Source organism: Anas acuta, chromosome 17 (genome assembly GCF_963932015.1).
Source record: "Anas acuta chromosome 17, bAnaAcu1.1, whole genome shotgun sequence".
NCBI lineage: Eukaryota > Metazoa > Chordata > Aves > Anseriformes > Anatidae > Anas > Anas acuta.
In genome coordinates, this window is record NC_088995.1 from 12,641,111 (window position 1) to 12,784,358 (window position 143,248).

Sequence of the window (143,248 nt, forward strand, 5' to 3'; positions counted from 1 at the left end):
AGGAAGGCTGCTTGGCACACCCTCCAACACACACCACTTGGTGTGAACGCAGTAAAGCTGAAATGCACTTCTACAGACATGCCCATGCATGTTGTTCACTGCTGTTGAACAAAGCTACTTTGTTCTGTAAGCATGAAAAATTCTTCTGTGTTCAACCATTACCAGTTATCCTGTAGAGCTTTTAAACTACACCTCAGGAATGTGTATAGAGCGTGCAGTATGCTGAGAGGAGCAGCAGATGGAGCAAAACCACGCTGTTGCTGCTAAGGCTGTACCACGAGACCATTCCTGCATGAGCATGTCGGGGGCACTTTGCTGCTGCAACAAAGCAGCATGCCACGTGCAAGTGTAACAATCTCACAGCAGTTTTCCTGCTCCTAAATTGCTACATGTCACCCTATTGAGTGCACCAGAAAAGGGACAATTTACAATGTTTTTGAGTACAAACAACCTTTTCATGAATCCAATAGCTGTCAACACATACGGCAATTTGTTTCATTTAAATACACAGCTCAGTTCTCCAGGACCTACACATTTTGCAGAACACAGCGAGACCACCTGAGGTCTGACCTAAGGAAAACTCTGCCCAACTGCTTTGAAGTGTGAAGCTTCAATCTGAAGCTGGTGCACGGGTCGGGAGGGATCATGAGACAGCACATCAGGCGCTGACAGAACTGCAGTGCCCGTGCTTCAGCCTCCTCAAGAGCCCCCAGGCCCCCCCCCCCGCTCCTGCCAACCCCGCGGCCCCCAGGGGCGGCCGGGCGCGGTGCGGTGCTGCCCCCGCACCTGCATGCCGTGGTAGCCTTTCCCCGAGTACGCCATCAGCAGCACGATCTTCCTCTTGGGCGACTTCTTGCCCTGCTCCTCCTCCTCCTCGCCGCCGCCTCCCTTCAGCCTCTTGCTCTGCCGCCCGTTCTCCTCCGGCCTTCCCGGCCCCTCGCCGCCGCCGCTCAGCCTCTTGGCAGCCGCTGCCCGCAGCCCCTCGGCCATGCTGGGAGCCACCTGCGGGGAGCAGAGCTCAGGGGGGGGCCCGGCCGCCAGCCCCGGCCCGCCCCGGGGAGCCCCCAGGAGCCCCCGCTGAGGCGCGGGGAGCCCGGGCCCTGCCTCCCTCCCCCGCCTCCCTCCCCCCGCGGCCCCCACGCACGTTACGCGGCCGGGCCCCGAGCCCGAGGCCCCAGCCCCAGCCCCAGGCCCGCGCCCCCCAGCGCAGCATCGCGGCCCGGCCCCGCCGCTCACCCGCCCGGCGCGGCCCCAGCGGACCCGGCCGAGCCCTACGGAGGCCGCGCGGGGCCGCACCGAGGCGGCGCCGGGACCGGGGCCGGGGCCGGGGCTGCGCGGGGCGGGGCGGCGCCGAGGGGAGGCCGCGGGGCCGGGGGGGGCCCTCAGCGGGCGCTGGGCCCCGCGGCCGAGCCCCTGTGGCGCCTGGCGCCGTGTGGCCGTGGGGCCGCTCGCACACAGGCTCCGCGCAGCCAGCGCCTGTGGACAGCGTGAGGGGCTGGGAATCCAGGCAGGGGGAAAGGCAGGGGAACGAGCGCGTTCCTGCGATAAGCACTGCCCGTGGGAGCAGAACCCGCTTGGTGCAGCAGCAGCACCCGCAGCAGTTCAGTCACGGTGAAACACAGCAAAACGTGGTGGCATCACCGTCATGGGGGTGCTGAGGAAAGGTCGGACGTGGTGCTCTGGACATGGTTTAGTGGGGGATGGTGGTGGTGGGGACCAGCCGATCCCGAAGGTCTCCCAGCCCTAATGACTCTGTTCTATTCTAAACACCTCACCTGAAGCACGGGTCACTCACTAAAGATCAAGGTCGCCCTCCCAGAGGGGTCCCTGCCGGGCAGTGGTCGCTGTCCCTTCGTGGTGCAGCTGCCACCCGCACCAGCATCGCCCGCTGTTGAGCAGAAGCCCCCACGCTTTCACTTTCCTGTCAGGTTTTCCTCCCTCCGGCTTTCTCAGGCAATCATTGTGCTCATGTCTCCTCCAACAAGTTTTATCTGCGCTGATGTACTTCATGGGAAAGCTTAGTACAATAGGCACCCTTATCAGGCAACAGCATGTACCTCCTAAAAAGCCAAATGCACCTGGAAATTGTTTTGTTATGCTGTGAGCTTCAGTGCTTTATGGGAGGGAGCTACCCAAAGAGGATGCTGCTCCCCTGGCATGGCTGTGAGATTAGCCTAAGAAAGCTCCATTTATTCATTCAGATGGAAAATGGAATGGTTGACAATTCCAAGCAGGCCAGATTATCAAACGCAGGCTTGTTATTTCTGCTAATAAGGGGAAGAAATGCAGCACATCCTTTTTTGAACTGACACATCTGAGTTATTTCAGTAGCGGGACGGGGCAAGGGAAGATTTATCACATGTTCCCAGCTGCACTTTGTTTAGAGAAGTGATAAAAGATAGCCTGTCAAATAGCAGCACTGCTGCCAATGGAAACAGGAATATAAATGTCTGTATTGCTTAGACCGGGGCGTCTGAATTCCTTTTTGCCTTGCTTCCTTAGGAAGTGAAGCATGTGCAGTCACACTGCCTGGCTGTACAACACCGTCTCTTCCTCCTCCCTTCCTGCTGTGATTGCTGAATTTGGCCCATTTCAAGAGAGGGAAGAAGGCCTCAGCAGATAGGATAAAACAATGGTATGACAGGAGAAAAACTTACATGGATGGCCCCATGATGGAAAAAGCTTTGCTATCCCAGCTCCTTATCCATTCTAAGGGCAACAAAGGGGCTTCAAAACAGCACAAACCTTGCTCTGAGCCTGCCAGAGCACACACTGACTCTTTCCCAAGATAAAAATTAGGCAGGTGGAAAGGAGCTGGAGAAAGTTGTTGGTCCCAGTGTGGAGTTGTAGGACACACACGTGCCTCACTGCTTCACTGTTTATAAAATGACTTGGTTCGTAGTGTGAACCCCATTGTCAGAAAATATTATGAGTGGTTAATGTCGTCTTCTTGCGCAGTCCCTTCAGTCAGTCTTGCTCAGTCCCTTTCCCTTCCATTCCCAGACAGATGGGAATCACCTCTGTGATCTGCCTACCCTGCCATAAACCCCTGCCCTATCCCTGAGCATGTCACACCCCTGCAGCTGCAGCTGGCCTTGGGTCATGAGGAGCACTGCCACGAGCGGTAAGCAGCACTGGGGATGTCGTCATTTTACTCAGTTAAACGTAATGACAGGAGTCCAGGTGACAACAGGAATCAAAGAGGAGGAGCTTGCTCTATGCAATTAGCCAGCTTCTTACAGCCCACCAGTAAAGTGCTCCCTATGGCACCACAGAGAATGACTGACTTGGATTTTCTGAATGATTCGTTTAGCCTTCAGGTTTTGTAGCAGAGCAGAACTGATGAGCTGCCAGCAACATCAGAGGTCCCAAATGAGGTTGGGACCATGCTGCAGCACCTATCAAAGGAGCATGCTTCTTGCAAGGAGTTTGCAGTCTAAATCCTCCAAATGAAGGATTATTGTCCTGTTTTCATTGGTATTTTATTACTTTATTTTATTTTATTTTATTTTATTTTATTTTATTTTATTTTATTTTATTTTATTTTATTTTATTTTATTTTATTTTATTTTATTTTATTTTATTTTATTTTATTTTATTTTATTTTATTTTATTTTATTTCCAAACAGTAGATAACAAAGGCAAGGAGAAATTAAGTGACTTGCCAGAGCTGCCACTGTACATCACTTCTGTGGGAATCTGCACTGTGAAGCCAGTACCTCGGGGATGTACATCTTGAGTGAAAAGGCAGCAGAGCCAAGGCTGCAGTTGCTGGTGTAGTGCAGAAGGTCCAATTGCAGATCACTGCGTGAGGTCTGCAAAGCCAGTGCACTTGCTTGGATTTAATTTGCATCACACTTACCCAGCGTCTTCAGGAATTTGCCTAATCTTCAAGAATTAAATTAACAGGGGCTTCCTTCCTCTCGCAGCTGTACCCAGGGTTAAATTGGAATAGGCACAAACAATTCATGAAACTCCCTGCTGTTTGTGTGAGGAGCAGAACATGTCATACATGTTTAATAGGACTGGTGAAATTAAAGTACGCTTGGCCTTAAGTGAGAGTGCTTCCATCAAGTTTACTCAGCAGTGAAATCATCCTCATAAAACGTTTCCAGATATACAAGTGACCCTGGGGACTGCAGCCTGTAGCTCCAGGAATGGGCCATCCTTGAAGTTTCAGGACAAGCACACCTGCTGCTGCAGAACTGGTGGCTGAGCTCTAGCTCTAACAGGTGATTTAATACCTTCGTGCCCTGCTCTGATGAATCACCCCAATATCATCTTTACAAGAAGAGCAACATTAACGCCCCCACAAACTACCACTGCAGCTCCAATACCCAACCCCTGGCCCAGCATAGTCCGTGCAATGCCCGCCCCAACAGAGCGGTCCTGTAGTGCCATCTCTGGCAAAGCCCCCGTGCCTTGCCTGTGGGGTGCCCAAATCCCCCCCTGCCCAGTAACGGTGTGGGCCAGAGCACAAAGGCTGCCCACCGCCGGGAGAGTGAAACCTCTGGGGTGCAACCCCGCATTTGTGCTTCCTCCACCAGACCCCCTCACTCTACCACAGGCCCCTTCTGGCTTGGAAGCGACGTGACTGCCTGAAACGAGCCCTGAACTGAGAGAAGCGTGGCAACAATTCATCCGTGGTGGCGTTGTGACTACCTGCAGCCCGAGTCCCAGCAGGCCTGCAGTTCCCCACCAGAGCGCGTTACTGATCCTGCTGCCAACATTAACAGGCGCACCAGGCGCTGAGAAGCTGAAGGCGGGACCCCCACGTGCTGTAGGCCCGCAGGGTGCTGGGGGTGCAGAACAGGCCCGGCAGCAGCACCCTGACTGCTGGCAGCAGAGCTCCGGGCCCGTGCTGCCCACACAGACATCGGGGTGGAACCGGTGTAAGGCCGTGGGTGCTGGGACCAGCACCGGGGGAGCTCTGACAGCACTTGGCTGCTAGCGGGGGTTCACGTCAGAAAGCCATTTGGCAACTCGGCCACCTCTGTCCACAGTAAGGAAAGAAGCCCACATTTGACTTTATTTTCTTTAGCTTATTCTAAGAACTGTATTATTTAATGCATTTTCCGAGAGCATCCTGCCAGATTTCAGCTCCCGGGAGGAGTGGTTTGACTCCATTGTCCCTAAAAATGCTGTTTTTAGAACAGAAACGTGCCAGGGACATTTGTATCCCTGCCCTACGTGCAGTTGCTCAGCCAGGGAATGGCACCTATCCTCAGCGCTGCATTTATGGGCACAGATTAAGGGTGTCGAGAGGCCTTTAAAATCCTCCTGCGGGGATTTGTCAGCAGGGCATTAACTCCAGCTGAATGAGTTAACTCCTCCCATGGAATAGTTTTTAAAGGACAGGGCTTGGTAACAAAAAGTGGGGTACTTGATCTTTTTATCGCCTCGGTGTGAAGCACACCCACCCGTTTGTACTTCCTTGATGTCACCAGGCTACGTCTGATCTCTGGGAGCTGAATGAGCAGGTTTTTGCTGACGTACTTGCAGCAACTAAATATAAAACATGGGAACAAAGCCAAACACACTGGAAGAATCGCTTGGGTTTGGTTTTCTCCTAGAATCAACAGCAATGCAACGTCACCATAAACATCTTGAAAGTTGTGCAATTTTTACTGGTGATTTTAAGCTGCTCAGGCCTGGTGGTTTGGAGCTTTTAGAAGAGACTTTATTTCTGTTCAGCCTTCCAGCCAGCTCTAGCCTCCTTTGTTGCTGCCCATGAAAGAGCCCTGTGGATCCAGCTGGGTGTTTTCTCTCCACATGTGGCATGTGGCACACACTGCCCGCCTTTCATCTGGCTGTAGGTTTTCCACATGAACCCTTAAACTTCCTCACAGACAGCTCCAAACCCGACCCTTTAGCTCAGCATCTGAAACACATTTATTTATGTGTTCTTTAGCCCAACCCCACGCCACAGGGAACAAACATGATGTACGATGTCCTCCCCCAAAGGGTGCTGTTCACGTTAAAAGCAACACAAAAATCCCAGCGTGCCAAGCTCCAAACGCTACACACCATCAGCAGTTGTGTTTATTCCGCTGTGAGCAGCTTCCCGAGGTCCTGCCCAGGTTGTAGCACGGGGTTGTAGCACGCTGTGCCCCACGACACGCAGCTGTCCCCACGAGCGAGGCAGCGTTAGTGGCAGCGCACCCGGGCACGGCCTCCCCGGCAGGACCGTTCTCACGGAAGGACCGTGTGCTGCCCCGTTCCCTCGGTGGGAAAGGCAGGGACAGGAAACAGAAGATATAAATAGGGCTGAGGAAGAAATAAAAACAGTTCCAGCTCAGGGTAAACTAAGATTTTGAAATAGGAACTTTTCTTACAGAAATACAATACAGCCCAGTGACCGCATGGGGTGATGCCGAGTCAGACAGGCTGGCAGGCACAACTCTCCCCAGGGATGCTCAGGGCCAACAATAACACGCGTGGCACAGCAAGCTGAGTTTTGGGAAATGTTCGATGGCATTGCAGTATGAGGCTCCTGAGAGATCACACCTCTGTTGCTTAGTTTCTGTCAAAGTGGAAGGACTGGAATAATTCACATCCCAGATGCAGAGCTTTGCTTTTCATCCTAAATATTCTGCTTCAGAGAAGACGCTACAACTACCAGCCCTGCACCAAAAGCCAGGATCAAGGTTGACAGCAACCTGACTGTGGTGCTGAAGGGCTGCTCATGTCTACCTGTCAGGGATAAGGATGAATTGAGCACTCAGTGCAGTGCCTTCTACACGCAGGTTTCACATAAGGCTCCATGCTGCTCACAGGGCATCCTTCTCTCAGCCCACAGCTGCACATTCAGAGAAGATGCCTGCACTGCTCTGGCTGCTCCCTACTGCCCAGGGAGCCACACAGTCCAACCCCTGCCTTGAAAGCACATCTGAAGTCTCCTCAAGCTTCTTTATGGTGTTCCTTGCTACCATTACCCAACCACTTCCCATGCCTCAGACAGCCCTTCGGCAGTGCTGGACTGCACAGGGATAAAGAGCTGCAGCGGGTTGATCTTGCAGATCTTGAAACATGGACAAAGCTTCATGCATCAGCCTAATCGGATGGGAAGGGGTCTGCCATCAGCTCCTTATACCTGTAGCTTCTATCAGCAGCAGCATGAGAACACAGCCAGATAAGGACAGATGTAGCAGTGATTACAGCCCCAGACAAGAAATGGGGTTCATTTTTCTTAACTTCAAAGGCTGTCTGTAGCTTTAGGCAACATAGCTTTTTTTGTCCCAAGCTTCACCCTCTTTGAAAAGAAGGTAACAGCACTTCTTCACCTCAAAGTCACGGCTGGTAGAACCAAACACATGAAATACAATCCTCAGATCCTGCGCTAACTGCATTATGTAAGTACTGAAATCAGGCCACTAACAATTTCAAAACATTTTTTATTTCTTAAATTGGTGTTGTACAATTTAAAGCCAAAAAAAAGTCACACAAAACACAAATAAAAAATGTTGACAAAGTATCAAGCATTACCTTATAAAGAACATCATCATACGCTCTCACAAACCTGAAGATACATGTTATTAGACTGAGGTTTCTTGAAATCTATTAAGACGCTACACACAAACGCTGCAACAGTAACAAAGCCATGACAATAGCAAGTGGACTATGCTAGCAACTTCAACAATGGTTGGGGATTTTTTGTGTATTGTTTTCTTTTTTTGTTGCCTTTTTTTTTTTTTTTATTTTGCATTCCTTATTGTCTACAAAGCAATAAATATTTTTCACCAAAAAATTGGTTTCACGCTACATGCAATTAGATAAAAAATAAAGTCACCAAAGTGATGGCAAAATAAATCACCTGATTTTTTTTCTTTCTCCTTTTTCTTTTTTTTTTTTGTTTTCTTTTTATTTTTTTTTTTTTAATTCAAGCACAGTGGCTAAGTTTCAAGTATCGAGAGAAAACATATATACACGTTTGTGTTTGTGTGCATATATATACATACACACACATACACACACATACTTGTATGTATATATACAAACACATACATATATATATTGGTTGTAGGTCTGTAAACCACAATATTTTGGAGCAATATATACTTGTGTACATTGAATGTGGACAATTTTGATACATTCAAGTAATTAAGTACAGCTGGAAGGTTAGTGCTGAGCTTGCCACGTACAAGGATCGTTAAACCTGCGGCACAAACGTGGGTCCTGGGCTGCGCTTCTCCTGGGCAGGAAGCTCTCAGCGTACGCTCGTGGGATTGCCGGGAGGGTTCAGGGCAGTAGCAGGTGTCTGTATTGCAGAGTCAGTCCTGGCTCAGTGCTTTTGTGCTGCATCCCAGTGCACTCACCTGCGGCATACCCTTTGCAGAACTGGTAAAATCCTTTCAGAAGCAGTCTGGGTCTCTTCAGCATTTCTTGCCACAGGCTGGGGGGTTGTTTCTTTGCTGTTATTTTCTTTTTTTTCCTCCAGGCACAAGCATAAACAGCCACAGAAGCAGCAGGCTGTGAATGTACGATGTAACAGAGGCCCAATACTGAAGCATTTGTGTAAGCTACGCTTAAAACTTCCCTAGTAGGGGGAATCAAAAATTTTTTTTAATTTCCTTATTGGCATTTCTGCTCTGCTATCAGAAGTATCCATGTTGCCAAAGACGATGCCAGCTCAAGCCAACTAAGTTGCTCCTGAAACCCTTGTAAAGTATCACACTGAACGTGCCAATATTGAGAGAAAAAGCAGTGAGGATTTAACCACCATGTGCAAATTATTATTAAATCCCCAAAAACAAAGCCTGAGGTTTCAAGTTGCTTTCAAAGATACTTTTCTGCCCAGCACTAACGAAATACTGCCATGACTCTGATAAATTAAGACACACACTTGCGCACGCAGACAGACAGAAAGGCAGCCAGCTATCCTCTCACGCACATGCTCACAGCATCCGAAGCCTCAACCAGAACTCGAGCCACTCGCACCCGCAGTCTCATTTGGCTACAGAGTCTCCTTAAAAGAAATGCTGAACATAAAACCGAACACTACAAGATTTCTTTATAAAAAATGTAAGCAGCAAATAAAACTTTTTTTTAAAAATGCATTTCCAATTGTAAGTGTGTAGGATCTTAACGCCTGTTCTTGAGCTCTTAAAAAGCATGGAGCTGTATATTGACTGTCCTTTAAAGAACATTTAAATAAAAAAAAAGAAGAAAAGAAAACTATCTTGGTACTGCCAGACTGCAAGTCAGCTTTGCCTGGTGTGGAGGAGGAAGAGCACAGACTCCGCAGTGCTTTTTGCCTCACACTCACAAGATACAGTACAGTTAAATACGTACAGTTACACACAAACCAGATATATCAATATATATTCACCCTTAGGAATACATATTAATATATGCACACACGTAGTGCAATAAAACAACCAGGAAACAAGGGAAGGAATAAAAAGAACAGCATTCCTAACAGTCGTGATGTTCCTGGGTTGTTGTGTGATGCAAAGTCAACTTCTCAAAGTTCCCATAGTGTGTAAAGTGCTCCTTTGATTCACAAAGCTAGTGTTTTCAGTTTCAGGGGAAGGTGAGGGATACGGGAAAGGGCTGATCTAGCCAACAGCTGAAAGCAGGACAGCGCTAGTGCTTCCTCGTGGTAGATATGTACTGACAGGCTGAACCGAACAGCCAGGAGTCTTTAATGCTGATCCCAGGGAGCACAGGGACCAAGAGAGGAACGGATTCGTTTTGGCTTAGACATACAGGAACATTGCGTTTTCCATCATCTTCCTGTTCTCCAGGCAGAGGCTCCTTCCCCGTGCCATGTGCCCGTCTGCAAACAGAGGCAGTCCGCGTGACAGCCACGGGAGGTGCAGACTTCCCCAGCAGCAGCACGCTCTCAGCCTTGCTCAGTGAGTCTGTAGAAGGTGGCAGCAACGTCAGCAAGGCTCAGGCAAAGTAGAGCAGATTCCCTCCTCTCGGCCATTCAGCAAGCACTCCAAGGCAGAAATGAGTATGAGAAAGGACAAAGGAGAAAAAGGCAGGGAGCCTCGGGTTGCCAGGAAGCTCGAAGGTGCCTGGCTATCAGCTGGGGTAGGGGAAAGTACACAAACTGGCCTTGATTTCTGAATGACATCCTCCAGCATGAACTGAAGCCAGCAGTTTCAGCACATCCATTGCCTGCAATGGAGACAGCACGGAATACCCTGTTCTGAAGCAAGAGGACAGGCAGCAGTCTTTATCCTTCAAAGTGCTGGGAAGAAGCAGACTTCTATCCTTCATCCCTGCTGCCAAGGAGGGAAACCTTTCCACATCAGCTACGTCTTCGCCCAACCTCTGGGCAGGGAAGTATTTGTGCTTGCTGCAGTCACACCTCCCCACAGAAGAACTTAAGTCTGTGGAACAACTTCCCAAAACAGCAGAATACAGAACATCGAGCAGTTCACCCTCCAGGTATCCTACTGCCAAAATTGATTCCTGCCACAGCAGCAGGCCGTCAGAAACAAAAGTGATCAGCTGGGATGAGGTGTGTGGAGAAGAACACAACTGAAATCAGGCGCAGAACCCCGACAGCAGGGCTGACAGCCTGCGCTCGATGCAGAGTTTACCTGGGAGAGAAAAAAATAACACAACAAATCAGATTCTCAATTTCCTGGCAATATAAGGACCACCAAAACATGCTGGAGATTTGGAAAACAAACAAACAAAAACACAACAAGAGAATTTCAGCACACCTAAGCAACCCTTCTGGAATCACTATCACGTACTGACTTAGACTAGGTGAGGACCCAGCCACAACGATTGTGCTGGGAAGCAACAGACCAAAGAGCTGAATGATCAGAGATCCAGGACTGAAAGCAGTGAAGCAGCAGTTCTAACACAGTTATCACCATGTTCTAAAGGACCACCATCCGCTGGAAACAATTTATTCATTTTTATTTATTGGAGAGGCTTTTGTCAGCAGTGAAGATAACTCACGGTCTCCTAAACCATTTTTCATGGCTTACAACTGAGAGACAGAGCAGGCACAGCCCAGCACAGTCAGGGCCAGATCCTCACTGTCTGAGCCCGAGATCCTCTCAAAAGCTAAACATTTGCTGTATTTCTACATTCATCACTTTACTTTTCTGAAAAAAAAAAAAGTAATCAAGTACCTAAGATCTAAAATGCAATGTGCACATGCTGCAGCCTATCAGAGAACAACTCAATCAGGAAGCTGTAACATTGGGTAAAACAGGGAATACCAGGATATCGGCTGGGAAAAGAAATCCATTAGATGCATTAACTGTACCTCTGGACAAAAGATGTGATTTAGGTTTGTTAAGAAACAGCACAATAGGAACTACTTGGTATTCCCTATTCACTTAGCCCTCCAGTACCACACACCACCTGCCAATCTCCTTTTGCTCTCCTTCAGCGAGCCTCATGTCAGCTGTTAAAGTTAGTGATAATTAACTGACTGATTGCCTGGGAGCCAGAAAGCTCTTCTCTCATTACCTACCCAAGAGCTCTGTCCACATGGACGACTAGAGCAGTCTGGCAGCACTTTGGATGCTGGCCCAAGAAATGCACTCAGTAACCAGCAGAGGGGGAGAGGCACGGTTTGCCAGCTGCATCTGCTCCCCTCATGGCACTGGCACGGATGGGCTGGTTTAGCTGTGATGGAGCAGGGCTGAGGCCAAGTCAAGATGCTGGAACGGACCAAGGCTGTCCCCCATCCCCTCTGCCTCCCTCCCGTAGAGAGGGATAACAAAGGTGATTAAACCCCAGCCAGAAGGGCAGGGAAAGTTCAACTCTGAGCAAGTGAGGTCAGCTGTTTCCAGGCTGCATGCATTAGTTGCGGAGCCTGCAGCAGTGGAGTGCAACCCCCCCCTCAGACACACAGCAAAGGGAGGGTACAAGAGAGGTGACAGCAAAGAGCAGCCAACAGAGGGATCCATCTGTCTCTGGGAAGGGAAGCCAAACGACAGCAAGCAGGTAAAAGCTCAGCTTTCACTGCTACTGCAGTCACTTCCTAATGAGCAAAATACTTGTTTGCTGCCTTCTTGGCCTGTCCTGGGGAACGCAGCCGGGTGAGCAGTCTGCCCCATGTTAGAAGGGCTGGAAGGAGCCCGTGCTGTGCTGATCAGCCACCTCTGCCTGACAGCCGCTGCAGTTTCATGTTCCCAAGTGCTCTGTGCAATCGGATGGTTCCGGCTGGAAACCAAACCCGTGTCTTTGCTACTGCCAAGTCACTTCCTTCAGCAAGTTCTTTCACACATCAAAAACTCCAACAAAGCCCTGGCAATTGCTCTGCATTGCAGCTCTCAAAATACAGCTCAGAACAGGGACCTGCATTTCTAACATTTTCTCCCTGGGAAAATAGGAGGCGGGGCTGCTAGGAGCTGTAACACGTCGAGAGATCTGTGCTATGTCCACCAAGCCAAAGGAAAGGCAGATGATGGATACTGAACATTCTGATCCATGCGGCTATAAAAACACGGCATGACCTAATGAGGGGAAAAAAAGCCACCGAACACTCACATTTATTGATGTTTTCTATGTCCCCCTGTTCAGTGATGATGTTCAGGAGCCCTTCCATCAGCAGCAGAGCCTTGTGGTACCTCTGTGCGCAGTCCTCTCTGTGGTGGAACATCTCATCCAGGGCTGCAGACTGCACCTGCAGGCAACACCCCCATACAGAAGGTTACTCCCAGACCAAACCCAGCTTTCCCAACACGGCCCCTCAGCTGTGCGAACACCTCCATCATCCAACCCCCAAAGACTGCACACAGCTTCATGAATGAAACCACCTGCTAAGGCCACCAGCAGGAACTGCCAGTGCTTAACGCCTGCTCTGTGCCAGCCCTGTTCCCAGGCACTGCATGGTCATTACCATTTGCACGGCGTAGCTGAAGATGAGCTTCTCTGCTGTGATGCTGTTGATCCGATCCATGAGTTTCTGTTTGTCTAAGAAGAATCTCTGCAGTCTCATGTTGAGGCAGTGGCAGGAGGATACACTGGATTTATAAAGTTCATTCAGCTTCTTCACAACTAGAATAAAGGAAAGAAACGCATTGGACATTCTTCTAGCTCTCCCTGTGCCTCCCAATCTCTGTGCACAGGACCCCAAATGAGTAACTTCAAGACAATCAGGTTATATTAAGGCCAAATGTAAGTACTTGCTGCACCGATACAGGGTCTTTTTCCTTTCCTTTGTCAGCTTCACCAGTTACAAGCCTGCATGTTGCAACACCTACATATCTATTTCACCTGAGGCCAGGCCTATTTTTGCTTCCTTCAGTTGCCACAAGCTACAGAGCAGTTTGCGTGGTGCAAGATGTCTCACGCATCACCAGAAGCAGCAGACAGGCCAGATACAAAGCTTCTGTTACTTGACGGGTGATGACGTGCTGTGAAGAAGTACGTGACTTGTATGTGGTAGCTGTTGGAGCTCAGTGTGGCTGAGCAGTCCTGAGCAAAAGAATCTCTCTCCTGGGACAATGCTGTCCCAGAATGAAAGGTCACCTCCTTTCCTGCACTGTGGCAGCTAGGACAGGAAGGTTGTGACAGAGAACCAGGAGTTAAATATGATCTAAGAGATTAAATAACCCAAAACAGCAAGCGAAGCCATGAGCTTGAGTCTCACTAGCTGTCTGGCATGACCTACACAGTGTACCTAGCACAAAGCAGCTGATGAGTATTAACCAGTACGTGCACGTTTGAAATCCCACCCCACTGCACAACTTGCTTCTGGGGGAGGGAAATGAACCCATACCACGAACAAACCTATCTTGGGTACTGTGCAGAGGCAACTTCACTGCCAGCCAGGCCCTGTGACTAAATATAGCCTTCCTATGTAGAGATAAGAGAGCAGAAAGCCAGAAAAGAGACTGGCTCCATGAACAAAGGCAGTTGAAACTCTAAAGGATTAAGGCACAAAACCTTAACCCTGTTGGGGTCAGACTATCACATTACCCTGGTTCAGAAGAAATTTGAAAGCGAGTTGGAACCCCAAAGCTCGTGGGTGACATCAGAAGGGCAAAATGAAAACCTCCACAGGAGAAGAGAGCCAAGACTATTTAAAAACAAACAAACACACCAAACCAACCAACCAAAACCCAACAACAACAAAAAACATATGCAAATAAAGCAATATCCTCCTCCAGGGAATTCAGTCAGAGCTCTGGGCTGGGTCCAAATTACCAGGAAAAAGCTCACGGCTGCAAGGTGAAGACCCTGCTTGACACGCACTGCCCAAGGACACTCCGGGGCAGTGTCTTGTCGCACTTCCACCTTTTTTTCCATACACATGTGAAGAAGTTACACAACTGCCTTGACAACCCTCTTGTCCTAACCGTGCCCTAGAAAATCTCAAGGGAGCAGTACTTTGTGGGGAGGGAAATAAGAAAAGACAGCCTTATCCAATTCCCACACACTGATGGAAGAGTTATGCTATGAATCTACAAGTTGCAATTGGCCTGGAAAAGGAAGAATTTATTTGGGTTATGTTAGCCACAGGGCACATGTGGAAGATGCGTAGCTAAATCCATACATTTTACTCCATATTGCCCCCCAGAACATGTGTGTGCTCACTGTGCCAAGCTCCTGCTTTTTGCAGCCCCACCCCAAGTCAGCACGGGTACTTCCACAGACTAAACCCATGGGGAAGGAGGCTGAGGGGTCAAGTACTTCAAGTGTTTCAAAAAGCTGCCTCAGTAATAATGCCATTGTAGTGTTAAAATTATTTTTTCTGATTACTGAATCACAGCCAGCTCACATCAGAAGCCAGCCAGTCAGATGCAAATGTAAGGCTGTGAGACTAGCAAATCAGTGACTCCTGCATTACCAGGGTTTTACTTCCTGTGTTTTTGTTTCAGTTGAAAACCGTCATTGCCAAGACATGTCTCAATTTGCCAAGTAAGCACTTACTAGGCCAGGCACTGTGTAATTAAGTTAGATTTGCGTTGAGTACAAATAAACACCTGAGATAGAGAGGTACAAGGAATCAGATAAGACGCATTCCCCTCTCACTAATTAGCAACAAAGATTCTCACAGGGGCATGAGCAGGAAGGTGTTTGAACCTGAGGTAAGCACGGAGAGAGGAAGATTCCTCTCAGCAGGAATGAACAAAATCCCAAAAGGAAGGCCTGGCCATGCAAGGGCACAATGAGGACTAAGCCCGTGCACTCACAGCTGGGGGATCACGCTCACTCAACATCCTCCCTGCCTTTGTAACATTTCCCATTCTTCCATCCCAGGCCTTTGTACCGTGTGCCAACGGCCCCTTACCTTGCTTGACAGTGGAGGACAGGCACAGCTTGCCAGCTTTGATCTGCTCTATGGCTGTCTGCAGGCCCGACGACAGCAGCTCTGCGACTTTCAGGTACAGCACCAGCTGCTCTGCATAGCTGCAAAGAAAGCATGTTGTAACACAAACACACCAGTGGAGCAGCACTACGTGTCCCGAGGGCACAGAGCCACACGCTGGGGTGTCAAGGAGTGACCTGGGGGCTCTCTGCCCGGTCCTTACCTCCACTCCCGGCTGAGAAGGCTGATCTGGTCAGCCACCACGCTCTCCTGCAGCTGGTATTCAGACGCCGCCGAAGCGCTCATCTCGCTGGAGTTGCCTTTCAGGGCAGCGATCTCCATCACGTAGTGGACAAAGGCCAGCGTGAAGCGGAGGCTGCGCAGGATGTCGGTGTGCTCTTGCTGTGGAAAGAAACGGCAAGGTGGGGTTACAGAGGGAAAACTGGCATGCAGGGAGGCTGCTTACATGGAGCTGTGCCAGTGGCTCATCCCAGCTTACAGAAATAACACCTGGGCCTGAAATCCCCCCACACCTCTTCTTTGGGCAGGGACAGCCCAACTCAGCGCTGAGCCCACACACCCCACCAGTTCCTCCTCCACATTAAAGGCAGCGACAGCCCCAGGCCAGAAATTCCCAGAGCAGTCCCTGGAAAAGCCGGTGAGACTTGCTCCAAAATGCCACGCTCCCTTGTTAAGGAGCGTTCCCAGCAACGTGGGACTGGTGGGACTGTTTCAAACATCAGCCAGAAAGGGGATGAGATCGTGGGCACAACTGCCCAGTCCTGGTCCACACCACACCCGTGCTGGTACACAGTGAGGAGTGTGGATTTCATGAGACCGACAGCCTCTCGCAACCCCAGCCCTCACGTAGCTGGGTCTCTGCGTGCTCCCAGCCCGGTGCAGGAGCCCTGGGTGAGGTCCTCTTAAGGGACAGCAAGGACAGCCTTTCAGCTGCAGCCCCTGCCCAGTTAGTGAAGGGAGAGACTCGCACTCAGATCACTGTGTTCATTTCAAAGCAGTTTTTCCTCTGCTATTACAGACCAAAGGGTGTTATCCTGTTTCTGGGAATCTCTGTTGCTTAAATCATTGCAAGCATTTTGGGGAAGTTAGTATTTGTGGAAAAACTGCATAGTTGTGGGTCCTACAAAACGAATCGCTGCCTGGATCAGATGCAACTCCATTGTTTGCACCCTCTGCAGAAATGCAGCTAACCTGCTTGACCTTCAAACGCTTAGTGGATCAGTTCTCTTAAAGGGGCTTGGTAAGGATGTTTTCTACATGAATGGGAGGGGAAAACAAATAAAAAAGCACATGCTCAAGTTCTGCATACTTTTGTTTTTCATTCACCAGCTCAGGCACTCAGCTGCTAAGGGAGCTTTGACTATCTGAAATATTAATCTCTCCTCTATCTTGCTACCTGGAGAGTCCAGTAAGGTAAGGCAGTCTCAGACTTCCTCTGTTTTCTTTAAAAGCAAAGGAGGAACTCAGGGATTAAGTAACTGCCAAGTCATACAAGATGTTTGTGGCAAAGCAGGAACCTGCTGAGATCTTGCAAGTCTCAGCCTTGTATCTCTCACCAATGCACAGCCCTTCCTCTCTGCAAATACAGTTGGTCTTATTTATTACACTTGTGTTTCTGGCCTTATTAGGCATCACAAGAGTCTTTCCTTCCATAGCCATCTCTACTGTGTTTCCAAAGCACTGCAAAACAGACTAAAATTTAGCATTCTGTTTGCCTTGTCTGCACCTAAAAAACTTTTCCAAAAGATTGAAGAACGACCACCTATCTGAACACAGCAGCTCTGCTCAGGATAAAAAGGGGTGCTTAAATAGCAAGATTTCAATGCCCTGACAGCATCAGAAATCAGAAGATCTGCCAGGTTTGTATTCTGGCCAACCCCACAGAGCACAAAGGAGTCTCCAAATATGCCAAAAAGGTTTGGTGCCAGAAAGGTTTTGTGATGTGGATCAATTATTGTGCTCAGCAGAAATTATGAGCAAACAGATGACTCCTTACAGACACGAACCCGAACTGAATGGGTTTAATAAGATCAAGCTGATAACTTCTTTAGCGTGCTTCTCTTCAGACCCTGAAAAGCAACAGCAGCTGGCAGGACCCCATACTTCTGGGACGTCAAAGACAGGATGCTCAGTTAAATTCAGTGCTGTTGCGATACATCAATGCATATCAATCAATCCCAGCACTGGGGCTCTGCAGGTAATACAGCAAATTGATGCAATTCAATGCATAATTAACAACAAGAAAAAAAAGCTAAATAAAATCTGAAGCAGAAAAGCAAATCCACATCCTTAAAACGACATATGAAGATCTTTGTAGGTATCTAAGGGGTTTTAGCAACACCAAAAAAATTCAGGTATGAAGAGCCTTTCCCAGTCCTGGGCAGCCCAACGCCGTACCATGAATGGAGCTGAATCCATCGCTGATTCTGTCTCCTACCTCTACCGCAAATGGGCAGCCTGACCTACATTTCAAATATATCTCAGCTACAAAAGCATTTGTGTTGCTTCAGCTGGTCTTCAGCCCGCAGAGGGGCAGCCTGGCAGCCTTACAGCTTGACAATCTGGTTCAGCTGTTCTGGTGCAGAGCATATCATGTCCCCTGCCCTCCATCAATAAACGTGTCAGGTTTACTTTTATTTCAGACTCTTTGGGCAGGGGCTGTATCACTGACTGACTCCCTAAGTGCATGCAGCAGGCAGTCATTTGATACACCAAGCTACTCATTCTCTCAAGTCAGCTCTTCTGATGCTGAGCCTTTTAAAAAGGAGAAGGCCTGAAGTAACCACATTTTATGTAGAAACTGTTCATGCAGGACACACCAGATAACTGATGTTTCCAACGTGCAAATGCAGCTTTTGAAATGGTAAATTTTAATCCTATTCATGGGCAGTCCCAAGGACTACCTGACTTGATAACAGGCTCAAAAACCACTTTCCTCAATACATCCTGGGCTTCCTGAGCACTGTGTTGCCTACCTCTCCTGCAGCCAGCTCACACTGTCTTTGGAAGCGATGGCCTTGACCGCAAACATGAGCCTCTGCATGAACCAAACACTGGCCCTCTGAATTTGCTTTCCCTTTATTCTCCCCTGTCTTTTGCCCCCAGCAAGTCCCTGGGGGGATATACCCACCTCCATGAGGGTCTCTTCAGGCAGCTCCGGAGCCTCGAATGTAACAGCACTTTCCAGGTTAGCAGTGATTGGATCAGCAAAAGCGAAGCGGAGACTCGAAGGGCCTTCCACAGCATCCCCACCAGTTCCCACTGCCAAGTGCCTGCCGGTGAATGAGCCTCCAGAACTGAGAGAGCTGGAAGACCCCACTGGGAAGAAAAACAGGCAATGGAATTACTTGAGATGTTAATATTAGGCCAGGTATTCCTTGACCAGCACAGGGCATAACTGTAACTGTAGGATCCAGGCTCTTATGAGAGCCAGCAACAGGCACTCCAGAAAAGACACAAGGACTCTTGATGCAGAATAACCACTCCGCATGCAAGCTCCTCAGTGACTCAGCTAGACAGCTTACAAACACAAGCAAATTTAATGCACCTTCCAGATTGCCTGTCATTTTTTGGGAACAATTCCTGAAGCACCTCCCCTCCCTGTCCCTAACCCTTCCTGCCACAGTATCTTGGGCTGCATTTTATCATACACCACCATAAGCAACCTCCTTATCATGGATCAGCGTGGCTTGAACCTTGATGCCTTAGTTTTAACACCATCACCGAGTAAGCACTTCTGGTAAGTGAGGTTTTTATCATGGTTTTAAATTGTCAGCCACTCGCATGTAAACCGGGAAAGCTTTCTGTTATATGCCCTGCGCTTCTGCCTTCCTCTCTTTACAGATAGGAGGCTGGACAGAGTGACTGCAGCTAAGTCAAGAACCTAACCTCAGGATTCAGGAGTAAGCACTGTGCCCACCAAACAATTCCCTCATCATCATCTTTTCCCTTTCTTGGCCACTGAATCCACCCTGAGTATATTGCATTTAAAAGATAGACACTTCAGAAGGAGTTTCTGTCTCAGGGTATCAATAAGACATTCCAAGAGTGCCTCGTACCCCCTGACACACTGCTGCAGAGGGGTATATTCTATCTATCAGAGGGATGCTAATATCAGCTGTGATACTCTGCTAATTCTCCACCATCACCGATCCTCTGGAGGCAGATAGTTCTCTTCTACCCGTGAATTTCATCTGCTGCCTACCCTGACTTCAAAAGGTTTAGCAATATAATGCACATTTGAACAACTCATCTACAGAGACGCACAGCCTCCTCTCCTGAAGATCTCTCCCAGTTGGCATGCTTCAAAGCTAAATGGATCATTAAAACTGGTAGAGTATTTCCAGATCTTTCAGACAAAGGACCAACAATACCACATTCTGGATGCCCTGTAATTCTGAGACGCTGCTTGCAGAAATTGTTATGACAACTCCTGACAAGGCTCTGCCTTTGTATCCGTCAAGTGATCTTAGTCACGGATTGTCTAAGCACTTGGGGTGTAGAGTTCCAGCTTGCAAAGCTCCCCTTTTCATCGTTCTGTGCATTAACTCTAACGTAAGGAGTTACTACACAGAATAAAGCTTGTCAAGCAGCATTGCTTTGGCGGCCTTTACCCTATGCTGTGCATGAGTTGTGGGCTCACTATTCAACAGCCTTCTCTACCAGGCACTTCCATCTGAACTCTTTGCTACTCAGCAGACCCTCAAGTATCCAACCATCAACCCAATAAAAAAGTAGCACTTGGATCTGCTTCCCAAATGTTATTATCCCTGCAGAAGCAATACAGGAAGGCTGAATTCTCTATTCACAGCATTTCAGCGGTAGCCAGAGGCTCTAGCCAGGATAGTATCCCCATTGTGCTACAGGGCAGTCAGGCACTTTGTGTGAGTCCCTGCCCTATGAGAGTCGCTGCCTGCTTATGAGACAAAGGAAGGATTATGGTCCCAACCCCAACTTTCCAGACAATCAAGGATCTGAGTGAGTTTAGCTATGATGGAAATCCAAGCCATACCCAGGAACTGAGCCATGTGTTCCCCTAGTCCCAGTCAAGCAGCTTATTCATGGCTACATCCAAACCTTCCCTGCAGTAATTAAGAACAGTTGACTATGTTCAGATGAGGAACAGTCAGGACAAGAACCCAAACAAGCCAAAAAAGCAAACAGAAGCGTCCAAATGTTTTCTTAAACATTTGTTTTCTTAAACATAGGCTCCAGCTCCCAGACACACTGTCCCAATAGGCACAATTACCACAGCCTCGACTGTTGGCTGCTGAGGCCAGAGTGCTGGCATCTTAAAAGCCATATCTGTCCACCAGGAGTGCACTTCCCCATTTCCTACTTAAGCAATTCACAGCGTAAGTAACACCGCTTGTACTTCAGCATATAGAGCCCTTTCGTAACGGTACTCCTGCACTGAAATTGTTGGGCAAGGACGGTCATGCTTGCCTTTTACAGCTTATCTGCAGCCCACGAGGAAAACCATCAGAATAGAGAACATTCTTTATCTTTGTTGACCTATCAGCAACAGTGGATCTATGAACAGCTGCAGTGTTATTCCTGAAGCAGATAGAAACGATGTAAAAGGACGGCTTGCCTCACTCTTCCAGTCCTGGAAACTCCTAGAAGGCACGAGTCCTTGTGCCAGTGTGGAGAGTTACCAGCAATAACTGGGGTTGGCATGAGCCAGCACCTCAAAGGCATTTAGACCAGCTGAGCTCTCTTTGAACAGCCCTCTGCCACCACCGGTACGCAGCAGCAAAGACGACAGCACGTTGCTCTGCCCCCAGACATTCCCACTGGAACAGGCAGGTATCAGCCCTTTACCTGAAAACATCCTGGTCCTCGTGGTCTGTGGGGGGGTTGTTCCACTGGGAGGGGATCCGACAGTAAAAATCACTGGGGATGGGCTGGCAGAGCCCCCAGCCCGGGCACCAGAGTGCAGGGTCCCTCCGTAAGCACCTGAGGGAGCTGGGGAGACAGTTGAAAGGCGCAGACTGGCATTACAGGAAAGTTACTCTGAGCACAGCGTGCCTCACCAGGCGGTTTTACGTTCCTGTAGACTCTCACCGTGGTTACCAGCACAGGGCAGCACTCCCTTTGGAGGCATCCTGTGATGGCACAACCAGGCCAGGCCGGCGCTGACCGCAGGACGTGAGGCTGGCAGCGTTACGCACTGCTGCAGCTCTTCTCCCCGCCTCGCTTCCCAACCTGCACGCGCAGGAAGACCCACCCTGCAGAGCCACTCACATTCAAGCTGACTGGCAGGAAGTCCCCACTTCCACAAATCTCATTCAGAAGGGGCCAAGAGAGGAAGCCTTGCCTGCCTACAAAATCACACCGCTAGCCAGCAATTACACAGCACGTGTAAGCCCACAGACCTTCGAGCGCTCACAGAAGAAAACAAGCAAACGTCATTGCACTCCTCATGCACAGCAGTCAAAAGCCATCAGAAAAGAATCCTCCCTTTCGTGGGAGGCACCCAGCCAAACTCTTCCACCACCCAACGCAGCCCAGGACATCCCCCCAGATCTGCCTGGCCTTTCCACCTACCTGCAATTTCCATTGGCTTCTCGTTGTTCAGGCTGTCATTGCTGCCAGCTTCAGAGATCTGCGCCCCAAAGGCTGCCTTGAGAAGCAGGTCAGTGAGCCTGCCTGTGCTCAGAGACCTAAAAAGAGAACATACAAGATGATGCAGAAAATCACCAAGCAAGTTTGGGGCAGGTGCAAAGTTTCAGCTAAGTTTCACTCCATTTTGTGCCATTGCTGGTCCACAACAACTACAAAGCAAAGAGCCCAAAACTGAAATAACCACTGGCGCTATTCCTCTCTTAGCAGAACATCTGAAGCACCTCCTGCTACTTGCAGAAAGCTTATGACTACTTAGACTAACTGCAGTAACGAAAGAACTGAGTACAGAATTGCTGTAAAACAATTTTTCTTTGATGGAAGATACAGAAATGAATACTACAGAACTCTTCCAGATCACTGGAGGAAGTTGCTATCAGCAGAGAGGCAGATAAGAAAAGTTTAACACTAACACCTGAACAACTTTGTATCCTGCAACATTCATGTCAGTACCTGGCTTTCAAACGGATCTTTGAAGACCTGTGCCTGCAGTTTGATAGGCAAGAAACACCTCTCCCTCACAACAGGCACAGGATCCAAAAAGAGCAAAGCACACATTTGAATAATTGCAGGGAGTCTGGTCTAATAACCAGATCCTTGATTTCCCACTTGCTGAAACCTTGGGCACTGAACAGTGTGAAGCTGTAGGCAATCTTTCATTTTATAAAATCTAGGCCACAGCCTGCTTCTGTAGAGAAAGACTTTAAAAAATCTGCATAACATCTGCCTGCAACCCAAGGGTGCTAGCAGATGACGGCAGAATGCTCGCAGACACGTTATAATTGAAGTTGTAGCTGGGCTTTGAAATTTTCCCCACTCATGTTAGGGAATGAAGCACCACGATGTAAAGCAGACCGTAGCTCACCTGCCCTTGATCTCTTCCACAGGCCTCAATCCAAAGCCAGTCTGCTGGCAGTGGAAATGACCGATCTCCTTCAGATCTGGTAGGGTCTTGTTCCGTGTTGGAGTCATCATGACCCCCTGATGGGCCAAGAGGGTGAGAAGGTTCTGGGAACTTGGAGTTTTGGGAAACTCAAAAGGGGACACAGCCTAGGAAAAAGAGAAAACAGAGATCAGTCTTCAAAATGAAGGATGAAGGTTCCCCTCACCCCTCATTTGTTTATCAGAATTAAATTGTACACTTAAAAACAAGCCTGAAATAGGAGGAAAAGAGGGAGAAATTCCAGCCCACACAGCTACCTGTCCCCTATCCCAGAAAGACTAAACTGAAAGGACAACAAGCTCTGCTGAAAATTTGTAGTAGCCTAACATAAGCACAGAGAAATGCCGTCGCAGTGCCAGCTTCACGTCAGGCACTGGGGCTTTCACCCACGTAACCACCTGCAGTCTCTGCTGGGGATTCCTTCTGGATGCACGCTTGTGTCACAGGCTGTGATGTACAAATCAACCCTGACACCACAGCGCACTAATGTGCTTCTGTCCTAATCTGGGCAGCTTCTTTTCATTGCCTGTTTAAAGCCCCGGACTCTGCTCAGATGGTGAATGCTGTTGCCAAGCGAGATCTGTCCACTAAGAACTAGGACACTGCCACATTTCACACAGATCACTAAACAGCCCTTGAAGAAAAGGGAACAAGTGGTGATAAATCCAGGTCAGAGATATCTGAGCATGCAGTGCTTCACCCCCAGACAACCCAGCAAATCAAGCCATGAGAAACCCAAAGGCAGACTCCTCGACATACCTTTGTAGGGGAGCCCATGATAGTTGGCAATGGGCTTCTCTGCATGAACTCAGACAGCTTTGGTGAGGATCTGAGCTGCCGGCAGTGCTGCAGGCCATGAATCTGCAGAGGCTGGCTGACTGGGGTATGGCCAATGTGAGCAACTAGAGGATCAGAGTGCTGCTTGGTTATCTTCTGCCTGCAGGAATGCAAATCTGACAGGTTGGGAGCACTGTGGAGCCGGGAGCCCATCCCTCGAGGAGAGTGTTCGGGCGCTGAGGCACCTGGAGAGCCCAAACACAGTGACAAACCGCTTCATTCTCGGGTTCTAAAAATAAAAGCCAGCCTGATCCCAGGATTCACTGCAAAGACATCCAAGGAGCTACATACCCAACCCTGAATGCCCTGAGACTACAGCTCCAGTCTTATCCATAGGAGTAATAAGGAAAGTAAGGATCAACTCACCAGCCATGGTAATCCGGCTTCTCACTTCTGCTCCAACAGAAGAGGGGATAACAGTCTGGCTGGGCTGCTCTGGGATCGTTCCAACTTTAAGGGAACAAAATCAATGTTTATTCAGCATTAAGTTTTCATAGGCAACGACAATACTACACACCTCCTATTTTATAGAAAGGTAGTAGTCATCTCTCCCAATCTTCTCAGCCCTGGCTGTATAGTGAAAAGATCAACAACTCCTGTAAAAGGAGGACAAGAGCTCTGGCTGGTATTCATTTAGCCAGGTTTAGTCTGACTTTGCACAAACATTAATTCAGAGGAATAGAATATAAATATTCTCCATTTCCCTGTCAGCAGAGACTAATAAATATAGGATGGGAGACACTAGGGATATAGAATAGCTAGTTACATCAGTCTGTCCCTTTACAGGAAGCAGCAAATTGCATCATTTGCACACTAGGGTTTTTCTTATCCTCTTCCGCTTGATTTGCTCATTAGCATCTGGATCAGGCTATCAGGTAATCAGACAGCTGCATTTCTGTAGACACAGTGAAGTTTCAAGCCCTTCCAGAGCCAGTCAGAATTCTGCTGTGAAGGCAACTGGCTCATATTTTTCTCACTTCAACCCAAACTGGTAAAAAAAAAAAATAAAAATACTTTCCACTTACAGAAGCCCTCTGGAGAGGAAATCAAAATGTTTCACACACACCAAAACACAGCTCACCTCTCCTGAGGCTAATAGGTATTTTCCTCTCCATTTTACTGAAGCCAAAACACCTGTCAAATATTCTATTGAGAAGAGCCATGGGGGAACACAACAATCTGAATTCCTTATTACGTAGAGGTTACAGCTGGTCAAAACCTCCTCTTTACAGGAGAGAGACATGATTTTATTAGAGCAGCAATATGCCAGTTGACATCTTACCTTGCGGTGATGGCATAAATGGCTTGGCACCGCCGAAGGAGAGCTTTCTAGAGCTGGGCACAGATCCATGCTCTCCAGGATAAGGAGGGGAAGCACCAGTTTTAGGAAAACCAAGAGGACTTGTACTGCTAGATCTCCGGACCGTACCAGACCTTGTAGGAAACAACAACAACATGCACATCACTTCAGTTGCCAGTAAGAGTAAAGAAAATAGTATCACCAGACACTCAAACACACCCAGCTAACTCCACAGAAGTGGAGCTTCACGGCTGTTTATCTTAGATCAAAACCCGACTATACTAGGAGTACATAAATATAGATTACGATGATAATCCTTGTTCTCAAGAGTTCCAATCCCAATAAAATTTTGCAAAATGAATGAAAAGAATGAGAAAAAAAAGAATGAAAAGAATGAGCTGGATTAGCTCAGCTGTAAAGCAGGGAAGCTGTAAGCCTGTCATCTTCTAAAAAGTCACTTTTAGACACTTGCAGGTATCTAAATCAGTCCTGAACAAGATAATTTCCTATTTTGCTGTGTCCTGGGTGTTTATTGGAGGTAGTGTCTTCAGACTGCACTGAGAAGGTTTTATTCAAGTGTTCCTCCTGTACTGAGCCATGCACTCCTTTGTCAGAGCAGCCTGTAAGTTAAAAAGCTCTGTGAGTGCAGGGAGTTATGCTGTGCCAAAGGAACTGCTCTGTAACAGGGCTTTGACTCAACTCAGGAGAAGCTACAAAGTGAAACAGAGCAGTGCGTGGCTGTCAGATTTGAAACAGCTGAGTACTACCCAGAGGAATTTCTCTTTGAGGTGGAATGGTCAGAATTGCCTGGGCTCCAAACTCCCCTAACTCCTTGTGAAACCTCACCTTAGAGAATTAGAATTAATTTGTACAGGCCACATGTGCAGGAACCTCAAGTATCACCTAGCTGCTAAAAAGAAACCAAGAAGAAACTAGAATAGGGAGAAAGTACGTACAGCCACACCACCACTCTGGTGAGAGATGGGATTTTTGTATATTAGTTATCAATATTTGAATGGTTTCATCACACTTTAAGAACACAGCCTAACTACTCAAATGCCAACCTGCCTCTGCAGGCTCCTTCACCAAGATCCCACTGCACTCCTTTATGTAAGAAAACAATTTTTTTATCAGATCTACTCTTGATTTGGAAACATCTTTTCCATTGTTGAAAGAACATTATTCTCAGCCAGTGGGTGGTTTTCTAGACAAAAATCAATGAATATGCTGAAAAAACCGTGTGCAAGCCACTGAAAGATGCTGTCACCAAGGTATCCTGCCTCCTCTCCCAGCAACGCACTATTAATCTGTCCGTGCATATCTGAACAGAAGGAACAAAGCCATAAAGGTTTCGGCAGTACAAGCAGGCCTAACAGCATTACAGGCAAACCCATCCTGATGAAGTGGCAGTATGTCTGTTCAACAACACTACCAGGCATATGGCATTACTTGATCCCTTGCTTCAGAAAAAAAAATCAGTAATTGAGATATGAGTTTGATTTTTTTTCCCTTCTCCCTCCTCAACCCCACCCCAATATGTTTTTCTGTCAAATTACTCCACGCTACATTCACAGGCTAGGGAAAAAAGAAAAAAGAAATCATTTAAAGTTTTAACCTAAAAATCACTTCTGCTCATGTTGCTCCCAACTGAGAAACCTAACACTCACTAAGTGCCTGGCCCTGAAGCAAAACTAATGTACAAAAAAGAAAACATCCCTGACACAGTAAAAAGACACCTAGTGACAGAAAGAAAGCATTGCTCTGCCGAATTTTTAACTCTTCAGAACATCAGCCATCCAGAAGACTAATTGTTATTTATTGTGAGCTTGCAGGAAAAAACAGGAGCTGACTGCAGCTGCTGAAAGGTGTGGAATGTCAACCACCACCCTACGAGACATGGCATAGGCAAGGAGCAGACGAGCAGGACAGGTGATGTGGCCAAAAGCAAGCACACATAATCACCACCTCACCACACGAGATATCTACCCACAAACAAGCTGTGCTATACCGGCACCACCAGCCAGTCAGATGACAGCAGTCGATACTGCAAAACAGAGCGTGTGTCAAAGCTCTTAGTCAGGCTACGTGCCAGCCGTGATGAGGCATTTGGCTGTAATGGCCTATTTGATACAGCTGATGGAAAAGCGGAATCACACACAAAACGCTTGATGAAGTTTTCTCCTTCCATTCCTGAAGCGTGTCTAATCAATTCTGCTGATTAGAGGAAGTGATGATGAGAGATAAATATGGCTTCCTGGGGCAGGAGACAAAACATGACGCCAGAGATTTTGTGATGATGCTAAAAGCAGAGCGTGAATCATCTGATTGGTTCCATTCCTCGAGTTCCTCTGCAGGGACGATGCTAATCTCATCATTACAGAGCGCTGACTAAAAGGAGCAAAACATGACAGTTTGATCCTGGTATCCGCAGGCTGCGAGCCCGAACTCAGCAGCCTGTCACTGTGCCTGGTGCAGCCTCTGCACGTTCTCCAGAGCTTTTTATACACCACATGGAGGGCTGGGACTCTTTTGTTAGGTTCAGCACTAACAGGGTGCACAAATACTGCTGTAAGAAATATAGGGCATGTAGGAAACTGGAAGGAGCTTACCACCAAACCTGTCATGCATTCAAAGAACTGAGCATAGAATAGTATTAAACTAACACTGGCACAAAACAAATCTCTTCGCTGATCCGTGGCTAATATCAACACTGTGTCTCCAATTCTGGGTCCACTCTGAGTAAGCCTTATCCTTAATTAAGCTGGTAAGAAGCCCAAACTCAGGCTGACACAGGCATTACCCTACTTCTGAAAACTAAACTTTAAGCAATCCAGATACTTGGAATGTTCTCTGCCCTTGCTGTACAAACTCTCTTTACGATCCTGTATGCTCCTCCTTCTGCAACCTGGGCTGCCACCGTTAATCCAGATCTCAAAACTGTAGGAGCCATAAATTACACGTGTCAAGGAACAGAAGCTTGGTGTTTTTTGGAGGTAGAAGACATCACCACCAAGCTGAGGAAGGCAGCTGCACGCAGCTGGAGGCTGGCATCCGGCTCTTCCTGACGGCCCTCAGAAGGCATGCTCTGCCTCACAGGCAGGAATTACCCGTGACTTCATCAGGATGCATAACCACATTAGTATGGAACTCATGTAATAAACATCTATGGTGTGACTAGCTACAGGAACTGATTAGTAAAGCCAGGTAAGTTTTGCATCCCTATCCATTTCAGTCATTTATCTCAACGTTTTCCTTTCATAGAGGCAAGTGCCAAATGGATGATTGTCTCTGCTTGGCCCACCAAGCCGTATCTGGCAGACCCCAAAACGCCCAGCCTACCCAGAAAGTTGATGGAGCTATCCCGCATACACACATGCTGACAAAATGTACAGTACCTGGTAACAAATAAGTTTCAACATCACTACAGAAATACTCCAAAGCTAAATGTTACCACAAAACATAGCCTGCCTTGGCTCCCTACAGCAAGGGGAAAGGCCCACCACTCAAGAAAATTTTTAGAGATAGAGAGAACCTACTGTAAAAGGCCCCCCAAGATGTAATGCGGTGTAACACGCTGTGACCCCCTCCTCCCAGCCCCAGCACTTACCGAGGAGAGGCGTATTGGTGGGGAGACTGCAGGTTCTGCTCGATCCGCCGGTAGTTATGGATCTGTGTCGGGACCGGAATGGGCACGGAGTGTCCGTACTTGCTGCTGGAAAACTGCCCCGGCCGGCTGTGGAAAGGAGACAAAGCCTCGCGTCAGGGGTGGGCCTTCAGCCAGGTACCTGCAGATATCTTCCCCAAGCAGCCTCACGCAGGGAGCGCCCCCTTCGCTGCTCTCAGGCTGTGGGTTTGTATGGGGTGGCAGTTCAAAGCCATGCGAAAGGGAAGTGGCAGCACACATCTCCTGAGAGCAGGCACCTTTCTTCCAGCACACTTCCCACCCACAGGCTGAAGCCAAAACACACACCCTAGCACCACTCCCTCCAGGAAAACTGGAGCCCTGCTGGTTCATGCCACAACTGGCCCAGTTTCCAACAGACTCAGATCCCCAGCCAAAGAGCACATCACCGAACAAAGGCTAAACGCTTGTGGCTCACACAGGACACCAGCAAAGGTTTTGCTGCCAAGAGCTATCTGCAATTCATGCAGAGACACTGCTGCACCAGTGGCACCTCCGTCAAAGCCTCAGCACACCACGAAGAGAACACGCACTTCTGGTGTACTTCAGAGGATTTGCAAGTTAACTACAGCGTGGAGAAGGCAGCTCAGGAGAGAATAAAATCAGGGACAGGAGCTGGTATCGGTATGCCCATCAAGGTCAGGAAGAATATCACGCACACAAAATGGGACAGGCCCATTCTGCAAATCTCAGACTTTCCAGTTCCATCTGGTGAATCAGCTCTATGCAGGTAAATCAGCTCACATCTGATATCTGTTCCCCCAGGTGACAGTCTCCCTGTTCTTAGCCTGTATGCACCACTCAGCAAAACCCATGCTATACAAAACCCATGCAAACACCACATTGAACTAAGTAGCTGCCTAAAGTCTTTTCCCAAAGGCTCCAGAATTCTTGGATTAATTGCCACAGTGCTGTTATTTACAGCTGCCAACATCAATTGCAGGGAGGCTGCACAATTACAGAAAGACCTTATTGGTAATGAAGGCTTCTGCAGTCTTCCTTGCTGTCAGTGTAGGACACACACCTTGGCTTGAACCCTTGAAGCAGGAAGTATTGCTTCTTCGGGTCTAACACTCAGAGAGGAATTGTTTTTCGTAAGGTGAAGAAAGACGTTTAATTCAGCAGGAGTGTGCACAGGGCACAGGCTGTGTCTTATTTGGCAGTTCAAAATATCCCATCACCAAAATTTCTTTTTTGGGGAAGGTCAGCAGAACTTTGTGGTTTATGGTGACAGCGTTCAACAAAGCTGATCTGCAGTTCTCCACACTGTGCACATGAAGACACTCCTCATTCACAAAAGAACTAATTAACTAATAAAGGCTGAAAGATCAAAATGTGATTCTAATTTCTCTCTTCCTCTCTTAACATATCTACTATTTTTTTTCTATTATTTTTATTCATTTAAATTCTACATATTCTTCCTTTCGTGTTCTTATCTCTCCCACCAGAAAGACTTCACCAACAGACTCTCAGTCTGCCTCTAAAAGGCATCACTTAATCCTTGATTTTTCACTAGCATATAGTAAAATAAAGGCATTCAAGGTTTCTTATTGCTCAGTGGAAAGGTGAGGGTTTTGGTGTCTCTGCCTTCCATCAGTACATGACACTGTGTCAGACAGACATAAAGCAAACAAGCTTTAACCAACAAATCTGAGGGCTGACGTCAGACTTCACACACATCCTGACTTCCAACATAAATTTCAAACGCTCTCTCTTCAATCTGGCCAAAATCCTTTAAGGGAAAAGATTTCCTGGGTGAAAAGTCTCTCCCTCTCCCCAGGATTTACATGAGTCCTTATAGGAGCCAGGTGTCCTACACAAGGTATGAGTTGCAAAACAAAGTGCCCAGCTGACATATACTAAATCTGCTAATTGGCCTCAAGCCTTGAAGACTACAAGGGACAATAAATTTGCAAAGACAAAGAGATAAACCTGGGACAGGGAATTTAATTACTTGAGAGTAATTAAGAGCTCTTCAAAAATTGCATGAAATCCATTAGCGTGGGATATATACAAGGAAGTACCGTTCGTTAGAATTATTAAACATTTTCAACAAGGAAGTATTAAAAAAAATACCAGCCCTCAACTGTCAGTGTATTTCAGTTCGGCCTAATCTTCGCCTTTTAGTTAACAACAAGGAGAGCTGCTCTAGAGTGTATCGTGACATCCTGAGGAAAACCCACTGCTGGCCACTAAAATAGCTTTTGCTTTCTGTCCCAGTTGGGCCACATCCAAGCATTGCTTACTAGCCTAGAGCCACACATGAAAGGGCAAACTGCTGCCTTCTAGCAAGAAAAGACAGAGGAAAAGAAAATCAAGCATTCTTTGCACCAGTGAAGCCGAGTGCTGAACCAATGGGCCTCAGGAAATCTACAGAGAAGAGCACTGAAACTTGTGTTAATAATACTTCTGATGGACAGATCAAAGATCATGTTTTGCACTCCAGATTTGGAGTGACTGCCCCAACATTTCAGTATCTATGTTTTGTTTCCCATCCTGGACAGGTTAGGAAGTAACTTTTCAATGTTTCTTTAAAGCAGATATAAAAGTGGGAAGTAGCTGCAGAGGGTGTGGAATCTGCTCCACAGAAGCTGCAGGAATGAGCAGGAAAGACAGCAAGAGCAGCAAGAGGTTTAGATCATAGCCACCGGCAGTGCCTTTCTGCCTTATGATCCACTACAATATGATGAAGAGAAGAGAGCAGCGAACAGTAGGCAGCATTTGAAGTGAACTTCCATGAATTTCTACTCACTGCTGTCCAGAAACAAGGCCAAATCCTTTAATAAAGACTGATCCCCAGAATGCAAAGGAATCAGTTTATTCAGAATAAGCTGTTAAAAAGCTTAGCAGGCAATGGCATAAGAAGCCTCATGCAATTATACTGCACACTGTGGTACGTGCCTGCCAATTAATCTGATCACGTCAGCAAGGCTTTGAGCTATATTCTTCTCCTTTACATTTATATGCTTTCAGGCTATGTTTTGTCATTTTCTGGGCTCTGTTTATGTGACGAGTGTGTTCAACACAGACTGGGACTACATTTTCTTCTTCAAGATTTTAGGGTCATCCCTCCCCCAGTGTGAACTCCCCTCACCCAACATGTGCCATATTGACAGAAGAGAAGATTAAAGCTGTCCTGCCTTCCCAGCAGGCACGAGTGAGGTGAGAAGCAAACCTGTCAGCTCCCTGTAAGCTAAGCACGAACCCGAAAGCTTCAAGCTCTAAAGTTTATAGGATTACTTTCCACTGACCATTAACAGCTTCTGAAGAAAAATGCATCTGGACCTGCTGGCGATGCTGGGCAGTTGGTGCTGTTGTGTGTGGGCAGCTCTCACCTACCACAATTCTAAAGGCCAAAACTGAGTTGAAAACAACTGGTTCAGTTGGAACTAAACCTGTGACCACACCTGTTTGCGCCTGTTATGCTTACTCATGCATCCTCTCTAAGGGCCGTGTGTAGCAGCATTACTTTATACAGACCTAGAGCAGTGAGCTGCTTGGAGCTTCAAGGAAACTGGAGACAATTGAGTAAGCCCAGGTGTCTGTCCTTCAACAGCAAGGGGAGATGAGCAAAACCCCTCCACACTTGTCCTCCTATCCTTTGTCCAGTAATTCAAGCCCACAGTAGTTTCAGCCTTCGCTAACGCATTGTGCTCTAATTCACTATGTGAATTTAAAGGCAAGGGTCTTCAGCTGGAATAACTCACTGCCTCTGCAGGCTGAGCACGGAGGGGATGAGTAGCACATACATACAGTGGAGTAGACTAACTCTCTGCTTGAGAATAATACCTGCCCCCAGGGAACAGAGTTAATTCCAGTTCTACTGCATTCTCTCTTAGCCCCTTCTGAGGGCCAGTGGTGGGAGAGACAGGCTCTATATTTGGGATGGATCAGTGCCCAGGGCTGGGGAGTTTCTCCTGGGTGTTTTTTGTTACCCTTTAATTAAAAGAGAGATGTGGATCTTGCTCAGCACACCAACATCTCTTAAAATTCTATCCTGGAAGTCAATGGGAATTTAATTAATCAAAGTTGCACAATCACCACAAAACAGTCCTTCTTACCTGGAGGGGCTAGGAGAACTGCTGTAAGGGGGAGAAGGAGATGGTGTCCTTCCCTGGCTTTCCAAGCCTGCTGAAGTCAGCAGAGAACTCCTGAAAAAATGGCAGACAGAACCCAGGTGTTAGAGTCTGTGAAATAACTCTGCTCCCCGCTGCAGAGCACAGAACAGAGCTGTGCCTGTCCCGCACCCTCTGCTGAGTCCAGTCATAGCAGCCCTGGAGCTGTCATGCTGCCCCACCTACACTCCGGTATTCAGGCACCACATGCTGATTGTCTGGCAGTGTTAGAGTACCAACAGGCATTTCTCCCATGCCGTTTTAACCTGGTGTAAAAGCCTTTAAGCAAATGAAATGCAGTTTAGTCCTGAGGGATGAGGAAGCCAAGCATAAATGAATATCAACTCTAGAAGCTGTGTGTTCACATCAGCATACGCACGTTCTAGTTCTTATGCAATCCTTATATCTTGTTAGTGCAACTCTTCCTAACCCCAAGGACCTAGAAAAGCATCACTGAAGTTTGTCTCAATGGCTAGTCTTCTAATCACGAATTTGACAGGAGTGAATGAAGACAGATGAAGTAACAAAGAACACCATCTTTTCATACAAGTTTCTTTACAAAAACAAGGGTGATGCAGAAGGGCTGTTTGCTGGCATTAGTGTGTTACAAACATAACTAGAGCAGAAAGCTTTGTTCCAAGTTGTTTCCAAATGCTGGAATACACAGTCCTACAGCTTTATTTCTGACTCAGACCTGACAGTGGAAACTCAAAATGGTCAGAAACAGGCAGGTGACAGTCATCCCTGTCATGAAAGCTAACTCAGCAACATCCTTCCTCCATTCACCAGAACCCAGAAAGTCCCTAGTGCGCAGTATGCTCCAATGGCCTCATTTGCAGTTGCCTGGGTGCTCTTACCCACTGTACATCAGGCTGTCTTGGATTGGTTTCCCTCCTGCAGCCTCCGCAGTCATATCACCTAAGGAATAAGGAAGTGAAGAAACATTAATTTGAGATCAACTCCTCAATTGGAGGAAATTTCAGTTTCAACTGGAAATGTGGCTAGCACTAAGCATATGTACATTGGTCCCATTGCTGCTCCCAGGAAGAATAAAAACAACATTGAGCTCTTCCTTATGTGAGGATTACACAGCAGAGACCTGCCTGTCACAGTTCAACCCTTCTAAATCCCTCTCTTAATAAAAGCAGTGCAACTGTGGAAGGAGGAATCAAAGCATTTATCACTAGTCCTAACTCAGCAAATCCTCACACACATGGCTGAGATTGAACAATATCCTTCTGCTGGCTAAGTACTAATGCATGAACATACTTAGGTGTGTGCCTGAACTGTAGCCCTGGACCCTGTGAACATATATATTTCATGCAATTCTTATCAAAGTATAAATACGCAGAGGTACTAATGTGAAATTCAAAGATACATGTACTTCAAGAAAAATCCAACAGTTTTTATTTTTTTCCTTAGGTATTTTTCATATATAAAATCACCTTGCTAGCAGGAATGCTGTCTTGCTCTGTGCTGCGAAGTGAAACTGAAGATATGATGATATGGGAGCATATTCTGGGAGAGGAAGACATTTCCCTGTGAGCCTACTTATCTTCTTTTCCAGTTGGATTTCCAGTTTCAGTCTCTTACTGAATTCCCCAAATAACCTTTACTCTCAAATCCTATCTTTGAAGATAATTACAAAATATCCTATGAAGCTAACCAGGGAGACAGAAATCTCTTACAGTGTGAGAACTACAACTCTCCTGTTACTCAGCCAAAGCAGGCAAGTTTAATCACTGTTTCAACTGTGTATTAACCACCCTTAACATCCACATCCCCCCTCTCCTCAGAACGTCTGCATTTCCAGAAACCAACTTACTTGAGAACTGTGCTGGGACCATAACGAAGTCATCTGTGTCACAGGATGAATTCTTACTGCTGCTTCCAGCAGAGTCCTTCGATCCATGCAGAAAACCGGGGGAATCCTGGGTAGGAGATGCCAGCGTCTTCTCTTGCAGCTGCTGCTGCATCTCTCCAAGGGACTGCTAATTCAAGAAGAAAACAAATACTGGCTTCAGTACAGCTACTTCTTCATTCTGCTGGATCCTTTAAATCGAGCCGTACAAGGCTACAGACAACATTTTGCTCATAAAGCAGGGCTGATAGTTTGCCAGGGGCAGCTGTTCAGTTTACTGAGAAGGAACAGTCTTTTATGCCCATGTCAGAACCGTGCACCTTTTGTTACAAAAAAACATTGTATTAGCATGTCTGATGTTCCTCGGGTAAGAAAAAAATCACTTAAGGTATCACACCACTCTGCCACTCCTGAAGCTTTCTGGATCAAGCATGCATTTGCTACCAGCTCAGTTTGTAAGGCCAAGAAAAAGAAAAAAGAGCCTTCAGCAAGTTTTTGGTTGTTCTGTGTTTTTTGTTTTTGAACATTACACCTTTAGTCTCTTCTCACATCCTTGCAGTAAGCACTCAGGAACAGGTATGTAAGTGTCTCAGCATTTTTCCGACAAATCTGTTTTGCTGTAATGCTGATGAGGAGTTAGAGGACTAAAGAAGATAAAGCATCCAAGAGATAAACACCTCACAGCTGTCAGAGGCATGACAGGCCCCAAAAAAGCTCCATTTTTTCTCTTTCAGCCAAATGAGGGATAGTCCCACAATCCTTTTACAGATAGATGGAGGCTAGATGGTTTTAGAAAGTTGTAAGACATCTCAATTGCCCACTGTGCAGATCATAAGACAATCTTCATTCTAGTGCACTTTTGGGCTGAAAAAGATCAGAATCAGCTTGCACTTGGGCCCTAATAAAGCCTTGTCCACTCCCCTGCTGTATCTACAGGGACTGACTCGCTGCACGTGCAATGCATGCAAGCAGAAGAACTTTCCGAGCTGTCAAAGCCATCTCTTTTCCACATAGCAATGCTGGCTCTGCCCTGCAGATGTGGCGTTTTTCACGTGCTGAGCCAGTATAACTCTGTCCACAAAACTTCCAAACGCAGACCAGGACTGGTGCAGTGCCCTTCTCACATGGAGACCCCAAAGTCCGCACCACCCTCAAGCTTCCCTGAGCTCAAGTGGAGAGAGTCTATTTTTCATACCAGCTACTCATTCCTGGAGTCTTATGGCCAAGAAGCACCCCAGCCAACCACCCTTCTACCTATGGTTGCAGGGGGAAAAATACAGTCAGGAATCCAATTATGTGCCATTCAGAGCAGAATCGACCTCTCCTCTCCGTCCAGTCCATACCATGAGCACCCAGATCAGTGCCCCTCAAGCTTTCCCACACCAGCTCCTCACAGCAGGTGCAATATCTTCCATGTGAAAACATGGAGAGAAAGATTCAGTCATGGCACTTCCTGGAAGAGGCTGAGAAGCCTTGGCCCAGGGAAACCTCAGAGAACAAAGCAAAAAAGCAGCAATGCCAGGGACAAGAAAAGAAAATTCAATCTTTCTCCCTTTCCCATCACACCACCAGCATTCCTCAGTTCAAAGTCAAAAGGCAGCTTTCACCAAGAGTCTGCGAAAACAAGCTTTCAGTTCAGTGAGCTAGAGGAATGTCACTTCACTAGTCAGTTGATATTCTGCCCTCCAGGAAAGTTTTCATCATTTAAGGTAACCAGAGAGAAAAACCATCAGTTCAGATCAGCTCTCACAAGACCACCAGACTGTGGCAGGCCTGGTCTGGGCACACAGCTCTGCTGAATGTCTCTCTGTGGTGCCTGGGATTGCTGGTCAGGAAGGAGGAGGCTCACCTTTCAAAAAAAGGGTGGATCTGCTGTCAAGCTGCAGAGACTTCGCTTGAGAACAGAGAACCTCTAGCCAAATAAGCATTACTATGCCCTGAATTAGTGGCCAGTTTTTGGATCGTTGTTTTATTATTATTATTTTTGGTTCCAAGGAGCTTTCTGCCTCTCCCAACACAAGCTAGCATTAACACCAACTCCTTTCACAAAGGCTTTTCACGTAATAGACAACGACAAATTGAAGTATTTCTTGGAGAGAGAAAGACAACCTTCAGAACCCATACTCTGAGCAGACTGGGAAGGACACTGCACCAAGCACAGGCAGAACTACAATGTTCAGTAACTTGCAGCAGATGACAGCAAAAGCAAGGCTGTACTTCAGAGAAGCAAGCAGAGAGACCACTAACATAAGCAGTGCATCCTCGGAGCTGTACTTACAGGAGGTGATGCCAGGTGGGAAGTAGAAGAGCTGCTGGAGGAACTACCGGAGCCTGAACTGGGATAAGAAGGCATTGGCACAGAAGCAGCTAAAAACAAGGAGAGGGAGAAAAAAACATAACATGGATTAGTTGTCAACCCGAGATGAGTCAATAAAAGAAGGTCTTTTTCATTGTTTCACATCAGGTTTACTTCATGTATCAGATGCTGCCAAGTAAAGGAGAACAGCAGAAAAATTAGCATGCTGTTCAGCCGCAAGATTTTCATCCAGCCCCTCCTCCCCACGCTATTTCAGTTACAGCTCTTAGGGTGGATGCAGAATATCCAACCGAGATCGGGGGTCTACCCTACGGCTGGGCTGACCTATCCAGGCACCAGGATGGTTTCTGCCCTGGAGAGCCTACAAAGCACCTTGGTAAATGAAGGGAAAGTTATGCAGAAAAACGGACTGAGTTACTCAGGCCAGTGACACAAGTTAGGAGCTAGACTGCTGCCACACCCTCACAGTTTCTTCTTTATCAGCCCTTGTGGCTCAGAGCACCTACCCCACATGCTGGGAGCTCTACTATGTAAACCACATCTGCTCAAGCCAACACAGGCCCATTAACCTCTTCAATCAAGAGGCATTACACCACACGAAAACATTATGAACTCGGTTAAGATACAATCACTGCACATTTATCAAGTCTCTGTGGGGAGGAGAAACGCACACTCTGACAGAGCGACCGCACTGGGTGAGAAGGGAGGGCAAACCAAAGGGCCCTGGCCCAGAGAACATTCGGCATTTGCAGGCTGGGAGCTCCGGGCCTTCCTTTGCAGCAGCCCTTCGTAAAGCCCTCGCAGAGTTGTGCTCCTCAGTTCGCCTCATGACTCCCAGAACACACTCAGTATCCGAGACATCCTGCGGACACAAATCTCTTTGCTATGAAAAGGTAACTTCTCATTTTCGCTTTGTGCTTGCTGCCCCCCCAAAAGGCATTCAGGCATCCCAGGCCATGTACTATAAAACCCCACAGATGTAATCAGTCCACAAGGAAACAGTCCACTGCTTCTTATTCCTCAGCTCATTCTTCCTCGGTGACACCTTCTGCAAGTTAAAGAGCTTTTGCTTATTTAATCTCTTTGTGCAGAAGTTGTTCCAGAGCGCTGGCTGTCCCTGCAGCCCTTCTCTTGGCGTTTCATTGTTCCGTATCAGAACCGTCCGCTTTATTTACTTCATTACCAAACTGTTTTTCCTGTAATCCTGAGAGAGGCACACAGCTCACGCTGAAAGGACAAGTCAGCATCGACCTTCAGGCAGAAGAGATGATCAAGGCATCACAAGAGCTAAGAACATTCAACTCCAACAACTCATGCAAGTGAGGTTCAATGAATTGCTCGGCAGAGCTCAGCTCAGAAGGGAGATGAGTCAAAGGTAACAGCGACTCCTCAGCAGGCTTTGAAACTTTGAGTGCTTCAAACTTGCCAGTGCCCCAGCACCAGACTACGTGGTACAAAGATGCAAGAGAGTCCCAACATCCTTGCTAGGCTACTTAAAATCAGATTTCACTTTGCAACCACTTCGGTATTTGAATGACTTTAGACAGAGATCAGAGGTGACGATGAAGTGAGAAGAACATTTTGCTTTGTTCCTCTTCCATTGTGCTGCCAGAAAATCAGCATCTTGTATCAATTTCTACCTTTACAGGACCTGTGTTAATGACTCCCTGCTTAATGCAAGGAGGAGTAATAACACCTCAAAGAACACTTCTGTTTGAAGTAAACCTACTCCTGTCATTAACTGCACTGGCTGCTACAGCACACTTACTCCACTCAACTGGCTAGAAAAATAAAAGTACATCTCTCTGCAATTAACAGTTGAAACAGTGTTTTAACGATAAAAGAATGGGAAAATATGCCTTTTAATAAAAGGCTTTAAAACGTTTAGCCTATCAAAGGAGTTAAAGGATGAGTAGCTGAGCGTGTCCCAGCACAAGCAGAGCGATCACCCGGCTGCTGAACTCCTCACTCTGCCAGGGACACAACCAGACCCAGCAACAGAAAGACCAAGCCAAAGCAGCACAGACGGAAACCTGGAACGGTGTAACTGGGTGACAGCAGAGGTTAGGCTATCCTACAAAGGGGGCGATTCAGCAGAGCATGGGCCCTCCTGCAGAAGTCCCACGGGGACTGCTGGGGTGGCTGCGGTGCCACACGAGCACGCACACACGCGGTGCCTTCCCGGCTTGTGGCAGAACATCCGGGCAGTGCTCACCCCACTGCAGCTTTAGAGCTTAGGTCTATAATGAAAAAAAATCTGTGCAAAGCTTTGTTAGAGGCTACTTTATTTTTACGCCCTGCATCTATGCTGTAGTGGGTTTGTCCCCAAAATGGGCCCTGCAGTTACAGCACACCGGGCCCAGCACAGGAACGAGCACCGTGGCACCCTACAGAAGGACGTTGTGGGAGGTCGGTCAAGGACTTGGCATGGAGATCTACATCGCCCACAGCCAGCATCCTCTTCCAGCTCACTGGGCTTCCCACACAGCTGGTGCATGCTCCCCACGCTCAGGGAACACACACAGAGGGCTGAGACCTCGCCTGCAAGATGGAGAGCCCCGTCCTGCCTCTAACACGCTGCTTCTGGTCCCAGAGAGACTCCTGCAGAGAAACCCCTACTGCCTTCCTTACACATCTCCCAGAAACCAGGGGGGACGTTTCCCCCATTATCTTGCCAGCTCCTACAGATCAACTGACCCTTGTGCAGACAGCCCTCCCCTTTAAATAAAGACTCTTTTAGGAAAAGGTAAGTGATTTTTGAACTATATCCACATGGACGTGCTGCAAAACTTGTGCCACGGTTCATTTTTCCTGGAATTAGTATTTTCATTAGAGTCATTTCAGGGCTCTCTCAAGGTCCCTTCCACACTATTTTGGTTTCGTGTTTATTATTGATTTAAACCTGGCTGCAATTGAGACTTTTCTATTTCTGTCTATTTGCTTTGGCCAGCTTTCCACTAATCTCCAAAGGAAGAGAAGCAGACAGGCTTCTCTGCTACCAGCTGAAACCCAGATTAAAATTCTATCTGCATGAAGCACAACCTTTAGATACAGCATCTTTAATCATGTTCTTCCTTAAAACCCAAACTCCCCAAATCCACTCTGTGATACTGTGAGGCCCAACACAAAAGCTCCCGATGCTAAAAATGAACTTTCAGCCCATGCAAGTAGAGCCCTGGCTCCCACAGGCCTGTCAGTGCATTTTTCCCTGCCAGGCACCCAGGAAGGGTTGGAAGCTCGATGCTTGCTTCCATCTCCTCCACACGCCCAGGCACTCCCAGTTCAAAATTAAAAAGGGTGCAAACACTTGGCTCATCATGTTTTCAGCTCAAGTCTGAACGTGGGGAATATTAATGTGAATTGTAGGCCCCCACCCAAATCCAAAAATTGCTGGATTGTAATTGTAATGTAAATAAGTCTCTTCTTGTAATTGTCCTCTCCAACTTGTTCCAGCAACAAAACAGAGTGGATGTTGCATAACCAAAGTCAACTGGTTTCAAATGGGAGAGCTACGAGCTGCAGAGGGAAGCCTGCGCTCCAGCTGTGCGGATCTTGATCCTGGATCCTACACCTGCAAAAATCACTGCTGACAAATCATCCTACAAGGGGCTGGGCTGTCCTAAAAATAACCGAGCCTCAGGCTTTGTGGAAGCTTTATTTGGAATCTGAGTTTTACACGCATTGGAGAGATGCATTTTTGTTATTATCTGGGTGTAATCAAAACCAATCATCAAGAAGTTATTTGACTGCAGTCTCTGGCAAGGCAGTAGTTTGAGTGCAAAAACAAGGGACTTGCCTGAAGAATAAATTTGTTTATAGAGTTAAAAGAAAAAAATGTCTTACCATTAAAATCTTTCATCTGCACAAGACATGATGATTTTTGCTAGTTTCTACCTGGGTATTTTATGTGCACTAAGTTTATAAAGATGGAAAAAAAACAAGCCAGACATCTTCCAGACACCTGAACCATCCCAGCAGCATCACCTCGTGCACTGCTGAACCACAACTGCTCATGTTTAAACTCTCTTAAGTCAGAGCAAAGGAGGTACCAGCTTTGCATTCATTAAAGACAGGAGCAAAAGAACTCCAAAATACTCTGCACGGGTACCAATTACAACGTGTTTACGGAGAGAAGACTTGCACAAGCATCTAATTATGCCTCCTCCTGTGTTATTACTGTAACGCACTGCCCCATCCCACGTGGCGATCAGAGTCCTGGCTAGAGACAGACGACATCCTGGCTAGACAGGGTATTTTAAAGACTTTATTAACAAAATCTTACACATCTATAGCACATTAGTCACATGTACAAAACCCATAATAAAATATAAATAAAGAAACAGAAACTAAAGTGCATGGTTTACTTAAAACCCAAGGCCTTGAACCCATTCTTCAGGCTAAAGCCTGTGGCAATCAGAGCTTTGTGGTCAGCACTGGCTATCAGAAGATTTAGGTCCTTCTTTCACTAAAGGAGTGAAAGAACAACCATCCCTCGAAATCTCAGGAGAGGATGAATTTGTCAGAGAAGTCATATTGGAAGATTTTTGACAGAAATGTTGATTTTGATGAAGCATCTTGAGAAATATGAAAATTTATTGAAATGAGGTAGCCTTGGCAACTTCAAAATTATCCACTTGGGAATACCATGGAACTTTTACATAGCATTATGAAATGCAAAATTTTCTTGCACTAGATGAAATCTGTATGATTTCGGGAGGTGGTAGACTAACACGTATCCCAACAGAACAAATACCTGAGAGCTCTTCATTTTTAATCGCTGAGTTTTGACCTGGTCTGGACCAAGCCTTGGCAGGGTTCGGAAGCTCGGGTGATGTCCTCAGCTCTGTGCACTGGTGGCAACTCTCCTGTTCGCCCCTCTGCCCGAGGGCAGATCTGCCTGCAGGGCCAGAGGCCACCGCGCTCAGTTCAGACTCCAGGAGTCCTCAGATAGAAAGTGAGCAGCTCACGTTAAAACTAGTTTGGGACCTAAACGCATGCAGTTATCTGCATCTGCAGCACAGGCGTCCCTGGGCCGTAAGCTCCTTTAGGCTGCACACTGGGTCCCTGAGCATAGCTGAAGTCTCGGTGCGTTCATCATGCAACCGTATTGTTCCAAACACAGATGCTTGTGCAGATTATGCAGACTCTACGGGAAACTTGCACGCTCCAATCTGCATGACCTACTTGTGCTTCCACTGAAGTCAGTGGTAGCACGATTATCAGTTCTCAGGGAGAACGAGAACACCAGAGCGGACTGTTCCTCCTCCCAGTTCTCCACTGTGCAATCCAATCTGAGCATGACCATCAGGATTCAAATGCAGCCATCTCGTCTTCTTCGATGCTTCCCACACTTGTGATGCTGTGCCACACGTTTATGTGAAGCAGCACAAGCTTCTGGACTTGTTTTAGTTCTGCACACAAAGCCAGGGGGCTAGCCCCTGAGCACCTCTGACTGTGTTTGGTCACCTAGACCTGTGCAAATATTAATCCCCCTCCCACGTTAAGCAGTGCCATGTACAGCTGAGTTTTTCTTGAGACCACCACAACCCAGATGTTTGCTGACACACAGGTTCTTCTCTTGTGTGTTCAGAAGTCAACAGGACCACTACTTCCACACGCAGCCTCTCATCCAGGCTCTTCCCTGCACTTCCCAGAGGCCTCCATCCAGCGATCCATCCATCCAGCCAGCTGCTGGTGCCTCCGCAGCAGACTTCCAGAACGATCTCCTCCAGCAGCAGGCTTCTACCAGTGCACAACATCTTGGAGACTTCCAGCAACACAGAGGTATTGCTCCCCTCATCTTTTTAAAACCAGTAGTAGTCTCTCCTGCTTGGAGAGGACTCCAAGCTGGGAACACAGACCTGGAGGCAGGGGCCAGCAGGGCAGCAGAGAGGTCTGGAGTTGGGACAGTCCCTACCTGCCTGTACAGGGGCCCTCTTAACCGGGCCTTGACCACACACCACTAACTTTGGTGCAGATGGGGGCAGAGGCTGAGCCAGAAAACGTGGCTCATAACAGTGCCTCTGGTTTCTGCACAGCAAGCGTGCAGAAGTCGGAAACTGAGGCCAAGCCAGCAGAATCCTTTCATGTTTGCAGGGGGTTTCCTGTTCCTCTGGCCAATGAAGCAATCGAGCAGCTGGAGGTAAGAGAGGAGCTGGTTGGCATGCAGGGTAGAGCCGAGGGAGCCCTTCCCTGCCCGCAGGGGGATCAGACTCCGAAGGCCTTTTCTCACACAGCAGCGGTACAGCAGGTGCTGAGTGCTGAGCTGGCTTCGGAGCAGTCCTGAACAGGCGGAGTCCTTTCCTGCCTGCGGAGGAGTCCCGCTTCACAGGACTCATGCCACATCTTGCTGCTTTGCCAGCTCCCCTAAACCAGAACCATCTTTTCTTGCCCGCAGGACGGTCACCTACATACACAGTTAGAAATCTGTATCAGAAACAACTGAGAAGTCCTGCTCTTCCCTCCAGGGGCGTCCACTGTGCCACATGTCCAAGAGTGGCTCCGTGTTCAGAAAGCACCGGGCATGTTTCCTCTGAAACCTCCAGCCCTTGCGCTTGGCAACCCAAATCAGAGCCAAGGTTTCCAGCAGTGACTATCACTTATCACTTTAAGAGATTAAAGGCCCAAGAGGATCTTTCCAGAAGAAAATAGATGACCATATACAATTCCACTAAAACGAGTCCTTTGGCCAGCAGTATCATATCCCATGCACTGGCAGCAGTTCAGAATTGTTTTCCCACAAACAAAACTGAATCACAGTACGTGTGGTTGGAAATTTGAAAAGTTTTGATTCAAAAGAGGACAGAATTCTCAATAGAAATCCGGCTTTGTTTTGGACAGTTCTCACAGAGCACCAGTAAGTAATCTTTCTGAAACAAGATTTTGCAAGACTTTGGAGGTAAACATGGCGGGTTTCAGTTACCAAATGTTCTTCCCATTTGGTACAACCACACCTGGCAAGCAGTGACAAGAACGTCAGCTTCTTTCTGCCTGTTCACTCTCCTGAATTGTCCTGCTGATGTGGGTGAAAACACACGATCTTGCTGCATAATCCTGTTTACCTACAAGCATCCCCACTGGCCAAGCACTTCATAGAGAACAGCTGAGCGCATTTCAAAGCTACATTTACCTCTCATTTAGGTTTCTAAATAGCCCCCAAATTCTCCCTTTGAAGATGTCGGCAACATTAAATACATTTTGATAGCAAAATCTGGACACGACATGGTAATGAACCCTGAATCCACACCCAAATAACCAAGAAACGAAAGCAATCTTTTTGTTTCCTTTTGAACTAGCAGCACAGGAAGGCGCGTCATGGTTCAAAAACTGTTGTAATAGAAATGCGACACTTACATTTCTTCATTGAGGCACTTGCATCCAAGAACGGGTGATGGAAAAACTCATCTGAAAAAAGATCAAGAACAATGAGTCAGTGAAAGGAAATGACTGTTAGGAGTTTACAAAGCAGTTAAGCATAACAAGTTACTGTATTTTTACAGTGATTTTTCCACACAGTCCAGTCACTTAACCATGGAATCTGACTGTTGATGCAGATAACACTGGTCAAGAATGCAGATGCAACCGGATGTAGGACTTGCTCAAAAACATAAATTAGATAGTGATCCCTGGATCCAAATAACTATAGGGGAAAACAAAACAAAAAAAAACAGTAGCTCCTATGCTACAGGCATCTCTGCAACATCAGTTGGGGGTGGAAAGGGAGATCATATTGGCCAGTTACATGAATGAAAAAAAAAGGTAGGAAAAAAACTTTTGCCAAAAGCATGGCCAAAAGACATGAAGATTTGAACCTTGGGATCAACCAGCAGTACAAATGGATTTTCCTTCCCCATAGGGTATTAAACAACTTGGTAAGGTTTTGCTGCAAGCTACAACTTTGGGTTGCCAGGAGCATAAACCAAATTACTTGCAAATATTCCCGTCTTCCAACAGCTGCTGCAGATGTTGGAAGGGGAATCAGTTACCAAGGGCCAGAAACTGACTGAGCTAGCTCCTGACGGAGCTGGCATGGTCATGTCATAAGCTTGTATCAGCAAGAAGGGGAATTCTAAAATAAAAAGCATTAAAAGCCCTATTTCATGACTGATCAGAACAACAAGGTACCTTAATGGTAGGAACCAGGTGCTGCCACTAATCCCATAGAAGAGAAACACTTCTACGGAGTGATCTTCCATGATACACAGAGCCAAACCCATCCTGCACTTAAGGCAGAAATGCATTTTCTAAAAGGACACTACAGAATTAAAAGCCCAAAACTCCCTTTTACAGCAGCACAACTGCCACAGATTTGCTTATTAGAGGAGGATATTCTACTCGTCCAGGTCAAATGTTTCCATCCTGGCTTGCTGGTGACCCTCTACACGTTTCCCCATCCTCCTAACCACCTCTCCTGACTCTGCCACCTCCAATCCAGTGCAGTTCTACACCGAGTCCTAGCAGAGCCCTCCCCTCCTCTACCACAACCAGCAACCTGAAGCGACTCAGCCTTTCAGGAGCATTAGTCATGGCTCAGAGCTGGCTACTTGGCGAACTGCAAGAGAAGCTCAACTTGTTTTCCCAGCATGGATTTCCTATTGCAACACCCAATGTTTACAAACTGCTGAATTCTGTAAACAGCTCCTCTTCAGACAGTGAGCTTTCCAGAAAGTAGCAACTGGTTTTGACGTCTTTTTAAAAAAGCAAAACAAAACAAAACCACTTAATCCCTCTTTCCCAAGCTGCTCCTTGCCACAGCCACGCCAGGGTCCTGCAGTCAGAGCACACTGGTTTGGCACTCAGCACAGCAGAAGCAATGCCAGGTTCCTCTGGCAGGGAATGTTGGAATCTCACAGATAACATCTGCTGTGGATGGAGAACATCCCTATTCGTGAGGAGTTGCTCAGCTGCTGGACTTTCCTGCTGCCTCCTGAGCCCACTCCTCTAGAGGTAGCATCCCCTCAGCTACGCTGATTCAGCTGGTTATGTAGTAACATCTGAGGGGGTGGAAATGACTACTTCTTCCACGTTTCCCCCTCCAAATTGCTTGTTAGCTGTGCTTACAAAGCAAAATTTAACAACCCTGCTTGTGATCATCAACATGAAACTTCAACTTGAAACCCTCCCTGTACTCCTCTAGACAATCCTGGAATTGCAAAGCCCATCAGTTCCTGGTAGAAGAGCAGCTGAGACACACAGCAAGCAAAAGGAGCTTCAACCTCACATAATGAATGCTTTTGGGTGAACCAAGCTGTGGGGGAGCTTTGTGGAGGACACCACACACATCTCCAGACAGATGGAAGGGGCCTCAGGGACCAAGAAGGAATGGCACATCCAGCTCCTCAGTGATCCGCCCTGACCCAGCAGTGCACGTGGACCTTCATCTTCAGAGCACAGAAGGGTCAAGGGACAGCTAACAAAGGCACTGACCAGCAGCCAAACATTTTTTATAAATAGCATACGTGGACAGAGTAGCCTCTGGTTAGTTTGCCAGTAGCAGGATACAGTACCAGTATACCAGGAGCCACCTAAGAGAAATGGTTTGGGGATCTGCTTCAGATGGGACCTTGAGCTTCAGGACACTCACAGTTTGTGCACTGCTGGCCACAGGCAGCAGCTGAAAATGATGATAGTTGGGCAAAGAGGTGCTCCCATTTAAACACTACTACTATTTTGGCAAGGAGGCATCACCTGGTAGCCTCCTGAGCTGACACTACGGAAAGGAATAAAGGATCATTTAGCAGGTGTATTTCAGAGTCTGAACCCCCAGGAACATAAAGGAGCTGAAGACCTAGCAGTAGAAGACAGTAGGGAAAGGAAAACAGTTGTCACAAGCAGGGATGAAGCTCATACTTTGAAAGAAGTAAGCAGAAGAAAGGAAGGAGAGGTGGATGAGAAAGATGCCAGACAGCCATTGAGATCTGCCTTCTGTAAGGCACGAGGTCCATCTCAAATACAGGCTCCTCTAGGAATACACCTGCAAACCCTTCCTGAGAAACAATTCTATCTCACAAGGACATGCCAATCTGCAGAGAAAAGGATCCCTTATGTGATTAACAGGCAGCAATCTCAATCCAGCAAGATGTGCTGTAACTGTTGTCTTGAGTGAAATCAAAGCAAATCATCTCAAATCTCCAAGTGTTAGACAATGACTCATGCAGTCTACTCCCAAGAGGTACAAAACCAGCTGATAGGGTGGCTAAAAAGGCTTACCAGACTCCATTTCTGACAGCAGGAAAACAGAAACCTCAAAAGTATTTTTCTTTTGAAATGTACAGCAGCATGACAGAAGCAGCTGAGATGCACAACCCAGAGAGAAGGTCTGCAGGGACTGCTGAGACATACTTATATTCGGTCTGTTTGTAGCTTCGGCAGCTCCCTTTTGAAAAGGCTTGTGTTCTCACTTCCACACTGCAGTTAGCAGTAGCCTTTCACATTCAGCCCTGGATAATTATGATCAGCCTTGGTTAATCCATGTACTTGCTGTACCCAGATGACAGCGTCCCCAGAAAGGCTTTCCCAATAACTCTAATCCAAAAGAATAACCGAGGCTGCAAAACAATTTATCTTCATCAACTAGCATGTGATGCCCTGCACGAAACAATCCACCTGGGCTGATAAGCAACAAAAAATAGCAGAAAAATAACCCCCAGAAAACAAATAGCACACGCTTTTATCCAAGTCTGACTGAAAAGTAACATTCTGAAAGCACAAACAAGCACACTTTATTCTCAAGGAAAAATGCAATGGATGTGCAAAAAGCAGCTAATTGTTGGCTGCTGCTGTGATGCTGCCCAATGGATATTTAACACAGATCTGTGTGCTTTGAGGCCCCAGCAGCAAGAAAACCACTTAAACAGGCTTTGCCCAGCGCCAAACCTAATTCAAACACAGATGCTGGAGGAGCAAACTTACCCATTCCATCAGCAACACAAGCTAACAGAAGCAAAGCTACTCACTGCTGTTCTCCGCATTCAGAGGCTAACACACCATCAGGACCAACTTCCTCGGTGAGAGACAATGTTCTTGTCCCAGCGTTCACCTGAGAAAGGTCTACACTATCTCTCTCTCCTCCAAATGGAGGGGAGAAGGGGAGAAAAGACCAGTGTTGCTTTTAGGTGAACTGGTCCTTCACAACGGGCTTTAGGAAAAGTTCCACCTCTGCCCACTTTCCTTTAGATGATGGCTTCAGTAGAGGTTCTTCAGAACCTTTTGACAGATTTGGAAGAGGCTGCTAAAACCAGAACTGCCTAGCACCTAATGATTGTTCTCAGCCTAGAAGGAATTAAGATGCTTAAAAAAAAAGGAAGTCTCCATGCCAGTCATGTCAGGAGACAGAGACAGGTCTATAGTGAGAGTCAGAGCGTATACATTAAATGGACACAGCTTGCAGCATGGGGAAGAAACTATGACAGTGAGAACTGGGACGCCCAAGAAGCACGTTTCCCCTGATAGCATACTTAACTACAGAAGTTCAGAGACTACAACAGCAGAAGGTGGGAGAGGGAATGCAAGTAAGAAGCCAGGTACTACCAGTCTGGATGCTTTTCCTAGCACTGGCCAAAAGCACGGAGGTTTGTGCAGTGCAATAGCTCAAAGGAAGGCACCGACAAGCAGCACAACTGGAACTGGAAGGAAGTCTCTTACCGAAGTCCATGCGGTCCTTATGATTGCGCTGCAGAAGGCCCAGCAGCAGCTGCCTCAGGTGGCTTGATGTCTCCCTGGGGATGCTAGGATTGAAAACAAAAGCATGTAAGAGACCCTCCATCTACTTAAGCTACGTCTGCGTATTCACGAAGGCAAACTGCAAGTGCAAGCTCACTTTCTGCCTGCTGGGCTAGGAACATCATAGGAACTCACTGGAGAGAGGCTGGGCAGGAACATCTCTGCATCCATCTGGCTTTTACCCCCCATTGTCACTGCTAAGGCCACAGTGAATCGAGCTTTAGCGGCCTCTCCCACGAGTACCTCCAGATCCTTCCCTTCCACTGTGCTTCCAACCCTCTGGTTCTCAGCTCAGCCTGGTCTATATGCGATATTTTGCACATGCTGAATAAAACATCTTCTGCTTGCTCTAACAGGAATAAGGAGGTCATTAAAATGAAGCAGTTACTGAGGGGAAGCTCCCAATTAGAATATTCGTGGTGAAATGTATCACCAGTTACTGCCATTTTATTAAGGCATTTCTTTTCAAATGCTGCTTATGTAAGACTGGCAAGTGACCTTTGTCTATTTGCTTCTTGATATACATCATTTATTAATCAAAGGCCAGTAAGATCTGAGCATCTGGCACTCAAGCAAGCTAAAATTAGTGCAGCTATTTCCTTACTTTCCAGTTTAGCTAGGAAAAAAAAATTATTTTCAATGGCCACTGCAGCACAGAAGAGCCAGTAAATCATTGCTCTCTCCAACCCCACAAGCAGATTGGGGAGAGGCCAGGTCAGCTCGTTATAACCCTGATATACTGCAAGAAGCAGGGAATAAATGAACGGATTAAGGAAGGGAAAGTAGAGTTCAGCTCTTGCATAAGTGGATTCAGTTCTGCTGACTTTCCTCTGTAACCAGCAGCACTGTTAGGGGCTGCAGCGGCAGCGTCCTGCCTGCAGCCAGAGCAGAGCTCTCCAAACTCAGCGTAGGTGGCTCCAACTCCTTGCAGCATTAACTCTGTTTATCGTGGCTGTGCCCAGCACGGCCCCACGGTTTGCCAAGCTTTCCCCTCTCCCCACACGAGGGTCAGCCGAGGTGAAGGCATGTGTGCTCAGCACAGCAATGCCAACTGCGCGGAGCCCGAGCCGGCTCAGTAGCACAGCACGTGGCTCACTCGGGCAGCGCTCACCACCCTGAAGCCAAGGCTGAAAGGGTGAAACAACTGCTCCTGCACCATTTCCACCATGTCACAGACAGGCTGAAAAAGAAGCTGGGTCAGAAGTGTGAGTGTGGGGGGAAAAAAGCTGACCCTACCAAAATCTCGTTTGGTTTGGAGTGAAACCAGAGATGTTGGGCAAGGTGGGTATTTATAAATATTCTGTGAAGTCCTAGGCCACGCTTGTGCAGGAATTTGAGCCCAGTGATTCCTAGAACAGAGGGTCACGCCAAGCATCCGTCATGCTTGTTTGTGCTGGAGAAGCTGCTTTCCATCCCTGACACTGTAACACTTGTGTGGGTCTTCCCAGGCTGACAGAGGGGGGCACCCGGGCTCTGGAAGGGATGCAGTTAAACCAAGACTCCGTTTGAGCCAAGAGAAAACAACATCTTGTCAAAAGAAGGCGTGCCTCAGAAGCACACCACGTAATGGAATAACCCAGGACACCACAGCTAACAGGCTCCTGAAAAATACATTAGTGCAGGAGTCCTGCAGTCCTCCAGTGTTAGCGTCATAATTTATTTATCCACGACACAAACTGCTCATCCAAGATGAGTGTGTTTCCCAGCAATGACTTGAGCTTTTGTATGATTTTAAAGCCAAGAAACAGGCAGGTCAAGTACTAGACCTCAGATGTCAGAACAGGCTGAGGACAGTGCAGATTAACAGCCTGTTTGTCTCCTCATACCTCTCACCTCTAAACCATCAAGCTTCGAAACCTACAGTATTATTTTCGAAGGCCATCTTTTTAAACATAAGCAGCCAAGCTGCCTTCTTCCTCCCGTGATCTACAACATACTTTGCCATGCAAATCAGGCAACGAATGTTAGTTATTTAGATCGGTGCTATTCAAATTGTGAGGCCTTTGGGCTTGGTCCTACCGACATGGGCTCCCCGCCTCCAAACGGCATTTCACCTGCCCGCAATAGCATCGGCTTGGGAGGCAGAGGCTGCTGCTGAGGGTTTAATCAGCTTCTCTTCCCCACCCCACTCCCGGGCCAAAACGCACTGCTTTCCGTGGGGATGCTGGGGAGGTGGGTGCCAGCATGCCTAGCCCCAAGGAGAATGAAACCAAGCCCTGGCACTGCTGCCGTCTGGGAATGAGATCTCTCGAGTGGTTTCGTGTTTCATCCTGCGCTGGCAGGGCTGAGGGAGGCAGTTTGGTTGTGTTTACTCAGGAAATAGCAAAGATTGCGGCTCACATTGAAGAGACAAATGGACAAACTTTGGGAAGCATTAACGAAAGGCCACTTTGGATCCAACTTCTATGGTGGAAAAAAATGAGCTTGGATTTAAACTTCGGTGATATTTGGGGTTGAAAAGCAGAGATGAGTGAAAATTGTGAATGCAGTGGGTGCAGCGAGCTTCTAATGAAGAAAAAGGACTAATCCCTACACGAACAGACATGCTCGCCTCTTATAGCTGAGTTTCATTCCTCCCCTTGGCTGTCTCCTACTGCATACATGAGCCAAGGCAGCAGCAGGGCAGCACGATCAGCACAAGGGAACTTATTAACTGTAGGGATTTATTTCTCTCTTTGTAAGAGGCACTGCCTCAAAGGTGAGCAGCCATGTTTTAGGCTGTGTAGGGGAAACAGAAGGGCTGCTTTCTGTTCACACAGACTGGCTGCAAGGAGTGGTTTTGTTCCAAAGTGTTTTGTTTGGGTGTTTTACTCCATCACAACCTCTGGTTCAAGCCAGAAGAATAGGAAGGTACACCAAATTTAATCCTGATTGAAGGTTGCCCCCTTCACCCCAAAAATCAAAAAATGAAGTATTTTAAAGGGAAATTAAATGCACAGCACAAGCCATTGATAAGAGGTCTGGCTGCTTTGTAGTTCTTCCTGCCCTCTCTTAAAGCTGTCTGAACTAACAAGGAAAAATCCAAATCAACTCAATGAACTTCCTACATATGTGGTTGCATTAGCAGCTCTGCCAACTGGAAGCTAACTTTCTGGTTAAAAATGCCTTCCAGAATTTGGATGTGTAATCTGGAACTTCAGCATTTTCTCTATACAAGGCTGAGGTTTCAAAAGCAAGCATGAGGTTTGGCTTTAAGAGCTCACAGTTCAAAAGTAAAGATCACAGCAACAAAACCAAAATACATTGACAAATCACAGCACCACATAGCAGCCAGTTACTGCACTAGGTAACATATACCCCTGGGATAAGGGCAGTTATCTTCCCTCCGTGTCCCATGGAGACTGCAGCAGTGTCCATTTCCACAGCGGCTACAGTATCTCCCTCCTAGTAGCAGGATGGACACAAGCAGTTGCTATCCTGACACATGAAAACATGGGGATGTGATCTCCAGTCAGGTGTGACAGATTGCAGGAGAAGCTGAAGTTTGGCTGCTTGCATGAATCAAGAATTGCCATGATTTCTTCTTAATAGTGGCACCCAGCTGTAGAGAAGCCATACGTGGGAAAGGGCCACCACCTGGCTCCTGAAATCACGAACCACCCTGAATTATTATTATTATTATTTTTTTTGCAGTAGTAGTGTCTAGAGAAAGCAGGAACACCATCTCTGGAAATCTGCTGCTCTCTGACTTTCTCTGAGCCACATCACTGCTGGTTTAAGGAACAGGGCAAGGCAGGGAGCCAAATATTTTATAGGCACTTCCCCGTGTGACAAGCCAGAAGCACATGGGGATAGGTGTAAAGACAGTAAACAAGTACATATAAACATGAACACTGGAAGAATGCTTACTTCGGCATCAGCATCTTGTTTTTCTCATAGAAGAGACGAAGATCCTGTGGGCTGCTGGCCTGTAGGGGAAAAATAAAAATATTGCATGAAGCAGTTGGCAATAAAGGAAGGGGATTAGCATTTCTGTTTCACAGTTACTCTGAAGAGCAGAGGCACTTTTAAATCACTGAACCAACAGAGACAATGAGAACCCGCAGCTTGCTTTAGTCTAAAAAGCCAGCACTGTGGCAGAGTGAAAATACCTTATTTCAGCCTCCTGCCTTTTTGTCCCTGACCTGGTTCTGCCCTGCGCTCCTGTTCTGAGCCCTGAGCTTTGTTTCAGTGGGCTCTGATGCTCAGGTCTGAGCTGGCCTAATAGCCTCACCCAAGAGGTGAAATAATTGCAGACGTGAGGAGTCCCAAATGATGAATGGCAGCTCCTGCTGAGAACAGGGATTACTGCTGCAGGGTATTTACAAGAGGGCAGGGAGCCTGTTGATGGGCAAGGAACCTATGAAGAAATCAGGAACACGGGGAATCAGCAACTGAATTAGTTTTCTCCTTTCTCTCTAGGAAGCCAGAAGGTCTCAAGCCACAGCTCCTATTTCTGTAGTAACATACATAGCTGGGGGGGATGTTGACAAGATTTTAAATTTTGAGAAATGGGATTAAAAACAAAAAAGGGCTCGTCACAACTAGAGCTGTACAGCTGAAGTTAAAAATAAGTACAGAAGCACAGACAAGTCTCCTAACATAATTTCTCTATTTGTTTTTATACAATCAACAAATGCATGCCAGTCAATTAACCCTAGTGTATTAGCTTTTCTGCTCAGGCAATATCTCTTTATTAAAGAGAGAGCAGGCTGGGTAGCATGACACAGACAAGGTAAATATAAACAGGGAAGGAAGATCAGAAAGGTTTGTGTGCAACCAATTACTGGTGCAGCAGAATGCTTAGGAAAGTGTGAACCAGGAGGCAACAGGCAGCTCTCCTGGTGTTGCAGACAGAAAACCCTCAAGCCTTCCACCTACTTCCAGGTCTAAATTAGAAGCATTTAAGGTCGATTAAGATGCTTAAAGTGGCAAATCAGACAAGCCAATCTGCAGATGGCCATCACAATACCACCACCACAGCACGGCGGGAAGAACAGCCACATAAGATGCTGTTTCAACATCACCTACTCCCTCTGACTAAAGATGAACATGAAGTTAAGAACAGCTGAGAAAGCTCAGTACTGAACTCAGAGAAACCAAGAGGTAGCTGCTAGTATCAGTAAGACTGGTGTACTACTGGTCAGGACAGCACTTCTCACATAGTGTTAGCAACCCAAGCCTTGCAGCTCTGTTATCAGTAAGACCATAATGGGCTCTGCTGTTTACACACACCCTCCCACCCACCCAGATCCTTGCACAAACAGAGCTACTGGATTCCTAACAGAAGGAAATAAAGGTTTCCTAGTTCTCTCTGCAATAACCTCTCTCTGCTGTTCACAGACACAGCAGGGACCCAAACAGGAGGCACAAAAGCACCGTTTTCAGAAGCCATGAAATGGATGTTGTTCAGCACAGCATGTTGTTATGTAGATGCCAGTCTGCATCAGCTTTCCAGTCACCGCTGTTCAATTTGATTTGGTTCAGTAAAATTCCATTTTACACCTTTCCCCTTGCAGATTTTGCCCTGTAATTAGATTCTTAATATTTGGCAAACTTTAACGAGGCGAGTGTACACACTGCACCAACTGGCTTGGCCACAACACTGCGTAATGAAAAATCTGCCTGACACCCGGCGTCCAAGGAGGAACACAACTCCACTGCAGGGAAGCTAAGTGTCTGCTCACATCAGAGAGATACAAGCCTTGGCTGTTGTCTCTGTTCATTTCCTGTCGCAACAACTCAATTGTTTCACAAATACAATGAGGCTCTGATCTATTTCAAACAGTGTTTTGTCAGAAATTTTCCTGGCAATAAAGATGAAGTATATTAAAAGCAGCACATATGCAAAGCCCAGTTCATTACAAAGGGTTTCTAAGCACTAGCTTGGGTGGAAACAAAATCCTCAATTAAGTTCCTCTCTTCTTTGTACAAATTAAAAGAGAGACCCATTTGGGGATGTTGTTTCTCCCCATTCTACTTTCTCAGTACAATCTGCACTTGTTCTGCCAGGATCATACCCACGCCACCAGGCCTCTCTGCCCCAGACCGTGCTTTCTCACTGGGGCTTGTCCCCAGCAGCCCAAAACTCAAGGCCGGGCCTGACACAGGTGGCTGTGTGCTGGGGAGCACAGTCCTTTTAATGAGCACCCTGCACAGACACCTGTGGATCACCGTGACTTTGGTGAAACCAGCGGCACCTTCACAGAAGTTCAACCATGAAGGGAGCCACGCAGCCCTGCTCGCAGCAGCAGGCTCCCAGCAACGAGCCCACTGCTGGCAGCCACTTCACAGAGCACTGAGCACTTCACAGAGCGCTTCAGCCACTTTGCCCGGTTCTTCCTGCAATAGTGCCGTGCTTCTCTGATAATCCTGCGACAGTATAGTGCCTCTCTGAACACTGAGATGCTTGTAAGACACTAAAAACACCACTTGAATTCCTTCCTCTAGCATTGAAGGACTTAATATGAAATCTACCTTCCTGGTAGATACACACCCTGTCCAAGAAAACCATCAGAGAAAAGCAAGCAAACATTTCAGGTGCCTACCAACTGCACCGTTCAAGGTATGCCGAGCCAGCAGCTGCCCATAGGACAGCACCCACCTGCCAGAAACCGGGATACAGAACGGGCAGTTCAGTTTTAGCTTCCCTACAAATAGGAGACACACCAGCAGGCCAACTCATACCCTTGCTCCCCCTCTCACGTTACTATGGAGCAGCTGCTTTGGTGTAACTGGGTCTGGTTTTGTCTGCCCTTTCTATATATAAGACAATCAGACAAATCCAATCCTGCCCCTCTGGTACTTTGTCCTGAGCAGCAATGGAAACATGTTTAGCCAGCAAAGGCATTCAGCACAGCCCTGCCAAATCCCGCCCGCTGCTGGCTGCCTGCGAGCGAATTGCACCCAAAAAAGCACTGGGGTTTCCAAAAGCGCTCAGCACTGGGATTGTTGTGCTTGGGGAAAAGCTGGAGCTGCACAGCGCTCAGAGGGGGCAGAGGCAGTCACACCCCCAGGGAGCAGCACTGTCTGGTGCCTCCCAGCACACGGAATGGTACCTGCTCTCCTCTCTGAAGCCTTTCCTGCAGATTCCTGGGGATTTGAGGGTGCAGAGATGCAATTCAGATACGTTAAAAAGAAATGAGTAATAATGCCTCCAGCTCAACAGTTCTGAGGAAGAGCTTGAAAACCTGCTGCAAATACCTCTTCCTCATGCAGAGCTACACTGGGTGTTTTAAGACTCCCAGAGCTAAGTGGCAAGCATCCAGAGGAACCTGAAAGGACAAGCAGCAGAAAAAAAATCTCTTTTCTTTAGCTGTCCACGGAGGTTTTTCTCTCAGTTCCCAAGAGAACAGGATCTGGTCCACAGGCACAAGGCAAAAAGCTGATGGCTCTTACTACAAGAAGTAGTTGATTGCTCTGTCAAATCTTAGCACAGCAGTCCAGTGCCACTTTTAAGCTCAGCAAGGAATACCTGTCTGCTTGGACACAGAGAGCTGCTCCCAGAGGAGCAGCTTTGGGAACATAGGCCTAGCAAGTAAACCTGGAGTTCCAATTCTGGGTATAAAATCCTCCTCCTCCAGTTTTCCTCAAAGCCCATTTTACAACACAGTATTTCTTTTTATATTTTTAAGTGACACGTAATCTCAGCACTTACACCAGAAGATTTAATTCAGAAATAAAGCAGGGGACTTGGTACACCAGGCTTAGAGATTAAGTGTCTATCTACCAGCTAGCTGGGATGAGAACATCCACACACAGGTTGACTGGCTCAGAGCTGCCAGACAGACCAGCAACTTGTGTTACAGCTCCTGCTCCCCGGCCACAAAGCAGCGAGGAGTTGCTTACAAAGGCTCAACCAGGAGACAGCCAGGTTTCATGTTCCCTGTCAGGACTGGATGTCTGAATGGACTCAGTGCCACTGCCAGGTACAGCCCTGACACGTGTACGTGTGTCTGTGCGTCTCCTTACCAGTAGCTGCCCAATTTTCAGAAGGGTCACACAGTGGGACCCATCGGGGCATCAGTGCTATTCTTCCACCTCCCCAAAAAAGACTTGAGTCATTTAACTAATCGCATTTCAATCATCATCTACAAGGACAAGATAGCTTTTGTAAGTTATTTTTGACCTTGTGTGATTTTTTTCTCCCCTACCTGTCTCCAGTTCTGTTTCTAGTTGTCACCTGTCTACACAGCCTCCGCCTCCCCGTGGTGGGCACTGGGTCCCAATCTTTTTGTCTCAGCTAAGCACAAGAGAGGGCTGCTATACTCGAGGCATTTCTCAGTGCTGGTCTGCAAGACCTGGAAACCCTGTTCCAGTCCTGTCCTCAGTGACGGCAATGAAGAGTTACAAGTGCAGACCACTTATTAGGCAAGGCAAATTAACAATTCCACATTAATACAGCGCTCAGCAAATCTGTTTATAGGGATTATGAATCCTGTTAATCTCATCCCTATGGCAGCCTCACTGTTTTGTTTATGGGCATGTTTAATACGAAAAGCTCCTTACGACAGCTTCACCAGCCATCCTAGCAGCTGTTCACATCTGAGCATAGCAGTTTCTTGTCTGCAGGCAAGGTGGCAAGAAAGGGACAAGAATGACTCTGGGAAGTTGCCTTGGGTGACCCAGCTACAGTTAAAATTAACTTTGAGACAGCTCGAAAACACACACACACACACTCACATATCTGTCTAGATTTACAGGCACTTTTTGGATTGACAGCTGCCTCAGCCTTTCCACACATTTGATCTTTTCTCCATCTAACCCAGCCCCCTGAAGCCTCTTTATTTTTAGGCAACTAATTTCTCCTTGCTACAGATAACACTGGAGTGTAAGCCTTTTGGTTTGCACTCCCCTGAAGTAACATTGGCTCACACAGTGAGCAGCCAGAGAGCCCAAACGCAGCACGTTTCATGCTGTGCTCCAGATTCCCATGGGAATCTCAGCCAGACAGAGGTCAGGTGCTGTCTGGGAGGGAACACACCGTGAGGATTTAGCCTGAAGAGGTTAACACGAGAAACCCAGCTCCTGGCTGCCCACAACTGGCTGCGCTGCTGGCACTATGCAGAACGAGCCTGGTCTCTCTCCATCCGTTTCTAGACATCCCCTCCAAAAGCACGGTGTCCCCGGCACCTCTGGCCACAGGTGCATCACCTCTGTCCGCTACTCTCCTCTCCCCAGCCCTGTAAGCAATAGCTTCTCGCCTGCTCAGTGCCTGTCAGCAAATTCTTACAACACAGTCATGCCAACAACAAAATAAAGCTTGTTAACCTTTAACTAGCTTTCCAACATCTGCCCTAGACAGGCTTCGTTCACCTGAAACTTACAGCTGGGAGAAGGCAGTTTGTGACACACACACAGTCAAAACAAATAGATGGAGCACAGAGAACCATCTGGGCTGAGCTTTTCTTTCTCCCTGATCAAACAAATCCACAGCTGCTACTGCAGTAACAAATGGGGCTGGGCATTTTGTTTCAAAATACAAACCCCAAAAGAAGAAGGGGAGGTGGGTGGGGGTGGCAGGGAATATAGAGAAACAAATGACTCCTAGACCAACAGATGCCAGATGTATATAGGAAAGAAAGAAGTTCCCCATTCAGGCAAGCACAAAGCAAGGATCAGAACCTGCTGGGCAGGAGCCGAAGTGCCCCTCCATTGCCCACTGTGAGGCAGGGGACTGCCATGGCTCAATCAAAGGGACACAAGCATCATAGGACTGCCTCACCTCTGTGTGAGCCTGAGGACACAGGTACAGGCAGGAGGCCAATGTTATTCTGACCATCTTTCTGCCCAAAACCTTGGCTGAGAAGCTGAATGAAGCTGCCTGGTATTTAATTTAATTCCCTTGAAAAATGTTTGCTATAAAAACAAATGTTTTTAGAAGCACATTTCTGCAACATGCTTCAATGACCAGTGAGAAAAGCCACCTAACTCTTTGCAAAGCAATCAGATGCCCGAAGGTTGCGTGAGATATTAAGCGAAAAAACTTCAGCGAAAAACACTTGTGAAAGTCACCATGTTAGTGATAACTACATCATTTAAATGAATTCAATATTAAGGGGCCTTCAGAGACTAAAAAGGACCAAGTTACAAGGCCAAATCAGTGAAAAGCTCTCCTATGCATGTAGTCAAAGCTTGCTTTCTCCACACCCACATTTTTTCTTACTGCACAAATATTTTCTTTTATCCTAACAGTCATTTTCTCCTCTCAAACAAAGATACCAACACTAATAACAAGTGCATGCAGCCAGCAAGTGGGATCCATTCAGGAGTTTCCATGTACTTTTGTAGGGGTGTTTATAAAAAAGAAACATGGAAAGGAAATGAAGTCTTGCGCTAAATACAGATCAAGCCGGTGGGTAGAATATAAAGCACTGGAATGGAAGATTCTCATAGCAACAGGGAAAAAATTACCCTGAAGGAAAAAAAGGTTCTTCACACAGACAAAACCAAAACATACCATTACTTTACTTCTGTATTTGCCCACTGTTTCCTGCAACAGATTCAGAATTCATTTTATCCTTCCTGACGATTTAACTGCATAAATATTCGAGGTCTCATATGAAATTGTAAAGAGCTATAGAACTAAAGCTCAGAAAATCCTGCAGATTTTTTTTTTTAAAGGGAGACAGACATACGCAAAAAAAAAAGGGCTATAGTTCACAATTGCCCTAAATGATCTAAACCTGCAGAGCTGGCATGAACTGGAACTCACATCAGCATACAAATTTGTGGTTTGTTTTTTTTCCATGGATTAGACAGAGATGAGCTCTAAAGAGCTCAAATATTAAAGCAGCAAAGAATTATCAGGAACTTGAGTCTCTGCTCTGCTGCAAGTCAGAAAGGAAAAAAAAACTGACAAGTACAGTACTTTAAAATAGTGGTTGTAAAGGGGAGTCTGCAAATCTCATTTAGCATGGAAGAAAAAAAAGTAACAGGCAGCGTACTCTGTGGCTCACTAATGATTAGGAACAAGAAAAATGCACTGAGTTTAGATTCATTCCAGCTATACTTAAGATTAGAAGTACGTGAAGTAATCCTGAAGCAACTTGCAAAAGGTTGCAATAAGTTCTCCATTATTTGGAAGTTTAAAATCAGAGAATGCCTTTCACAAAAATATATGCTCTAGCTCAGTCAGGAGTTATGGCATAAATTACAGGGTGGAGTTTTACTGGACTGTGTTATATTTAGAGGGGTTTGGACTTGATGAACAAACATTTCAGGCTGGAAGGGGTTGCTGTGAGATGACAGATAAGATCCTGTTGATAAGATCCTACTTAGCTGCTCTAAAGACAAAGTTGATTTAGCTGCAATACACCAGTTACCACCAAATCATCCCTAACATCAACTTGCAATTAGTCTTCCTTGTTGTCCTTACATCCATCAGAATTATAATCACAAATTACACAGTGAGCATAGTTGCAAATATGAAGTGTTCTCCTCTGCCACCTCTTTTCTTTATTAAAAATGTTCCTGGAAATATTACTGCTTAACTGATCCATGACAGTTTTCCTGAATAAGTGACCTTCCCTAAGGGTTTGTAACCACAAAATGCATTTTACTGAGATACAGCCCAGAGGAGAGGAGAGTCATCTTCTAGTACCACTTCCAGCATTAAAACGTGTGAGGCACCACATTGTCAATGTGCTGGGCAGGCAGACCTGTATAAGGCTGGCTCTATTGGAATTTTTTTTAAATCCACTTACTCTGAAGTAGATATCATCTATACTACTACTACTAATTCAGAAACATGAAATCGAAGCTACTCACCTGAAAAGGAGCCTTTCCGGTCAGACACTGATAAATGATGGTTCCAATACTCCACAGGTCAGCTTTGGCATCGTAGTGTTGAGACATGATGACTTCAGGTGCCTTTTTGGGAGAGAACAGAAGTTTGTTTTATAAAAGATGCAGGCTGTTTTTGGCAGCTGCAGGAAAGAAACACAAGTCACTGATATGTTTTAAAAACCCCTGACTTGGATTTCCAATAACCACAAAAGACTTGCTCCCAACAAGGCCAACTACCTCGACAAGGCCAATTCCCTCATTAAGCTGGGGAAGCAGAAGCTTTTGTTCAGGCAGACAGAAGAACACCCTATGCTGTTATGCCTACTTTAGGTAAACGCAGTACTTTCTCTTCTTGAGCATACCATACTCTGCTGAATCAACCTGTACTGAGAAGGCAGCTCCTTGAAATCACAGAGATCTTCTAAAGCAAAGCAAGGAACAGATAAATGATCAAGAAAAGCAAAGGCTCAAACCACACAGGTAAGCTCCAGCCTCTGTCCTGATCAGCAGCACTTGTGTATTTCCCTCATTTAGCCCAAGATGACAGCATATTAAGTGTGCTCCAGAGCCTGCTGCCAAAGCCACAGTTTGGGTTCAAAGGCAGACCTGGGCATTGCAGCCCAACAGCTTGAGCCCTGCTGTGCCTCAGTCTCAGCACCGGTTTCCAGTCTCACACCCTCAGCTGCTCCGTCCCTGGCTTGCTCCAGATGCTGGAGGCAGAGTGAGCCCGCAAGGCCCCGTGGTTCAACACGCAGCCTGCCTGGGGAGCAGTGCTGGAAGAGGGGCAGAAGGGCAGGCTGGCTAATCCCACACATTTGTAATGACAGATTTCATCGCAGTGCTGCCAGCATGGAACGGGATCAATTTTTAGCTGTTAGGAGCAAAGGCTGCATGTAACAGAAAAAAATGGCAGCAGAGAAGTCAGGAAAAGACCAAGCTTCTGTCGCCAAATGAAGCAGGAATGACACCAAACAAAGCCAAAGAAAGCTAGAGGATGAGAACTACAGAAGGTTTCAAGTCACATGTGACACGGATTGTATCAGGACTGAGCCACAAAGCTCACTGTGGTGTTGGTTACATGCCTTTCTTTGTAAGAGAGCAACATGAAAACAGCAGCAATGGGCTAGGAGCTAAAACAGGGAATAAGGGCTTGCCTTCTGTACGTTTTCAGTGCTAATGCACAAGATCCATAATAGCAACAGGGACAGACATCAAAGAATCCCCTAAAGACCACTTTCACCCTCCCTGCACAAATTTCCCTCAAAACTATCAGTAAACAGAGAACAATATGAAACACTGAGATTCCCTGTAATGTCCAGAGTCATTTAAATTAAAAAGATAAAACAGCAAAAGGTCATCGGTAGCTTCTTTCAGGCAAAAACAAAGAAAAAACACATCAAACTGGGTGTTTTGATTTACTTTCATAAGAGACTCTGAAAGAAAAGTGTCACTAAAAACAGACAATTCCGGAAACTCTCATAGGAGGGAAAAAAATGACATCATCTTCACATATAGCATAGTTCAAATAAACATCAGGCTTCAAAGAAGGGAAAGAGAGGAAGTCTGTTTTGCTTGAGTTTGTACTGTGGAACATGCTACCCCTGTGCATCGTAGCACAGTCCAGCTTAACTGTTTGACCTAAAGGTACAGACAAAACTTAAAGGTATTAGAACATATTGACGATCAAGGAAAATCAGGAAAGCTGGGGAGGGACTCATTGTTAGGGAAATGTAGTGATAGGACAAGGAAATGTAGTGATAGAACAAGGTTTAGATCAGATATTTGGAAGAAGTTCTTCGCTGTGATGGTGGTGAACAAGTTGCCCCAAGAAGCTGTGGCTGCCCCAGCCCTGCCAGTGCTCAAGGCCAGGCTGGATGGGGCTTGGAGCTACCTGGTCTGGTGGGAGGTGTCCCTGCCCACAGCAGGGAGTTGGAAGCAGATAATCATTAAGGCCTCTTCCATCCCAGACTGTTCTATGATTCTTATTCCAAGTGCCTACTGTCCTCAGGGCACTTGTAAAAATTTCAGCCTAAACTGATCCACATAAACTTTTTAACTTTGAGCTCAGACACCCACCCCCAGGAACTATTACATGGCTGGTTTTGACATTTTTATTCCTGTCCTGGCTCTGTCATTTTTAATTTCATTGGCTTACTGAGACACTGAGATCCTGATTGCTTCCATGAAAACAAACAAGAGACTACGTCCTCACATCCCAGTCACAGATGAGGAAGTTCAAAGGAAGTGAAAGGGATCAGTTTGTTTTTTAAAACACATCTGGTTCTCAGGCTAAGAAATCATCTCTGAAGTAGCTGGTTTGCTGAAAGAATCAGCATGCAGAGGGTGGAGAACAGGGAGTGGCAGTGCACAGAACAAGAAGCAAGTGGCCTTTACATTTACACCCATTTCCCGAGTACAAAATACACTTAGCAGCAGTAAGTTAGCAAGAAGGCAATATCTGTGCCTGAACAGTCCGTAGGCCTGAAAGGATTTTGCAAGACCAAACAGCTAAAAATAGTTGGAGAGTTTACAAAACTGCTGTTTAACAAGGACCTTGCTCCTGATATTCTGGCCTTAGCAAAAACAACTGGAAGGCTCGAGGTGACCGTAGGCTTGTGGAAACAGTCTCAAAAAGTCCTGCCAAAGCAGTGATTTATTGAGGTTCTTCAACAAGGAAACAACACTGCCAATATAGTCAGGTGTGTGGAATACCGTCCTGGCCCTCACTCTGTTGCTTCACCGGCAGCAGAGAAAATACATTTCATTTCTCTGCACCTTCAGTGGTAAATGCTCTGGTAGTACTGTTTCTGGGAGCAGAGAGCAATTAATACTCTGTTTTGTTCAGTTCTATTTATCAACAGCTCACCTGAAAGTTGGATGACAACACACGCACCTGTCGTAATAGCTGTTTTCTAACATGTCATTAAAATTTCACTTTTTGGGGGGACGATTAATGAAACACAAAGCCTTGCCTCTGGGAGTGGGAGGCGAACAAAGAAGCAAGACCAATACACAAAAACTTGTCAGCAAAACACACTTACCATGTACATTGGTGAACCACATAAAGTCGCTGCCATCATATTATTCTGCAGGTATCGGGCAAATCCAAAGTCAGCTACAAAGAGAAACAGAGAGGTGGGCCAAGGTCAGCCATGAGCTCTAGAGAGCCTGCACCTTCCTAAGTTCCCCCGAGCCCTTCACAGCAGGTCATGTACCCCACACAAATCACAAGACTTCGACAGCTCTCTCCCTGAGCAGTAACATCCTTGTGCTCATTACTGACTTGTAATGGAGGCACTAGAACACGGGAAACCAAACTGCACACAGTATTTAGAAGAATGAACTCCCATTCATTTTGAGAGATCAGACACTTCTTTCCGTCTCTGTTTGCTTGCGTTCCAAAATGTCAGCTGCTGGAATCTTCTTGACTTCAGAGAGAGCGTGCCAGTTCTACCAGCCAATTCATCTGCTGCCATCCCAACTTTTAATTTGGGGAACTCACAGTTCCCCTCCACTGAAAAGGAGTGCAGTGCAGCAGGCATCCAAGAGAAACCACTACTTGCCACCACCCACATTTGTAGGAAAGCCCTAATGAAACAGACTTGCTCTATTCCTTCAGAAGTTTCAGCAGTGCTAACTCCAGGACGAAGGGAGAAAGCTGAGCCATTAGATCACCTGGTAGCTGGAAAAGCCAAGGGCTAGGAATACAAATACAAGTTACATCTGCAGGTTACTCAGCATCTGATCATATGATACTTGGAGGTTCTTTCAAGGTTAGTAGATATTTCAAGCAAGGAAATGATTTGACACAGCTGTTTATACTGCCATCTGTCACTGATTGGTCTAGCTAGCTATTCCCTGGACCACATATTTCTCAGGGAGGTGGGAAGGAGGGGTTGCAGGGCACATCACACCGAAGAGCAGCAGTGCCCAGGTGGTGTGCTGTGCCCACAGCCCTCCCGCCTGCATCTGCATCTCCCAAATAGCTTACTGCCACCTTCCAGATAATTCTACACTTCACAAAAAATTAACTTTCTTAGAGATGCTGCTGAGAAGCCTACCTCTAATTCAGAGTGCAGAAACATCTGCTTTGTGATGTGCCTGACTTCCTTTATGCTCTGAAGCCAGACAGTAGAAGAGCTACTTTTAGGACTTAAGACACCACTTAGTATTTATCCTCAGTTCTACTAAAAGCCAAATAGAAAAGCCACCGCAGCAGCTCCTTTCTTGGTAAGCCTAGAGACTGCAAGCCAATTAGGGCAGGATAGTATTTGTTTTTACAAAGGGAGGCACCATTCTGCTTGGAAATGGAGCAAAGCCTGACCAATTTATTTTATATTAGCCCATGTCTTGGCAGAGCAGAAAGCTCTTGTTCCTACTGCTTGGAGGCCCACTGAAGTTAGCTGAACTCGGTTATGTCTTGCAGAGGAATTAAGTGAGGAAGTGGAAAAACATTAGGGCATATTAAAAAGCGGAGAAATTTTCTTCTAGACAGTTCCCAAAAGAAATTGAGGCTTGCCACTTATCTGTTACCAAAGTCTCCTGAGAGCTGTTAGGGTGACACTTGTAACAGGGTCTTACCAATCTTTATGCGTATGTTGTTGGGATTTGATTTCCTGCCTCCAGCGTAGGAAAGGAGAATATTCTGTGGTTTCAGATCCCGATGGATGATGCCTTTGCTGTGCAGCATTTTCATGGCACCTGCTATCTGCTGAAGAAAGAGCCTGATGGTGTCTTCACTAAGCGTCCGCATAGCTAGGGAGGAGGGAAAAATAACCACAGATGAAAGAATTACAATGCTAGTTCTCCAAAGAGCCCAGGGGGTAGTTTCTCCAGAGCAATTAGCAATAATTTGGCTTTTTTTTCCTCCACGCACTATTTCTGAATGCTTAGTGCTGGCATTAAGAGAGAGCTTTTGCATTCCCAGTTTATGCTGTGACCAGGGCTGTTTTCAGCCCCGAGAGTCTAATAGTGAACTCAGGTCAGTGGCAAGTGCCGAATTTGGGTTATCAGCTGTGTCCAAAAGTGACATTTGATGAGGTTTAGGACTTCCCTCAGCAAGAGCTGCCAGCTTGCTTTAAGCAAGCAGCCAGACAGAGCCTGCAACCTGATGAGTGAGAGGGTCACCTCTGAGCTATGGTCAGCAGCCATCAGACATTACAGCTTTATCGAGAAGACTACATCTAAACCTGGAGACACCGTTAGGATTAGGATTTATGTCTGCAGCAACCATTATGGCTCAGGCTGGGCATGGAAAAGGCTGGCAGATTCGGGTACATGGCCACCAGGGATCTGAAGCCAAGTCCAGGCCTAATCCTTGTGCATCAGCACTCACTAGACCCAACCATAACTCTAATCCAAATCCAGTGTTAGGATGAAAAGCAGTCCAATACCTAGCAAAAATCCCCCTACCAAGTGTCCCCTGTGAGGTCTTTTTTATAAAGAAATATTTTTTAAAAATTAATAATCAAATTCTGGTCATACGGAAGCACTGAACTTACTCTCCTTAGCTCAGGGCTTCCCAAGAACTGTGGTGTGAGAAATAAATAACACTGAAGGGATTAAAATAATGTTCATCTGGACCTTCTAATCAGACTGGTGCAACATTAGCTTCTGAGCTTCTGTTATTTTAAGAACTGCACACATGAAACTTGTCAAAGCTCGGAGCAGCCTGCTGAACAGACCACAGGACCAACAGCGCTACCAGCCTGCTTCCTTATCAGTCGCTGAATGAGGCAGGCTTAAAGAAAGCACCGTTCCACTTGAACTAAATCATTTCTTTTGTAGAAGGTCCCGGTAAATTACTTGGGACTTCATTAGTATTTTTCCAGCTGTTCTCTAGTAAAACCTCAAAACAAGCTGGCAGGAACTTCAAACTGCTACTCTGCCTCATCAGCTAGAAGGGAGGAATCCTTATGAAAACACAGATGAGGTTGCAGGCAGCTTTAACACAACACAGGAAATTAAAAATCTAACTTTTGAAATATGCGCATGGGAAACAGATAAGTTAAACAGCATTTAGAATAGAAAATAAACTCCCACCACTCCCAAACCCCGCTGTTCTAGGAAGAGGCACAAGCAGAGCTAAAATGTCACCACGGCCATCAGCCGCTCCTGGATGCGTACACGTGACACAAATGCACGTGTATATAGAGTTTCTCTCCCCTTGCTGGGCCTTTTTCCTCATGGACTGGCACTCAGCTGGAATTCAAAAGGCTGCTCTGCAAGAGGGGGCGATTCTGTGACGAGATCTTAAAGATATAAGAGGCAGCTTAGATGCAGATCTACCAAACTTACTTGCATCTTCTGGGGAAAAAAAGAAAAAACAACAAAAACCCCACACCTCTACTTCCTTCTCTTTAACAAAGCTTTCCCCAGGTGGACTGGGACACCTATTCGTGAACAGCTAAAACCCCATCCTTCTGCAAAACAGCAAGAGCTCCAACAAGTTTTGCTCAATTCAGCTCAGGCCCCGGGAAGGAGAGGCTGTCTCATCTTCCCCCAAACAAGAAACAAGGCTTGGAACTTGGTGGCTCTTAGCGTTATTAAGCCAGCAGGCAATTAGGAACTCCTGGCTAAATACGGCTCGCCTCTAGCAGAGCTGTTTTCTTTAGAGCCTTGTCTTGACCCGCAGTTCCAGCAGCATGCCACATCTTCAAGGTGTTACCCTCCCTTTTATATAATGTGGTGGCAATAAGATGAACACCGCACTAGCTGCCATTCCCTCAAACCAGTTAAGCCTCCCTAACCTTTCAAACTGGGGTAAAAAAAAATATATATATATATATTTTTAAATCATTATAGCTGAAACCAGAGAACCCATTCCCCTGAGGAATATAGTGCCTCTAAGCTACCAATTTCATCTTTTTCCACTTCACACTTGAAGCTTTTAACCTTTCAAAGGTGTTGTGTTCCTAACACACTGAGCATCTATGCTCCTGTCTTGAGCCTGTAGAGAGATTCCTGCAGTCAGTCTGCGGTGGCACAGTGAAGTTACCACAATGCAGCATAGAAAAATTAGGCAGAGGGCTGCCGGGTCCTCTGGCAGCATCACATCTCAACAATCACAGTAGCATGGCAAGGGAGGACTGTGAAATTGAGAAGATGCTCTCAATAACAGAAGAGGGACAGGCGGTTACACCGGGAGCACAGGGGCATACCCTTTTATTTCACTTCATGAACAGACACATCACAGAGAAAAACAGGAGTCCTTATCTCTCATACTCAGCCCATCAGTCTACCAAATGACAGCAGCAATCTCCAACTGAAGGACAGAGAAATAAATGCAACTGTCACTTTCAGAGACTCCTGAAGTCTATGAAGAGTAGGGCAAAAATTAATGTCACCTGTACTATCAAGCTCAGGGATTCAAAACCCCACAACAGAAGAGCTAAGGGTCGGACTTCTGTTCCCTTCACAGTTTGCAGCACCTGGATTTTTCTGTGTACTGCCTGTAGCTCATTTTGACACATCCTTCCTACTAACACCTTTCATTTACTTCAGGCTAGCAGGTTTAATACAAGATCAAGTTGTCTTGTTCTACAAAAATCAGGAAAAGCAGCATTAGCATGCTCCAAACGGGATGATTACCAAAACCAGGAACATTTACACATCGGTCTGCAAACGGTCTTCAGACCGACCACCATCAGCAGAGGGAGAACATACAGAAGACTCATTTGATTTAGACGTCACCAAACAGATGTGGCAAACGAGACAACTCACTGTCTCCATGACATCCCAAACAGGAAACTTGTACTTCTGTCCCTGAAAAAAAAAGGTCACTCTCATCTTCCCCAGAGAACTGGCAAAACACTGAGGCTGCACTGAAGTCCAGGCCTCTCCACGGAGGCCTGTGGTCAGCAACACATTCTTGCAGAGATCACTGTTTCACAAGCCTCACTTTGCCATTACTGAGAAGTAATAATATCCCCTCTGTTTATTTTCATGGGCTCCACTTGAGTGAGGAGGCCCTCAGTGTGCTGCCTTGGGAACAGGTCAGGAGATCAGAACAAACATTTACTGCGGGTCAGCACAAGGCCTGCCTGCCTGGTAGCTCTTGAGGCATAGGAAAAGGATGAAACCACCTCAAAAGGTGGCTTTTGGTCAGCACTGTGGAGAGATGTAGCAAATGTTCAATCAGCCCAGAGGCTGCCTGGGAAAGCGCAGTAAACACGCCCTGACAGCTGATCCAAGGGTAACAGACTGGAGCATGCTCGCTGATGTTGAATGACAACACCATTTTGGAAAAGTTATTTAGGAAAAATAACTTCTCCTCTTACCCACAGGTGCACAAGCATCTCTTTAACACGCGTCCAATCCAAATCATGCTGAAGTCTGAAAGGCCAGGCTGATTTATTTGGGCCTGTCTTGCAACCCCCCCAGGGCCATGTGCACAGAACATGGCCAGCACGACTCCTGCAGAGGCCCTTCTGTTTACACCAGGAGACTAACGTGACCACCCATAACAGCCTGTGGCAATGCCAATTCACAGAATTTAAAGAAATCGTAGATGAACCTGCTCTGATCTCCTGTCACAAGCTACAAAATTTTAGTTACTCCTGTAGTAAAAACGATGACTTCTGGAATGCTTCCTACAGCTCTACCATACATCGCAGAGATCTGCCACTGTAAGCTCAAAACATACCCTGTGATGGGCTTTAAACGACAGCAACATCCACAGAGATCTATCAGAAGAGAAATCATTAAAAAACACCACCACCACAGAAGCTTTGCTCAGCAGAACACATACAACCTCAGCTTGTATCAGAGGTGGGGTTGACCAACAGTTTAATCCAACACAAACGCGCACTGCACTGAAACGTGCACATATGCACGTCGTCCAGTTATGAAGACAAGGGGAATTAGAGTGCCTTTTGATTCAACACAGGATTACCATATTGCCTAATGCTTGTAATTAGAGGGCAGAATGGATTGGGAAGCTTACAAGCATCTCATTCAATCAGAAGCAGTGGATTTGCATGTGCTGCTTGTTTAAGTGCTACAGGAACTACCAGCAAAAATGTCAGAGAGCCAGTGGAAAAGTAGATGTTGCAATGGAATATAAGCATGCGATTATCAAAATAACTGAAGCAGCACCATAACCTCTCAATAAAGATGTGCCTCATGTATACCAGAGAAATATCCTGGAAGAAATCTGAATTTTCCAAGATAATTTCATCCTAAAAGAAAGCTTATCATCAAAAGCACTCGTCAAAAGTAGGGATTTCAACACTAGCTGTAGGGCGAATTTAAATTTAGCTTTTAATCCTTCATTTTTTGCCATTTCCAGGCATTTCATCCCTCAAATAAGCAGCCCGAAGTATTATCCAGCTGACTAACTTTAAATTCTAACAGTAAAACCAAACTTTGTTTAACCATGATGCAGAGCCACATTAAGAAGTGAGATTAAAGGATGATGTCAAGCCCCAGCAACTTTAAGGAGTGAGAACCATCAGCGATTCCTTACAAATACCGAGGATACTTTCCATGCTGTTCTACTTACTGTGAAGGTAGTCTGCCAGGTCACCACCATTGCAGTACTGGAAGCAGAACAGAAAGCTCAGTTAATGCAAAGCAAATTAAGGACTAAAAACTTCAGTAAGCTTCACTAGCACTGCAAGCTTATCACGGTATTTAAAAACAATCACATTCAGAAACTGGCAGAAAAAAAGCTATTCCAATAGCTTCCTCTTCTGGCATATTCGCCCGACATGTGTACATCCTTGCGCATGCGCAGAGAGAAAGACAAAACCAAGAGAGCAGAAAGGTCACCACTTGAAGACCACCAGGAAGCTGACTAAGGAAAACCTGGGAGCAGCCATAGCTGAAAACTGAAATTCCCTACATTATGTTCCACATCACTAAGGAAAAGGTCAACAAGACCTCAGAGCAAAGACTGCAGAAGAAAGAAAACATACAAAAAGCTTTGCAGCTATATCGTGTGGATAAAATGTTCTTTCCATGAATCTTTGAAGCAGGTACTATCCCATAATGCTCATTTGACCCTTGAGGTAAGGCATCCAACTGATTAAGCCTCTGCCAGCATGACCTTCTAACAGCAGCAGTATAAAGAAATCCCACTGCTATCTTCATCCACACTGTTCCAGTTCTCAAAGGTATGCAGCTGCATATTAGATTAGCAAAAGCATCGCAGGTGAGACCGAGCAGAAAACACTTCTTGTCTAATGAACTGGTCTGCTTAATCCAAGTTAAAGATGAAAAAAGTTGAAAAAACGATAAAGACACTCACCTCCATAACCAAGTAGACAGAATTTGCCATCTCCTGGGGAAAGAGAAAACAAAGATTTATGCATCAAAATATTTCACACACATTGCAACTGCTGTATTCCTTTTTAAACAGTTGAACTCTTCTCTACACGACAGGCTTAAGAGAGGGAATAAACTTCCTTACAGATCAATTCCTGGAGGGTCACTTACTTTTTAAGAATAGGGTATCTCACACCAATTTAAGCGCACTATTCCTTTCTCAATGTGCACCTGTTTAACAGAGCAAATCTGCTATATTGTGGCTTAGATCTTCTTGTTCCTTTCTGGCTCTTGGGATTACCAGCAGAACACAATGCAGATGCCGGTACGTTATTATCTTAGAGTCTTAATCGTTTCCACATTTAACACTGCCCTTTACAGCAGCTATTCGGCATGAGCGGCTCTAGTCTGAATGAAATGATAAGAGCAATACAACTTTGGGACCTGCATTTCAACCCCCACGGATGAGAGGTGCTTAAGAGCTCCTTCCACCTTGGATTTCATGGAGGGAAAGAAAAAAAAAAGAGAAAGATCTCAGCTGCCTTCGAGCTCAGAATGTTTGGTTATGCCACAGGGATACAACAAAGATGTTTCTGAGGACGTTTCTGAGGAACCATGCACAGCCGGGCCCTTGCTTCATTCAAATACCATTACGCAGTGGGAAGTCAATGCTTACCTGGCTGAGGGGTGCTCAGGCTGTCATTTTAGGTCTCATGTACAACCAACAGCACACAGCACAGCTGTCCATCTGACAGCACTGACACAGGTCAAAAACGTAACACCAGCCAACCAGTTCCTACACACGCGTTAACCGAGCACTATTGAAGTTAGGAGCCTGCTATTAGTGGTAGCTGAAGCTTTCTGCATTATTATGCGGTCAACACCGATGAAGTCCAGACCAAATGCTTGTCTTCCCCAGTGTGTTACTGTGCTGCGCTGTGGTGTTTCTTCCAGTCCTGGAAGTTATCCTCAGCCCTAGCTCATCATCTCCACTGGCTCCCTGGACACTGGAAGCACGTGCTGGGTGCCATACTCTACAAGCACACCCTACTGCAGAGAAGAGCCCCCCAAGCCCACAGCACCCAGCAGCAGGAGCTCCGGGGGCTGTGAGCAGCACGCTGCCTAACCAGCAGCAGCAGAGAGCAGATGTGCAAACAGACAGATGTTTCAGCCCCAGGTAGACCAAGAGCATCTAAAGCCTCTTGAACACAAGCAAGAGAGGAGCAGATCCACTACAAAGAAGCTCGTATGCTAAAAGCCCTTCCTAAATGCAAGGCCAAGTCCCAGCCAGGAGCAGGCAGCAATTACCTGGCTGCAGAGAAGCACTGAAAGCAACGGTGGAGCAAAGACTTCGCTGCATTTCCATAGCTGCAGGGCAGCATGCCTTTACTTACAGGCTGCTTAGACACCTGCCTGCCTGATTCCCCTTCACAGCCCGACTGCAATTTCAAAGAGCCCCACATCACCCTTCCAGCATTTCAGTTTTCCGGCAGCCTTCGCTGCCTGCTCTCAGCTCCTTTCATCTTGCTCTGCACGCAGGACTACCCAGACCAAAGCCACCTCTGCAAGTGCCCGGAGCTCTGCCTGCCTCCCATCACCTCTCCTGCAGTTCTCCTGACCTCACGGCATGGGACGCAGATGCTAGCAGGCTGGCTGGAAGAGGGCTGGGAGACAAAATCCTTGCCCCATGAAGGGCACCAGGCACAGCTGTCCGCAGCCACCATCCCCCAGGAGATGCATGTGAGCACTTGCAGCCCCACAGCCTCATCTCCCACAGCTCCCCCCAGCAGGACGGGCTCACCAGGGCCAGGGCTGGTGCTCCCTGCCCTCACAGCTGCTCTCACCAGCTGAAATTTTGAAGGTCTCCTCGTTTGTCCAAAAAACAGTTCCCTGGGATGCTTCAAGAGCGCATTTGTTGTATTTTCACCCGTGGTAAGCACTGCTTTAACTAGGCCTTACTTTCCCACGGCTCCATTTAAAGGCAGCACATGTTATCTCCTCCCACACGTGCTTCAGACGCAGCGACCGGCGTCCAGTCCTGTCCCATCTCCTCGTGCCGCAGCCCCGCTCACACACACGAGGCAGGGACACGCGGCCCCCACACACGGCTGCAGCCCCTCCGCTGTGCCTGCAGGCCACGGAGCTCAGCACAGGGCAGCTTCCAGGCACGGAGGAAGTTTCTAAAAGCAGTGCTTGCAGCCTGCACCGAGTTCGTCTCTGCCACTGCCATTTTGCAGAGCCAAGTCTTGCTGAACGTGCTGGAGTCACAGCAGCTCAATACCAATAACCCATTAATATGTACAGTGCCAGCAGGGCTTGGGGAAGCCTAATATGTTGTTGCCTGTATAGAAAATGAGGAGGAAGTTTAGCTTAGACAAGCTAAATCCAAAAGATATTAGCAATAACTTCTCAGTTATTAGCTAACAGCTAATGTACACTGTGTAGCTTGGTTGTTTTTCCTCTGTACGTTATTTAAAGACTCTGCAAACACACATCATAAAGCAAGTCATTGATTTTTGGCAGTAATGCGCACAGTGACGGGGTTAAATAAGGACCCAGGCAGGCAAGGGAGATTCTCTGCCCGACTGCCCTAGCAACAAAGCCACCCTGCTGGCTGCTGCCTTTATCTGCCCAGCCCAGGGCCAAGAAGCAGGGGCAGCGCCTGATGGCATCGGGAGGAAAAGAAGGTGGCTCCCCCAGCCCCCCGCTGGCAGCAGCACCCTCTGCCATCCTCGTCGCATCAGGAACCGTTCTCTGCTGGTTAAGGTTAACACAGGCCTCACCAAACTTGTCTTCAGTACCCCCTGTGCTGGTGAACTGAAATCGCCTTCCTGTCATTTGGAAAAATGCCTGCAGGGGAGAACTGGAAGCGTGGCATTCGCCAGGGCTCTGGGTAAATTCCCAAGCAGCAGGTACCACTAGAGCACTGCAAAACAGAACTGGTGCCCAGACCCAACTCCAACACCAGGTGCATTTATTTCAGGGGGTTATTTGGCAGCAGTATTTTGCCATGACTGTCAACCCCTACAGTCCAGTAGCTGCTGGCACCAGTGAGCGCCCTGCTGGAGCCCACCTGCGCATTTTGGGGCTCACCTCCCAGGTAGGGCAGTAGGAATTTTACCACCAAACTAAACATTTATTTAAGGAAGGGCCTCTGAAACAAACTCGTGTTTGGAAAAAGCCTTCAGCCAGTAGCTTACTGTGGTTACAAAGGAAACAGACATCTAAAGAGACTTCTGGTTTTTCAAATGGGCTGACTGACTTCTCCCATACCAACTGAGCAGCAGAAACTAGTTTTTTCCTTTTTTTAATCCCTCCACAGTCCTTACTATTTGTTCATTAACAGACCAAGGAAAAATACACCGAGCCAAACTTTGCAGGCCAGCCGTCTCCCTAAAGAAACGAGATGCCCGACCCACCCGTTTCCACATCAGAAAGAAGCACAATATTACAAGTTGCTGTATTTCTGCAGAGGCTTATGTCCAAGACGCGCTGCAGACCATCTGTTCTGGACTCCCACCCGCATGTGGCAGCCCCTGCAGCCAAGGCCAGCCCTGTCACTGCACAGGGAGCGGCACAGAGGCGACCCCCCGACTCCTCTCATCACAACGCAGCAGCAGAACCCTGACTGTGCTCTACAACAGCACCGACGGCCTCTGCCAGAGGCATCAAGCTGATAATTAATCAGCCTGGATCGCTGCCTGACTCGCAGCTCGTACAGCAGAGGCCTCAGCGCTGAAGTTACAACTTAATTGAGTGTAAAAACAGGCAACAGGCTCTACTGCCTACAAGTAACACATCTGCTGATGGAGGAAAAAGAAAAACTTCATTCAGGAACGCAGCAGCGATCACCCCAGGACAGCACTCTGTTAAAATCCCTCACTGAGGCACCGCGAGGGATGGGGTTAGGGGTGTTACGATGCAGCAGTCCTGTCTCCAAAGCGTTCTCTCCGCCCATACTGGAAGGTGGCATGATCCTCTTCTTGGAAAGCCTGTGTTTAGGTGTGTCCAAAGGGAAACATCTGGGTGTACCCGCAGTTAGTCATCCTCCTACCACAGCTTAAAAAGTCCACGAGAGGAAACTTCCTCAGAGCAATCCTCCCCTGCACTCTGCCCCAGCACCTAGCCTGCTACCAGATTTAGAAAGATGCTCAGGAAGGAAAAGTGTTTAATTACACAGCGCTCCACAACCCTCGCAGCAGTGCTGTATTTCCACCCATCCGTGTGGGACCACCATTGTAACGGATGCTGGGGTATGAACTTGGCACAAAGCGGCTCCCACCTCACCTAACTCATCTCTAGGAGAGCTGGGGGAGCAGGAAGAGGACTCAGATGAGCACCGCCCTGCCCTGCTGCTGCACCCCGTGCTGCACACTGCTTGGCTGGCACGGCTGCTCGGCAGAGGTGTGGGACTCAAGTGCTCAGAGCTGTTCTTGTTCCTCTCCTGCAGAGAAGCACACGGCTGCGCGTTTCCTCAGCCTCCCCCAGTGAAATTCCTGTCCTGCCCCCCCAGGAAGATCCCCGTGTGCTGCCTGACAGCCCAAGCAGCGCCGGCAGCAGCTGCTAAGGGAAGATAATTGCCACAGAGACCTGCGTGAGCAGGGCCAGGCCTCACCGACTGTGCCACCCAGCAGAGGCACAACATGAAGCCCGGGGTCCAACCTGGCAATGGAAGATAAAGGTGACACCAACTGAAAGCTAAGCTCTACTGCTTTGAGGTTTTTTTGTTTGTTTGTTTTTTAATGCCACTTCCCCCGCTTGCTGCAGAAGACCCTCAGCACCGGGGCACGCTGCCTCCTCCTGCCCTGCCAGCGGGATCTCACGGAGCTGGTGCCCTTTCGACATCCGATCTCTATTTTCTGTTTGTCCCTCTTCTGAAAGGGGCACTGAGTTATGCACACCAGCTGTAGCAAACAAACCTTGCTTCACAGGAACCACCTGGAAAAGCCTTTAGCTAACATCATGGCTCCCAAGCCGGCTGGGCTTGGGGACAGAACCTGCTGTTCTCAGAAGCAAGTTTCCGAGCAGTAATGCCTCTCGGGGTTATTTCACTCTGGCCCAGAGCTTGGCTCGAGCAGGTTAACCTCTGAAGAGGAAAACTTTCATGCTATGCAAGGATTATCTCTTGACGCAACGATCTGAACGGAAGCAAGATAAAAGACAATAGTAACATTAGTAGGAATTGTGGCAGCACCTACCAGCCTTCTCCCTTAGCAGAACAGATCTAAAGCAAATAGCTAGATATTCATGTGGCTCTCGACCTCACACAAAGAAAAACATCTCAGAGCCTATTGTGCTTCTGTTCCCTTGCCCTGCTCCTTCTCTTCACTCCCTCTGAACCTTGCTGATAAAGAACTCAGGAACACTTCAAACAGTTCTTTACTCAGGAAACAATTAATTCAGATGAAGAAATAAAAGAAGAAAGTACTCGTTTGCCACAATACAATCTCTTCTCTGCATAGACACGGCATCACAAAGTGCTTCTTACACCCAGACAAAGCTGTAAGGCCAGACAAAAAAGCATGTTTCAGGACAGTTCGCTGGGATTCACGCCGTGCAGGCAGCGAGGTCCTGCCCCAAAGGGAGTTGGCGTGGCATAAGGAACAAGCGCTCACCTTCCTCTCGTGCATGGGCTACGCTGCAGGTCAGAAACTTGGGGCTGCAGCAGCAGTCACACACGCACAGCCTGGCAGATGGGATGCGAGCAGCAAATGCCATCGTGCCACAGCCCACTCAGTATCCTTGCCTGTTTTGGCAGATCCAGGCCCAGTAATAAAACCTGCTGCTACTGTCTGGAAAGCATTACAGCGAGCTGTGCGGAGTCAGCAGGTCTGTGAATTCCCAAGGGAACGAGGGCGCCCAGTGTCCTCACACTGACCCTAAGAGTAAGAGGCAAGGCCCAGAGAGGACTGACTTCTGCAGCAGCTCTCAACTACATTCTGCTTCCTACAGACCTGAGAGCTTGCTCCAGGATTTGGAGCACCAGGCAAGATACAGGACAAGCAGAAGGGAGGTCCTGCAGTGCAGAAGGAGTTTATGGCCGCCTTGCTGAACGTGAATTTTTGTAGGCTTCTGAGAACAGCGATGCAAAATGCTACCCCCCCATTCCAGGCACTACCGCACTCTCTGCTTATGAAGCAGAACTGTTTTTGGGATGGTCATGCTTCAGTGTGGATTACAAACAGCAGGAAAGCTGTCCTCTGGTTCTGCACGGGCTGCAGGAAGGGAGGGAAAGTACTTCCCATACAGTCACATCCCCCTAGCAACAGTCCTGAAGTCCAACTGTGTGACCATATAAAATGAACAAGGCACTGTCACGTCCAGGGCCTTCGTGTGTGCCAGCCAGCTGACACCACTGCAGGCAAACGGCAGGATGGCTTCTTCAAGAGACCCGAAGGAACTGCACCATCCCCTGCCACTAACACGGGCTTTCTGCAGCTCCCTTTGGACCAGGAGCTGCACCTCTCTCCTGCCTGCGGTGCCACGGCCCCACCGGCTGGCTGCTGGCTCCAGGAAGGCTCAGGGCTGAACGATGGGCGACTCCCATGCTCGCGAAGTGCCCCGACAGGAAGATGAGGCTGTCCTGCAGGGGCACGCCGAGCCTCCGCAGAGCAAACACTGCAGCAAGCCTGAGCTGAGCTGACGTTAACCACGGAAACCGAAACACAGGATCACTGTCATGAGAGGAGAGAGGCAAAGCGGCAGGTTCAACAAGTCACAGAGCTTCGAGGCGAGACCGGAGACGTGCGCCACAGCAAATTAAAGACTCTTGCTGTGGGGACACTGAGGAGCAGTCGCTTCTTACAGCGCTGTCTGGGGGCAATGCTGTGTCACCCGTGCTGCTGGTGACAGCACACAGACCCGGCTGGCCAGCTCTCAGGGAAGCCCCAGGGCCTCTGGGCACGCAGTGCAAGGCTGGCTCCTGCTGCACAGCCCAGCAAGGATGAGAGAGTGGAGAAAAAAGCAGCAGAACCCCGAAGGGTCGGGACTTGCTGCCATGCACCCCTTTGCTAACAGAGGGCTAAGACCTGGGAGCTTCTTTGAACTTAAGCATCTCTCTGCAAGTGGCAATGCATTATGTTAACGCTGTCAGGAGAAGTGGCTTCAAAATGCTGAGAACAACGATCCAAGTACTCAAGATCCAATTTGAGTTTCTGTATTTATTCCTCACCTCCTTTGCATATCACAGTCATTTTACTAAGGGTGTATTTAAGGTTTGTCTCCCCATTACCTCAGGGTCAGTCACACGCACTGCAGCGAAATCCCTGCACCCCATTAACGCTGCCGTGCACGAGCCTACACGAAGCGCAGGAGCAGTGCTGTGGGTCGAGGCAGGCAGCAAGGCAGGCTACAAGGACACTGGCACCGCGCCGAATGCTGCTGCTGGCATCGTGCTCGCTGAGCCAGCCTCGCTTACCGAGACACGCTCAAGTACCAGCAGAGCCACGCAGACTGAAGCTGGATTTTAGAGCCAGTGAGTGCAGTTGTGAACAGCGTGGGTGTGTTTGGGATTTGCCATCACGAAACTTAATCTGATATCCCGCAGGAGATTTTTTTTTTTTTTATATACAACTGTGGGAATTAGAGGCCCAACCCCCACTTGGTTTCCTATGGCAGATGCACGAGCTGGCCTTTGCCAGTCTTCTTGCACATTCATTTATTTCATACTTCATTTACCAGATTTAGGAAAGCACGTAACACCATCACAGCACAAAGGTTCTATATTAAGGAATTTAAAGAAAAAAGTGAGTTTTCATTCAAATAAAAATTATCTTAATTTATTATGAAAAAAAAATCCAGTTCCCAGAAGCCAGGTAACACGGGCTTCAATCTGCAATATTTCTAAGACAAAGAAAGCAGAGTATGTCTGAGCAGGCTGGCTACCACTGCCAGCTGAATTAAGCACACACGTATGTGTCAAACACAAAAAAGCCTCCAAAGAGAAAGTTACTGAACTGCCCAGTTGTGCGTGCAGGGTTATCACAAAGCACAGACCCAGCAACAAACCACAGGCTTTAAGCCGCTGAGCGGCCCCATCTGGGCTCAGCCTCGCACTGCCTCACGCCTGGGGCAGCAGCCCCCGAGCTGCGGGCATGGAGCTGCCGGGAGGCCCAGCTGCTCCTGGACACGGGGATGCTTCACGAAACAGGAGCTCTGATGGCTTGAAATTCAGCATCTTTCACTGCCCACAACTGAAGCGTGCTGCCTGGCTGATGGCTAGCATGCCAGCTGAGCTGACCTAATTCCTCCTGTTACTCTGATGCTAGGAGACAAGCCGGGTGTTCTCGCAGCCAGGCTGAACGTTGTTGCCTTCAGCAGCCAGCGATGCAGGATTTGATTCATTTCTCTCAATCCCCCACCTTGAAACAGCCTCAGACATCAAAGCCAAGGCAGCTTTGAGATCCTCACTTTGCGTGCGGAGAGCATCCTTCCACATTTACAGTGGTATTTAAGGCCTCACATCATAACGCAGGAGGCATCCCGGTTAAAACACCTCTTTGCTATACTCTAAGCACGAAGAGGCTCTAAAGCTATCTGTTGGCAAAGATTTTTATTGGATTCTGCTGTGGACATTTATCTCTCAGTTTCTCTGGAAGGAGCCATAACATCTGGCAAAGATAATTAAGACTGCTTCTCTTAAGTAAAGCAGATTTAACTGCTCTACACCTGAGAAACGCTGCTGCCCTGGAAGACCACACCACTGATACCTCTTTTCCATCAGGTTTGCCATTTCGTTGTGCTACACGAACACAAGTTAAAGCAATAAAAAAAAAAATCCCCCAACAATGATAAACCCACACGCAAAAGTTTTGAAACAAACCCACACAAACCCACCCTTGTACTCCTGACTGGGCAGATCAAAGACCACCAGCTCTGCTGACCACCCTGGGCTCAGCTTTTCACTCCCTGCTGCCTCGTGCTGAAGGCTGTCTGCCTGACAGAAGAGCCGTGTCCTCTTCAGAGGAGCAGAGCTTCTCTAGCAGCTTGCCCAACCAAGGGAGGCATCCAGCTCAAACTCCTGCCTTCAGCACTGCCCTTACCCTTGCTGTTTGCTAGTCTGACTGTTGTGCAAGGGCTTTTTGGTTGGTATCGACATGTGGGACGGCATGGGGTGCAGAAAAGAGAGGAAAAAGGAAGACACATGAGAGTGAATTAATTACCCTTAATTCTCTATACCCTCTCAAGCATTGAGCTGAGCCTTTGCAACACACCCTTTGATTGCAATTCCCTGTTTTAGGGTTGAGTCCAATCCCATCTCAAAACTAACAGGGCTTTGGTCTGGACCTACAAAACTTTGGAAGAAATTCGAGCAATGGTTCTCCGTCTGAATTCAGCCCCAGTCAGCCATTGCTCGGGGGCATTTTTCCCCTGCCAACACAATTAGCAAGCCCCTCTTCCCATCTGCCTTCCAAACCTCTACCTCCCTGCTTCATCCCCTTGAAGCGACTGCATTCAGTCACCACAAGGACTCGAGCAGTGGAAATTTTCATGATGGAAACACAGATGAAGGCCAAAGAGCAGCAGCATGAACAGCACCTCAGCCACCACCAGAGCCCTGCTGTCCAAGCGAGCACACCTGCCTACCAGTTTCCAATTACTCCTGGGAGCATTCCTTCATCTGCCATTATAGGCTGAGTAACGCTACCTTCCAGGGCAGCTTCAGAGGCCATTAACCTTCCACATCGCTGGCTCTTCCATGACATCGCCACCACGTGAGAAGGACACAGGTATGTGCTTTACATACAGGATGAGCAAACCAGGGATGACCATTTCAGAAATGCAACAAGGCCACTCCCTCTAAAAAAAGCTCGGTGACTCCTCTAAGGTCTATATTTAGTGGTCAACATTTGCTAGACGTTTGTCACCTGCGCAGTGGAGTACCTAGCTAACGAAGCCAAGATCAGATAGAAATGTAAGACGATAAAATATAGTATAAAATACTCTACTTGCCATAAATGTAGCTACTTCAATTCATTTAACTCTCAGGCCTCACCCTACAAGCTTTCTGGCAGAGAACAGATGGATTTTCCATCCTCTCCCCCTTCTAGCTCTAAATTAGGCCAGCCCAGCCTCCAGTAACAGCGACAGCCTCCAGCAGATGCGAGGATGCTGACAGAGCAGGACAGCAGGCTCCCCATTCTCGGCCGCAGCACAAACAGGAGGAGGATTGCCGGATTGCCTGGCAGTGCTCAGAGGAGCCTGCACCTCACACCCACTCAGGAGGCAGCTTGCCAGCCTCACTCAGGGATGGAATTAAAACAGGATTTAACCAGGCAGTCTGCGTGACCTCAGGAGCGTGATCTCCCAGGCACAGAGTGCCTCCTGAATCATCCCAAGTGTCCCCATGGAGCCCCGTGTCCCCTGCGACACAGCACCTGAACGGCAGTGCCCGAGGAGGAGGAGATCCTGCGTTAGGTGGCACGAGCAGTGGCAGGAGGGAGGTGACGCTGCAGCAGCACTGATTCATCCCCCCCACCAGATTAGCAAAGCGCCGCAGAAGTGAGCGGTGCTGGAGGGCACAGAGGACGCTGCTGCTCACGGAGCTGTGCCAGGGGACACGAGATGGGGACTGGCAGCTAAAAGCTCTGTGTCAGAGCAGGATGGTGCAGGGAACACAACAGCACGTGGCAGCCCAAACAGCCAGGATCCTACTGATCACCGGGACTTTTATAGAAAGCAGCAACAGAATGAGCCTGTTGGTACCTGGCCCCAAGGACGAGCCCAGGGCACCTGATCCTTCAGCCAAAGAACCTCTGTCCTGCCACCTTAATCCTTGGGTACGAGGAAAACTGCACTGCAGGGACTCCCTGGTCTCTGTCCACTCTTTGGGAGCTCGAGGTGATACAGTCACCCCAGCAGACATGTTTTTGGTGAGACTTCACTGCACGAGTGATTTAAGCATTCCTCTGAGCTCATTCCCAGCTGATGAGTACAGCCAGCCAGCTCGACATTAAATTATGGAAAGCAGACCCTCGGGTAACCAGGGCTGAAATAGAAACTCAGCAGTTCCATGTCCTACCTGGTGTTAACGACTGCATTTCTACTTCCCACCCATGGGGGGGGGGGGGGGGGAAAACAACAACCAACAATACCCACAAAAGCAGTCATGGCTGGGCTGTTTTAGGAAGCTCAGATCACAACACACAACTAGCGAAGATGTGCTGGTAAAGCAATCCTTCTGCCCAGTTCATGCAAGAAAACATTTTTTAAAAAAATAAATACCTAAAGCATGATTTATGTCCACAAGTAGAGGATTTTCTGCAGGCCTTGAGCAGCTGGGCTAGGGTTGCTTTGCTCTGCAGTACTGGAGTAAACCTGCCCCAGCACCAACACAGTTACACGTGAGATCTTTACTTGGCACCTATTTAACCAAGCTTCCTGGTTAAAGAACAGCACGGGGGGAGGAATCTTTCAGTGTCAGCATGCATGAAGAGCTGAGCTGGTTTTGAAATCCATGTTCTAAGAAACCTTTCCCAAACTAAATCCTCATACAATGGAAGTGAACATTTCCTTGTTGTCGCTGATTTCCACCTCAGAAACAAGATCTCATTCAGCTGTCTTCAAAAACAGTAAAAAGCCTCCTGGTCTCCAGATGTCTCCCTGGACTCTTGCACTCCTCTGGACCGCTGCAGCCTGGAAACCCCAACTCTAGCTCCCCTGCAAGCCAGGAGTTGTTCAGTAGCAACTAGCACACCCTGCACATGGAAGGTTTTTACTCTATGCCAAACAACTCCTGTGCCCAGGAAAGATCTGCAGCACAACTCCGTACAGACACTAAATGTGTAGTACTTTTAGGAAAGCAATAACACGTGATTTATCCTCCCCTTGAGCAGGGGTTGTCTCATTAGGCTCCTAGACTATTCACAATATCTCTCATTAATATATGAGCACATAATAATGGGAATATGCATATTTCATTTTGTGAGCCATTCTCATTTAATGATGCTGCTCTTAGGACTCTGGTGAGGGGATCTATAAAAGTCCAGACACCACACTTCTCTGCATTAAACATTCACCAGGATCATTTATTCCTGGTAAGTGTCTTATTTTGTTGCTGTATATGAGACAGTATCACAAAGACCTATGAAACAATAAGGAACACAGCAATTTTCTACAAATTGAAGGATAAAATACATGTGCAAGGGTGCGAGCTGCTGTCAGTACTAGGTATCAGCTCTGCAAGTGCCTGTCTGGGGCAAATCTGGCATCACATCAAAAATCTTGATGTACAGGGCCCGGTTAGCATTAGCTTATAACTAGGAAAATGGGAACGAGAGCGCTGCTGGGTGTAATCGCTCGCTTACAGCCTCTGTGGTTTTGGCAACCATTTCCTTGTGTGTAAGGACGATGCAAGTAAAAGTTCAAGTCACTGCTGAGAGGAGGTGCAGAGGAAAGAAAGACAAAATGCAACATTGAGATTCACAGGAGCTATTTTTTCCTTTTTGCTCTCTGATGTTGTAACAGCAGAATAAACCTCTTCACTTTCAGAAAGCCTAGAAGGTAAGGGTTCCCACGCCACTTTGAAGGGTAAACATATATACATCTATGAACGAAGCAACTCATCTACTTTTTTTTACTCTTCTTCTGAAAGGAGTCTTTTCCACAAAGCAAGAAAAGGATGGCAGAAGGCAGACTTCCGCAGACCTGCACTGCTACCTCTGCAGACAGTTTGTTTACTCGTACAACTCCTGAACACAGAACAGGGCCAAACACCAGGCACCACACACACAACCTCTGCAGGTGCCTGATTACAGACCAGCTTACACCAGAGGGGATTCCACACCCTGGTAGCATCCCTACTCACAGGGTAAGTCACCTCACTTTGTCCAAGAAACCAAATTGCCCAGGTCATACACAGAGCGTCTGACAATGCTGGCAGCTAAACGCGCACCCGGGCATGCCCTGAGCACAGGGCCGGTCCCAAGTTTCTGGTTTGTGGCATCTTACACAGCCTCTTGCAAATACCTCACCAGGCCATGCTGCTATACACAGAAGTTACCTAAAGCTCATTTGCCTTCCCATGAGGAGAAAAATGCATTGCTGCAGTTATGAAATCATTCCTTTTGCAGGAAAATATCTTTGAGCTGCTTCCTATCAGGCAGCTACTTGAAGCCAGGAGAGTTTAACACAACACGCAGGTTTTGAAAGATGTGCAAGAAGTAAACCCAGCACTGTAACACTTCATACAAATGCACACTGCAGAGGAAGACATAAGCAGCCGCTTGCCCTCTCATTTGAAAAGTTACAGAATAAGCACACTTAGGCATGCAGGGAAGGAAAATTAAAAAACAGAGATCCTAAAGCCTGGGGTGGCCTGTGCTCAGAGGGAGCTTCTGCAGCCCTGTGCTTCTCTGCAGCATGCATCAGGCCAAAGGCAGTCACTGCCCTGTGACTCTGCAAGGCCAGCTCTGCAGGGTGGTTTGGGAGCAGAGAACAGGTGGCCTCGCACTCAAAGGGCATTTCCAAGAAGCAATCCTGTTCCCAGCGGCCTCACCTCCCTCCCAGAGAACCTAAAATCTCTCACGTCCACCCGCCTCCAACAAAAACAACGCCAGGCACTCGGTGCTTTCCAGGAACCTGACCCCAGCGGCCCCCTGCAGCACCTGGCCGTGACCCTGTCCCCAGGGAGAGGGGCACAAGGGAATACAGCCCCCCAAGGCCACAGAGCCGGGGCGACACGGGCAGACTACAGCACCCAGCAGGCACCGCGACCAGGCTGCACCGTGCTGCGGGTGACGTGGGGCCGCCCGAACCAATCCATGCAGAAGGAGGAATGTCAACAAACACGGGCCTCGTGACACCAGGGACACGGCAGGCAGCCCCCCAGCACGGGACCCGTGGCTACCTGGGTCTGGCATGGGGTCCTGGGCCCCCAAAACCGACAGCCATCACTTGCCAGTGTGAGCCCTCGGGGTAAACAGCGCTGCCGACAGGCTGCCTCCAGCCCCCGCCTCCACAAACAGAAGGACTCCACTTCATGCTGTTATATCCTGCAGTGTTTTTCTTAAAAAGCATCACTAATGCTGGAGAAAAAAAAACTCACAACACCAGGCCACGCAGCAAGTTAACCAGAAACTCAAGGAAAAAAAAGAAATGTCACTGGATAACTTGGGTTTCAGAGTGGATCAGTTTTAGCCCCTTAGATTAGTCCTTCAGAGCTGACTTCGAAGGAAAAAGCAGCTGTGGGAAACCACAATAATCTAAAAACGTCTGCTGCAATTTTTAAACACTTACTGATTGCCACAAGGACAACAGAAAAATGCAAATGAAAATCCTCAGGAACCAAAGGCAATCATATGCTACAAAGTCACGGTCACACTATTTCTACATTGTCTAGGAAAATTAAGTTTTCTTAGGCATATCCAGACCCATGGGAGAAAAATAAAAGGCGGGTGTGCCCAGAGTAACTCCTGTAATTTTATTTTATTTCTGATGTTTTGAGAACTCAAGAGCTTCCAGCACAAACATATTCACCCCACACTGCATTTGTATCCTGGGAACAGGAGCTCCCACCTCAGCTCCCAGCTGCCTAAGTTTTATTGTCCAGAGCACAATTCATACATGAGCTGCTCAGCCATCTTTGTCTACCTTTCCATAACTTATGAGGAGACTTTTTTCTCAGAAAACATATTTGATAACAAATTGTTAAATTACAAACTGTTAAAAAAACAAACAAAAACAAAACTCCAACAATTCCATTCAACCTCTCCCAAATCTAGAAAGCTTTGCCATAAGTGAATGTATTTACCTGGAAGTCATACAAGGCAACGATGTTTTCATGTTTCAATTCCTAGAAAAAGTAGAACAAAGACAGTAAGTTAGGAGCAACAATGGGCATAGACAACAAAGACTGAAGAAAAGGACTCTGTCTGCCTTTACCTTCAGGATTTTAATTTCCTTGCCCAGGAGTGTCTGTGATTTTGCAAGATTCTTCTTGTTAATGCATTTCACAGCTACTTCCAGCTCAGGTTTCTGAAAGTGAAGAAGCGCACATGTAATTCAGAGCTAGATGCCAGTTTCGCCATAAATGTACGCTGGGATAAGCGGCCTCTGAACAGGCTGCAAACACTACAGAAAGAAGCGTCCTGCAGCACCACAAAAGGCCCTGGTGCATATCCCTCACTTGTTCAGACTTGCCCTCTCCTGATTTGCGCTTGCCAGACCGAGGATAAAATCCCAAGGTTTGGGTTTTTCTTATTACTCGATACGCCGGTTATCCTCTTATTTAATCGCTGGAAATAAACACGCCGCGGCTTATCCCAAGCCCTGAGGATGGGAAATCCAGCGCAGGGGGGCTCTCCCCGTAGGGGGGCTCTCCCCGTAGGGGGGCTCTCCCCGCATGTCCCCGGCTGTCAGGGCCGATGCGGGGGGAGCCCGAGCTCGGCAGAGGCAGCTCCCAGCGGGGGCCCCCCCGAGAGCCCCGGCGGCACCGGGCCCGAGTTCAGCCCGGGCGGGGGGGGGAATAAAAATTAATAAGAAGGAGGAGCAGAAGAGCTCGTTCACCTCTTTGTGCCTGCCTTTGAAGACGACGGCGAAGGCTCCGTGCCCGATCAGGTCCTTCCTGCTGAACTCAAACTTTCCCACCGTCTCCATGGCGCTGCCGGGGCGAACTTCGCGGCTGGGAAGCGGCGGTGGCGGCGCTGCGGGAGCTCCCTGGCACAGGCCGGGTGTCCCCGGGCCTGCCCCGCTGCCGAGGGCGGTCAGGAGCTGGGTGCCGGCCGGCGCGGGGCAGCCCCGGTGCTGTCAGCCCCTCGGCAGCTCGGCGTCTGGCTCCTCTCGCCTCCGTCCATGGGCTGCCTCTTCCTGCAGCAGGGCCGGGCTCCGCTCATCCTCGGCGGCAGCGAAGGAGCCGGCTCCTCAGCGGCGGGCCCTCCCCGCGCCCCGCTCGGCACGGACCGGGCGCCGCTCCCCGGGGCGGCCGCTTCGGGCGCCTCTCCCCGTGCCGAGCCCCGGCCCGGCCCGCCCGGCAGGCGCGGCTTGGCTGCGAGTCCCCCTTAAGCCGCGCTCCGCCTCAACGCCGCTGCCACCTTAAGCGCGGAGCCACCTTAAGCGCGGATCCACCCCGAGGGCCGCCCGCGGCCCGCCGCCCCTCCGGGCTCGCCCGCGGGGTCCCCGCCGCCTCCCCGAGCTCCGCCGCCCGCTGCGGGCCCAGACAAAGCCCGGCGGAGCGCGGCGCGGCGCGGCTCGGCCCCACACAGGCCGGCTCCGGCTCCGGCCCGGCCCCGGCGGCGCAGGCGCAGTGCGCGGCGCTGAGGGGGGGAGCGGCCGGCACGGCGGCGGCGGCCACCTGAGGCGCAGGGGGCCGAGCCCGGCGCGTTTAAAGGCGCCGCCCGCCCCGGCCCTGAGGCACCGGCGGGGCGCTGAGCCCCCCCCCCCGCCCCGCTGGGGGTGACCCCCCGTAAGGAGCTGGAAGCCGGGGGGGGTTGTGCTGCCGTCTGCCAGCTCCCCCCTCCTCCTCCAAAAAAATAAAATCTTTCAGAAATGTTTCGAATAACTAAGTAGATGTTGAGTTTCCTTCCCCCTCCCCAATAAAAGTCTTTCAGAAGTGTTACAAATGGCTAAAAAATAGCGAGTTTTTCAAAATTTGCCACAAAAAAGTTGCTAAGGGGGCAGTGTCAGGGTCCCCATACCTCTCTCTCCCCTCCCAAACAAGTCAGAAATGTTTCAAATGACTAAATAAACATTGAGTTTTTCAGAATTTACCATAAAAACATCTCTGCGGGGGCAGTGGTGGCAGCCTCCTCCTACTCCGCCCCCCACAATAAAATCTTTCAGAAATGTAAATAACTAAATAAATGACAAGTTTTTCAAAATTTACCATAAAATCCCTGCAGGGGCAATGGCCGGGCGCACCCCGAGACCCCTCTCCTCCACAGGCGACTTGTGCTGCATACCCTGGGGCCTGCTGCTGCTTCTCTCTGACATCCTCCGAGGGCATCGAAATGGCCCTCAGCCCCACATCCAGGGCCGTTTTCTAGCCCCCACACCCTGTCCCCGTCTGCATCCTTATCAAAACACAAAAATCAGAACATGCTATTCCAGCTGCAGAGACAGCACGCGTCTCCGGCAGCGTGCCTGTTTGTGCCTCGCAGTGTGGGGTTTGCTTTTTGCTCAATCGTGTGGCATCGATCCGTGTTCGGATCCCGGCCCTTTTCCTCTACCCGCAGCTGCCAGGTGGGCACGCGTCAGGGGATGGCATCCAGATGTCGTCAGCTCACCCAAAATGTCATTTTGTCGTAATCTGACAGTGCAAACAAACACAAGGCCAGCCAGCTCTGCAGACACGCAGGGCTGAGGGTGCTCAGTGTCATGACGCCCAACAGCTGCAGTTATCGCTGTTTTGGGCAAAAGTGAGGAACAGGCAGCACCTCACAGCGTCAGGCCTTGCTCAAAGGCAGTGTCTGGCTGATATGGTGCCTGGCCTGCGCTCTGTTGCCCTCGTCTGCTAGATAACTTGTGTTCAGGTGCTGTTCTGAACTTAAAATGTATCTGGAAAAATGACAGCTTGTCCCAAAACCAGATACAGAAGCCGCAGTGTCTAATCAGTGGTAGTTTGTGCCCCAAACTCCAGCAGAGTTAAGCTTTTAGGGGGAATTGTGCGAGTGAAGGCTGTTCTTTATGTGAATTTGATAGAACTATCTGTTGCAATGGCCTTCAGTCCAAAACGAGCCTGGTGTATATTTGTGATTTCAGTACTGACAACCCTCAGAATTAAAAACTTACTACATTTTTAAAAACACAATATGCTTAAGATACTTGTTTGCTTTATCACTTCTAGGCCCATGACATCCACAATTTCAGGCTTCTGTCAATGGTCACAAGCGGTTAATTTAAAAATGAACTCAGAAACTAGCAAAATGGCAAACATCACAAAACTTGCAAAACAAAAAAATAAAAAGTAAAGCTACTTGGCAAGTGACAGACACAGGAATTTACCAGCTGTTTCAAAGCTGCTGTCTTTAACACAGAACCTAACATTGCAAAAGCTTAAGGCAGGAAGTGAAGAAAACGTTTTGAAACTTCTGAGATAATTTCTAGGTAGGCAAAATCTTGTATCCCCCCTTCGCTGGAACATAGCCAGGGTGCCAGGGCTTGCAAGCCTGCTCTTGCAACAACTGTGGTAAAATCTCTGGTGACCACAGGTGCTTCTGCCTTTGTTTTGCTATCGCAGCAGAGACACGCAGTTCTAGTTAGGGCAGAGGAGGAAGTCGATATGAACGCTGTTCAATTGTTCTGTACTGTGTGTGCTTATTTGTTATTTCACGTGCTGATGGCTATGAAAAAAATGTGCAACCTAAACAGATTTTGATTAAACCTGGGTTCTAAGGTAGCTTTTTGCATGCAGTTGCCTGCTTTGCAGGCAGCAAAGTCAGCCTGCTCTCCACTGACATGTATTTTTCTTTTAAGCAAAGTGGATTTGTTTATATGCAGGCCTGAAGGCTCAGTGTGTAACTTTCTAGTGGAAAAAGTTAAACTTCAAAGCAGCACAAGAAATTTGAAAGCACTCAGCGATCACTACAAGGATCAGGACCAAGCTGTACTGGATGCCCTGTGCACACCTGAGGCACTACACGATCTTTGTACTGACAGCTTAACACCTGTAGCAATTAAATGGCTCAAATGCATCTTCCAAAAATAGGCTAGTGACAAGATTTCATCAAATTTCTACAGAGATTTTAAAACTTCCCAAGGATAACTAATAAAACGTAATGCCACTTGACAGCAAATACGGTTTTGAGATGTTTGGAGTGCAGTCTGTAGACACATAGTATTAACAAAACATTTGTTCATGTTGGAACAAAGAAGGCCAACTGAAAAGCTTTTTAATTGAAAGTAGGATTTTTTTTTTTTTTCTCCACTGTGGTTTGCTGATTAAACACTTATGCTCTGTCAGTTCCTCCCCGATGTCCAGAATTGTGAGAGATTGTATTTAGGCCAGCATCCAACACATGTAAATTCTGTTCTCCTCTGATAGTCTCCCATTTGTTAATGATGTAAGTACTACCACCAACAGGTATTCAACTGCTTCTCAGATGGAGGCATTCATCTTTAGGGGACAGAATATATAGATCAATTTACTAATGCATGGCTGGGGGAAGATCTGCTGTGATTTATGACGGGTGGAGAACTGTACAAGCATACACCCAGCTGTGGGAAACCTTCAAATATTTTCTTGAAATTCTTTTGCAAGTTAGTGCAACTTTTTGTCATTCACATGTGAAGACAAGCAGTGAGATAGCTGATATCCTGGTGATTCAAATGAAACTCTTTTCCAATATGATGTTTTAATTAGCAGTCATAAATATGTCCATTTCTATCTGCAGGAATCCAAGAGTGCCATCCTCACCTCAGTGCTGCAGAGGTACTGTGTAATTATCTATGACACAATTCTATTCTGTCGAATTGGCTAAAGCAACAGGATTATGAAGGAATTGTGTAAGAACAAGCAAACACAGAATAAAGATTTAGAACAAAGAATAAAGATTTCCACCCAGGGATAATTGTTTTCATCATAGTCAAACCAAAGGAACAAATTACCTATCTACACAACCAGTGCAGCTCAAGGTGCGAATGAAGCTCATGTAGGTACAGTTACACTATTTTTAAACCAGCTAACTTTTACCAGTATCCTGGAGCAGCATAGACTTCGCCCTGGACTGCAAATCCTACCTTAGGAGCTGGGTGGATTCTATGGAGGGCTAACACACACCAAGCTTCTTGCTGCTGTGTGTACTTGGCTGTATGTACCAGAGCTTCCCTGGAAGATGTATCCATTAGACTATTTCTTCTAGGACAAGTAACATTTTACACTTGCTGCTATATAGCAGAGTAAAGACCCATATTCACATCTCAGAGAACCTATGCCAGATACATGGCATGCTTCTTGATGCTTCTGCATGGGCCAGACAGCTGTCTTTCCCAAGAACCTAGTGTTTTTGCTTTTCTAGTACAGCAACTCCATCCCAGTGTTCCCCACAGTGTCTGATGAGAGACCAGAAGCATCACAGAAATAAGCCAACATATCTGGAAGGTGTGGGGGAATCCTTGGCTGGATATGATCATAAAGAACAGGTTATTTAAATCACTGTGTAACTCTGTTTTGAAATCAAAGTTCTGTGAGACAAGGAGGGAATTTCCAGGGCACTCCTCTGTAGTATTTTTTTTTTTTTTTACAATGACTGCCTCACAGAGACGATAAGGACCCAGGAAAACATATCCGTGTTTTTGGAGGAAGGGAAATGCCAAACTATCAGGCTCGGGCACATGAGCAAGATGTGACTGCACGGGGACCAAGCCTGTTAATTGGCCACACATCTCCTCACATGAAATGAAAGCTTAAGCCTTGAGATGAGCTTTAGCATGAGCTGTGGTACAGTCATTGGTGGACACAGAGGTAGTGCTGCTGCTGGGTAATTCATTGGAAACTTTTCTTGGTATTTCATAGCCAGAACAAGATGGACAGCCTAGCACAAGAGGATGAATGAAAAGCAGACACTATTTGTGTAGATTCAAAATTGAATTAAAATTTGGACACGTTAAAACCAGTTTCACATCTCCTTTCCACAAACTGCCTAATAGCTGAGCATAACCAGAAGTATCTGGGCAGAGCCAACAGTAACCAGAATACTGTAATTTTTACCAGATTCATCAGGAAGGAGTAAAGGAGATGAATATCCAGTAATTGACTGGAAATCACTTTGGTGGAAGGAAAACACATACGTACACCAATATCCGTAAATGGTAAAAGCAAATATTAGCTTAGCATTAATGGAATACAAGGCAAGCTGCAGGAGTAAATCAAAATTACATCTTTTATTCTCACCTCTTTCAGCTGTCTGCAAGTGGGTTAGATTCTGGCTCAGCTACAGTAAGGGTAAAACACAGACCTCAGTGGAACTTCAGCAGGGTTATGCTAAAATGTGTGCTTTGAACACAGCCATGTCGCATTACCTTCCTGGAGAGGCTGAACGAGTACATTTATCTGGAGTCCTGAAACCATAAGTAAATTTACAGCAGTGATGTAAGCTATGTTAAGAGTATTTGTTCATACCTCACACAGGATCTGCAGAAACAGCATTCTGGTTCTGGTGAAGTACTCTTGAGAGAGGGAATGATCCTCCCTCTCACAGCATCGGCTTTTGGTGATGGAAACTGAATTAAATGACGGAGTTAGAATCCACTCCCCAGTGCTCCCAGCCAGCTGCTCCCCCCTCACACACACAGCTGAATCAAAGACATTTAGGTGACATCTAAACATGGGCCAGCACGGCTGGAAAGGTTGAATGTTTGAACTCAGCTGCAAGGAACTCAGAATATGGAGTGCACTCAGATGCCAGTTGCTGTAGTGGTATGGCACCTCGCGTCATATGCAGGAGAGGAAGAATCACTTTCCATGCACTTCCCCAGCCCTGTCATATTACATTCAGGATTTATTTACACTGTGGGCCCCTTTATTGATTAATACTGTTGAGAGATTTAACCAGCCACTCCATTATCCTGGCAGGCCAGGTCTGAGATGTTTTATTACCCCCCTCCCCACACATAGACTCCAGCTCACTGAACAGATTTCATGAATTATTGAAGGCAGTGTTTTAATGTACTCAGCAAGGTGCTCTGGCAAGGGGCTTCATAGGTTCCCTTACATTTTAATATCAGATGCATTTCAGCTGCTGGCAGAGGGCTCTGGGGGCTGTACTCAGTGTTCAAATCTGTTACTGCCCACATCAAGGACCATTACCTAACCTGCCTGTCAAACAACTGATTATATTAAATTGAGATTTGCCAATAAATAAGAGAGAGTCTGCAAATCTTCCACTCGGAGGAGTCTGTTTTCAGGCTAATTGGAAGCTATTGCTTGCCAAAACACACACTGCTTGTCCGTAAATCAGCAGGTATCGTCGTGCAGTTCCTTACAAGACGTGGGCTCCCTCCAGGGTATGAACAACTCAGTCCCCACCACCTTCATCCTCCTCACCCAGGTCCATGACATCCACTGGGCCCCTCAGGCCGCTCCCGGGGAAGCCGAGGTTTGTCAGGAGGGGACATGGGCCTTGACTCAGCCTGCAGCCTGCTCCTCTGGGACCTGTTCCAAAATCGTCTAAAGTCAACAACATCCTCTCCAGCAGCCCCAATACACTTCACCACCGGCCCTTGGTTTGGTGATCTGTGTGTTAAAAATAACCTCTCACCTCACGGCAGGAGGAGGAGGAGGAGAGGGAGGAGGAGGAGGAGGAGTGTCATGTCCCTTCTATTTCAAATCTACAGAGTCCTACGTTTCAGAGAACGTCTGCTCAGCCTTTAGGCTTGGCTTCTCTCCAGATGCAGGACCAACATGGAGAGGCTGCCCAGGCAGCAGAGCACCATCACTGTGGGAGCATTTTTGGAGCAGTTTGGGCAAATATCTGGCAGGACTGACACAGGCAAGGTTAAAGCGTGACCTTAGACAAGCAGGCTCAGCTCTCTCCTGCTTTCTGTGATTTGTCTTCAGTGTACTAATTTGGGGCAGAAGCTGAGAACGTCTCTCCTAAATCCCCAAGAAGAGCAGTTAGGCGTAACTCAGACCTTGGATGTTATCATCCTTGTCCAGCTCCTACAGACACACAAAAAAAAAGCGCTTGGGAAAAAACAGGCCCTTCCTCCGGACCTGTTATCAGCCAGCTTTTTCAACTGACAGCCTCACAGAAATATAAAATTAGGCACAGATGAACATTGTAGTGAGTTTCAACACTGCTGTTTGCAACAGCAAGAAGCTGGGATCAGCACACTCATTGCAATCCTCCAAAGCAACGATCCCTTGTCCTTGCACGTTTCTAGGAAACCAGAGAGGGACAGTACTTCAACACTGACACCTGAAGCAACGAGGGGAGAAAAGGTTTTCTGCAGAGCATCAGAAAAGTTTTAGTGCTGAATTCCTCTGGGCTCATTTTATATAAAAAAAAATAAAAATAAAAATAAATAAACCAACAACAAGAACAACAAAAATGCGCCAGATTTGCTAAGGTGTCCTACCTGGCCATATCTGTACCCCAGCACTTATGCCTCACGGCAGAAGATCTAAGCACAAGGAAGCAATGAAATAAGTTTTTGTTTGTTTGTTTGTTTGTTTGGCTTGTTTGTTTGTTTTAATTGCTCTCTCTCTCTCTCTTTCTTTTCTTTTTTTTTTTTTCTTTTCTTTTTTTTTTTTTTTTAAAGCAAATATCTGAGCTTTTTGCTCTAGGAATACAGAAGGCAACTACCCAGAAATGCAGTTTAGCTGAAGCACTTGACTGGGCTTGGAGTTACCTAGTTGCTGACTTCCTGCCTCACAAAGGAGAGATGCATTTCTGAAAGGTATTTAGTTACTTAACTCCTCTCGATGCCTGCCTTTTCCTCTCATCTGTGTAAATGGTAAGGTCTTTGAAGACTTAATTTTTCATAATTATTTCTGTACTACTTTGATTTCAGAAGCAACTATAATACAGTAATTGCTACATCCAATTAAAGATCAGAAATGTATGTGTCTCAGCAAGCAGCCCTGCTGTTGTTTGCCCTTTGTCAGGTAAAACAGGGTACAGTCACGAGTAAAAAAATAATAATAATAATAAAATAAAGCTGAATGAAAATAGGAGAAAAAAGGCTAACCATGATTTAGGAATTCTCTGTCCACAGTTTTGTTTTTATTGACACTATAAAGTGTTACAGGATGCAATCATGGTACATCCAGGCATTGGGAAGGCACTCGACCTGGCAGTACTGGACAAGATCATTCAAAACTATGAAGACTACAGAGGTTTTCCATGACTCATGAAATTTAGTCAAATGTTCCATGACTCATGGATTAACCTCACAAAACCCAGAGGGAAGGAAAGCTATTGGGCTGTTGGTTGACAAGAGCACGTTTAAAATTAACATACCATAACAAGCAGGACACCAACATCATCTTTTCAACTCTTGAGAAACTTTTAAGGAAGAGTTGTATCCACCCTCTCATTAACAGGGGACCTGAGCTGAGGTTGTGTCGTTAGGATGGGACACTTTTTGCAGCTCCGAGGCTTGAATAGCAGCATTAATATAATCCAATTACAGAAAGCATAACCAAATGCAACAAACTGTTCATACTAGCTGGTACCTAAACACAGTCCCCCTATATTCTACTGCAAACATTAGGTGAGGAGACAGAAACCAGAAAGTAGCCTTAAATGAACCATTTGATAAAAATACTGTAACCACTATTAACTGGTCCCCCTTCTTCGAAAAGGTTATACACTTGCTTAGCCCTGTAACAGGAACTATATGCCGTGTAGCTGACCCTGTGGACAGGGCAGGGAAGTCTGACTGCATCCAGGACTTTGGAAATGTGGCTTCAAGTTCCCCTGTTTTGCCATGAACTTCCTGGGAAGCTCTGCACAGGTTGCTTCCACCTCTGCAGCTACAAGCGTGTAACACACTGGCAAACTAAATAGTGTAGGTGAGCCTCTCTATGCCCCTGTTCTCTCTGTAAACTGGGGAGAGTGGGATTGCAGAGTAGAGCGGATGAAATACATTAAATACTGGGGGACACTGCTTGACTGCAGTACCAGAGGCCATAAAAGCACTTCTTAAACAGGCATAAATCCAGAGGAGCACAAGGGGATTGGCAGAGGAAAGCTTATCCACTGGGGGACTTGCTGGGGATAGAAAGTGCTCCATTATTTTTAATTTGGTATTCAGTCTCAACCTGACACTTAACATATCTGACATCTTGATGGCCTGTTTGAATTCTCTTCTATAACTGTAATAATACAGACCTAAGCCCAGGGAGCAATGCAATGCATTTTGCATTTAAAACATCACAGCCAGTCCGGTTTAATTTACATCATTTCAACAATTCTGGTTAGATGTTAATAGTGATTTTATTCTCCAGAATTGACATATGGATAAAGGGGAAAAACAGGCAAAAGAATGCAATATAAGTGGCATCAAGGGGAAAGAAGAGAACACTTCAACTGTTTGTTTTAAAAGAACTTATTTTCTTGATGGTGAAATTATCTTCTGGTTTATCAGATTAAGATTTGTGTGGCATAACTTCCACCAGATCTCATGGTTTATACTGAAAACCAGATTTTTCTGTCAAGAAACAAACTTCTAAACTAACATTAAATGAATTCCAAGCACTTCACAGACCTCAGGTCACAAGTTTTAAGACCAAACTAACAGTCTGATCTTGCAGCCTACCCTCCTGAGAGCAAAAGCCAGAGAATTTACCATCTGGCTCGTATCCAAACCTAGAGTCTCAGTCAGAAGCAGCAAACCTGACTTCATTGACCTGCACAAGCAGAGGATCAGGTTAATGCCAGCCAGCATACTTAGGAACAGAATCAGCTTGGAAGACATGTAACCCCTGTGGCATCAGTTTAATGTGTCATGAGACACCAAATTAGGCCATGATAAAAAAATCTGCTGCTACACGTATGGGTGCAGATGTTGCATGAGGCACAGAAGCACTATCCCTATGATGCTGACACAAAACGAGCCATTATACATGAGCAGGAAGGACAGCCATAGCAAGGTGCACCCTCATTTTCTCTCCTGTGTGCAAGTCTCATGCTGATCATTGCATATGAATGAGAGCTAGGAGGATTATGTCTTTGTAGATGTGAGGTTTAATTTTTCTTATAGCGAGCTTCAGAGGAAAGGTCCCTTTATATGCAAATAGAACACCCCAACAGCATTCAAAGAAATACAGAAAAATATATATATTCCAGAAACTATCAAAATACAGCCATTATCAGCCACTGAAAGTCAGCACTGTCACGAAGAATGAGTTGCAGTCCGCAGACCCACTCATGTCAAACCAGCCTAATTTGATTAGAGAAATTCTTTGTGGTTGGATTCAGTTAGAAAGACTGTAGACAAATAGGCCCTGAAGCAAATGATACCATTTTAACAACGTAAGTATATTCTTATCTGAATCATAGAGGATCTGCTGTTGCATAATGAATCAGATGCCCTCCCTATAATCAGTTAGCCACTTCTTTCATGATACAGAAGAGGCACATGCCTGTCTGCATCACGCAGGAAACATCCCAGCTCTCCCTCGATCAGCACAGCATCACCCGCATAAAGGCAGCACTATGCATGGCAGCAGCAGTGAATTATTCAGCCTCCCTGCCAATAGGTCCTGAATAGCACACCATATTCTGGATTTAGGCTAGCCTTTCATTGCTTTTCTTTAGCAAAGCTCTTGCCAGCCCTTTAGCTTTTAACAGGCTTGCCGATATTAGGCTATTTTGATGGTGGGAATGAAGACTACAAGGCTGCTGGAATACCTGTCCGATTACCTCTGGCAGGGGAGAAGAGGTGAAAAACTTCAGGAGAACATAAGTAATGAGGATGTTCCAGGTTCACAGTGTGCAATAATTAAGGACGGCATTAAACCTATTTTGTAACTGCACATAATGACCGGCTTATGCACTGCTGACTTACATAACGCCTGCTGTTTTTTTGGTTTTGTTGTCGTTGCTGTTATCCGAGGAGCCAAGGCCTCTTAATTGTTTACACGTTAACTTCATTAAAGTGTAATGCCTCTTATCACCCAGCCCGTTGTAACAGGTTGGCTGTGTACGTGTGTTTTCCAGGAAGTTTCCAACGGTACTCCTTGTGCTGATTGCAGCAGCAGTTATCAATCAACTGTTTTTACCTAGACAATGATATATGCATAACCTCTGCAAAGGCTTTGTTTTCAGCCTGAGTTCCCTATGTGCTAGAAAAGAAAAGCTGCTTGGCAAAGTTTTCTCCCTGCACCCTCGTGTCTTTGACCTTAAACCCCTGCCAGTGCAAAGGGACCCAGGAACGTAAAGGACTTAGCCCTCCGCTACCCAGCGCCTCAAATGTCAGCAAATGTCGGGGTCAGGCCATGCCAATAAACTGAATTTAAGCATTTCTAAAGTGGGCCACAAAGAGGCTACCCACCTTTTGCACTCTGCCTGGAATATCTATGTTTTCATATTTACTTTCCTTATATCCCCACTAGGCATGATTTTCAAGTGTCAGATGGAGCCTGGAAGGAGAGTACGACATAGCACTTGGAGAAGCAGGCTACTGGGAGATTGCTCAGCTCTTATGCGGCCTCAGAAGTGACCTCAGTAAGAAGCAGGGAGCTGGAAGTGCCTGCCAAAATTGATCCTTTTTGGAAATGCAGACAGCAGCTGAAGCAGACAAACAGTGCTTCTTCTCTCTGTTGCCTGTAATGAGTACGACAAAAAAGCAAGCCAGGAAAAGCCTCATCTCTGACACTATTTTTTTTTTCCTGAAGTTCTTGAAAATTTTTAATATTTTTTTCAGTTAGCTCAAGTAGAGATGATTTAACTTTATGTTATAGCATAGAAATTAGGGGAATACTGCATGCTGTGTAAAATGAAACACTAGAGACACCTTCCAATGTACAGCACAAAGAGGAGGTAATTATAAAAGGTATTTAAGCCCGAAGACTCAGTCCTTTACATTTCAGGGCTAACAAATTCCTGATAAGAAATTTCTGAGCCAAAAAAAAACCAACAAACAAACAAAAAACAGTGGAACTAATGGAAAAATCCCAAATTAACTTGAGAAAGCAACCAGAATTTGTTAAGCAAAAGAGATCATCCAGTCCAGGCTGATGCTAGGAAAGGCCAACGGGACTGGGATACTCTGGGCATGATCCAGAGCCATCTGGGGTACCCATGGCAGAAACATCCACTGTCCTTCCCTCTGTTACAGAGTCTTGCTCCAGAAATAACCCAGCGAGATGCATGGAAGCAAGGAGAGCTCCCAGGGCAAGGCAGAAAACCCCCCATGGGCTTTCTTGGGCCTCTTCAAACTCCTGGCAGGCTGGCCTGTGAAATCCCATAAAAGCAGATATGCCTTTCCCACCTTTATCCCCAGCTTTGAAGAGGCCCAGTGCAGCTCAGTGTCTGAATTCACACTTGAACATTTCACCGTCCCGTTCCCAGCTTTCCCAAGTGCTGAAGCATAGCAGCTTCCCAGGGACCTAGAAGCAGAGATCTGTAGTTCATGAATTAGTTACTTAACAAATCTCTTTGGCTCCTTCATCAGCTCAGCCAAATGAAAATAAGAGCTCCAGTCCCAGAGAAACGGAGCCCTCCACATGGCTTTGAGCTTGGGACTTTCCAACAAAAGGCTTTTTTTTTTCTTTCTTTTTTTTTTTTTTTTTTTTCTGGGCTCTCTAAAGTATTTGCATGCAGGCTGACAGCTTGCATTCTAGGCAGTAGGACAGAAAGAAATCAGTAACAGAGCTCCGAAATTTGTAGTGAAAATGCTTTTCTGCAGGAAACCATGCACAAAGAGCAGACACTTTCCATTTGACACAGGAAAAGTCTGAGGACTTCTTGCAAAGGCCGCATTTCAATCACATTCGGTAATTTCCCCCAACTTAGAACCCAATTGTTACTTGTAGGTGTTTCAGCTTGGTGAGGCTGCGAAGCCAGAGCCAGCATGGTGGAAATCCTGCACGAGCAGGCTCTGCAGAAGCTTGTCGTGTATTGCCTGAGTGGAAAGAGTAACAACTGAACACAAATATTTGAGTTCCTCTTTGTTCCTGGCAGAGCTCTTGCAGCATACATGTGAGCAGATTGCATTTGTTTTTGCTGGGATGGGAGAAGCAATAGAGACAGCCGGGTACGAGCCGAATCCAGCCCACAGCAGAGGCAAATGTTGCTCCCAGTGCCGTGCCCACGAGTGCACCAGCACAGTTACTTTTATCAAGCCAGGACGAGTTGCTTCCTGGAGCCTTATCGGGCTGAAGATCTAGGATGGTTGTTTATCAGGAAGAGCAGCACAGGGCAGAACCTCCAGCGGGTAAATCCTCAGCTTGTGGGTGTGCGCAGAGCCAAACCAAAAGGCCCCAGCTCCAAGTAAACATCCAGGCAGTCCAGACTTGGACCTGCCTTAAAACTGCTCCAGCTTGGCCACATGCCTCTTGACTAGAGCAAAGTACTAGCCAAACAGTAGCACCCTCCAGAATAATGGCACATTCCTGTCCTTATTTCAGAGCAGGGACACTGGAGAGCTCAGTGACCCCAGCTGCGCGATCGCACATGTTTACCCCATTCATCTGCAAGTCCAAATACACAGCACTGCTGTTGCTTACAGGGCTAATTTATCTGTATGAGCAGTTACAGTGTGGTCACCTTGTACTTGGCACGGTGGAAATCTGTGCAGGATGTTCACCCATCGCAAGAAGCCCAGGAGCAGCAGCTGAGGTCGCTGCCATCTGCAGAACCCAAGGCCATGAGCAGGCTCGGTTTCGCTAATAGCACTGGTGCAATTCAAACAGGCTGTGGAAAAACAAACCCAGCCCATCGGTCAATACGTCTGATTCCCTGGCTGGTGGCCCAAGGAGAGAAGCTGGAGAGCAGAGCAAAGTGTGCAGAGGAAAGCCCTCGAGGCAGACACTGCTGCAGAGCTTCAGCTCCCCAGCTGGCTGCTGCTCCCCTTGCCCTCCCATCAGAGGACAGCAGTGACCAGAAGGGGCTGCTCATCACCAGCTTAGAGTACAAGTCCATAGTGGCAGAATTTGGAATAGATATAAAAGGTGAGATTAGAGTTAATTTCTTATATAAATATACATATATACATGTATATATTTATATATATTATTTCTACTGCTCACCTTGCCTGAATTGTGCTTGGCTAATGACTGCACAGGTTTTTGCTCTGCCATTTTAAAAAAAAAAATCTACACTCCTGACTGCAAGAGGAAACAAGCAGAGGAGGAAGCCCAGCAGCCGCGTTGTCTTTGCTGCTCTGCCCATAAAAATGGGCTCAGACAGACACAGCAGCTGCACAAGTTGGTCTTCTGCAGCAGCTAGCTTTTTCAGCACTGGGAAGAGCAACCCGAAGTCTCTACCTCCAAAAGCTCAGTGTTATGATGGATATTAATTGATACTGAATTATTCTGTAGCATTTGTCAGAGCACTTCACACCCATCCATACCTGCCTGCTTCAGAAGCTGGGTTCAGGTGAGGCCAGTGCCCTGACGCAGCTGCAGAACAATGCCGTGCTTTCTTCCTGCTATCTGCACTGCAGTCACACCCCCGGCACCCCAGCTGCCCGCACCTGCCAAGTCCAGCCAAGCCCAAACAAAGCTGGAGATAGCGATACGTGTGCTACAAGGATGGGCAGCCAGACAGTTCTTGCCTCTTGGAGCCCATTTGCAGGTGTTTGCTCACACTTAGCAACATGGAAAAGCAAGTAGGTAGCAGGCTTGAGTTAAAACTGAAAGCCATAATTGTATTTGTGTGGCTCAGGTGGAGCTGGAGAGCACTCCCAGGAGCACTGCGTGTGGCCCCTTTGGATATTTGTCATGCCCGTTTCTCCTGGCGGCCTCCTGCCGGGACCCAAGGAGCCAGGAATTGCGAAGGAATCAATGGCTCCTGGTGAGCACTGGCCAAGCCAGCCCATATCAGTCATTCCCCAGCTACTTATGGAAGGAGGGACTGTACCCTTGAATGGCATTGCCCAGGGTCCGTGGAGGTGCCAGCAAGCACAGCTGCAGTCCCCATGTCCGCAACGAGGGGACAGGCAGGACAGGGCCGAGCATGGAGCCCTGCCCCTACTGAGGCACGGGAGGTGAGGAAACCTGGCCAGGATGCACACAACAATCAGATCACAGCATGCTGAAGACCATTTCACTTTGCTAATGAGAAACTGCTCATGCCCCAGGGGCACAGCAGCACTGGGGCCATTGCCCTTTGCGAAAGACAGCCCGATGCAGGTCTGGATGCAGCTGATGGATGAGCTGCACTTCACAGCCCCACTGACAGCACACGTAGGACTACAGGACCAAGCTTTTCCATTGCATCACTGCTACCCTGCTTGACCCAAGGGTTAAGAATAGCAGCCGGGCTCCACCACCTCACACTGCCAGAACGAAGCTATTTCGGGGCAGCAGCAGGCTGGCTCCCCTGGCAGAGCTGCCCCGAGGTGGGGCCCAGCAGCACCCCAAGGAGCTGGGGGCCGATGGGGACATGAGTTCATTCCTCCAGCACGGGATGTGCCGAGTGGTTGGCATGTGCTTTGCAGGGGAGGGTTAGCACAGACCTTGCGAAACTCTGCCCACCCAAGCATGGCTTTTGCTTAGAGGGGTTCTGGCCTCACTTGTTTATCGCAGTTATACATTTTCATGAAAGCCTTCCAGAGCCAGCAGAGCTGAAGAAAGTGCATTCCTGACAAGCTGCTGTCAGCCCCTTCTCTGTCAATGCAAGACTCAGCAGCATACACAAGGCATTGTGTTTCTTACGAGCCTAGAAGAGGATCCATGTGCAGTTTCTTCTTTAAAGCTATCCTGAGAGCCCAGACGTGGTGCTTGCTACTGATAGAGCAGCTCTGAGCTGTTGCACGAGCTCTCATTGTAACACCCAGCCCCTGCACTGACCACATCCCATGCGGGCAGAGGTAATGGAGGAAGCCACAGAGCGGTGAAGTCAGGCCCAGGACCCAGCGAGAAGCCTCATTCACCAACATATTCAGCTCCTGCCTGCTGCAGGCCCCAGGCTGGGCCTCTCACTTGTGTTCAGTGTGCTGCTGTTCCCCCTGCCAGCCACACTCCCGTGCCAAGGGAACCTCAGTGCCCCTCTCACATCTTCCTCATCAGAAAAGGGAGATGGGGAGCTGGATGAGGGAGATAGACACTGTGGTGCTGTGCAAGCACTGCTGAGCACTTGAAATGCTCTGAGGAGAGACATCTACACCCCTCTGAGACCCAGGGTGAGGAAAAGCAGGAATTCTCCAGGTACGTGGGTACCTCAGGAGGAAGAGACAGCCAAGCAACCAATATCATTGTGAAGTTGCTCCACTCTGCTTGTTTCTTTAGACCCATGTTCACTGCAGCCTGGGAACACTGTTGTGGCCCAGTAGCACTCTGGTCCTGCTCACTCCTGGCCTCCTGTTCCCAGGCTGGGCCATCAGAGGGTGGCTACAAGTGATATGGGGCTTGAGATCCTCGTGAGCACAGGCTGAGAGCCTGCTGTCCTCTCCTGGGTGGTGTTCCCCCATTATACAGAGGAGCAAGGAGCTCTCTAACCACAGGTGCCTGCAGAGCTCTGGGATCGTTCCTAACAGGCCGTCAACTCCAGCCTGAGCTGTGCACATTTGTGATGGGGGGCAGGACTTCATGGCAATGAGGAAAAGAAGGGCAAATGAACACAGCAGTGGAAAAAGGGACTGTTAAAGCAGATAATTGCTGCAAAACACCTTTACTTTTATGTGCTCAGAAAAATAGAGCAGTTACAAGCCTGGGCTGAGCATAATGATGACATTTCAGATAAGTTCAAGCACAGCGATGCAAATAAGTGGGACAAAGAGCTACCAGTGCTTCTGGGGAAATCCCCCCCCATGAGCTCTGTTTGAAGGCAGGGTTTCAAGGCACCAGCATAATTTCATGACCACAAGCCTTCATTGGCCACAGTTACCCCATTACTTGGCAACTTCAGAAACAAACAAACCCATCCTATGGCTCTGCCTCCTCGCCAATACACAGGAGCCGACGTGTGCAGCATGTAGGTGCCTCCCCACCTACCTGGAGCAGGAGGCTGGGTCCCCAGGAGCAGAGGAGCCACAGGATGCAAGATGCTTTTACACAGCTGGCAATGAAGAGGCTCCACATGAAGACCACCCAGCACCATAAATTCATATTCACCAGACAAAAACAGCCCCAGATCCCCAATTGCCAGTCATCAGTTTCTCCAAACTGGCTGGAGATGGGAGGGAGACACTGTCATCGAGTTGCCCTGTTATCACCAAGCTCCCTGTCCTGCTCCACAGGTGAAGCATGTCACAGGTCAGAGAACACTGGTTTGTGCAGCACAGCTGAGTTAATAGGGCACTTCCACCCTCTGAAGCTCAAAGGAGGGGTTCTGCCTACAGACAGGCTTCTGCAGGCATCACAGGTGCTCCCACCTTCAAATCACCTCTTGTCCTAAGAGACAGGAACACACTGAACATCTGAGCCCAAGTGAGACCCTCTCACCCCCAAGGTTTCCAGCTGCACAACACACTGGCTGGGTTTGGCCTTTCAGATGTGGGGTGGGAAGGCCTCTCCCCTGGAAGTGTTTTTCCCCATCTGTTCCCCACCGCAACAGAGTGGCCTTGTCGATGCAGAAGACCAGCATTTCCTCTGCCAAGCTTGCTTGCTGAAAGCTGCTTGGAGCAGACAGTAGTCTCCAGCAAAAGCCAGGACTGGGCTTTTATTTTTTATTTTTATTTTATTATTATTTTTTGACTGTTTTGGGTGTGCAGTCAAGCCCAAAGCCCATTAAAACACACACACATAAACAAAAAAAAAAAAAACCAACACATCCCAGATACCTTCTATATTATTGAAGAACAAGTCCACCAGAGCTGGCAACCCAACATCAGGTTAGAGTTTCACTGTTGACAGGATAAATCTTGCCAGAGGTTTGGGATTTTGTTTTATTATTCTTTTTTTTTTTTTTCTCCCAACCAAACACCAGAAATTTGGGTGAAGGACAGGGAACTGCTCTGGCAGCTCTTGTAATAATCTTGTTGGTACCACGAGGCCAGTAATAACTTGTACTGCAGGAGACTGCTTCCCAGTTTACGGCCCCAGCACATGCCTACAGAAATCCTCCACATACCATCCAGCTTTAATAGCCTCTCCTATTCTTAGCACAAACTTGCCTTCTTAGAGACTATTGCAGTGCCATGTACTCCCTGCTTTGGCTGTCCTAAATCCCTTCCTGGCCTGTTACAGCCCCACGAGGGCCAGCCAACTCCCCCTGTCCAGAAATTTCAGGGAAAAGCAAGGAAACGATCCACAGCACTGGGCTTACCAGGAACTACCGGAACACGGAGAGCCAGGACGAGTCCCCCTGCCTGGATAAGGCATCCCCCGGGCTTGCTGTTCCAGCAGCTCTGGGTTCAGCCTGGCTCATGCACCACATGTGCCTGGCAGAGAAGATGGAAAAAGCAAGGTGGCTGGGCTCGAGGCAGCTCTGGGGTTTGTCCTCTCCTAGCCTGCCATCTGAGAAGCAGAAGGCACCTCCAGGGTCTGTGGCAAGGCAAGAGGCTAGGAACACCTACCCACCTCCTGGTAGGGGGCACCGGCTGGAAGAGCTCCACCTGAACTAAGGGGCTGATCCCCAGGGCCTGCTCTCCTGGCCCACAGCTGTGCAGGGGCATTTGCTGATTAAACTTTGGGGTTGAGGAGAGAAATTTCGTTATCAATACACGTAGATCAGAAAGTTGCATTTGATAAAAGCCCTCAGAGATAAGGGTTCAGCCATCCCCTCAGCTATTCTGGGGCTGTGGGAGGCAGCAGCCTTCTGTTACACACAAGTGTGACATATGATTTGAATCAGCAAGTAAAGAGGAGTTCCTTCTCAACAGCTTTGTGTTTTTCAAGCTGTTAAACACTGGGTCTTGTCCGAGATAAATTATTCTTAATGTTATTCTTGTTTTTTAAATCTAGGCATGGAAATGGCTTTGGCATTTGAAAACTGCTCCTTCCCAACTTAGTTTTTCATTTTCTTTCCTAAATCTTTTTCTCTTATTTTTTTTATTATTATTATTTTTATTCTTCTTTTATCCTTTTTCTTCTCTTTTACTTTTTTTTTTTTTTTACCCTTTTCTTTTCCTTTTTACTTTTCCTTTTCTCTGTTTACTTCTCTCTCTCTCTCTCTCTTTTTTTTTTTTTTTTTTTCCCTTTCCTCTTCATTTCCTTTCTCCCTTTCCTCTTCCCCCTTTCTCTTTTTGGCTCCCCCCAGCTATCCCCACTGCTCTCCGTGGCGCCGGGCCGCGGCCGGGGCTCTGCTGCCCTCCGGCGGCCGCGCCGGGGCCTCCCGCTGGCGGCGGGGCCGGGCTAGGCCGGCTTCAGGCCTCACCCGAGGCCGAGCTCTGGTTTGGGGTAAAATCCCTCTTGCCCAGTGGTCTTGGCCCGGTGGTTTTAACCTCTGGCATGCTCGGGGCTCTCAACCCCACCAGGCGGGACCGCAGCAGCCCCATGGGGGGGCGAACCCGCTGTTTTAAGGGGGCTCTGCCCAGCACCACGATGGCCCCATCCACCTCTACAGGCATCTCCGCATCCTCCTGGGGCTGGAGGAGCCATCCAGCCACCCTGCCCTCCACCCACACTGCAGGGATGCCCCGGCACGGCCCAAACCCTCGGCTCCTTCCACGCCTGCTGCCGAGAGCTCTCAGTACAGTGGTGTCTTTGTGCCAGGGACATCTGCTTGCATGGCTCCGGCAGTGACCCTCAGGCAGCACTGACCCCTCTGGCCCCACAGTGAACCCGTGACCTCCCGGGGAAGCTCTCCAGCTGCCATTTGTGTCCTGGGATGCGATCATCCCGCATCTGGAGCTCACTGTGGCCATGGGGCGGCTTTGCCAGCTCAGGGCCCGCACTAGAGGCAGGGCTGTGACAGCGACACAGTGTAGGTCCTCCTCAGCTTTCAGCCCGGCACTTTGGGTACTGGCACCACTGCAAGCATGCTTGTGGGCCAGCAGGTTGCACTGGCAGCGCAGCAGGACATTCTCCATGTCAGCAGGAACAGAGAGGGGACAAGGGGGGCCTGGAGTGGACGTCACCTAGCACAGTTACACACTGCAGTTGACAAAGTGATTAGGCACCGCTTGGGGTGGATTTCAACTGCTTTACGCACTGAATTTATGGAGACATTCAACAGGGCCTTTATCCTCGGCGGAGCAGAGAGCTATCCAGGGGCCTGCCAGACCCTGGTGCAGGGGGACGCTTTGTCCTTCAGCTCACGGCTGCCGAGTCCTCCGTCCATTCCAATAGACACGAGACACAACAGCAATATTTTGTACCTATGTTCTTCAAGGGAACATTGAAAGCCACTGAAATGTTATTTATTATCTGCAGATGGAGTCATGGGACAATGGTGCACTCCTCCTGCACTGACAGATGTCCAAGGGGGCCTCCAAAAGGGCCTGATCCGAAATTGCATCAGGCCTCAGAAGAGAAACAGGAGCCATGGTCTGAGCAGGCTGGGATGTGCCAGTGCAGCGAAGGCCTGGGGACAAGAGGCTGTCCCAGGGCTCACCATGGGCTCGCTGTAGGAGCAAGTAAAAGTCCAGGACCATCCTAATGCACTTCTTGACCTTACCTCTGTTGCTCTGAGCCCTTGGCTGAGGCACTGAGAGGAGCACATCCCTCCCTTCCCACCCCAGCCCACCCTCCATGGTACAGCCAGGTGTGACAGCACCACAACTGAACTCTGTACGTCTCAGTCCCTTCCAAAGTGTAATACAACATGAAACAGAAGCTCCAAGAGTGAAGGAGTTCCTGTGCAGGGATTAGGCTGGTGGGATGGCTGGAGTCGCATCCCATCCGTAAGGCTGAGCTCAGCAAGTTGCTGCTTGCGTGGTGGTAAGGCTGCGCCCGAGCCTGAACAGTCAGCACCTTACTGAAGGTGGCAGGCTTGATCTGGCAGAGGAGCGGGAGAGCTGTGTGTAGGCAGCCAAGGTTTATTAGATAAATTGTTAAATTCAAATGACCTGGACACAAAGATAAGTTGCACTGCCTTCTGAAAGGCAAAGGTGTTTTTGACCTGTAGAAACTGGTACAGGTTACCAAGACATCAGTTACCACAGCAGACATTTGACAGTATAACGACCACCTTGCAGTTAATCTTAGGAGAGTCAAAGTTTCTCTCTACCTAGTACATCCAATGGGATGTGCACGTTATGTCAGCGCAGCTACTGCACCGCTCCCACAGCCCTGCCACCTTCCTGCTGGGGTGCTGCTACCTCTGCTGTCCTCATCTGATCACAGCAGCACTCCCCTCCCTCGTCTGTGGTGTTCTAACATCCAAAGCAACAAATCTATATGGGGCATTTCTAAATTCAACGTTAGGCTGCTCTCATTTTAACTGGATGGGGGAATAAGGAGGTGCAGAACTCAAAATCTGTTATTAGACCTTTAAACTAAAATTAAAAAGAAGAAGAAGAAAAAAAAACAACCACGGTTCACTTCTCATGGAGAATTCAAAACCTTCACCGGCATGTTCCTAGGAATGTTTTTCTGCTCACAACAGTTAGTGGCACGGGACCGCATCCACCTCCAGTCCCTGGAGCACTGCAACGCTGCCTTCCCTGTGGGGTGAGATGTCATAGGGCTGCACACACCAGTGCTGCTGTCCACACGCTCGCCAGCACAAGGCTGGCAGACAGTCTGAGCACGGGGCAGGCCCGCAGGGACTCGGAGGACGAGGTGCAGGAGCAGACCTCGTAGCCGTTCTCCGAGCGGCTCTCGTCGTGCTGCCCGGGCTTGGAGCGCGCCCCAGTCCTGCTGCTGCCGGCTGCTTCTGGGGAGTCAGCCTGCATGTCGCTGCACACCAGCCAGTCCCGGGCGATGGACTGCGGGTAGCCAGCCTCGGCCTCCAGCTCACTGTCCAGCACTCGCCAGTACTCCTTGCCCCTGAAGAAGTAACTTGCACCTGGGAAGAGACCAAAGCCCAGAGGTGAGATGTGCAGGGACAGTGGCCCAGGAGGACGACAGCACCGGGAGCAGCAAAGGAGTGCTCCCACCCCATGGAACCACGAGCCGCCAAACTGGGGTGAGATGCTGGCTCCTGTGGCAGGTCCTGGGACAGGTGCATCCCCTGGTACTACAGGAATGCAGGGTTAAAAGCCCACAGCCACACACACCACCAACATCCCAGTCTTGTAACAGGGCATGGTGAGGCTGCAGATGATAAACAACCTGAGCCTGACTCATCCTCCCTGTATGGGTGGCCAGTTATGCCCAACAGCATCTGAAATTTGGAAAGCCTCTGGAAACGTCCCTCCCGTGCCTGGTTTAGTGGCTGCAGTTACACTGCTAGGTTGCCAGCAAATAAACTGTGGAAGCGCCACTTTATTGTGAGTGAATGGCTGCTTTTAAACACCTCCTATGACAATATTTTTGTGGTCTTTGCAGAGGGAAGGGGCCACTGAGAAATTTCATCCCTGGAAAACAAGTGCTAAGTCTGGGCAAAACACTTCCTTTAAAAATATTTTTGTCTACAGTCTCATGTATCTAGGTAAAAAATCCAACAACAACAGATTCGGTGAAAAGCAAACCAGCGGGTATTAAGATAAAATTGCCACAAAACAACATCAACTGTGCTCTTTTAGTAAAATCAAATTATTAAGCACCCAGGATATTTCTGTTACCTGCTTGAATTTACAATGCCTTTTAGTGAGCAGAGGGAGCTCTGGCTCAAAGCCTGCCTCCCTCTCTGCAGCTTTTAGACAGGGAAAGTGCCAGCACATCTGGGGCTCAGCGGTGCAGGCTCCGCAGACAGGGCTGTATCTCAAGTGCGAACGAGGCATTGCTTTTTTTCTTTTTTTTCCGAACCAGCACAGGGACTCACCATCTGACCACCTCATGGCATCATCTAAAGGGCTCGGAATTCCCTTCCACAGAATGGTCTCTGAGGGGTACCCGGGGTCCATCCTCCGCTCGTGGTCATCGTAGCGCCAGTAGAGGTTGTCCTTAAAGAAATAAGTCTTGTCATTGTGGGCCCAGGAGAAGGCGGCGTCGATCCCTCCTGGCGGCAGCCCGAAGTCCGAGATGGGCCGCGGGTATCCTTCCTCCACGTTGTTGTCCTTGAACACCCAGTACCTGTCTCCTGAGGAAAGAAGCACGGAGCACGAGTGCGTTAGTTTCACAGCTGAGGCCAGCCTCCCCTGCAGACGAGCTGATGCTTTGTTATCTGTTGTGATGATCCTCAGGGTGAGCTCTTGGCACTGGAGGAGGGGTCAGAGGGGAGCAGCCCATCGGGGAACCTCTGCCCTGGAACAGCGGCTGGGTTGGTGCCAGGCTGCTGAGCTGAAGGTCCCCATGGCCACACAGGGAGAACGAGCCCACATCTCTCACTTCCCACTTCACGCTCTGCCATTGGGACGGGCTTTCTGCTTGCATGAGATCTCCCTGGGGACCTGCTGCATGGCAGCCTCTCTGCAGCACCCTGTGGGTCTCACCCCACCTACTTTAAATGTCAGGCTTTTTCCTCAGTTTTCTAGAAAACGTGAAGAGGCGCTTAAACACATGGCCAAGCATCAGCAGCAGGAACTCAGAGGAAGGGGTAATTTGTGTGCTTTGGTTTGTGTCCAGGGATCAATGAAACAGCACTGGAGAGCCAGAATGAGACAATATTTTATAGCTAGAAAGTAAACCTCTCATTTCATCTTAGCAGGCAGACAGGGCTAAATAACACATCACCAGAGGCCTCAGCGGGCTGTGCAGGAGGGCAAGGAAGCTGCCAGCCCTGGATCTGGACAGGCTTGGCGATGAGAGCAGGGGAAGGCACATCCCCATCGTCCCCATCGTGCTGCTTGCAGGGTGAGCCCATGGCCAGGCACTGCTCTGTGCACACATGGCTTTGGAGGACCTGGGTCCCCAGGCGCCTGGGCATCATCTGGGCTTGGAAACGCTTCCCCGAGCACACAGGCGGTGCGGGATCCACTACCGAGACCCAGCCCGTGCCTGCAGCCTGGCTCTCATGATTCAGCACTTCTGAAATCAATAATTCACCTGCGTTCGCAGCCGAGTGGCAGACAAAAAGCAATTTCCAGCTGGGATGAGCTCAGCATCACCGACTCCTCCTACACAGCTGCTGCAGGGCCCCACGGCGGGCACAGTGGGGCCGGGGGTGACACGGAGACCTGGTGGGGGCAGCACAGGGACTGGGTGGGGCAGCGGCACCAAGGGGGTTTAGCCAGCACCATGGCACATGTGGGATGCTCAGAGGACATTCATTTAGGAACCGAGAGCTAATCGCTTTCTTCCAGCTCTTGTGGAAGAAACTGGAGAGCTGCTTATTTACATAAAGAGAGGATTATATCACGTATTTTAAGAAAAAAATCAAAGTAGCGGAATTAGTAAAACCAAGCTCTTCAGGTTTCATTCTTGTCCCCTCTGGCTTCTTTTCTTAAAAAAAAAAAAAAAAAATAGGAAGAAAACCCCAACTCTGTAAAGTATGTGAAGGATGTGAAGGGCAGTTTCTGCTTTATTTGGTTCTTGAAAAGCAGAGATTTCAGTTAGGTGTGGCTGCAGTTTACCCTGAGTGAAATTTCCCCCATTTTCTGCAGAACGTGATCCCTACGTTCTGCTTGCCCTCCCCAAGGCGTTTCCTGGCCTCAGGTGTGGACAACTCTTGGACGTGCCCCGGGAGGAGGGGGGCACCGCTGTCCCCTCTGCAGGAGGACTCAGTGCCCAGGGGGACCCTGGCACGGGGCTGCACGCCGGGGCACCCGCGCTGCTCTCACCTTTGAAGAACACGATCTTGTGGTCGCTGGTCCTCTCGTACACTGCGTCCACGCTGTCCAGGTTCAGGGGCAAGCCCCGCCAGAACCGGTGGATCTGAGCCGGCTGGAGGGAGACCAAGTGCTTATTGCGGGTCAGTCTCCAGAAGTACTTGCCTGGAGGGACAGACCGGGCATTACTGACCCACCCCTCCACCCGCCTGCACTGCGGGAGAAGCTGGCGCCGCCGCACGTCGGCAGCGGGAAGCCAGGCAGAAGGTGGGAGCTACCGGCTTCCCAGCAGCAGCTGCTGGCGCGTGCTATTCCTGGCAGCCGTTGGAAGAAATCCCCTTTTTGGGAATCCAAACAATCCTCCAGACACCGCACTACCTGGGACTCTCAGCCGGACTTTTTTGTCCTCCCCGGGGAGCTCCACGTGGTGAGATCCCGGTCAGAACAAGACGTCTGAGAACGAACCCTCAACTTTGTCTCATGTTGGTAATTGCCTGCTAGAAATCATTGCGTGTTATTTACATCTGCTCTCGCCTGGGTTCCCAAGGGAAACGAGCAACAGAAACCGAAGATGCGCCTTTGGATTTGCATTCAAGGCATTCAGCCCTTTCCCCAGAGCTGGCAGATTGTGACACCGTCTTTCAAAATTTTATGGAAATTGGATCTTAGCCTGATAATGCAGGAGGCAAAACTCTAACACTTAAACATCTGCAGAGAGGGAGGTTTATTATAATTATAAGGATTTATATCATTCCTGTTCTTCTGCTCCAGTTTGCATATTTGCTCTATCTGACTGAGACCTACAAATGAATAATGTATTCAGATGTGGTAGGAATTGCTATAATTACAGATTCTTTTTAAGAATGTTATAAAGAAGAGAATTCAAATCTGGTGGCCATTGTATATCTATGGAAACACATGTAATTAAATAAAGATGATCTCTGCATCTCTAATTAGAAAGGCACTAGACAAAGACACATTTTCGCTTTTTTCACAAGAAATACATCCCAACATAATTCCTTTTCTAGTAGGTGTGTATCTGAGCTCCTGGGGGCTGGGTGCTCATTGGCACAGTGGAGGAAACCCCAGCTGCTTTTGACTTTTTAGCTCTCTCCCAGCGATGGGCTCAGCGGGTGTGCAGCTGCAGCCGGCAAGCTTTACATCTACATCTAAAGGCAGGCAGACTCCGGGTCATCTGTCAGTTTTGTTGAAAACTATCAGAAAAAAAACCACCCAAAAGGTAGCGATTGAGCTAGCAATGAATTCTTAACATGATGGCCCCGTTCTGCCCGCGCTCGTGTCTTGTCACAGCTAAGCCTGCTTGCCCAAGTGCTGCGGCTGCTTGGACAGTAGCTGCCTGAGCCAGCCACGGGGGAACTGCTGCCATCAGCATGCAGAAATACAATAAAATAAAAACTCCCAAACCCCATGTTTGTTTAAAGAGCTTGATTTAAAACCATCTTCCAAGCTGGCAGACGGAGAAGGATGAAAGCCAAGTGTGAACTCCTGCCATCCCAAGCGTCTCATTTTACATGGATGATGGGCTGAGGCAATTGCTTTCCTTAACACCAGGTGATTTTGATTCCAGCTGTGCACCACGCTATCAGTACTTCGGATGCCTCTGGCAAGATTGCTGCCTGCAAACACCCACACGGGCCAAAGTTGCTCCAAAACTTCTGAAGTTTGCAGCAAGGCACCCAAAGCAAAGCAGGCAGCGTTTCAGAAGCGCAGGAAACTCACCGCTGCCTTCAACAGGGCAAGTCCCCAGGGAGCCCGGGTGGCTGCATCGGGGGGCACTGGGTGACACTTCTCTCCAGCTGGGCCAGCTCAGAACAAAACAAAATGTCCATCGATGGAGGGAGCTCAGCCCCAGGGCTCTGTAGGTCCCTGCCCCAGAGGCGATGTCCCCGCTCCCTGGCCTTGGCTGCCGAGTTCCGGAGGCAGCCGCGCAGCTGGCACGCGCTGACACTCTGCTCTTCGAATTTGCATTTTGGCCCACAATAAATATATCCAAAAATAGACACCGAGATGGATTTCTCTTTAGTTTTCATCTTTTTTTTTTTTTTTTTTAATCCCCTCTGCAAGACAGACAGCTATTTATCCTGGACACCAGTTCTTGTCATCTCTCATTTTCCCTTCTTCACTGTGGCTTTCTGGAGCCAGCATCTGTACAAATGCCACAGGGGAACAGCCGCCGTTTTGTGCTCCCTCGGGGGCACAGACAATACCGAGTTCTCTGGAGCTCTTGCGGGTTACACTTGCCTGGAGGCTGCTCCTCACCCCTGCAGAGACGCTTTTGCTTCCCTGCTGGATGGCTTTGGGGTCACCAAGAGGTGGCCAGGGATGGAAAGCACTGCCCACTGGGAACTCTTCCATCAAGGGAAGATGGAAAAGAAAGCCTGTGGAGGCCGGCATAGACGGTCTCTGTGCAGCTGAGGAGGCGCTGATGGGATCCTTGTCGGCAGCCGGGCACCCCGGGGACTCACTGCCAGCAAGTGTTTGCTAACACGGAACCAGATGGCTCTGTAATTGTGCGCGTGTTGTCTTTGAGCGATGCACAGCAAGCGGCATTAAAGAAGATGAAGCGTGGGAGAAGAGTTGAAGGCAGCCAGGAAAAAAGCAAGGGAGAGCTCCTGTTGCTCCCTGGTTCAACCCGTATTTTGGGTCTGATGGTGCGCATCACAACGAGGGGTCAACTGTCCCAGTGCAGCTGCAGGCGCCTCTGCTCTCTCCATCCCCAGCACCTGCCAGCCCCCTAGTCTGCCCTTGGTCACAGACCCCAAAGGTCAAAGAAAATCCATTTGTGCTGGGTGAAAAAAATATCCATTTTCATAATTTGAAAATAAATTGTTTCAGTTTCACTGGATTTCTCTTCTTTTTGGATAAAAAAAAAAACACTCGCTTTGCTTTACCACTCAACCTTTTGGGTAGCCCTAGCACATCCCTCTCCTCCTCCTCCTCCTCCTCCCTCGCAGTCCCCACTTAGCTGTGATCTCTGCCCATCCCTCACAGTGCACTGTGTGTCCCCGGCCACCAGCGTATTGTCACCTCTGTCACTGCGCTGTGCCTGGCAGGACAGAGCTGGGCTCTGGGATTTGCATAGACACTGATACATCCTCATCAGCCGTTCCCAGCCTTGGTGGATTGATTAAAGGTCTCAGACCTTTTATTTGAGTCAGAAAGAGCCAGCAGCACGTGGGCCACCTTCCTGGGTCTGCAGGTCCCTCTGCAGCCTGCAAACTCAGAGCCAATTTATCCTTATTGACCAATACTGCCTCTGCAGTGCTGTCACGTGAACATCACCGCAGGGCTGCGGGCACGCTGGGGCCATCTCTTACCTTTGAAGAAGAAAGCTTCTCCCCTGATCTGAGCCACGGCATCGAAGTGAGTGTTGCATCTGTTTGGCACATCCCGCCGCAGCCTGCACAGAGACAGCCGGGTGAGCGGGGGCTGTGGCCCCAGGGTCCCCGTCCTGCAGCCCCCTCCCTGCCCCAAGCCACAGGCTGAAGCACAGGGGAGTAGAAGACCACAGGCTGTGTCCGTCTGGCACTCCTCCTGCTCGAGCCCAGCCACATGTGTGTGGATTTCCAAGGCGGGCACAAGCAAACACCAGCCCACAGGCGGCTCTGAGGAAGATGCTCTCCCTGGGCCACCGGTGACCACCACTAGGAGTCGAGCAGGGACATGTTCTTCATCCACCAGTTGTACACGGGGGGGGGCAGAGATGGCTCACCACTCCCTGGCGGCACAGCGTGGCGCGGCCAGCTGTCCCCAGGCAGCAGGGCTTGTGATGGGGGAGAGCCCCCAGCATGTCACCCCGGCACCTGGGGATGTTGGTGTCAGACACCAGTGAGAGGTGCCAGAGCTGCAACGCAGAAGGCAGCCGAGACCGACCAGAGAGACGCAGAGGCGAGGTGATGCAGCATGATGTATGGGGAAAGCCACCTGGCAAGCATCAGGCTGAGCTGCTTTTAACAAGGTGGGTGGGAAAGGCGCAGGGTATGAAGGGCCCAAGAGCTACGAAGCCCATGTGAGAAATGATGATTGATAGAGAACAAGGAGAGGATGCTGGGACCGTGCAGAGAAAAGCGGCGGTGGGTGTCAGGGAAACATAAATCTAATTTGCTGATGGAAGATTCGTGCTGGGCTGCCAGCACCAGCTCAGGCACAAAGTGAGGGATGTGGCCATGAACGCCCTTCACCCTCACAGTCACATGTGGGGTGGGAAGAAGAGGTCACCACGAAGTTTCCTGCTGCTGTCACCAGACCATGGCCTCTCACATCCTCCTCTCTGGGTCCCTGCCCAGCACCCAGAGGCTCCAGCCAAAATCTGGCCACGCAGAGCCACGTGGACAAGCTCCCTTAGGAGCTACACAGGAAGACAGGTCACCTATGGCATGGCAAATTCACCTGGCTGCTTAAACTGGACATGCACGAGGCTGGGAGAGATGGAGGCTCCACACTAAGGCAAAGTATCCCTGACCTCGAGGAGACCAGCTTGGTGGCAGCACCCTCACGTGGAGCAGTACACAACAACCACGTCATAACGCCACTGAGGTCCCACGTTTGGGACACGCTGCTGGCATTTGCCATTACTGAAGACCTCACATGTAGCACTTTCCTCTCTCTTTACTCGCAGCCCCTACAGACTTCAGGCACAATTTGGACCCAAGATTTCACTGTACTTAAAGCAGTGCAGGGAGGACATTTATCTTTGTGTCACTGCGACTGCTAATTCCTTGGGGCACTCATTGCAGGAGCTCTGGTACCACAGGCATACAGATGTGGCACCTACATTCATCAAAGGGTCCTCACTAGGTCCCCAGAGTGGTGAATTCAAAAGGGAAAGCCCTTCTGTGATCCCTGGCAGCTGGGACACCCCTTGAGCGCAGGTGCTCAGCACCTCTGTACCACGGGCACCACACCAAGGAGGGCAAAGTGGGGTGAAACAGGAGCCAAGACGGGCAGAACAGCGGTGCCTGGGGTATTTTTTCAAGATTAGATTTTTCTACAGCCCCGTTGCTGTAGGAATATTCCACTGTCCCTGCTCTCACTGCTGCTATCCCCTCTTTGCAGGTGGGGAATGGAGGCGCAGGGAGATGAAATGCCTTCCTCCGGGTCACACCTGGGTGGGGCAGAGCAGGAGGGGAAGGTGACTGGCTCCATCTCTGCTGCTCTCACTTGGGGTGCTCCTGGTACCCGGCCAAAACGCGTGACCGTGACCTCCTGCCTTTTTGTTCAGTGTCCCTTCCCTTAACTGCCTCGCTGCTCTGGTAGTAATGTAATTTGGTAACTCCAATGCTCATTAATGAGCTAGATCCAGATCCTCCCTTAATGAGGGCACGCTGGCTGCCTGATGACACCCTCAGTGAAAGCAGTCCTTTGCCAACTCAAACCTGCGTTGGAGTCAGGCTGCCGGTCCGCTTGTTCCAATATTCACCCCCACAGGTACATTAGGGAGTTGCTCACCGTGGAGAGATTTAGGTAACTTATGCACGCACAAATCAGGATCCTGCAGAAGTTTGATTAAAATTTCAGCAAGGATGAGTTCACCTAAGGGTGATGGGAACAAATTGCCATTAACAGAAGTCAAATTTAAAGTCTTAGGGAAAGGCAAAGTGGTCCAAGATAATGCAGAATTTCTGGACATGCCTTGAATGATAAGAATTAGCTAATGAATAAACAGCAACTGCCACTCTTTGCTGCTCTTAACCACTTCACTTGTGGTCTGGCTGGCCAGTGTCCACACACACTGCTAAAAAAAGCAACAGTGTACGCAGGAAATGACTGGGAGATGTGAGGGAGAAGGGGCACTCTGTGTGTGTGTGTTTATCAGATCACGAGAGGTCCAGAGGGAAATAGCAAAGACAAGACCCTGGTGTGGAGCTTTGCTGTTACACGTGACAGTAAGGAACATCACCGACAGCTGAAAAGAAATGAACCAGACTTACGGGACAGTGGAGCGGTTCTCTGGCAGCTCTGGCAGGATAGGATGGTCATCAGGTTTGCTCCCTTCAGGCTTGGCCGTGGGGGACACAGACTCCCTGACTCCTATGTGTAAAGACAAAGAAGCAGTAGAGGGGAACGCCGTCCTCCCCATGAGCCCACTCACCCCAGAAGACGTCTGTTCCAGTGCTCCCTGGGGCAGAAATGTGCCGCAGCTGGGAGAGGGACACAAACTTACCGTAGAGCTGCCAGATTCGGACTTTGTCCTCGTAAGGCAGGTCGTACTTCAGAGGATCCCCCACTGGACCTTGGTAGTAGGGTCTCATGATAGACTCTATGGCAGAGATGTGGGTCAGGCCGATGGCGTGGCCAAACTCGTGGACGGCTACAGCAAACAGGTCCATCCCATGGGCGTCTGGAAATAAAGACATAGCTGAAATAAAAGTCACTCCGTGCTGAACATATCGGGGGTTTGGGCAGGCTGTAAGAGCAGGAATAGGCATATGTTGAAAATACTGGAAAACAAGGTTTTGGAATAGGTGAAATATGAAAAAGAATTTGTCTCCTGTTGGAAAAAGGAAATTGAAGTGGATCATGGAAAATGGAAAGCCAAACAGGAGCCCACAGTGTGAAACCTCAGCCCTATGCAGGCTTGGGGATCACCCCTCTTGTTCTCACATCACTGATGATGCCTGAGACTGGGCATCAGGGAGAGTGTATTCAGCAGTGGCACCTCCCCAGTGACTTTCTTCTCAGCCTGGGCTCTCTCTCTGTTCCCTTTTCCCCAAACAGATCCTGGTCGGTGCATCCCTACCACCCTGCTCTGGGCTGGCTGGGCCAGGCACACACAATTGCTGCTCCTCACCACACAACGGGGCCCCACGGAGCTGCACCAGAAGGTGGCAATGACGTTAAGTATGGCTCCTACCAGCTCTCACAGCTGCAAGCAGTGTAATAAAAGGACTGGAAAAAGCTGGGAAGCCAACGTCTCTGCAAAGCTCATGATCCTGAACCCTGTGCAATGCTTTGCTCTCCCCACTGGGCCTAGGGCACTGGGGGATATTTTTGCTGAAATCTGCTTTTTTCTTGATGACTATTATTTACAGTGCCTGTAAACAGCTGGGGTGTTTATAACCTGTCCTGTTTTCCCCAGCACCAGGAGAGAACAAGACATATGCTTTCTGACATTTTAATGCCAAACTGACAACCTTGGGGGATATTTTTATATCACCTACCGAGCTGTTATTTTTGAATCACTGGGGAGAACAAAATAAATAAAAGATGAAGGTTGGATAGCTCTAAGACCTTCAAAACAGAGGGCAGCTTTCTCGCCATCGGGGTCACCCCCTTGTCCCTTGGTGGTGCTGAGCCCACTCCCCCACCCGAGTGTTTCCCAGGTGGGTGCACCCACCAGGCACAAAATGGGCACCGCTTCTTACTTAATCACCACTAACACGCCTGTTATGGCAAGCTCCTGGGCCTCAGTGCTCGCCTCTGCTCTGTTTGTCTGCAAACAGAGCCGGTGCTCCCCCCGCCTATTTTTTCCCTGTAGACTGCAGAGCCCTCACCAGGTAGTTCAGCATCACTATACTTTAAAAACAGAAAACTGAGGCATGTGGCAGTGAGGCCACCCAAATAACAGAAAAGTGGGAGAATGCAGCCCCCATCTGAGAGCTCCCATAGTCACACACACGCCTGCAGCCTTCCAGGTCCCAGAAAAGCCATGGCCTGCAGGAGGGTGATGGGAACGTACCTGAGGATCGGAAGGTCCAATATTCATCATCATCAAAATGAGTGTCTCCTGCTGTGTGATGGTCTCCGGGGAAGAAAGCATGTGCCACCGTGCCACCTGGCCCGTCAAAGGGGTAGCCGTCGTTGTGATCTGCCTTGGAGAAGTCTATCTGGATGTCAGCATTGTTACCTGCCACTTCATGGAAATTCAGCGGGGTGATGTCGCTCCAGACCTTCAGGGCGTAGTACATCAGGGCTCGAACTGTGTCGTGGCCCAGGTGGGACTCTTTTGGGAAGGTGCGAACTCTGAAAGAAAGGATAGGATAAAGAGAGGGTAGGTCAGGAGCAGAAATTAACTTCTCTGAGGACCACCTGGAAGAGCTCTGCAGGTGCCTGGTGCATCGGTGAGGTAGCTCTGAAGTGCTCCAACATGCTTCATAGACATGTGTTGGCGAGGCTCTGAACCACTTCTCTTCCAGGGCTATGAGGATTTCAGAGACTGAGTTTGGGTCCTCTGGAAACACCGATCCCGTCTGACACACCAGATCCTGCTGGCCCAGAGCGCCGTGGGTGCCAGGATTTGACTTCTGCAGCCTTTGCACAACGCGCAGGCCCCTAGGTTTTCTTGCAACAAAGCAGATTATTGCTCATTCTTGCTATACACACATGGAAATCCAGCAGAGATTTGCTGCCTCCATATATCTCCCAGTAGGTCTACTGGCAGTATAAAATGTACTCCAAAACCAGGACACTGCCAGCAATTTCTGAAACTGCAATCCGTAACAAGGAGGAAGAGGAAAAGATGCATTTTATATAAACCTCATTCAAAACCCCTCCAACTTCTTGCCTGCAGGAGACAGACTGATGGCACGCTGTAATTCAGAAGCTCCTGCCTTGCTTCTTGGTGGAAAAAGCATTGCTTAGCTGGGGCTTACCATCCTAGTGCCCTCGCCGAGAGGCTGCATGGTTTCTCTGTATCAGCACAGCATCGCTTGGTCCCCAGCTCTGCCTTGCTCTGGAAGAGAAGCCAGGTGGGACTAGCAGCGTGCTGGCGTTTGCCCTGCAGCAGAGCATTCAAACCTCCCTTTTGTTCTGTGCTGGCATGAAAAAAGCTACCGCCTCCTGTACAACCAAACCTTGAAAAAGAATTCCTAACACTGTTGATTTAACGCAGAGGGTGAAAAGACAAAGATGCAATGAGGCACCTTGGCTTCTAAAAGAGTATGTTTGGATAATCTTTCATTGACAGTTTTGACAAAAATAAACACTTTCCAGGGAAATATACTGTTAACTGAGTAATTATTGACAAAAGACAAATCTGCTGGAAAAATTCTGGCCAGCTCTTCCCCAGTAATAATGGCCACTTTATTTCTTGTGTACCAGCACACCAACCAAAGTGTTCATGAAATATTCATGGCCTGACAGATTTTAAAAGCAGAAGCAACAATTATGATCACCTCACTTGCCCTCTGCATAATATAGCTGGGAGAACATCACTCAGTACTACACCCCAGCATGGAGAAATGACCTGACTAAACCCCTAGAGGTAATTACAGGTGTCAGAAAGGGATGTCACGCCACTCAGCTCTTCCGACGAATAATGATTTGGGTATTGTTAGGCACTATGGAGCAGTGAAGGGGAATAGGAATGACTCACTGGTTGAAGTTGGAGGCTCATGCTTTCATGTGTTTGCTTCCTATCGCATGCCCTCAGAGCTGCGGCCCCAGGTGGGGAACACCTCCTGACCTGGCCAAAGCTAGTGAGCATGAAATTTGGGACAGAGCAAAAACAGACATGTGAGAAGTGCCAAATTCTGCCTAATGGTTTCTTGGATGAGCTTGGGAAGCCCAGCCTGGAGATGCTGGGGATGAAATGGGAAATCAGGCAATAGACATCACAGCCAGAAGAGCAAAAATTGGGCATAACTCTGCCTTTGCTGTCTGTAGGCAAAGAGGGTGCTTTACAGCTAAAGTAAGGCTGTTTGTATACACATAGCACCGGATAATCACAGGACTTCAAACAAAACACACTCTAAGGCAGACAGCACGGTGACACAAACAGCATGAGCACAGGATTAGACAAGACACTTGTCAGGAAAATTTTTATTTACAGAGCAGACTGCCTATAACTAGATGGAGAGCATGGTGCCCGCTAACACCACAGCATATACGTGCTATTGCTCTAATTTAAAGTGCCATTGTGAACCTCTGCAATACAAAAAAGGTTACCTGGTTTCCAGATATTCCTTAACTAAGTATCTTTGTCTTCCAGAAGAGTACTCTGGGCTTCATTAAGCCCTTTACTCCCCTTATGTTTACTGAACAAGTAATTACATGCATAACGCACACTCTGCTTATTCTAGGAATTAAGACCTCCTCTCCAAGACTGTGGTGCCCAGGGCAAGGACTCAGATGTGATGACATTATCTGCTCTTCCCTCCTCAAGCCTTGCTCGACCTTCTACGGCTGTGGAATTAGGACAATTAACCTGATCTCCGTTGTAAAAGGACAGTGGATGAAAAGCCACGTCTAGATAGACAAACATGATTCATATTCATTCCAATCCCTGACACCAGAAATGTTAGATTAATGAATAAACAGGATCAACGCTTACTTTGCTTCTTATAAAAGGTCCTGCACCTCTGAGCTGACCCATTTTTATTAGCATGCTGCAGGTGTGAGTGAACCCCTGCCCCCACATCCTTTATTCATTACCAGCATTATTTTTCACGAGAATCCCATCAGAGTTTGCAGCTCAGTATCTGATTTGATTGCAGGAGCTCTGCTAATTACTTTCAATGAGATTAAGAGAAGACTATTATACTGATAGGACATTTGTTGGCATTGCATTACCCAGTTCCACTGAAAAGGAGGCACATTTCCAGCACAACGCGAAAGCACACAGGGCTAAATAAGCACCCTCCCACCTTGATTATTATTATTTGCAGCAAATGGTGCTTAGGTACCCAGTGGAGAGCAGCGTTCCTTCTTCTCAGATGCTAATCCCTCCTGAGACTCCCCTTACAGAGCTCCAATCTCGGGTAAAAGCCTGATTTGAGTAATCGGAGAGAAACCTCCTTCCTCCAGCTGGTGTCTGCTGGGCCACCGGGGAGGCACGGAGGATGAGGGCAGCAGGGCAGGCGAGCATCAGCTCACCGGTCCCTCCCCACATCCCCACCATCCTCTCTGCTCTGTGCCAGCTTTGCAAACCCCTTCCCTGCGGGAACTGCAGGTTGTGGATCAAGATTTCCGGCCGCTGCCAGTCCATCATGTATCCCCCTTCTCCTTCTCTTGTCCCATCCCAAAGTAGCTTGGGGTCCAAGCTGGTTACGAGCAGAGCCCAGAGAAGGCTGGTCTGGCTGGCAGCTATGGAGGGCCAACCGTACCAATGGTTACTTTGATTTCCAGGTTCCCTTTTGGACGTTGTCCTCAAAAAGACGAAAGTCAAAGAGTATTAGAAATGTATGAGAAATCAATTGCTGGTTAATGAAAGAGCTCCTTCATGTTGTGCAGCCCTAAAACTTCAGAGAGATTGAATAAATGCTGATAGCTACCAAACACAGTGGGTCATGGATTGCCTGACAAACCCAAATTGATTTTTTCGAGGACGAAGGAGAGGTAATTGACAGGGTGGACACCTGCAGGCTCAGCCATGACCCGGTGCTACCCCAGCATGACAAGGGACACATCACAGATGTCACTGGGGCCCCTCTCCTACACCACTTGGTCCCCTGCTGCCACACCTGAGTGAACACCTGAGCAGAAATGGAGGTTAAAGCTGGGAACTCTCCTCTGCCAGAAGCAAATGATGGCACTAGAGCAGAATTAGCTAAAGGAAAACCAGGCTGAAAACACAAGGAGAAGCTCCTGGGAAGCTGGGGAGTGCAGCTCCTGGTGCTGATACTGCAGCAGACGGCTCCCCACCAAACCCCAAATTTAGCCCACTGCCATCTCAGTCTAATCAGCTGAGTGCCTATGTACCACACAATGAGAAATCCCATGCAAATAAGATGCATATGTCTTGGTATCCTGGAAACTTCCCATGGAGATGAGGCACAGGAGACAGTGTGCCTAGAGCTGTGCTGGGATGCTTGGAGGCTGTGCAGGCTGCAGGCTCTCCTGTTTTTGCTCCCTGAGCCTTCCAGACCTACAGGCTGCTTGTGCTGGAGACAAAAAGAAGAAAGCTGAGCAACCTGCGTGCCTGTAAAATCTTGTTTGTGAGGGAGTGCCTCCTCCACCACTGCATGTGCCCATCCTGAGAGCATCCTTTGGTACCGCTTTGCTTGCCCTTTTATCCCAGCCTTGGAATTGTTCAAGTTTTCTTCACCTTTAAAATGCATGGCATAAGAGAGCTTGGTTTTGTTTGATTTTTTTTTTTTTTAATCTTCAATCAATATGTAGAAGGTAAGTATGTAAAACTTTATGCCTCTATTGGCAGATTTTCATGGCAGTTTCTAAAAAGCTATTTTAATTTGAAGTGTTGGGTGTAAATATCATGCTGGAGTTTCTATAATGCTATAGCCTTCTGTTGGCTTATACAGCTCCCAGTCATAAAATACAGCCCTTTCTTGAACAAAAGCCAAGATCTTGGAAAGGATGAAAGGAAAAGAAGAAGAAATGAGTTTGTCAGGAGATGGAATTTTTATATCAGACATATAAAATAGTCTCTCTCTCTCTCTTTTTTTTTCTTTTTATGACACTCTTTGCAGCAGGGCTGGGGTGTATCCTGGGGCTGTGACCACCAGAAAAACCAGACACATTTCCCTTCAGTGCCTTGCTCCAAGCACAATTCCCAGCCCCATGGTGGGACACAGCTCGGGTTTGTCCCCTGTCTGCTCAGAGCAGCCACCGGCGTCAGCAAACTGAGCACATCCCGCTGCTGTGCTGCCTCCAGAGGCTTACAGGGCACCAGGGCAGGTGTTACCAATTCACTCAAAGGGAATTTTTCCTATCTGAAACACAAAGTTATTCCTCTTACCTGTGAGGACAGGGCTGGTGGACAGACAGAGTGTTTATGCCTGCTGGTGGCTGGGGCCATCCCTCAGGCTTCTCCCTGCCTTAGCACCCTTGCCCCAGCCATTACGAGAGGCCCTCCACAAGCCAAAATCACTTCTTTCTGAAGCTAATGGCTGAATTATATTTCTCTATATTTCTCTTTTCTGAAGACACGGTCTCAGGGGGATGTGCTGGCATGCAGACCAAATCCCTGTTAAGGCCAGGGATTCAACACTTGTCAACAGCGACAGCTGAGACCCGATTTGTGACTGCAGTGAAGGTGGACTCGCTCTAGGGACTACATCAGGATCAAAGAGAAGTTTATTAACAATAAGGAGATCTATTGATGGGATTTTTTTCACAGGGGCTTTCAGAACAGCCTGAGCATCTCAGGGCACACCAGCAGCTCTTAGAACAATCGCTACCACACGTGGTCTTTGAGGGAGGAAACATGAGTCTCAGACCGCAGGTCTCGGTGGGACAGGGACAAGGAGATGCCCATTTCCAGACCTCACCTGCAGCGTGGCTGCGGGGTGCCCTGGAAATCAGACCTAACCCTCTGTGTTTTGCAGGGCCTGTGATCCACACACATCGCTCACCAGCTTTAGGGGAAAAATATTCTCCCACGGCAAGGACTAGAAGAAAAGGACCAAATGCCTCCACTACCAGAAAGCGCTCCCGGTCCTTGGTCTCCTGTGAGGCGAGATAAAAAACCCATTTGTGCTGAGCCAAAAATGTGGCAGCTGCTTGAGAGAGCGCAAAGTCCCAGTGAACTCCAGAGAAATCATGCTGCAATGCAGCAAAAAGTGCCCAGCCAACCTGCTGGCCAAATCCACCCCTCTGCCAGCCCGCAGCCTCACGGGGCTGGGGTCCTACAGCTGAGGGAGGAAACCCACGCTGGGATGGGCAGGAGGAGGCTTTAAACAAACAGTCCTCTGGGTCCCAGGAGCACAGAGGGACACGCTCTAACACACCACACCGAAACTCTTTGCAAAGCCTTGTTTAGCTGAGCGTGTGCGTTTGTCTCTTCGTGGCCTCATGGAACTGGTGGAGGATGAGCTCCTACCTCCAGGACAAGTTCCTCTTGTTCCACTTGGTCACAGCCTGCGTGTGCCGCCTCCTCCTGGCCACCGGGCCAGCCAGGTCTGGCAGAGAGCAGCGAGGGGTCTTCATCAGCTCCAGCGTGGCCTCATCTGGTGGCAGAGAAAAGGGAAAAATGGGCACAATGAGGAAGGAGCAGCCCTGGGTTAAGAAATACCACAGCACCGGCATTCACCGGCTGTGGCACGGATTTGGGCTGAAAGCACTCTCTAAACACCCAGCAGCTGGGGCAAGGGGAGGTGACACTCAGCTCCAGCACCCAGCCTTCTGCCACTTGGGCTAAGCGTTAGCTGCCCCCTTAGTGTAAATTATTCTGTCTGTGAATTGGCCATTATTCCCCTGGCAAAGCCAAGAGACATTTGCATGTAGATAAACTATATCCCTGTTAAGCTAGAAGCACATTTGGAAGCTGTTCACATTACTTATTTATTTTAAAAACTGAATGAAATCTTGAAGCCCCTGTTCTCACCTGTAGAAATGCAGGTGGTTGTACATTCACGGATTTTCATACTGGTTTCACCTCTTTACCTTAAATAAGGGGCAAACCCAAGTCATGTTTGCAACCCCCCCTTCCCAAGCAGCAAACTCAGAGACAATAAAAAGTATGGCCTTGCTCCTAGGCCTCCTGCAACTTCTGATAAGGTGGAGGAGAAATGATTGCACACGTTTAATTAAGAGCGGAGGGGAAAGTCTTAGTGTCAGTATGTTGGGGACACAGCAGCAGCTGCTCAAGTGGCACTGGCTGCTCTGAGGGGCTGGCGAGGGCTGCACGGAGATGAGCCTGCTAATTAGCATCTTCTTTCTAATTGTCTCCTTGAACAGAGGCAGGGACAGCTCTACATAAGCACCACAGCAGCCCAGCTGAGGGGACAGTGGGGAGGAGATAAACTGCCCAGGTTAAAACTTGCTTTCTCCTGTCCTCACGAGGATAGGGAGGGGATGGTCCCAGCCATGCCGGGCTGTGAACCTGCCCCGTCCCAGACGGTCACGGTCACCGCCACCAGCAGCAGGACTTGTCCTCCTCCTCCCTTGCCCTGTGCCCCACTGGCCAAGAAACCAGATTACTCCCTGTACAAATCGGGAGGTTTAATCAAGATTTTTGTTCAACTCAATTTGAGGCTGCAATTAAGGCTTTGAACAGAACAACCTATCAGCTTTAGTTTCTCTTTTTTCTTTTTGAACACATCAAGAGCTATTTTAAGCTATTTTAAGCACGACAGGAACCCCAAGGGTGTGTGGGTCTGGTAAAATAATTGCTTGCCTCAGGTTGTTGAAAGCACAAGGCAACAAAGCACCTGAGCCATGTAATTACTCTTCCAGCTGCAAACCCGGCCGTCTGTCAGACTCGGGCTGCGACCCAGCTGCACGGCAGCGCCAATCCCCCCTCCTCTGCCACAGCGGGGACAGAAGGGCCTGGCACCCACTGACCTAGCACCCCCGTGGCTTCCAGTCCCCCGAACCGCTGCATGGCCGTGATGGCTTTTGTCAGCTCCTCCTGTGTCTGCAGCTGTCCTGTGACGGGGTCCGGCGGAGGCAGATAGCCAAATTTCATCAGCCAGTCCTGCGACACAGGTAAAGGGCGGTGAGAAAGAGAAAGGAGAGAAATAAATGCATAAAAAGGGGAGTGCTGAAGGTCCTGCCCGTTCTGCTTGGAAATACCATCCCCATTTACACATTTACACACGGCTTCCCTATTGAACAGCGTGGGCCCTGCTAACAAATGAAGGTGTCACAACAGATCTGTATACATTGCTTAAGTAGCAGGACCCGGTGACCTTCATGCATTCCAGTGCTGACATCTAATTTTCTCATCCATCTGCAAACCATCCCCGATAGTGGCAGCAGCGGGGCCCTGCCCATGGGGTCACACCATTGCCTCGCAGTGCTTGGGGGGAACCTGCTGCAGGGATGAGCACAGAGAGGGGAACGCGAGCATCCCTGTGGGGTGGGGACAGGGCTGTCACCCACTAGTGAACAGGCACTGGGCTCTGAAGTCCCCTCAGTGCAGCCCAGTGGCTGAGGATGCAGAGCTTTGCCTTGAACTTCAGCAGGGCTTTGACTGGAAACACACTCAACCATGAGGCCTCGAAAATGGGGACAACATTCTGAGTGTTGAGATTCGCAGAGACCCAAGTTCACAGGAGGAAATGAACACCTGCCCTGTCCCAGAGCCGCAGACAGATTCATGCTGAAACCCTGTAGAGAATATCCCCATGTCCAGAGGCACCCCCAGATGGACTCTGAGCAGTGGTGATCAGGGAGCTGCCACCAAATGAAGCCCACCAGATCAAACACCACGGAGGTGTAGAAGTCACTCTTAGCGACTGATGGCTCTTCCCACGGGGAGGCCTAGCAGTGAGCCTAGCTCCTTTCTGCCTGTTGCCTTAAGGCATTTAGGGCCAGGTGTGGGTGAAGCAAGGGGGGGCTGCGAAGGACCCACACACCCCTCTGCGCGGTGAGCCAGCACGGCTGCGTGCCCACGGTCACGCTGACACGAGCGCCTCATTAAAACCAACACCGCTGTTCAATAGGAATTTGTCTTCCAAGGCACCACGCGCTTTTACAAGGATCTCTCTCTTCCTCTTTTCAGCCTAAAACTGATGAAAATAACACAGTAAATCTCCTTCTTACAACTGCTTTTTAACTGTCTGGTGAATTATCTTCCTAAATCCTTCCTTGCCTTCTTGCTCGCTGATATCTCCTACCTCAGCAGAGGGATCAGCAGAGAATAATACCGCATGCAGAGCACCACAAACACCTACCCTCTATTTGCTTTATCTGTATCAAAGAAGCATCGATCCATTGAGCCTCTTGAAGACTGTTATTGATCCCGACTTTCACCGTGGTCAATATGCCACAAATTTACGGTAGTCAGATCAGTGCCAAGAGGCTGTATCTGCTTACCACTAAAATTCAAAAGACTCTGCGCTTGCAAGAGCCATCCCGAATGCCACAGCATCCCCAGATGTCCCCAGCACGCCCCATCGAACCGTTCACACAAAGGTTTATGACAGATCTCCCAACACTTGCTGAGGCCGTGGCACCAGCCGTCGCCATCGGGGAGCATGGCTCCTGTGCTGAATTTCTCCCTGGCAGTTCTCCTCCTTCCCCACGCCTTTCCTGGCTGCCTTGTTTCAGCAGGTTGTGTATTACTGAAGGCAGCGTATCCTGCCATTTCTTGCTGATTCATGGCACAACCCTGTTAGCGAGTGCCTGGTAGAAGCACCAGCAGCATCTCAGCCTCCTGTCGCCCTCAGGCTGAGGGCCAGGTTTGGCACTCGCTTCCCTTCTCATTGCTCTTCTGTGCCCCATTGCATCGCAAAAATGTTTGTGACAGAAATTAGAGACACAATTCACTCCTGATTGCTCCTGAGAAATTGGCTGTGACAGGGAACTCAGCAGTTGGCCCACCAGTTGATGAGGATGGTGTGGTTTAATTTGGTTTCTCCCCCAGCCGTGGAGCCGTTGCCATTTCTCCTCTAAGGACAGCAGAGCCATGGGTACATGAGACCTGCAGAGCTCAGCTGTGCCCCTGCCTCCTGGAAAAGGAGGTAGCAGCAGGCCAAGGACCTGCTCTGACTGAGGGCAAGGTTTTGTCTCTTTCTTGATCTGAAGGAACAGAGGGAGCACGAACACCACGGGCTGCTTCAGAGCAAAAGGAGGGCTCTCAAGAAAAGGCACAAGGAACAGGAAAGCAGCATGTGCTTTTCACCTGATTTTCCTGCACATGGCTTTTCATCTAGACCATGATTATCATGCCTCAGGCTTCCCCACAGTTTTACAGACCTCTGCTATACCACTCTCCTTCATCTCGCTACCAACGTAAGGAACTGGCCAGCTCGCTCTCTCCCAATAAACTAATTCATAACACTGAACTTTCACATCCTACCTTTGCTGGGGCAGACAATTTCATTAGGGAAAAAAGCATCTGGACTCGGAGATGACAAATGCCAGAAGGAATTGTCTGCCTAATTAGGTGTGCTCTGTGAAAGCTTCTCAGATATTTTCTTGTCCTTAATTAGGACAAAAGTTAAACCGATGAACTTTCATAAGTAGAAAGTATGAGAACATCCTCCACTGAGATAACTTCAATACATTCACTACGTATTTCAACCTTTTTTAAATTAAAAAAGAAAAACTTTTTTTTCCAACTCTCATTAAGTTAAAATGTTTAAATGAAGCCGTGATTTCAGCTGAATGCTAAAATTCTTTAAATATATTTCTTGCCTGAGTTGACACGATAAAAACTTCTCCTTAAAAATGTGCTGAGTTAAACAAATTGACCTAATCCCATGAGGAGAGGCAGCTTCAGCAACTCTGTTTTCAAAAGGGGAAAAAATTACTTCCCCAGAACATTCAGATGGAGCTGATAACTGATGCTGCTCCCAGCTCCGAGACGAGACGGGAAGGAGAAAAACAGAAAAGAGCTGCCTCGATGGCATGCAGGGCAGTGAAGGGCCCCCTTGGCCCTCAAACAGCCTGCTCTTACCTCTCCCCTCCAGGTGGGCAGGTGGTGCCCAGCAAAATATGTCCTACCTGCTTCAAAGTGACCTTCCTTTGCAAAGCGGCTGCCGTGACGATGACACAACAGCAGCATCCTGCGCAGAGTTGCTCCATGTGCATGTTTGCAGGCAGCTTGCTCGTGTCGCTGGCTAAAAATAAGCTGCATCAGTTTTTCTCGTCTGAGTTCCCCATACTGCTGAGCATAGCCTAATGGGGAAAAGCCTGCTTCATGCCTTAAAATCGGTAACAGAAGCCAAAACTGTAGTTTTGGTTTTTGTTGTTTTTTTTTTTTTTTAAGACACAAAGTTAGGGAAACTGTTCATGAAGTTGTCCTCTGCCCTGCAAACAAGCCCAGTTTCAGCTTCAGACTTTCTTGCTCCTTAGGCAATTTGAACCAAAGGCCAGGGAGAGATGCTGCTGTGGAGACATCTGGGACTGGGGCTCTCCAGAGCCACAGTAAAAGGCTGGCTCCAGCAGCAGCAGCAGCAGCAAAGCCTTGGTATCACAGAGCTAATTTTCAGATTAAAATGGCAATTTCATTTCTTTCATATCTTCACTTCCTTTGTATCAATACCCTTTTGTCCTAAAACCTACTTACCTGCTTCATTTTGAAATAGATGTAGATATTGTCCCTCTTTTATGGAAGATTTATGAGCTCTGTAAGTTTGCTTTTACAAATATTAATATTATATAAGCTGATGGGCTCGTTCAACTGCCACAGGCAAAAAGAAGTCTCAGTCAGCAAGTTTTTCTTCTTGAAGATTTCTTCTTAAGGGTCATAGGTTGGTGCTTACAAGAAGACAACATAGTTCAGGATAATGAGGAGCACATAAACAGGATAAACAGCAAAATCAGGACAAACAGAAAAGCTCTGCCAGTTCTATTGTATTATTAAAATAGCCACGTTGCTAAAGCTTAGCCAAAAACATCAGGGTCTTGATATTGCATAAACATCCAGGAAAAAACCAGCCTTAATCCCTCAGAGTTGACAGGACTCCCTTTGCTCAGAGATGCAGATCTTTATTCCCGCTTCACTTGTCGCATCCCCCAAAGCACAGCAGAGCTTGTCCCCAGCCACTCTGCAGACACCACTGTGCACCCTGAGCTTCGCACCAGTCTCTGCCACCACGGGACCAGCTCCCCCCCGTATCAGCTCCCACACTGATGCGTGAGCCTGAGCCAGAGGTGCCACCAGCAGGACACCCCCAGCACAAAAACACCAGCCCTGCCTCAGCAACAGCCACCAGGCAACACAGAAAGCTTCAGCAACGTGGAAAAATATATATACATTTCTCATTTTTATGCCTTCCACATACTTAGGGAAGGCAGGACACAACGGCCAGCTTCACCCGGCTCAACCTCTGCCAGGATGAGGGGCATGGGCACCACCAAATGCAAGGCAAGGGATGCTGCCAGCTTCATGCTGGGCAAGGAAGAAAAGGCAAACACCCTACTCACCAATGTTAATGGCCCAGATCACTAAAATAAAGCTGCAACTCAAACATCCAGAACTAATTTCCAAATTACACTTCACTTTATCTCTGTTGCTACCATTAAATAGGGTGGAAGCTTATTTATTTATTTTTTAAATTAAAAAAAAAAAAACATCACCACCACTGAAAGCTAGATTAAAGGCAAATTGCTTTTGGCTGTTTGAGTTTTTCTTCCAAGCTTTCACTGGTTTACAGTATTCAAATTTTACAGTAATTTTCATGAGATCAAACAACCTGAGGAACAACGCCCATTAATTAGAGCGACGCATACGGTGCTGCGATACTCCAAGGAGCGCGCTCCTGTGATGTAACAGCCTCTGGGCCATGCAAAGCCAATAATTTTCTTCCAAAGGTTGACACGCACCTCTCTAATGAGCTATTGCATGCACGTAATCAGCTGATTAATTCATTAGAAGAAAAAGTGCCGTTTGGGTTAGAAGCAGGATGCCTGTTTCTGCCACTGCTGAACTGCGGGAAGGGTTTCATTAGCTCATGCTGGGGGGGCCGGTTGAATCCAAACAGCTTTTTAATTGGCTGTGTGCAGAGTCCAGGGTAGAAGTTAATGCAGCTGCTAACAATGCCCTCTCCCTCCCAATTGCTTTAAACGCTCGCTCAGGTTAACAACAGAGGTGTTGCAAATGGCCATGACCTACAGCTCTCACAGACAGCAGGTCCCACGGCACGGTCTGCAGCAGACAAAGTGTACAACTTGGTGACGTCAGACGTGGGACCTCCAGGTCAGTACGGAACCTGCAGGAGAGCAGCTCTGCTCCGACAAGGCTCGCTGTCAGCCAGCACCCAGATGCCAGCTTGGCTGCCTGCAGGCCTTGTGGGACATGCCTCAGGCTCCCCTGTATCCTCAAACGCTTGCTTGCAGGGTTGTGCATGTGTTGCTGCTCTCCTGGGATTTGAGGAATGATGTGTCGTGCCGTGCAACATGTGCATGAAATGATATTATTGGGATTTGGAAGGCAACGTCCCCCAGGCCCTTGCGGGTGCTACACAAGGTATCGGCATCTCTTTGGTTGAATGGATTCTGAGCACCTTCCCAGAAACACCGAGGTAATCAAGGGATGCTGCAGAAGCAGGAAGGAATTCTCTGTGGACCAAAGAAACAGTGTTTCAATCTCTTTGTACTGCAGATCAAAGAATCAATTCCCATACATACGAGACAGGCAGAACAGCATAGCACAGAGCAGTGTTTACTAGAGCTGGTTTATGTTTCTTTCCTGAGCAAGAAAAACTGACAAAACATAAAACAAGATACAGTTTCTCCTGTATTTTCGATATAAAACTGTATTATTCCTTGTGGAGATTTAATATGCCAGGGATTTTGGAGGGGTTTCAGACACTTTTTTTTTTTCATCATGTTCCAAAAACTTCCATGCAAAGGCAATGAATGATGCAAAAATTTTTGTGAAATTGAAACTCCAGACAACCATCAAAACAGGAGTTTCAGGGAATAGTTTTTATATATATTATTTTATTTTTTAATCAAATAGTTTTGCATAATGCTGCCTGTCATGGTGAAACACCCTTGTCACTAATTCGTTATTTGAAAAGAAAAAAGTCCTGGCATGTAACAGTCAACTGAGCTGCAAAGGGATGCTAGGTACATGACTGAATTAACAGTCTTCTATCTCGCTACAGCAATAGCTCAAAGCACGGGAGCTGTCACTGAATGCAACCCGTGAAAAGAGCCCTGCCCCTTCTGTGCTCCTGGGCATCCCCTTCGGCTGGATGGTTACTGCCATCCTGGAGGATGCAGAGAGCAACCTGGAGGGCTGCTCTGAGCTCCCCCCTATGGCCGGGTCACTCCGAGCCTCGGATGTGGTGTGAAGGAGTTAAATGAAACGTCACCAGATGCAGTTCTTCCAGCAGCTGCGAAGCCAGGAGAAGCCTTCTCCCCACGTGCCCTGCTGATGTCCGCACGTAACCAAGGGAGAGCTCTCCCTGCTCAACGTGGGGAAATAAATCCAGGCAGGAGGCTCTGTCCCTGAAATCACATCATCTCTGTATGAAGAAAAACCAAAGCCAGGACTTTGCAAAGCCAGGGTTTTCTGGGCACAGGACACGGGAACGTCCGTGGTTTCCTGGACAATTTTGCAAAAGACTCAGCAGAGTCCAGAGCAGCCAGGGGCTGCTGCAAGCTGAGCCAGCTGGAAAATGCTCCTGAGTAAACATCTGCTGGACAGGCACTGAGGGAACAGGGAGGACTGAAGCCCTTCACCTCATCTACTCCCCAAAACAAGGGGGCTGGCAGGGAGGGCAGCTGCTGTTCCCCCCCTTGGAAGCCCCCACAAGCCCTCTCCACCACACCAGCCAGGACTGTGACCCTGCAAGGGCAGCTCTCCTTGGATCCTCTCTGCACACAGCTGTTTGGACGTTAATTAAAATCTCCAGTCCTCCTGAGTATTTGATGGTGGGCCACTGACATCATCGTGGCAGACTGTGCAGCGAACTCCCAAACACTTCCATCCTCCAGCTGGATCGGGACCAAGGTGAGTGAGGGGATGATGAATTCTTTGAAAAGAAGAACAAATCGCTCTTGAGCAAAGTGAGAATGAGCAGCAAGGCTCTCCTGGGGGCTGACTTTAGAGGTCCTGGTTTTGCTTAGCGAGCCTGCCCGTCTCATTGGACCCAAAGAGCACGTCTGCTCGCAGGACGTAGGGAAAGTCAATGGCGCATCGAGAACACAACGGCGTTCATCTATATTCCCTCCCGGTCTCACCGAGATGAGCTCCTACTCTTTCGGTTTCAGTCATTAAACAAACCACGTCTGGTGGCTAACTGAACAGGCTGTTATACAGCAAAGCAAATCTCTCACTAACTCCACTTACTGGCTCTTTTATTAGGACAGGGCCCCCTCCAGGACGGGCTCTGCACCTGAATTCCTGCAGCACGACCACCACCACCAGCGTCTGCCTCGGCCATCCACAGCCTCCCTCGCAGCCTCCACCCCAGGATTTAGAGTGGCACCTCCATCACAGCTTTACTGTCCCCCTACTTTCAGAAGCCAATATTTTCCCTTGATAAATCCTCCCAGCTGCACATCGCTGCTCCATTCACTAGTTACGAGATCAGTGGCTTCCTTCCTGCCCCTTGTAGCACTGCGCTTCCCTCCAGCTCAGTACACTTGGTTTTCAAGACAACCTCAGGACGCAGACTGCCTGTTCAAATATGCTCACAGCACGGCTTGCTTTTCCTTTTGAGAGACTGCAGAAATTCCACCACCCCCTGCAAACTGGGAATTCAAAGTCTCCGATTGCTGCGTGCTAGGGCTGATGCTGGGCCTGCCGACAGCAGGTGCTGCCCCTGCACTCACTGCAGCAGCCCTCGGGCTGGCTCTTAGGTGCTCCTTCCCATTTAGTTTTTAGCAAAGAAAATATTGTGACATTAAGAAATCAATACATCCGAAGCTTTGCTGGAGTGTGAAATAGAGCATCCATCTGGGAAAGAATTTAGCCCGCTTACATCCCTGGGTCTGTGTGACTGCAGGAAAAGCACCTTTGCTACCTGGCTGGCTCTGTTGCTTCCCACAAGCTCTTTAAAACAGAAGTATTACAATGAGCTTTTCTTGTTGACAGGCTCTTTCTATTAGCTGTACGAGTGTCTCGAACAATTATTGATGCTGTGGGCAACTGCTGAACTGGAAAAAAAAAAAAGGAAAAGAAAGAGCCTTCTGTTCAAGAGCGAGGCTATTGAATCAAAAGGAAGCAATAATATCGCAGTCCTCGGGTGACCAGCCCTAAGGTGAAAACAGCAGGCAGGAGGAACTCTTCAGAAGTACTTCAGGAACAACCACAGGCTGTGGGAGCTGTAAGAAATTGCCCACTGAACAGAGGGAGATAAAAAAGACACCCGAAACATGACAAAATGTTGGACAATTTGCAACACATGACAAAATTCTTTAGCGATTTAAACAACCACACCGAAATGAATAATTTAACTTGCTCTCACTAGTCCAGGGCATTTTCTCGTGGCTACCAGGAAGACTCTGCTTTCGGTGAGAGCTTGTGTTAATCATGGCCTGGGACCAAAGCAGTTTTGCAGAAAACAACCAAAACAAAGCAGAAACAGAACGAAAACACAGCTCACACACCTCCCTAGAGCGATTACAATTATACAGAACCTGGCTTTGGCAAAGAGCTGAACCCTGCAACCCAGAGCTTGCTTTTACCAACACTTCCACAAAACACCAATCTGCATAAAAATGAATACAGAGGTACACAACGCTGTTATCTCTCAGGCACTGCGAGCTGCACCAAATTATGCAGCACCGCTTGTGTGCGTACAGGACCCCTGCAGCTGCTGATGGCCACAGAAGTGGGTACGAGCTGCGGGTTGTGTACTACTACCAGGTCTGTTCGCCTTTTCTGCCCCCACCAGGACTGCAGCTCCATGGGGAGCCCTCGGTGCTCCCCGGTGCTGCCAGGGCCACGTGAGATGCTGGTGTGAGCACACAGCCATCCAGCTTTCCCAACCCTGCCTGTCCTTGGGGAAGCTCGGGGCTGCATTTATCAGAGGGGGATGGAAGTGCGCATGCTGGTGGTGTGCTGCAGAAACAGGCCAGGGCACAGAAGGGTGTTTAATTAAGCAGAGGTGTTTTGGGGCACTCGCCTCTATGCTCCTGCGCACCACGCGCAGCGCTGAAGCCAGCACCTTATGTTAATTGCCTGGTGCAAAGCAGGGATCCTCGTGCTCCCAAAAATCAGAGGGCAGCCTGAGTCTGGGTTTGACCGAGCATTACGCATGCACAATGCTGAGCATCGTGCGTGAACAGCAATGTCCCTCATGAGGAGTCCCTGTTCCCAGCCCCAAAGAGCAGCAGCCAGCAGCCTGTGACGTGTCGCAGTGAGCAGCAGCAGCGGCAAGGCAGCGCGTAAGTCATCCCGCAAGAGGCGATGCTTTATGCATGGCCTGACTCCGGCTGCGGACAATAAATAATATTTCAGTGGCTTTTAATGTTCCCTTGAAGAACACGGTTACAAAATATTGTTGTTGTGACTCATGTCTATTTGAATGGGCAGGGGACTCGGTAGCCGTGAGCTGAAGGACAAAGCGTCCCACCGTGCCCACGTGCAGTTTGGGGTGCTGTTCCCCAGGGATCCCTGAGCTCTTCCCTTCAGTCTGTGGAATTTTTCACATCGGCTTTGCAAGGTGAGGGGCGGGGGTGATCTGAAGCCCTGACACACAGACGAGCCCTCTCCTGCCATGACAGCACTCTGTGCCATCCCAGCCCCGAGGGACATCTTGGATCCACAGCTGATCTTAATTACAGCAGTGTCTCCACTCGCTGCCATCCTGCTCGCACCAACATGCAAATTAAAGCCTCGCCTGCAATTTTACACTCCAGGCTTGTGACAGATGAGCCTTTTTCCCCCCACCCTCCAGCCTGTGTGCGCGCACATCCCCTTCCCAGCACGGCTGGAAACAGGCACATTTACGCACAGAGACCATCTCTCCCCCGCTGCGCGGCAAATGATGAAATGAAAAGATTATAAAACTTATATATTTGAAAGGGCTCTAATGGGAAAATATCCCCAATCTTCTGTGGCCTCTCTGCAGTGTTGATACAGCCTGACACAGCTGGAGGCATCCTTCACCTTCCTAGGTGTAAACAGCCAGACTTTACATACCCATTAGGTCTGTTTGCAGACAGATGGCGAGGTTAAGGGGTCTGGGCTTCCCAGCCAAGTACCCCACAATGGGACAGAGCTAAGAAGACCCCATCTAATCGCTCCAGCTACGGCTGCTCTCCTTAGGCCCCAGCCACATCTCTGGCACACCAGGCTTGGGTTTTATTACACGAGCACTGCAGGGAGATGGGCATTTGTCTTTTGTCACATCACTGCTACAAGCAGGCTTCTGCTTGGTGATGGCAGGACAGAGGGACAGCCCCGAGCAGCTGACGTACTACCCAAGATTTATGGGGAAATTTACCCCCCAGCCCTGTTCTGTCAGGAACCACAGGGGTATGTCTGACACCAACCAAACTCATTACACAGAGAGGCCTTCTGCATTCCTGCATGGATGTGAAACACCGAGAAACTCCTGGAACAGCCATCCTGCACGGCAGAGCAGAAAACCCATCTGCTAAATTGGATCCATTTAATCATACCAGCTTTGTTTTCTTTTCTTTCTTTCTTTTTTTTTTTTTTTTTTCTCCTTTAAGGCCCATATATTTTGACTACCTCAGCCCCATGACACAAGCTCTGTAAACACGTTTGATTGAAAATGTCAGAGTGACCATCTGCAGCCCGCCAGCCGCAGCCTTCCCCCAGCAGGAGCAGGGACGTGCCCTGCCACGCACTTCAGCCCTGTGGCTAGCATGCCCTTTGTTAGCTACGTGGAAGCCAACTGGCCAGGCCTGCTGTCTCCTGCCCCACAGACGAGGACGATGTCCTCTCTTGCTGAAGCATGAGTGAGAAGGTGACCAGCATCATCCTGCAGCTGCAGAGCAAGTCCATAGGTCCCACACTCTGCTGCAGCGTGGTGATGGACATTGCTATGGAAAGAGGCCAGAAAACCCTCTAGAAAGGTTGAGAAAGGTGGAACAGGTATGTCCTCAGAGGGAATAAAGCAAAGCACCAGGTTCTGCTGGCTGCTGGGCTCGAGGCTTGCCTTGAGTGCACAAGAGACCTGCAGAGCAGGGCGGGTGATGGCCTCATTGTCCTCATTTTAATTCTTCCTGCTTTGCTCAGGAAAGGAAAAGTACTGCTGTGCTCAAACTGCAGCAAGCACAGTAGAAAACAGCACCAGTAAATAAGCATTATTTGCTCTTTAACGCGGGAAACACAACAATTTGACCTTTCCAGATACCTGTGCAACCTTCCACAAACACAAACCTGCCTCTTAGAAGGGGTTCTGGGCTACATCCAACCTGCAGAAGCAGCATGGAGAGCACTCACACAGCTCTAAGCAGGTCAGCTACCGCGACCAGTCTAGCCACGATAACGAACCAGGCTTGTTTCATGCAGATTTTTCCTACGAGAAGCCACAGCCACCAGCAGAGACATTATCCCTTGCTTTCTTCCATAGCAGGGATGCAGACTTGGTGCGAGCAGATCTGCTGCAGCAGCGCAATTAACCTACTTGAGCAGAGCTATCCCCAGGCAAAGCACAGCAGCAGCAGGACACAGCCCCTTCCTCAAAGGGATGCAGCTTCCCAAGCACAGGACGACCAACTTCATTGATGGAGCTATTAATCCCAGTTAATTTTATTTGGCAAAATAACCAAGAAATCAAAATGTAAAACCAGAAGTTAATGCAAGTTTAATCTTTTGCATCGATTGCCCATCACATGCTTATTTAATAGCTTAATCTAGGAGCACCCAAATCAACACTTTTCTAGCAGTACAACCACCAAACCTCGGTAAGCAACTGTGCTGTCAGCTTGTGCACATTTGGGCCATGATGGTTAACAAACCCATGGCAGCTTTGCTTTGGGAGCTTTGGCTTTTCTCTATTTAAGTCCCTTGGGAAAAGTGGCAGCTTTGCACACAAGAAGTCCTGCGGATTTTCAGCAAGAAACCAGGTTTGTGTGGGCAAGCTGAATGGGGACACACGAGGCTTTCCTTTTTTTTTTCCTTTTTTTCCCTTTTAGTTTCTTCTTCAATTAATACGTTTTGCATTCTCTCCCCTCTCCTTTGTGCTTCACAAGCCAGCCGCTAGCCTGGCTGCGTGACTGTGGGCTGGCCGTGTGGGTGGCAGGAGCAGCAGAGCTCCCAGCACACCCGGAAACCCCCAAGTAGCTCAGCCAGGCTGCAGAGCAGAGTCCTCATCCTGGGGCTTCCTCATCCCGTTTTCCACCTGCACACAGAGCATCAAAACCAGGAGGCCTTGTTCCCAGCTCAGCAACTGAAAGGAAGGTGCGGAGTCCCCTCCTTGCTCGGCTTTGCACAATCTTTCCCCCAGGCTGAGCTTTCCAAGCAGTAAAAGAAGACGTCCGAAGTCAGTCTTGTAGACAAGGGAAGAAATCCTGCAGGCAGAACTTGTTGCAAGTTAGGCTGGCATTGTCATGTATATATTCTGTGAATTAATGCCTTTTAGCTAAGCTAGCAAGACTTGAATCTTTTCCAGCCTGTAGGCTCATGGTTTCACTAAGTAGCAGGTATTGACTTTTAAAAAGGCCAAGATAATTTTATGATCATCAGGAATATTTCAAGCCACACAAAGCCAGATAATGACATGGGGGAAAATAGAAAGAAATCAAATCAATCCACATATATCAGGCCCTAATTACTGACTGACAACAGCCAGGAAGGAATTTTTCTGTCCTGAAGCAGCATCCCCTATGCTGCTGGACGCATGGCTGGTAAGAGCAGAGCATATTTGCCCTTCACAGGACGGACACAGGGATGGAGCAGCAAGAGCCGTGCTCCCAGGGGACACGCTGGAACACTGGGACATCTGGCACCCCTTGCTGTCCCACCTGGCCTGTCCCCAAATACCGGGGGCACTTCCACCACTGCAGAGGTCCGATCCAACCCTGCTCTTCCCGAAATAACCCCCCAGCAGCGCTTCCCTACCAGATCCTGGTGGGTGCAGTTACAGCGAGGGCAGCTCTTTGGGGACCCTGATGCAGCACGTCAGATAGCGGGGGTGGCTCAGCGCCGGGCAGGATTGCTCACCCAGGCTGCTGCCAGCCGCGAGGACATCGTGTTTCTGGCCGCCCACACATCCGATGGACACCGCTCGGGTGGCCGTCTAGATGCAGACAGCCCACATCCCCGGCTGGCAGGGAGGCTCACAACTAGGCTAAAAATGAACAAAACATGGGTACGGTTAAAGAGGAGCTGCCGGGATGGTGCATCCCAGTGCTCTCCTGTCCCATCCACCTACGATGCACTGAGATGTGCTGATCCCAGCACCCCCAGAGCCCTCTGTGAAAGCCAAAAGAACCCCTAAACTTTAAATCCATTCCAATTTGCCACTTTCAAGAATGGTAAATTTGGGATGAAACCCAGCAGATGAAGAACAAATGAAGCCCCAGCTTCTCCAAAACTAGGGCAAAACCCCACAGCTCAGCTGGGGCTGGGATTTCTGCCCTGCACCAGGAGGTGGAGGAGCCGCAGTCCTGCAGCACCGCTGCCAGACCCAGCCCAAAGCTCTGAGGACGAGCACGGCAGCTAAGGATGGCTGCTGATGGATGGCTGGAGAGGGAGGAACAGCAGAAAACACATTCAGAGTGCTCCGACAGCATTTAATCTGACTAAAAGCCACGAGCAGGAGCCGATGGGAACAGCAGCCCACCGGCTCAGCGGGTACCATTTTAATGGGCTCTTTGTTCACATCGTGTCCAAGTTCCTACACTTAAGTCCTCATGCAGCTCCCCGGCTCTCACGGCGTGAGTGACAGATAGGGCAGCTTCTGCACCCACTTGACGGGGTGGTACGGGGAAAGGTTCCTCCACAGCGAGCATAAAAAAGCAGCAGGGGAAGCAGGTTATTAAACACACGGAGAAGGGGAGAAGAAAGCACTGCACATCCCGATAGGGAACCTCACAGACTGCTTGGTAAGAGGACAAGCAGCAGCAGAGAGCAGCAGCAAGAGAGCCCCTGGTGAATACGTGGCTAAATGGGAAATTGGGCTTGCCCACAGCAGCGAGGGCAGCCACCTCAGCACCCTGCTGCCACCTCCCTTCACTGCTGGGGGCTCTGCTGGCTTCCCCCACTCACAGCCCTGGTAAGCAGCTGGTATGGGCAGGATCTGGGCACATGCCAGCCACCCTGACACCAGGGATGTCCCAGGAGAAGCCCAAACCTCTGCTGCTTGGGCAGAGAAACTAGGGAGGGGGAGAAAAAAGGCAGCGGGTGAGCAGGGAGCCTCCTCTGAGCCATCCCTGAGTGCATTTTAATATTACGTATGGGTGGACTTTACAGCCAGGCTCCTTTTGAAATGCATCTGATAAGGAAAGGTTAAAAAATCTTAAATTATTCTCTCTGAACTGGGAGGCTCGAGAGATGCCTTTCATGTTGCTAAGGTACTGGAGACGCAGCCTCACGCAGGCTCTGGCTGCTGCAGGGGCTTCAAGGAAAGACAAGAAGTTCGCGGGAGATGAGATTTCTTTGCACTTTTGCACTTAACACAATGCAGACTCCAGCTGGGACTAGATACAGAAGTGATGACACCCCCCATATTTTTTTTTCCCTCTAAATTAAAGAGCTGGCTGAATATGCCATTATTCAAGCTCTTTTTGCAGCATTTTTTGAACAAGGCATCTCCAGGATGCCTCATGAAAACTGGGGCAGCATCCTCAGATGTTGTCCTTCCCCTTGCTTGGTTGGAAGGACCAAGCAGGTCTTACGTGGCCAAGTGGCTCTCAACAGGTCCTACACGGCCATCACCCAGGGCTCCCCACCAAGCAAGGTGCAAGTCCAGCATCCCTCGCATCCCATATCCCTCGCAGATGATATGCCCCATGGTAGCAGGACACTGCACTGTCCATCAGGACAAAGGCTGCTGCAGGGTGGTGTTTCGGGATGCTCTGGTCCAGCCTTGCTCAGCAGCTACCTCCATCCCCGGCCACCAGCTCACTGTGTGTCTCCTGGGGGGTGGCTGCTCCTGGGGGAGGTGCTCCCAGTGTCACGCACTGCAGCGCTGTTCCTGCTCCCTACACCCTGCCAAGAAGTGGATTAGTTAATAGGCGAGCAGGAAATATTTACTGTTTCCCATAACAGGATGTATAAAACTCCCCCAGCGCCCTCTTCAAAGGCTGTGAATGCCTTGAACCAAGAATATGCTAATGAAAGGATATGGAAAAATAAAAAAAAGTTTTAAGACTTTGCCCTTCTGCCTTTCCATACAGCAGCCCACTCTCCAAGCCCAGAAATCAGAGGAAGGGGGGTAGGCAGGAGCACTGTCCTTGAGGGACCTGACACTGCCCTGCTCCGGGCAGCTCTGCAGCATCTCCAGCAAGAACAGGGGCAAACCCAGCCTGGGGGCTGATTACTCAGGCTAACGAGCTGGATGAGAGCTGAAGCAGCTACACGGAGAACACATAGTTATGCATCATTTTAATTATGCCTATAATAGCTTTATCTTTTTGTTACCTTTTTTCATTATTGAAAACCTTTCTTTTACAGGTACATCATAACTCTTAAATCCACCCACCAACAAAACTACCTGTGAATAATTTAACGCACCACGAGGCACCAATTCCTCCAAAACCAGCAGTCTCGGAGCCCCTCTTGGTGCCTGACACTATGATAGGGCACCAGGGTACCCCGAAGACAACACCATATATCTCCTCCATGCCACACGTGCTTGTTCAGAAGCCATAACAGAGGAGCCTGTGCAAGAAGAGCATCTCATGGTGACCATCAATATCCAGGAGAGGTCCCTGGCAAGCACACGAGCAGGAGAGCCTGGCAGCGAGCCTGCAGCACAGGAGCTGCACAGCAAGGAGGGGAAACCTTCAGCTGCCTGGTACCTTCTGCTCTGGGCACCCACAGCACAGCCAGAGCTGGGCAAGGGTGTTCCCTTCAGCACCACAACACTGGGGTCAGACGGAGAAAAGCCAGCATGGCGTGTCAGCACAGGGGAGATCGCATGCAACTGCTAAGTGCCAGTGCCCCCAGAACAGCTCCCAGGGAGGTGCAGGCAGAGCCTCACCCCCAGGGGCAAGCAGCTTGTTGTAGCCCACAGCCAGCACCTGCTTAATGACCAGTTTTCTAACAAGGCTTGCTAGCTTTCCTAATTACACAGCAGCACAACACCTTAATTTTTCATTTGCCTGCCTCTCTTTTTCCTTCCCATAAAAACAGAGAAAATCCCACCTGTGCAATGTCTGTCCCAACACAACTAACAAGACTTGGACCACAGGCATCTGTGCAGCCAGGCTTTTACTTTCCCTTCCTTCCAGTTATTCCCACAGTGAGGCTGCATTAAAAATGCATGGGTCAGACAAAAGATGCCTCACAGTGGAAGCTCTCACTCTTTCGGTCTCGCTTCAGCAAGCAGTTGTGTCCCAGACCCAGTGAGGTCAATGAGAATTAAGCAGGTGCTTAAGCTTTTGAGTTCCAGGTGTGTGAATAAATTAGTAATTCCTGAACAGTGCACATGTGCATATTTTCCCGGTTGCTGAGGCACTGTTTTTAAGCTATTGAAGTGGATCGGTCTGATTGCCACCTGGGAGAAACCTTTGCTTCTCCAAGACCTGCTTGCACTGCTTACGTCTGTGTTGCTTTTGGAAGGGGAGAGGTGCAGGGAGCTCCCCTGCCCCCAGGCTAACCGTGTCCGGAAAGCAGTGCAGTCGCTGCAAGGGCCTCCTGCAAGTGAGTCAGGCTGGGAATAAAGACATTACTCCAAGGTAACGTCAGATTCTGCAGCGGCACTGATGAAAGCGCAGCTGGCATTACGCGTTGGGTGCTGGCAGTTCTCTGAACTGATGCAACAAACCAGTGGCAAAGCAGCGATTTGCAGCCAATGGCTTCAAGGTGAAGCTCAGGCAACACGAAGTTCCTCCACATCCCTCCTTCAAAACCCAGTGCGTGTCCCCTCAAAATGCAGGGGGATGCTCTGGGTTGCCCCCAGTCCCACCTGCCCAGCCCT

General features: G+C 48.4%; 3 protein-coding genes across 5 annotated transcripts in view; all 3 read right to left on the minus strand.

Moving 5' to 3' along the window:
• The window catches only part of PUS1 (pseudouridine synthase 1), a 5,923-nt gene extending 4,657 nt beyond the window's left edge, over positions 1–1,266 (minus strand). The window contains 2 exon segments of the mRNA XM_068654230.1: positions 787–1,002; positions 1,145–1,266. Of these exon segments, the coding sequence (XP_068510331.1) occupies positions 787–1,002; positions 1,145–1,213 (285 nt within the window). The 5' untranslated portion in view covers positions 1,214–1,266.
• Positions 1,267–7,374: 6,108 nt separating this feature from the next.
• Positions 7,375–86,431, minus strand: ULK1 (unc-51 like autophagy activating kinase 1). Of its 3 annotated transcripts, none has more exons than XM_068654403.1 (28): positions 86,193–86,431; positions 85,569–85,661; positions 85,438–85,479; positions 70,672–70,704; positions 69,925–69,961; positions 65,004–65,177; positions 63,464–63,537; positions 60,405–60,506; positions 52,506–52,564; positions 48,579–48,661; positions 44,289–44,339; positions 36,897–36,985; positions 34,583–34,745; positions 33,615–33,675; positions 32,704–32,793; positions 28,568–28,693; positions 24,943–25,094; positions 24,027–24,110; positions 23,583–23,845; positions 22,746–22,930; positions 21,806–21,921; positions 21,080–21,223; positions 18,387–18,574; positions 15,459–15,637; positions 15,218–15,336; positions 12,821–12,978; positions 12,469–12,604; positions 7,375–10,553 (listed from the first exon to the last, which is right to left on the minus strand). In XM_068654403.1, exons 1-28 carry the CDS (start codon positions 86,280–86,282, stop codon positions 10,498–10,500), a joined length of 3,147 nt encoding a protein of 1,048 aa, XP_068510504.1. In that variant the 5' UTR covers positions 86,283–86,431; the 3' UTR covers positions 7,375–10,497. The 3 variants fall into 3 exon arrangements, with proteins under 3 accessions (XP_068510504.1, XP_068510503.1, XP_068510505.1); XM_068654402.1 differs by having other exon boundaries at positions 34,583–34,748; XM_068654404.1 differs by lacking the exon at positions 21,080–21,223 and having other exon boundaries at positions 34,583–34,748.
• Positions 86,432–105,213: 18,782 nt separating this feature from the next.
• Positions 105,214–143,248, minus strand: part of MMP17 (matrix metallopeptidase 17) — a 52,045-nt gene continuing 14,010 nt past the window's right edge. Inside the window, exons 2-10 of the mRNA XM_068654405.1 lie at positions 126,126–126,258; positions 124,663–124,789; positions 118,624–118,907; positions 117,109–117,285; positions 116,876–116,975; positions 114,263–114,345; positions 110,937–111,089; positions 109,040–109,297; positions 105,214–108,121 (exon numbers count right to left, since the gene is read on the minus strand). Of these exons, the coding sequence (XP_068510506.1) occupies positions 107,793–108,121; positions 109,040–109,297; positions 110,937–111,089; positions 114,263–114,345; positions 116,876–116,975; positions 117,109–117,285; positions 118,624–118,907; positions 124,663–124,789; positions 126,126–126,258 (1,644 nt within the window). The 3' untranslated portion in view covers positions 105,214–107,792. The remainder of the gene's footprint in view (positions 108,122–109,039; positions 109,298–110,936; positions 111,090–114,262; positions 114,346–116,875; positions 116,976–117,108; positions 117,286–118,623; positions 118,908–124,662; positions 124,790–126,125; positions 126,259–143,248) is intronic.

What these genes read in the sequence shown, in the direction of transcription:
- ULK1 (XM_068654402.1), bottom strand. Translation starts at nt 86,282, where the DNA reads ATGGAGACGGTGGGAAAGTTTGAGTTCAGCAGGAAGGACCTGATCGGG. An exon ending in GAGGACCAGGATGTTTTCAG is followed by an intron (nt 18,575 to 21,079) that starts GTAAAGGGCTGA and finishes TTTTCTTCCCAG; the next exon opens with TGGGGTCTTCCAGCTCTCTC. An exon ending in CTTCTCAGCCGGGAGTGGAG is followed by an intron (nt 15,337 to 15,458) that starts GTAAGGACCGGG and finishes CTTTCTTTGCAG; the next exon opens with CTATGCAGAGCAGCTGGTGC.